Consider the following 134,838-nt stretch of genomic DNA (forward strand, 5'->3'; position numbering starts at 1 on the left):
GGCAAGGAAGCTGTGGGCATTATTAGCTCCATTCTCCTAATGGTTAAATGAATCAGCAGCAGGGCTGAGCATCTTAGCAAGCAGTATCACACCCTGAGTTAGCCAAGAAAGAGTCCTGTATCTTCCTGGGCCATTACTAACTTATATAAATCACTCTGCCTTCTGGCTTCTCCTTCTATATAATTATGAAGTAACTCAGTCGCTTTGTGCCAGTTGCTAAAGAAGCCACGAGCATAGATTTCATTCAGATAGGAGTTAGTCGTTCTTGGAGAGAAATTATTGCTCTGTGGATGTACCCTCTCCCCTTCTGACTCTCATGCTGTCCTTGCACCTTGCAAAAATGAAAGAAATATCATTAATTAAGTGCATTCAAGAATAGTTCCTGATCCCAAGGACCTTGACTTTCTGCTATGGTTAGGGGAAAAGAATGAGGGGGGGTTGAAATAAGGGAATACAGCACATATAGACAAATAAAAACAAAATGAATCGAGCCCTGGGCTTGTGAGGATGTGAGGAGGATGTGAGTTCAAATTCAGTCTCAAATACTTATTAACTGTATGTCCTGGGGAAATTACTTTATCCCTATTTGCCTCAATTCTTCATCTGTAAAATAAAGACTTACTGGAGAAGGAAACAGCAAACCAGTCCAGTATCTTAGCCAAGAAAACCCCATAGAAAAATTCCATGAAAACATGACTGAAAAACAACAATAAGAAGAATCTTAAGGATTTTTTTAAAAAGGTAATTAGGTGGTACAGTGGATACAATGCTGGGCTTGGAGTCTGGAAGAACTGAGTTCAAATTCAACCTCAGAGATGTCCCAGCTGTGTGACCTTGGAACAAATCTGTTTGTCATTGAAGAAGAAAATGGCAAACCATGCTAGGATTTTTTTCAAGAAAACCACATGGACCAAGAAGTTATGAAGTATCAGACATGACTGAAACATCTCCACGATAACAAATTTTGGAAGTAAAAGAAAACAAGATTTTGGAATTAACCCTGATTAGTGGGGGGAAGAAATCAGGAAAGGATTCTCTCAATGGCCTAAGCTGAGCCTTTAAGGAAGAGAAGAATTCTCAGAGGCAGAGGTGAGAAAACACCACATGGGAAGTCAGAGGCCAGAGATAGAATTTGGAGCTTGAGAACAGCTGATCGTCCACTATGACAAGACCAGATTGTGTGAAAGAGAATAATTGGAAATAAGGTTGCAAAGGAAGGTGGAAGCAGATGGTGGAGGGCTTTAAATAATAGGATGAGAGTCGGCATTTTGTCCCAGACTTTCTCCTTAGAAAGATGATTTCAGCAGCTGTGTAGTAGATGGATTGGAGAAGGAAAAAAGAATATTATCCTTGGTGTGAGAAAACCTAAGTTCAGTTCCCCTTCAGACACTTACCAGCTGTGTGGTCCTTGGCAAATTCCTTTGCTCCCCTGTGCCTCAGTTTCTTCATTTGTCAAATGGGGATAATAATAGCAGCAACCTACCAGGGTTGTTATGAAAATAAGATGATAATCCATTTTTAAAGTGCTTTGTAAACCTTAAAACATGATTAAAGTGCTAACTATTATCATTATAATAGTGTGGGTGAGAGGTCTATGTTTTTGTTTTTCTTTTCTTTTGGTGAGGCAATCAGGATTAAGTGACTTGCCCCAAATCACACAGCTAGTAAGTGTCAAGGGACATATTTGAACTCAGGTGTTCCTGACTCCAGGGCTGCTGCTCTATCCACTGAGCGATCTAGCTGCCATGAGAGGGTATAAATTGTTGAAGAGGGTAGTGGAGAAGAATAAAAAAAAATGAGGTACGTAGGCAGAATTGATAATACTTGGCAACTGATTTTGAGGGATGAGAGTAGAGAAGAGAATCAAGGATGAATTAAGGCTATATTACTAGAAGAATAGAAAGATTGCGGTTATTTGGGAAGAAATTGGGAAGTTGAGAGAAGGGGCATCTCTGATGGGGGAGATAAGGAGTTCCATTTGGGACATTAAGATTGAGATACTATAAAGAGAACAGAGTAGAAAAGAATGTGGTAATGTGGATAAAGCCTTGATCTTGCCCTCAGAGAAACTGAGATGGTCCCAGACCCACCACTTTGTGGGTGACAGTATCTTACACATCAAAGGGATGTTTCCAAATGGTGGAGTTTTGAAAGAAAACATGCACAGTGGGTCAAATACCAGAAGAGAAAGTAAAATGGCAACTTAAATCTACACTCTCAAGATAAGTTATGTAGGAGGATTTGATGACTCAGTTATTCTTAGAACTCAACCATAAAATATGTGTAAAGGAGGTCTCCTCATCTGTTTCTGTCTCTCTACATATCTATATATATGGTATAGATATATAGAAACGGAGGTACAGAAAGGGAGACACAAAGAGAGATAAATAGACACAGACAGAGACAGAGAATGGGACACCATCTCTAGGGGTGGAGAAATCAAGAATCTTGTTTTTAGGAGGATTATGATGTGATGAAAGGAAAGTGGATTGGAAAGACTGTGTCAATGGTGGACATTCTATAACTCCTTATGATTGGCTAACCATATATCGAAAAGAAAGCTCTTTGATTGGCTGTGGGGGCATTCAAAAAGGCCTGTCAGCATCAGCCATCCCTCTCCATCCCATACACACACGCGCACACACACACACACACACACACACACACACACACAAGACTTCCATTACACAATTTTATGGTTGTGTTCAAAGAATAACAGAGCCTCTGAATCCTCCTATATAACTTATCCTAAGAGTATAGACTCTTCACTTGCCATCTTACATTCTCTTCTGGTATTTGGTTTTTTTTTTAAATCTCATTTATTGAGTATGAGCCACTACATAGAATTCCTACTCCCTCTATTTTTGTCTGCCTGCATTTTTGATTTCCTTCACAGGCTAATTGTATACTATTTCAAAGTACGACTCTTTTTATACAGCAAAATAATTGTTAGGACATGTATGCTTATATTGTATTTAATTTATACTTGAACATATTTAATATGTATTGGTCAACCTGCCAACTCGGGGAGGGGGTGGGGGGAAGGAGGGGAAAAATTGGAACAAAAGATTTTGCAATTGTCAATGCTGAAAAATTACCCATGCATATAACTTGTAAATAAAAAGCTATAATAAAAAAATTTTAAATTAAAAAAATAAAAACTACTCTATCCAGCTTAAAAAAATAAAATAAAAATCTTATTTATTCTTGGGGATCGAGGTGATTGTTTCATTCATGGGGTTTGATGCAAGGCCACACTATTAAGGCTTTGGGGCTTTTTCCCCCCCAGGGGCCATGTGACCTTCTGAAAGGGTTTTGCTTTTGGCTTCTTGGTTGGCTGTTGTTCTTTGTTCTTGAAGAGGACTAAAATGACATCACTATGTTAGAATTGAGTTATAGTGTGTTCAACTATGGCTGATGAGACCAAGACAAGCTCAGGACACTCTGCCATGGGTCGGACACAAATAGTGCCTATGAACATCTGGGGGCTTCTCTGATTTGCACATCTCATGTTTTTTCTGAGCTCACTCCATACTGCTTTGTTCCTAGAGCACAGTCCCTTCTCTGTTGAGGGTACACCATGCTGGGCCGTCCTGTGCCAGGGTCTCCTACATCTTACAATCAATTTGAAAGTTCTTAAGAGAAACCTTGAAAGTATCCTTGTATCTTTTTTCTGATCACCCTGTGAGCACTTGCCCTATGTGAGCTCTCCATAAAAAAGTCTTTTTGGCAAGCCTATGTTTGGCCTTCAGACAATATGGGCCATCCCCATGGAGTTGTGCTCTCTGAGTAGAGTTGGAACGCTCGGCATTTTGATTCGAGAAAGGACTTCAGTGTCTGGTAGCTTATCCTGCCGGACGATCTTCAGAATTTTCCTGAGACAATTCAAATGGAAGCGATTCAGGCCTTTACATTTGTTCTAAATGAAGGGAGAGAAGCCTCTATAATCTCATAAGTTTGAGAGGTTCAGAGGCTGCCTTAGCATCCGAGCATCCAGAGTTGGGTTTATAGCCAGATGCTCTCAGGAGCAATCCAAGGAAGCAATATTGAAGTCCAGCTTAGTGGGAGCTGAGATGGGGACTTATTGGCAGACTTGTACATGGTATGTGGGAACTTCCCCACAAGAGACCAAAGTGAGACGAGGGAAAGGATGCCTTTAAATGTAGGATGGAAGGAAGAAATGGTTGTATGTTTATTCTTGCTACAGCTTTGAAGCAAATAGGCTTTTAAAAAAGCTAATCAATATCATATAGTTAAATGGAACTGAGCTATGAGCTACTGGCCCTCAATACTGGAGGAAATACAGAGGGAGGGGACTCAAGTATTGAGATAGTACCTCAGGTTCTCGGGGTCCCCAGACCTCTGGGGAGGAAGATGTAAGAGCTTAGCTCTGGGAGCCAGGACATACTTGCTACATTTCTATCATGTTTGATCAAATCCTTTTTTTCTTTGAAAATTACTTGTTTTTTGCAAGCATTTTGTAAGCCACCATTGAGCATGATGGGCTCTGAGTTAACAATCTTGCCTTTGTAGTTATGCATTAGGCAAAACTCTTCCACTTCACAATCCCCAAACCCTCAGTCCCCTTTCTACAATCCCCAGGCTCAGGTGTCTAATTGTCACCTGCCAAGTCAGGTTCATACTGGCCAAAAAGAGTTTGGAAAGTGTTCCTCACAACCCTGTGAGTAATAATAGAGAGGGAAGAAAAAAGGGCCTAGGGTAGACCCCTGAGAGATAGCAATGCAAAGGGGGCAGGACACAAGTGACTGAGCAGAAGAGACTAGAAGGAAAGGTCAGATATACATTGAGACTGCACATAGTCTCACTTGATGTTCAACATGACAGTTAACTACTATAGGTAGTATAATCCCCATTTTACAGATGGAACCGATTGAGGTTTAGACAAATGAAATGACAACTAGTAGCATATTGTCGCCTCTAATTTGTATCATTTCCCAATAATATCATTAATGTTATAAGATAACTAGGTGGTACAGTGGAGAGAAAATGGGCTTGGAGTCAGGAAGAACTGACTTCATATTGTGTCCCAGATACAGCCTGGTTGTGCAACTCTAAACAAGTTCCTTAACTATCAGTTTCTTCAACTGTAAAATAGGTCCTTATAAGCTAGCTTTTATATAAGTGCCCTCCTTCTAGTTTTACTTGTTATGAGACTAAAAGGAAAGCGCTGATACAAAAGCTAGCTATAAGGAAATCCCTCAGTAGAGTTACATTATAGCTTCATTTGGCTGATGGCTTATTTGTTATATCTTTCTGGGAATGTTATTTCCTCTAAAATTGTGTTTTCATGGAAAAAGAGAATGACATTTGTAGGATGATGATTGTAATGAGAATAGGGCATTTCATCATCTCAGAATTGTTTTTTGAAGGGAAAACAGTGGCAGGAAGCTTTAGTGAGAAGTGTTTATTATGAGCACTTACCACAAGGAATACAAAGTATATTTACACGGTGCTTTATAGTTTCCAGAGCACTTTTACATGCCTTATCTCAAAGGAGTCTCACTTTGTGGCTGAAAAGATTTGGATGGTTCAGTGACAGCAGACATGCAATGGGGAAAAGAACCTATTTATGTCTGGAGAATTTGGAGAAATTTTCTCCCCCAAGCCAAGAGGCAGTGGATGACTGAATACCTGAGTTCTGCTTGACCTTTCTTCTGGTAAATCATTTATCACTCAAGAGAAAGGGAAGGTTTAGACCAGTGGTTCTCAAACTTTTGTTTTCAGTATCTTTATCCTATTAAAAATTATTGGGGATCTTTCCAAAGCGTTTTTGTTTATCTGGGTTATATTTATAGACATTTAACATATTGGAAATAAAAACTATTTTTGAATTTGTAGACTTCTAAAAGGGTTTCAGAGACCCCCAGGATTCTCTAGACCATACTTTGAGAACCACTGGTTTAGACAGAGGCTTCTCTGGTCAAGATTTAGACAGAGGCTTCTCCAGCTCAGGTACATTCATGTGGTAAAATTGAAATGAGCACCTGACAAGAATTTCGGCATCAGTCGCTGTCTGATTGGGCAAGTGACAACTTTTCAGATCTCAATCTTCTTATCTATAAATTAAGAAGATAAATCTATCCTGCCTAACTCTTGTGTTGTTATGATAATCAAATCAGATAATGAATATAAAAGAGATTTATAAGTCATAATATCGTTGTTCTTTAATCATTTCAGTCATGTCCAACTTTTTGTCACCCCTTGTGAGATTTTCTTGATGTGTTTTGCCATTTCCTTCTCCAGGTCATTTTTACAGATAAGGAAACTGAAGGAAACAAAGTTAAGTGATATGCTGAGGGTCATACAGTTAACAAATTCCTGAGGATGGATTTGAATTCGATGGGTCTTCCTGATTCTAGAATGGACTTATAAGTCATAAAGCACTATGTAAAATCATTAATTATCATTATTGATAGGAATAATAATAGTCAAAATTTATGCAGCACTTTAAGTTGTTCAAAGCATTTTACATATATTATCACATTTGATCTTCACAACAATCATGTGAGAGAGGTTCATCATGTCCCCATTTTAAAAGTAAGGAAATTGAAGTTAAAAGATATTAAATGACTGGCCAAAGGATACATAGTTTATGTGTCTAAAGTAGGATTCGTCTTTCTGATTGTAAGTCCAGAATTCTATTTAATAAAGTAAAACATGGTTGTTTTTTGCTTCAGGTAACAAAAGGAACCTATAATTTCATTGGTATATGGAACACCCCTTTATTTTTATTTAATTTTGAGAGTTTAGATCCTATATGTAAATTTTCGTAAAGGTACCATGCAAGCTAAGAAATATGAAGATATGTATGTGTATAATTATATATAGAGAGATAGGTATGTATGAATATATATTACACATATACATACACATATACATACCTTTCTATTTTTATTATACCTTTTAAAAAATTCTCCTTAAGTCCTTTTTTTATATTCATTTTTTTCATTAGATTTGTTTAGGTCTATAGTGTGTATTTCTCCCGGTAATTTGTTTACCATCTTTTAAGTATTTAAAAACTATGCTATTCAGTGCATAATTTTAATATTATATTCATTCATTATTTATAGTATCTTTCAAGATATTGTATTTTCCCTATTTATCTCCTTAAATCAAGTCTGTCTTTGCTGTCACCTCATCTGAGATCATAATCGATACTCCTGCCTTTTTTGCTTTGCTTGAAAAATAGATTTTCTCCAGTCTTTTATTTTTAACATTGCATGATTCTGTTTCAAAAGTATTCCTTGTAAACAACATACTGTTGTATTCTATTTTCTAATCCATTTTGCTGTCCTCTTCCATTTTATATGTGAGCCCATCCTATTAACATTCAAAGTTATGATCATTAATTGTGCATTTCCTAACCTAATAACTTCTATAATTTTTTTTGTTTTCTGTTTCCTGTTCCCTCTTTACAGAGAACAGGGTTGATGAGAGAGGAATGTGCTTAGCACCAGCATTCTGTGCTCTATGTTTGATACAATCTGTTTTTTGCTCTCCTATTCCTCTTCTTTTTCTCTCACTTAAAGCTCAATCATACTTCTCTTGCCACTTTTTGTGTATTCTACCTTTCTTTGAGCAGTTCAAATAAAAAGGAGATTTAAAAGAGGGAAACTACATCCCACGATGAGGCAAAGGAAACCTATCATATCTTAGAAACTTAGAGAGGGGGAGGAACATTGTGTGAATCTTACTCTCATCTGAGTTAGCTCAAAGAGGAAATAATTGACATATTTGTTTTACAGAGAATCTTCTCTCACCCCATTAAAAAGTGGGAGAGGAAAAGGGAAAAGGAAAAAGAGTAATAAGGGAAGGGACAAAAAAGGGGAAGGAATTCAAAGGGAGGAGGGAGGGATTCTAAAGAGGGAGAGTTGCGTGACGCAAGTGGGACCCATAAGTTTAATAATAGGGAAAGGGTAAGGGGGGCAAGAAAAAGAAAAACATTATCTGGGGATAGTAGGATGGCAGGAAATTACAGAATTAGTAATTTTAACCGTAAATGTGAATGGGATGAACTCTCCCATAAAGTGGAGGAAGATAGCAGACTGGATCAAAAGTCAGAACCCTACAATATGTTGTTTACAGGAAACACATTTAAAACAGAGAGATACATACAGAGTAAAGGTAAAAGGCTGGAGCAGAATCTATTATGCTTCAGGCAAAGTCAAAAAAGCAGGGGTAGCCATCCTTATCTCAGATCAAGCAAAAGCAAAAATTGATCTAATTAAAAGAGATAAAGAAGGAAACTATATCTTGCTAACGAGTACTATAGACAATGAAGCAATATCAATATTAAACATATATGCACCAAGTGATATAGCACCAACTAACTTCCTAAAGGAGAAGTTAAGAGAGTTGCAAGAAGAAATAGACAGCAAAACTATAATTGTGGGAGATCTCAATATTGCACTCTCAGAATTAGATAAATCAAACCACAAAACAAAAGGAGGTTTAAGTGTCACCTGTTTTCTGCACCCCCTGCTTTTTTTGTGTGTAATCTTTTCATTGTATACTCCAAATATATGAGATTAACTCCTCTACCTTTTTTCTCTCTTCTCCCTTTTTCTTTTTTCTTTTAATATGATCAAAACAAAACCATTCTGAGTCCCTCTGGGTTATTTAACTCCTTCTGTGACCCTGATGCTATTAGGGGTCTGAGGGAACACTTGTATCATCTCATCCTAGTGTTAGAATATAATGCTCCATCTTTTTATAGTTTTTTTTTTATATATACCAGTCATATTTAGTTTTTTAATGTTTCTCTTTGTTTGTATATCTAAATTTCTATTCAGTTCCAATCATTTCATTGGGAATATTTAGAAGTCCCCCATTTCATTATAGGCCATTTTCCCGCTAAAGAATTATACTCTGTAAAGTCCAAGCTAGCTCCCTGGAGGCCTTAGGATCAGCCAGAGTCAGGATAAGCAAAAGTCCTTAGTCTTTAGGGGGAGAAGTGAAGAGGATGGACTAAAACTGCCAGGAGTTTTGCCAATGATCCCTCCTTGATTCTAGAGTCCAGAATTTCCACACTTTTCTCCTCCTCCTCCTGTGGCCAAGTGAAGTTGTCTGCCTCTCTCACTCCACCCCCTAGTCCTTCCTTACAATTCTCTTAACCTCAAACATTGAGCCAACATTAACTGAGAGAAGAAAAATCCCAAACATATGCTAATAGAGTTATTGTCCAATAGGTAATTAGGCTTAAGTGCTCAGTTATCTGATTAAGCACACCTTTTAAGAGTTTCAGCCCTTTACAATATTCAGTTTTACCTGATGAGCTATTTTTGGTTGTAAGCTGTTATTTATTTCCTTTTGGAATGTCAGATTCCAAGCTCTCCTCTTTTTGATAGTGGTAGTTGCTAAATCATTTTGATTCTGATAGTGGTTCTTGGTACTTGAACATTTTCTTTCTGGCTGCTTTGCAGCATTTTTCTGTAACCTAGAAACTCTGGACTTTGGCTGGGATATTCTTAGAAATTTTCATTTTGGAATGTCTTTTAAGAGGTAACTAATGAATTCTTTATTCTTTTACTTTGCCCAGTGGTTCTAAGGGTTTCTTTATTATTCCTTGAAATATGATCCCTTGAAATGGTTATGGGTTTCAGGTAGTCCAATAATTCTTGATCTATTTTCTAAGTCAGTTGTTTCTTATTGGAGATACTGGACATTTTCTTCTATTAGTTTCAGCTTTTTGACTTTGATTTAATATTTCTTATTGTTTAAAGCAGGGCTGGAGAATATCTGGTCTATGAGTTGTAGAAGGCCCATCAAATCATTTGCTTTAGCAACCACAGGTAATGTTGACTTGAAAACTAGGCACAACAACTTTTCACTACTTGAGTTCTTTAGGTAACAATTTTGCATAGCCTGTGAATGATGTTATAAATATCCAAATGGCCCTTGGCAAAAAAAAAAAAAAAAAAAAAAAAAGAATTTCTCCTTATCCCTAGTCTTAAGGAATCTTTAGCTTCTATTTGGTCCATACTAATTTTTAAGGGGTCTATAATCAAAACTTCAGCTAAAGTTTTGAACTATTATAAATTATTTAATAAGCTATTAATTCTTCTTTCCAAAACTCTCATTTATTTTCCAGTCCTTTCCTCTAACGTTCTCATTTAATTTGTAAACTAATTTTAAATTCCTACTTCAATTCTCCTAGAATTCTAATTCAATCTGCATCCAAGTTGTGTTTTGCTTTGAGGCTTTGCTTACAGATGTTTTAGAGTCATCCTCTTCTTTTGTATTTATAACTTGGGTACTTCTGTCACTAGAACAACTCTTTATGGTGAGTCTTTTGTTTTTTAACTTATTCTTGTAGCCTTTCTTCCAGAATTGGGACTTTTATGTGGAATTCCTGATAAGGAAACTCCCTGGCTTGATACGTATCCTGCAACTTATATTCTTGATGTCTCAGATATTAAGAATTAAGTGACTTGTTCAAAGTCATCTAGTCTACATATGTCAGAAGTAGGAGAACCCAGCCAAGTCCCACAACAGTCCTCTATTTAGAATAACTGGCGGTTTATGTATTAAGTACTAAAATATGCAAAACAAAAGTGTTTCTTTGTGTATATCATGGATTATAATGTGATCACAGTATCTTAGCAATGGAAAGGATCTCACAGGACATTCAATACTGCTCCAACCTGAGGAATATTCCTTTTATAACATATGACAAATGATTATGCAGCACTGCTTAAAAACCTCATCTGTTTCCCACCTTCCCTGTTTTCCTTTAAGTCCTGCTAAAATTCCATCTTTTACAGGAATTTTTCCAATGCCCATTATTTCCAGAGTCTTTCCTCTGAGACAATTCCCAATTTCTTGTTTGGACATAATTGTTTGTATGAGTCTCTCCTATTAGATTATATGCTTCTGTAAAGCAAGGGCTGATTTTAAATTTTCTTTGTATTCTGAATGCTTACTATGGTATCTGGCACATAGTAGGTGCTTAATTAATGCTTTCTGATTGTTATTTCATTTTTAAATACTCCTAATTGCTAGGAAAAATTCCTTTATTGTATCCTGAAATCTGTTTCTCTTTAACTTGCACTTATTGTTCCTAATCTGCCTCCTGAGACAAAACTCAATGAGCCCCTTTAATTCAACTGATCCTCAGCATGGCATGGAGTTTACTTCGCTCACCTCCCTGATCAGTCTCCTCTGGACATGCTCCAGCTTTCCAATATCCCTTCAAAAGCAATTAGTGGTGAGAGAAGAGGAACATCTTGGAGTTTCAGTGCTCAGAGTAGTTTCTTCTTCAAGAGAAGAAAGACTTAAGTCCTAAAATGATTCCTCTGGAAAGACTTCCTATGGGAACCAAGTTCCAAATCGTGGCCATGTAGTAATCTTTGCTTTGTTAACTTTAATTGCCTCCTGTCAAACCTGGGCTGGCCTTATTTATTTAGGCAGAGGTAAGCCTGGGTGTGGGAGTTTATTCTGATCATTCTGTAACTCTTTTACAATAAACTGAATGTGGAAGGCTATGTGCCCAGCCAGGTGACCTGAGCCATTCTGGAGAAAAGAGTGTGGAGAAATAACATTATAATCATGTTCTTGGGGTCTGCACCGTACAAGAGTACAGATGATAGATCTTATAACCCCATCCTGTAAGATCAACTTTTGTTTTATACTGAATAATGCTATAAAACCCAAGGTCCGTCATATTATTGAATAATAAAATGTTACGAGCTGGAAGAGACCTTAGAGAATCTTGAGACCATCCCTTTTTTTTTACAGTTAGGCAGTGAGGGGGTACAATGGCTAGAATGCCTCTGACCTGACTCAGATCTGGAAAATCCAAGTTCAAATCCTGCCTCAAACATTTATTTACTGTGTGATTATGAGCAAATCACTTACTCTCTCTCATTCTCAATTTTTCCATATATAAAACTGGGGTGATGATAGCATCTGTTTCACAGATTATCATAGGGATCATAAGGTAATGTAGAAGGTGCTTTGTCAAACCTGAAAGTGCTATGTAAATGCTAACTATGACAGTTAAAGTGTGAGTTAGGGTCAGGGAATAATTAGAGTGGATTCATAAGGCAGGAAGTAGCAGATCTAGATTAGAACCCAGATTCTCTGAACCCATGTCTAATGATGTTTTCATTAATTTTTTTCCCATTATCTAGTCCTCCACTGTACAGATGAGAAAACTGAGGCAGATGGTTATAACTTTTCCCATCCTAAGATCACAGTTCATAGAAGGGCAGGGATTAGAACCCAGAACTCCTTATTCCCTCAAAGTAGTCTTTCTAATACCACAAATTCAGTCATCAGCAAGGCAAAGTGATTAAAATATCTCCACCTCCATTACCTTCAGTCTTGCAGTTACAAGGTTTTTAACTGAGCTCCTTTAAGTGTATTTTCCCTTGTGGAACAAAGACCACATTGTTGAGTTAGTGAAAAAAGATTTCCTAACAAATTAAAGACAGAGAGGATGTAAGTCTATGGGTGATCAAAGTAACATGAAAGGGCAACATCTTGAGCTGATTTGATATTTTAATCAAGTGGATACAAAATCAATCAACAATCATTAATCAATAAAAACTGGTGATCTGTAATGTGCTAAGTGTTGTGGAAGTCAAAATAGGTATAAGACAGAACATAGCTGTAAGAAATCTAAATCTAAAAAATTGCCTAATGATGTCAAGAAGAAAACAAGGACTGAATGTACCATTTGTGCCTTAAGAGAGAGGCTTATTGTAGGCTGGGGTCATCAGGGAAGATTACAAGGAGCATAGGAGTCTTGAGCTGGGTGGGATGTATGGATATTAAAAAAAAAGTGAAGAATGTTAGGTAAGAATAGGATGTACAAAGGTGAGCATGTGTAACGTGCTCAGGGAAAGCTGAATATGATGGTCTGGGTAGATTAAGGATTATTTTTTTTTCTTAGTGTCTGTTTTTTAAATATTTTGATAACTTTATTTCAATTTAATTAGCTTTAATATAATCCTATGTATTTTATTTTATGTATTTAAAAACATTATCAGACGGCTGAAAGATTTCATGGTGAAAGACAGGTTAAGAACCCCCATGCTAGAATGGATGTTGGTAGAAAATAGGAGAGAGGGTTAGAAAGCTAATCTGGCTCCAGAAGATGGCAGCCCTTTAATATAATCCCATAAAGGTGATGAGGAAGCATTTAAAAGATTTTTGAGCAAGGGAAGGATAGGTTCAAGGCAAAAGATAAAATGGAGGGGAAAGAAGCCCTGGAAGCAACCTATTGTAATAGTCTATGTCAATGTTCAAATGGATTTGAACTAGATTGGTGACTGAGGAAATACTGTAGAAATGAGGGACAAATGTAAGAAACATTACGCAGCAAGAAATCACAGAACTTAGCAATTGTTGGAAATGGGGTTTGAGGGAAAAGGAAAAATAAATTAAAATTAAAAAATTAAAAATGAGGTATCAAGGGCAATCATGCAAATAAAAGTATCATTAACAGGAAAAGAAAAATCATAAGAAGGGGCCTATTTGGAGAAGATAATGATCCTCTTGACAACTCCAAGAGTTACCCAGAAAGCAGTGTGGTACAGTGGAAGAAATCCTAGCTTTCAAGTCAGCATCCTGTATCTGCTGCTTACTGCCTGTGTGATCTTGGAGGAGTCATTTAAATTCCGAGGGCATTAGTTTTCCCAACTATAAGATGAATAGATTAGACTAAATGGTCTCTAAGAACCCTGATGGATTAGAACTCTGCTTCTGTCATTATAGAATCTCAGGACTGGAAAGAGCTTTTTGTCCAATCTGTAATGGGCTTGTTTTAAAACATGTTGAATTTGATATGACAGAGAACGTTGTTCACAATTAATTTCTGAGAGTCAAAGGAAGATTTAGGGTGTAAGCTCAAGGCAGAAATGCAGACAAGGGGCACAGATTTGAAAATTCCTTTTATAAAAGATATAGTCATAACGATAGCATTTACATAAAACTTTAAGGTTTCCCAAGTGCTTTCTATACATTATCTCCTTTGGTCCTCACAACAATCGTATGAAGTAGATTTTATTATTATGCCCATTTTACTAATGAGAAACTTGAGACTGAAAGCTAGTCAGTATCTAAAGCAGAATTTGAACTGAGACCTTTCCTGTCTGGTCTCCAGTCCTCTATCTACTGTGTCACCTCATGCACAGACCATGAGAGTGGATACAGAAGAGAATTTCTGAATGACAATTCTGCTTTATTTTTGAAATGCTCCTCTCCCATTGATCTTTCCTATCTATTGTAAAGGTGAAACTACCTTTAGTTTCACCATTATAATTATTCGCCGGGTCTCAGTTTTTCCTTCTGCAAATGAGAGTTCTAGAATCCCTTCTAATTCTAATATTCAATGACTGAGAGAATCCAAAATATTTCCTTTTTTTTCCTTAGCTGTTGTACTATGTCTCTGGCAGGGCAGGTCTCTCTTTTTGAGCCCTTCTTTCCCCTGTTTTCTTCCCAGAACCATTCTCTAAGGTGCCACTGAATGCTTCTAGGGCCCCTGTGATGAATTTATGTCCAATGAGCTACTTGCTTCCATGGATGGGGGCTGGATGCTGACATTTAGGGAGAGGAGCAGGCAGAGGGCACAGAATGGGGAGATTATTTTTCTCTAAGGAAAATGGAGTCTGGTTCATTTTCTGTTCTCAGGACTTCAGAGGGTGCAGAGAGTATTACTGCTGCATCTGTATAGTCCAAACAGCATAACAAAAGCTGAATAAAATGCAAGGAGCTGGGTACCCAAGCCTGTCAATATTTTTGGGAGGGAAAGGCTTGTGGAAGGTACTATTTTCAGAGAATAGCAGTTGTCATGGATAACAAAGCCTTTTATAATACTATTCTTCTCATAATTATTTTTATGACCTCTGACACCTTCCATCTGCCATTAGCAGAACTGTCCTACAGATATAGGTCTTCTCCAGTTAAAATGTGAGCTCTTCTAGAACAGGGTTTGTCTCCTTTGTCCAGTTGTATCGCCAGCATTTAATTGAGTGCTTGGCAATAGTTAGCACTAGATAAATTCTTCCTTCCTTCCTTCCTTCCTTCCTTCCTTCCTTCCTTCTTTCCTCCTTCCTTCCTTCCTTCCTTCTTTCCTTCCTTCCTTCCTTTTCTTCCTTCCTTCCTTCCTTCCTTCCTTCCTTCCTTCCTTCCTTCCTTCCTTCCTTCCTTCCTTCCTTCCTTCTTTCCTTCCTTCTTTCCTTTCTTTCTCTCTCTCTCTCTCTCTCTCTCTCTCTTTACAAAAAACAAAAGTGTGTGACACCCCTGAGAGATTTCAGCCTAAGAGCTACAAGGAGTTGCAGGGAAAGAGGGAAAGAAAGGGAAAGGAAGACTTCATGGAGAGGTGCCATTTGGGCTTAGCCTTGAAGGATAACAAAGATTGAAATAAGTGATGTTGAGGGCAGTGAGCATTCTAAGTTCTTTTTCCACTTGCAACCCCTTTTCTGATGAGAAATTTTTATACAACTGTGAGTATATAAGTATATAAAAAGATATAAATAAAAATTTACTAATAATAAATTATTTGCAAGGCAGTTAGGGTTAAGTGACTTGCCCAGGTTCATACAGCTATTAAGTATTATGTGTCTGAAGTAGACACTTTTACCAGGTCCCCTTGATACCAGGGCTAATATTCTCTCCTCTGTGGCATCTGGCTGCCCCTACTGATAACCATTCATGCATTCATTCATTCATTCATCCATTTTTAGTGAGGATTATCTTTTTTTCCCCTTCTATACATATTTCCACAATCATCATGCTGCACAAGAAAAATCAGATCAAAAAAGAAAAAAAAATGAGAAATTATATGGGAAGTATAGAAAAAAATCTAAAGAGGAGCATAACTTTCCAAAAAGAAAAATAAGTGGTTCTATAACTAAGTCTGTGATGTAAGAAGATTCATAGCCAAAAAAGGGGGAAAAATAAGAGGTAAGCAAACTTTAAAGCTCAAGATTTATCTAATTCAGCTTCCTTGCTACAGATGGGGAAATGAAGCCTGAGGAGGTTACATTGACTTGTCTATAGCCACAAAGCTGGTTAATGAGAGAGCCAGGACTAGAGATGAGCCCTCTCGGTGACTTGTCCACTTGGTTCTCTGCAGCCTCCACCCATAGGAGCTGCTCAGCCACCTCCTATGTGCAGCCATGCAGAAGCTCTCGTACAATTGTTCAAATAGAAATGACTGAAATTGGTGCCCCAGGGGTCAGTCCAACCTCCAGCTTCCCGCGTCTCATGAATGGCCATCCCAGAAATGAAGTATGGACCCTATTGTTGGCTGGGGAAAATAACTCAGCAGGCTCTGACGGAAGTCATTAGCCTTGGCTCTCTCTGAAAGGAGAAAAGGCTCTCATGTGGCTGTTTATTTGGACAATGAAACATGGTCACTTCAGGGTGTTTTTTTTTCAGCCTTTGTTTCATATTTGGCCTTTGTATTTTCCCTTTGCTAAATGAATGGCTAAACCCAAAGGTGAATGAGCCGGCATTTCCCCATCTTGAGCAACTCCACAGGTTAGCTTCCTGGTTTGCCTCTAGCTGACAACCATTCCCCCTGCTTCTAGAAATCACCTAATTATTTCATAGTGAATTAGATTCTTACCACTGATGGGCTGCTTGCCGGTCTGATATCTGGAATGGAGGGGAAAACACTGGATCTGGAGTGAGGGGCCTTGGGATTAAAACATGGTCCTACAAGGGTTCACTTGGGCATATTATTAAATCCCTCTGGGCTATCACCAAGTAGATAAGATCTGACAGCAAACCTACCTAACTCAACAGGACACCTTGGGGGAGATACTGGTGGTGGTTTGTGTCAGGCAGCTTAAACCATCACCATCTGCCCAACAGTCAAGACAGTTGAGAATCCCGAGCGAAAAAACTAGGGAATAATAGCAACCCCTTTCCAGACCCCCAGCTCTGATTCTAGTCAATCCTCCCATCACCACAGCCCAGGGAAGCAGCTCTTGAGGATACTTGACATTGGCAATTGTCTCTTCAGGTATAATGGCCCTTGCCTCCTCAGCAGCCCCAACTACTGAAGACCTGAAGAAGAATTCAAAATCCTTGGCGTTATCAAACATCCAATATCAGGAGAGTATGTGGTTTCATTAATGGAAATAACACAACAGATTCCTCACTATCTGCTTTGCTGCTGTACCCCAAGAATCACTGGGTCTTTCCATCTGCCCTTCCAATGGACCCCCCTACATGTCTTATATCCTCCTAGTGGAACATGAGCTCCTCGAAAGCCAGGGCTACCTTCTCTTACTTTGCTGTTTATACTCCCGATCATCAGTCTCTTGCTTTGCCCCAAACCAGTGCTTAGTAAATACTTTATCATTCACTGATTCATTCATCCATTTGTTGCTTCAACGGATTTGACTTTTGACTAATGGACAATGCTAGTGACTAAAGAACCATGTACCTCTTATTCTATATTCTTATTCTATATTCTACATATAAAGATACTTTTCAACATCATTGTTATAAGATTTTGGATTCAAAATTTTCTCCCTTTCTTCTTTCCCTCTCCTTCCCAAATAAACAATCTGATATAGACTATACACATATAATCACATTAAAGACTTCCATATTAGTTATGTTATGAAGAAGAATCAGAACAAAAAAAGAAAAACCATAAAAAAAGCTATATATCTCCTCCATAGTAGTGCTGGAAGGAATATTTAGGTTAAGGTATCCCCTCTGGGATAATAGGTAGAGTAGACCCCATGTGACATGGATTTTCCCCCTGACTTTTGGAGGGGGACCAATGATCCTTGACAAAACCGCTGACTGTGACCATGGGACTGGTTCTCCCTACCAAAATACCTGACTTGATGCTGGAGGAGAAAGCATTTATATAACACCTACTATGCGCCAGGCACTGTGCTAAGTGCTTTTTATAAAAAAGATCTCATTTGTTCTCCACAACAACCTTTTATGATTCCCATTTTACACTTGAAAAAACTGAAGCAAACAGCAACAAAGTGACTTGCTCAGGACTGCATAAAGTTAGTGAGTGTCTAAAGCCAAATAATTCAAGTCTTCCAGAATCTAGGCCCTGCATTCTATCCACTACTCCTCCAATTGCCTCCAAATGGTAAATACTGCTGAAGGTGGTACTGCAGCTGCCTCAACCTGCTTACTCTTGTACTCTTGGCTTGAATTCTTGTTCCTGTTCCTCTTTTCAAAGCCCTTTATTTACATTATCTCTTTTTTCACTTAATAGAATTCTCCCCCCAATACATATAAAGATAATTTTCAACATTCATTGTCAGAAGATTTTGCATTCCAAATTTTTCTCCCTTTCTTTCCCTCTCCTTCCTTAAATAAACAATCTGATATAGACTATTTCAACATTCGTTGTCATAAGATTTTGAATTCCAAATTTTTCTCCCTTTCTTCCCCAAATAAGCTATTTGATATAGACTATACACATACAATCACGTTAAACATATTTCCATATTAGTTATGTTATGACAGAAGAATCAGAACAAAAAAAGAAAACCCATGAAAAAAATAAATTCCAAAATTTTCTCCTTTTCTTCCTTCCCTCTCCTTCCCCAAGACAAGCAATCTGATATAGGTTATATATATACAAGCATGTTAAACATATTTCCATATTAGTCATCTTATGAAAGAAAAATCAAAGCAAAAGAAAAAACCATGAGAAAGAAAAAACAAAAAACAAATTTAAAGTGAAAATAGTTTCAATCTGCATGTAAAATGCATAGTTCTTTCTCTGGCTATGGATAGCATTTTCCATCACAAATCTTTTGACGTTACCTTGGGTTACTGTATTGCCGAGAAGAAGTAAGTCTATCAGAGTTGATCATTGAACAATGGTAGTGTAGCTGTATACAATGTTCTGTTGGTTCTGCTCACTTGGATCAGTATCAGTTCATGTAAATCTTTCCAGCTTTTTCTGAAATCTGCCTGCTCATCATTTCTTATAGCACAATAATATTCCATTATATTTATATGCGATAATATGTCCAGCCACCCCCCAATTTATGGGCATCCCCTCAATTTCCAGTTCCTTGCCACCACAAAAAGGGCTGCTACAAACATTTTATGTCCTTTCCCCCCTTTTATGACCTCTTTGGATATAGACCCAGCAATGATGTTGTTGGATCAAATGGTATGCCCAGTTTTATGGACCTTTGGGCATAATTTCAAATTATTGAGCTCATTTTTTAGTCCAACTGGGACGGAGAATAAATAAATATCTGTCAGTTGTATATGTGACTGATATTCCTGAGGATTGACTGCAGAATATTAAGATGGTCTAAATAACTGAGCCATGCTACGATCATCCAATTATTTGGGTAGGGTAGACATGGTCTTGGCCACTATTTCTCAAGCTCTTTGGGAAATGGGTGCCTGATTAATGATAGGAGGAAACAAACTTGTAGGCCAGTCAGACTTTCTTACAGTGTCAGAAGCTTTGGAATTGATTAGTTCTGTCCAATAATCTAATTCCCTATAATGGCTACTCAGTTTCTTGAAATCCTAGTTCTATACAGCAGTGATTTATCATTTGTTTCTCACTGTTTCCACCAGGCCATTAGTCACATCAAGCAAGCAGGAACAGTGTCTTATAATAAAAGATACTTATTAAAGGTTTATTGGATTGAGTTGGATTGGATTGGATTTAGTGAGAGCCTGCTACATAGATGGCACTGTGCGAGGGCTAGTGTTGGATTAAACCCACTCAAATATCAGCAAATCCAATTGACCAAAAGGTCATAGAATGAGACAATGTCACAGCTGAAGGATTTCGGGGGCTGTCTGGTTCAATTTGTACTTAATTCAGAGTTTCCCTAAAACATGTCCAAATACTCACCCAGCATTTGATTAAAGGGTCATGGAAATGTTATGATGATGATGATGATGATGATGATGATGATGTAGTTGTTTGCAGGCCATCTCCCCCGTTAGAACTGGAGCTCCTCAGAAGCAGGGAATTTTTTTGTTTTTGCTTTTCTTTGTATCTCTGCTACTTTTTTTTTTTCATGTCTCTGATACTGGGGACATAATAAATGCTTTATAAATGCTAGGTGACTGGCTCAAAGAGGAGGAAACTGAGTCTCAGATTGGTTAAATGAGTTGAACTGAGGCAGATTTAGGATCTCTAATAGGAAAATTTCTTAATAAGCCTTGGCCTTGTAATCAAGAAGACCAGAGTTCAATTCCTCTTTACATACTAGCTCTGTGATGCTGAGCAAGCCACTTTACCTCTCAGCCTCAGTTTCTTCATCTGTAAAATAGAATAATAATATCATAATTGTTATGTCAAATGAAATAATTTATATATTTTCTTCAAAAATAAAAACAATTAACATTTATTTTCTCTCTCCTACCTCCCCATTAGAAAAAAACAAAAGAAAACCATTGTTAAAAAATATGCATAGTAAAGCAAAACAAATGTACACATTCACTGATGTGATATATATTTATATGTTTATATAATAGACAAAAACATTTTACATACTTTAACACATGATATAAATGTTGGCTATTATCTGTTATATAAGCCCTCAAGCTACCAAGGCAAAGAGTATAGTCCAGTTTATATTTAACTCAACAAAATTACAAGGAATTATCAACTGAGTTTCTAAATCGTTAAATCCTTCCCTTTCCTGTGAGCCTCACTTCTTGAAAGATCTATACCATCTTTTTATAGTAATTTAGTATAGTATCTGGAGTTGGGTTTTCCCCCAAATGAGGTTGCTAGAAAGTCAGAGAAATGTTCCCCTCTGGCAAGTCCTACCTTTATCAGACACTAATACTTAAATATTCCCTCCAATACTTAGATATTTCCCTGTGGCTAAGATTCCCCAGTCAATGGAAAGAATTCAGGTTTCTAGTTCTTTGGTAGGCCTAATATGCACTTTTTATAATGTACAGTACCATGGATAGACAACATTTAAGTTTACATCATGTCTTCATTCCTTGTTGCTCCTTGATTCTAACTCCTCCTTGATCAAGTACTATTATGTTCTAAGCACATTTCCTATGAGTTCAAGAAAACTAGTCTAGTACCTTCTCCATTTAATTTGTAATTCTTCCACTGTACCCACTAGGTACATTTGTGGGATGGGCTGTGTATTTTCTCAGTTCAAATGAACAAATGTACAATCAGCTTCTTTTTTATTCAGAATAGAATTAATCAATGAATTACCTAAAGCACAAAGATTTTCTGCATTCATACATCTACCTGATCAGATTATATAAATTTATGCCCACTCGGCACAGTAGCCTAAATGTATTTATGGGAAATGTATTTATGCCTTTAAACATGGTGAAATATATTTATGTGGCCTAGATCCATGTATAGACTTGATGTATTGAATACAATCAGCTTCTAATTAACCTTCAACCTCTTCCTCTCTGTGCTCCTATATCTGTGAGTCCATGTTCTCCTTTTTAAAGGTCAAATCCAAAGTTATAGCCCAGGGATATAAACTACCTATACATCAGTCAGTCTTCCTCAGTCTTATAATAATGAGTCAATCCATTCACAACTCATCTAGAAAACATCATCATTTTAAGAATAAAATTCTCACAGGGAGGGAGAAAGTCAGTGAGGATGAAGGACAAAGCTTATGTTTACCCACTTCATGGTCCATTCCCCACTGTTAAATTTTTCTTCAGTTCCTGCAAAATTACACCAGAGTATACTACTTTATAGACTCAGTTATGGGTATCTTTTTAGCCCTGGAGGTTCTACAATGCAGGGAAATTCGGTCTACCAGTTGCATCATATTTTCTGAAAATCTTACTGTTTGAAATTTCAACAGCAAATTCTGCTTTGAGGAATCGAATAGAAAGATCATAATGCAGTTCTAGTCTTGCGTCTACAGTCACCCTGGCAAAGATTTAAAAATGTATGTATGTTGGTGGAAGGCAGGGTAGCAGAGAGAACAAGGATGCAGAAGGAGAGATCAAAATATTTTCATCCCTGATGCTTATTAAGTTCTCCCTCCGAGGACACAAACATTTATTCATAAATACTTTCTTTGGCAGCCAGAGCCAAGATGCAATGAATCTGTCCAAGTACCTTGGGAAATGATTCTATTTGACATCTGATGATCAACAGGAGTTTTTTTAGGGTGATGTGCAGAGCATATTTATTTTAGGTCTCATGGATTCTCAGTAGTTCCTAACTTCTAGCTTCTAGACAACATAGGAGCTAGCCCATGTAATACTAATCTGATGTGAGAGGTAGAGATTTCTAGTATTTTATTTTCCTGAAGGAAAAAAAGATATGGCTTTGCTGTGTTTTATAATGTAAAAACATTTTTAGTTCATGGGTTTTAGTACTTTATTTTCCTGAAGGAAAAAAATATGGCTTTGCTGCATTTTATAATGTAAAAACAGTTTTAGTTCAGAGGTTTTAGTACCTTATTTTCCCGAAGGAAAAAAAATATGGAATAGAAAAAAATTTTAGTTCACGAGTATATACAAAAAGCCCGGTCAGAGTAAACCTCTGGCTATAGTTTGCCCATCCTTGGTCTAAAGGTATCTCTCCCAGGCTGATGTATTCTATTTGAGGGAAAGGTGCACAAATTAAAGAATATATATGTTTATTGTGAGTTCATAAACACAACTCATTCTGGGTTAAATGGTTATAGGAGAGCAGGGCAAGGAGAGTCTCTCAGAAACCTTTTGATTGAATCTTTCTGCCTTTAAACATGGTGAAATCAACTCATCCTATGTCACATTTGAGGACCCACCATTTCATTGGTATGGGTCTCTCTTCATCCATACAGATTGCAACCAGTCCAAACCACAGCTAAGGGGCTTCAGGGGTGTTGGTGACCAAAAAATGAACAAAGACATAATTCTGGCAACAAATCTCTCTAAAATTAGTAGGATTGGTCTTCAGTAACAGATCCACACTCATGGTCTTCCCACATTTCTGGAAGCTGCTCAAGCTGAGAGATACTCTCTTAGAATGATTTGGGGAAGTCAGTTTAGAACCAAATGATAAGACATGAGAGGAGATATTTAGTGGAGAAACTTAAAGTACTTTGTAAACCTTGAAGCATTATATAAAAATGTGAATCAGCATTATCACTATCATCTTCACCACCATAATTCCTGAAAAGATCCATAGTTTATGTCTTATTTATCTATTTTTATCTTTTATTGTAACCCCAAATTATTTTCTTTTACTTTGTTTATTTTTGTTCCATGATTTCCCACACTCATCCAGATTTAGATCAATTAACAAATCAATCCATCAGCAGATATTTCTTAAGTATATATTGTGTATAGAATACTTCGCTAGCTTAGATTCATTCATTCAACAAGCCTGACTACCTATTAGGTTGGGGGAGAGCTGAGTAGAACACAAACACAAACACATAAAAATGATCCCTGCTCTCAAGGATTCCTGATACCAACATTCTATTGGTGAAAAGATATTTACACAAAAAATGCAAAATACACATGAAGTATTTTTTTCTGATAAAATAACACTAGTAACTGAGGTAATTAGAGTTTCTATAGTAGGTGACACATGAGCTGAGCTTTTCAGTCAATCAATCAAGCAAGCATTTATTAAGAACCTGTGCTAGGTTCTGGGAAAAGAGAGGCAAAAGTGGAATATTCATTGCCTCAAATATATATTTTAATGGAGGAGACATTGTGCACATATATGTATATATGAGCATACACACATAAAAGTATGAATAAAACACATATATAGGCATTTTTAAAATCAGGTATAAAGCAGATATATAACAATCTTGCAGGAGAAGGCACTGATAGCTAAGAGTGGTTGATGGCAAGACAGATCGGAAAAGACCTCACAGAAGCGTGAGGTGAGTTTTGAAGGAAATCATGAGTTTCTAAGGATTCTTTGATGCAGTGACAATGAGGAAGTGCATTCTAGGGCCTGGGTACACTTATACAAAGGCAAAGACAGATAGAATGAGTTTGGAGAATAGTCAGAGGCTAAATTAGTTAAAATAGAGTATGAATGAAGGGAAGTAATATGACACAGGTCTGGAAAAGTAGGGAGGACATAGGAGATATCCAAGCTGAGGAATTTCATTATCTTAGAAACAATGGGAAACCACTGAAGACAATGGGAAATCATTTGTAAGCAGGGGATTGATATGGTTATCCTTGTTTTGTTTTTATTTTTATTTTTTCAAATATCTATTTGGCAGCTGTGTGGAGGATACATTGGACAGGGGAAAGATTGGAAGCACAGATTTGAGGCTATTTCAATAGTCCATGTAAGAGGGAAGAATCAGAAATAACTCCAACCAATGTGGTCTTCACAGTGATATTCTTAGTAGAAATAGAGTTTGGGGAAATGACTAATTTAGGGATTGGGAGTAGTGGATGGAAATCCTAAAATCTTTGTCTTGAGGGGTTTCCGATTGGAGCTGTCCAGCAGACAATTGGCTATTTGACTCTGGGTCATCTGTATAAAGATGACAAGGATCTGAGGAGATCACAAGGAAGGAGAGAAAAGAGGGCTCAGGACAGAGCCTTAGAAGGACATTCATGTTGAATGGTGAAAGATAGGATGATCACCCAGCAAAGTGACTAAGTCCTAGTCACTGAGGTAGGAGGAGAGCCAGAAGAATATATATAAAAATATAAGAAGAGGAGGTGTTTTAATTGCTCTAAAAGTTACAGAGGGTTAAGGAGTATGGGGACTGAGAAAGAGTGATTAACCTTGGAGAAAGCGGTACCAATAGAGTGATGGTGTCAGAGGTCAAATCACAAGGAGAAATGAATAGGAGGCGACAAAATGCAATCCTGTGTTTAAGAGGGTATAGACTCCAAGAACAGCCACGAAAGGGGATAGAAACAAAGGACAACGGCTTGAAGGAAATCTGGGGCAGCACTTCCCACTTTTCTTCTTTGACTTTTCCCAGGACTCAACAAGCAGCATCATTCCATTCCATTCCATAAAAGATGGTCCTGCTAGGATCAATGACTCTGCCTGAGGCAGTTTGAGACTTGCTGAGAAATGGGATATTGGCGGGAAGGCTGAACAATTACCTTGTGAATTTGGAAAGGAGGGTGAACAATCTGGAACCCGTGCTTTAAAAAATAGCAAGAATTAAACTGTGAATTTGGAGGAGGGATGAACAAGTTTCTAAATGAATAAATGCCTCATTTTCATGAAGTTTGGCACTTTGGGAAGGCCCAAGACCCATTGAAAAAAACAATTTACACAATTCCTCAATAGAATTCTCTCCCTCTCCCTCTTAACTTCCTCCACTTTGAATTTCCCCTACCTACTTTTCTAGATTCTTGTCATATTACTTCCCTTCATTCATTCTCTATTCTAGCTAATTTGGCCTCCTGACTATTCTCCAAATTTATTCCAACTTGCCTTTGCACAAATGTACCCAAGACTTAGAATGCATTCAAAGAATCCCTAGAAACTCACGATTTCCTTCAAGACTGACCTCACATTTCTGGGAGACGCCTTTTCAGATCCGCCTTCCCATCTTTATCCCATTTCAGATTTGAAGCTTCCCTCAACTACTGAAATAGCCTCAATCTCTCCCCCATCCACAAGCTGCCAAATAGATATTGATATAACCATATCAGTCTCCTGCTCACAAATTTTCAATGGTTTCCCACTGATAGGATAATGACATTCCTCAGCTTGGGAATCTGAAGGCTCAAGGTCCCTGCCTGGCCAGCATTAGTGAAAATAAAAACTTTACTATGCAACTAATGGCAATGTCCCCACCCCAAGGAGCTTACACTCTAGTTGGGGAACTAAAACTATTGGTTTGTCTTGAGCATATGCTCTAAACAGTGACTTTTGGGGTTCTTGTATGCCTTAGTAATTTAGGGCATTTAGGGTTCCTTTTCCTTCTCCCTGCACACACAGACATTCACGCCTCTGCAGCCTGATGGCCAAGGCTTTGGGATGACTGGCATGGGCATTTAGCTTCTCTTGGCTGGGTTTTTGCTGCCCATATGCCCCCACCGCTGCTGCTCCTTCCCCTAGTACAAACCGCCTTCAGGGAACTCTGCACTAGCTTGTGGTTTCCTCATACCTGAGCTTTCCCCACCTGCAGTCATCACTCCTTGTTTGGGTGAAACTATATAAGGGTGCTGGCTGTACCTCCCTTGCATCAGTGGGGGGAGAGGCTGCACCGAACACAGAGCTGACTTTGCGGGCTGCCTGCCTGAACTCGGCCCCTTGCCATGGGTGCCCTTGGACAGGGGATCTTCTGGAGGTATGGTGTTCATCTTTCTCTGTTCTTGGAAAAGAGATCGGGCTTGGCAGGGGCGGCTGGTAGGAAGGACTGGTTCAGCGGCTATCCCCTGGCTCTGGAGCGCCAGTTTGTGTGAAGCTAGGGCATCTTGGGGAGGTAATTATCTGCTCCCGGCACTGTAATGGCCGAGATCCAACCCCAGCCAACGGATCTATGACTGCCGCAGTGTAACTGAGGCTGCCGATCCGTCACTGGGGACTACTTGTCTGGCCATGGAGGGCTTGGTCCATTTTGGAGTCAAGATGCTAGTGTAGAAACTGGTGAGAGAGTTTGCCACAAGGGCTAGTTTTTTCTTTGTGCTTTACTCAGGTCTTGGATAAGGTTACTGGGCTGTTCAGAATAGAGGGGGATCAACAACTCCAGAGACTCTGCTATGATAAATTTCCATTTAAAATCAGGCCTTATTAACACAGAGAATCCTTATAGATCCCAGAATAAATAATAGTGATAAAAGTAGAGCGCTTACTATGTGTCAGGCACATAGGGCTGGAAAGCAAAGGAAAAGAACTTACGAGTTTATCTCTTGACTTGGAAAGTTGTAGAGAACAGCTTGGAGCGCTGAGAAAGTAAGTGATTCACCCAGATCAAATAGCTCTTCTCTGTCAATCAGGACTTGAACCCAGGGCTTCCTAATTCCTTCTATCCATTGAGCTTCCTCATATAAAGAGATTTAAAGTTTGTAAGCCGTTATATTGGAATCTCATAATACCATGAGGTAGAAGCTACAGATATTATTCTACCCAATTTAGAGATGAGCAAAATAGATTGAAAGGTGATAGGGCTTACCCAAAGTCACTCATCCTGCTAGTAAATGCTACAGAACCAAGTTTCAAATTCTCTGAGTTTTCTCATTTTCTCAAAGCCCAGCAGTGTTATTGGAAGATAATCTCTTATTGCTGATAAATCATGCCCTCGGTGATTCAATAAGTTTCACTTATTCAGTCTCCCCCGTGAGTATGAGCAGAGAAACTCAGGCCCAGTGGGTTAGGGAGTGTTGATTGAAGCTCATTCCCTATAGAAACAAGATCCAAGATCCAAGACCTTGCCCTCCAGGAGTTTCCAGGACCCACAGGGAGCTACAAGAGAAATAGCAGCAACAGGGGCGCCGTGCTGCAGGGCAATGTGCTTTATAAACCTTCGAGCTGCAGAAATAGGAAATCTATGTGGGGAGAGGGGAAGGTATCAAGACCCCTAGAGTAGGAGTTGGAAGACCCTTTTCATTACTCATTGCCAAATTGAGTCATCTTAGAGAACCCCTGCGGTCTTTATTTCCTCAAGCCTAAAAAAGGAACAATCATCCATTCAAAAAATCATTGTGAAGATCATTGAGATAACGTAAGCAAAATGTACGGGCCATCCAGGAGTGAATAGGGCACTGGGCCTGGAGTCAGGAAAACTCATCTTTCTTTGTGCTTTACTCGGGTCTTGGATGGGATTACTGAGCTGTTCAGAATTGAGGGGGATCAACAATTCTAGCTAGTTTGTTCAAATCTGGTCTCAGATACTTACTAGCTGTGTGACCCTGGGCAAGTCAGTTAACCTTATTTGCCTCCATTTCCTCATTTGTAAAATGAGCTGGAGAAGGAAATGGCAAACCACTTTTGTATCTTTGCTGAGAAAATCCCAAGTGGGGATCGTGAAAAATTGCACAGGGCTGAAAGTACTGAACAATCATAACAGCAAATGTAAAATGCAAGTTGGCTACTATTTGCCCGTGCCCCGGGGATGAAGCACTGAAAACTAGGACAAGGCAGTTCTCCAGATGATTCTAAACTTCCCAAGATAGTCAGGGAAAGAGGCAGGGTTCAGTGGCAGATTCCCAACCTTCTATTCCTTCCACATTCTTCAGCCTCCGGGTCTCAGAACAATAATTGTCTTCTTACACAGAGAAGAGAAAGCAGCCAGTCCCTTTAATGAGACACTTACTGAATCTGCCGCAAAGCCAAGACTCAGCAAGTTCTGAGGATGGTGGTCCTGGCTGGGGGTAGGGTCAGAGGGACAGGAGACCCTTCTGTCTCCAAAGGGACATTTCTGAGTCATTAGAGCCAGAGTTCTGAACCTTTTGTGTGTCGTAGACCTTTTCTCCAGTCTAGTAAATTCAGCCTATGGAGCCCCTCCCTGGAGAATGTTTCTAAATGTAGAAAATTCAGTAGATTGCAAAGGAAATCAATTATGTGAAAATGCAGTGATCTAAATATTAAAAAATAAACACGTTCTCAGAACCCAGGTTAAAGACCCTTGCCTTCTCAGGGCCTGGGTGTAGTGAAAAGAGCTCTGGACCAGAAACCAGATGATTAGACCTTTAGCTCCTACTTTGCCATTTACTCACTGAATATTTCACTAAGTCATGTGACTTCAAAAATGGAAAATTGAGGGTATTGGATAAATTGATCTTTTCCCACTCACCATAAGATAAACCAGAAGTGGTAAAGGAGGACAAAACTCTGACTCTGGAGTATGAGGAATCCTGGTGCTAGACACCTTTGTGACTTTGCCTAAGTCATGTCATTTCCCTGGATCTCAGTTTCCTAATCTGTCAAATGAAGGGGTTGAATAGGGGACCTTTCAAGGTCCTTGCCAGTTTAAATGTCAGTGTCAGGGGGATCCAGTTCATCTGTAAGATGAGTAAGTCCCCCCAGCTTGCTCATCTGCCCCTCACTCCATCAATGAGCATCATTTCTCGGAATCAGACAGGAGCCGTACTCCCTAGCTGGATGTCTTAGAAGAAGTCTAGGAATGCATAGATGCATTTGCTTTTCTTAGGAAGAAATTTTCTGCTTCCCAGACCTTGACATTTGAGTCCCATTGCTGACAAATACTGCCTGTATATGACCCTGGGCCGGTCATTTAATTTCTCGGGTTATTTATGAAGGTCTCTAAGTTGCATGAATTATATTGGTAGGTGACATTTCCTCACTGGGAGTTCCCTATAGAAGAAAGAAAAGAAAGGAAAAGAAAGAAAGAAGAAAGGGAGAAAGAGAGAGAGAAAGAGAGAGAGAGAAAAAGGAAGATAGAGAGAAAGAAGAGAGAGAAGAAGAGAGAAAGAGAGAGAGAGAGAGAGAGAAAGAAGTTTAAAGGTCAACCAGCCCCTGCCTCCACCCCTTCGACTTGTCCTAAATCAACTTTAAACAAACCCTTCCCCAGTACACAAGTTGGGGGGTGCCTTTAATGGCTCTACCAGTTTTTCAAGCACAATCTGAGCAACATTTGTGTCTCTGCTGGCTTGCCCCTACATGCCCCCCATGCTAGGATGCCCCATTCTAAACACAAATCTTCAGCGGCTCCTACCCAGAATCATCCATCCAAGCTTGAGCCCCAGTCTAGAGCTCTCTCCTCCCCTGCTCTAGGGTCCCTACTTCTGACTTCCACCCCATTTGAAGCCCTTCCTCAGGCACAAGAGTCTGTTGTTCAGGGTGTGTGGGCTTTCTAATGACACTCTGACAACCAGCCTGACTGGTTTTGCTGGAGGATTAGCAGCAGGTGGGAGTACAAAATGTGGGTCCCCCCTCCCCACCCTTTCAGAAACCCACTAGAGTCAACAGAGGCTCTTCTTGTTGGCTAAGAGGAGGCCTGGTCCATTAGCATATTAATGCCTGGCCCCCATAAGAGCAAGGTGCTATGTAGGCTGGGTTCCTGGGCCGAGAGCACTCCTTCCACCTCCCACCATTCAGTCGGCTTCTGTGGGCAGCCCTGGGGAGACGCGGCAGCCAGAAAGCATGTCCTTCGTACACAGGTAGGTCCCACCTTGGGCCATCGGTGTCCCGGACCTGGGTCTGGCTCTGTGAGTCCTTACAGAGACCAGTCATCTGTATTGGGCCACTTTTGGGGACCTCATTTTCCTCATGTCCAATGGGCATCATATTGCCTCCCCCCATTTAATGCCAAGCTCACAGGGCTGCAGTGAGGGAAAGATTTTGTCACCCATAAGATCACCCCCTAATATACAGTGCTGTTATAAGGATAAGGAGGGAGAATGGGCATGGACGTGGTTTGAGAGGCAGCTTGCTTGGAAGGGATTCTTGACCTTTTTTGTATTGTGGACCAAAAATCCACCTTCTCAGTTGAATGTGCTTTAAGTAATTGAAGGAATGGTCCAATTTCAGTTCGAGGTTAGTGAACATAAAGATACAGGGGTTTTTTCCCCCATCCAAATTCATGGATCCCCTGCAATCTACCCATGAATACATACTAGACACAGATCCACCTTGTACCCCAGTTATTTGTTAGCTGAGTGACCCCCTGGGTTTAGAGTGCTCTCTCTCTCTCTGAACCTCAGTTTCTCATTTGTGGAATGGGGGTAAGTGGTAATAATTCCTATAGAATCAGCCTCCCAGGGTTGTTGTGAAGCTCAGATAAGATAATGTCTCTGGAGTCTGTTGCAAACAGGAATGGTATGCACATGGGAGCTGTTACTATTTGAATAGGTAGGAAAGGACTGTGTAAAATATCCTAAAAAGTCCTTTGCCAAAGGATCCTCTGGTTCTTAGAACATTGTGCATGCAATGATGATGAGGGTGGTCCATGAATGACAAAGCTGTGGAGCATGAGAGAACTGTAGCTGCTGCTGCTCAGAGTCAGCACTTTCCATTCCTCCAGTCCTTCCTGATTTTCAAAGTCCTGCTGCAAAAATCCAGGACACTCAAGGTAGGAATGGAAGAAGCTATTTGGTGTTTCAAAGGTGTCTAAAACACTGGGCCTGGAGTCTGGGAGACCTGCGTATAGACAGTGTGACTCTGGGCAAATCAATGAACCTTTGCCCCCATTTCCTAATAATAGGAATAATAAAAATTTCATAATAATAAGAATGATAAAGTAATGCTAATTACTACTTTTATTTTCCACTATGCCTTGATAAGGCATTACTAGCCTTAGTAACCAGCTTCAAGGAGGGTATTAGTTACCATTTGTTGAGCATCTCCTATGTTAGGGTTATAATAGGATTCTGGGAATACATAGTCCGATGTACTCATCAGTCATCTAGATAAGATACAAGTGATGATGAACCCGAGAAGCTGGAGCTGCTGGAAGCTTGTTAGCACTTGGATTTCAATTTTCTTTTCTTTTCTTTTTTTTTGCTGAGGCAATTGGATTATGTGATTTGCCCAGGGTCACACAGCTAGGAAGTGTTAAGTGTCTAAGGGCAAATTTGAACTCATGTCCTCCTGACATCAGAGCTGGTGCTCTATCCACTAGCTGCCCCTCGGATTTCAATTTTCTTCCTTTCTTCTTCCCCTGGTGGAGGCTCATTTTGGGGAGAATTTATTTGGCCATATTCTGAAGTCTGTTTCGGGAGGCTTCCCTTCAGGTGTGTAAGCCTAGGGGAAAACTTCATGGAAGAAATGACTCTTGGGGAAGGGATGTAAAAGAAGAGCATCCCGGGGGACAGATAACAGCATCTATCTCTGATCTCCTGACAGAGAAAACAAGGCACAATGTTGCAAGTCAATTGAGGTCACTGTATCACAGGTGTGAGAGGGATTCTTTGTTACAAAGGATGGTTCCCATGGTGGGAGGGGGGCAGGGATGTGAGGAGCAGAGGGCTATTTCCAGAAATCATTGCCTGGGAAAACCAAAAGAGAGGAATAATATTGAGTTCTTAAAATTAAGAAAGAAAGGGGACAGAGGTGAGGAGACCTAGCATGGAGCAGATTGCTGTGTCGCCAACCTGATGAGGGAGAAAGGAACAAGGGCAGCCTTGTTCTGGGGTCTCCTGCTCAGTCCTTGATTGTCGGGGTGTGGCAGGACCTCCGACGTCACAGATCTTCCAGGAGAAGGGATTGTGAGCCGGGCGATGGGAAGAAAATGTTTCCGCGCGCTGCGCGCTCTTCTCCAGGGCCTGGGGACGAGGGTCCAGTTAGCGGGCAGCCAGACCCCACCCTGTGGGAGGCGGCAGAGGCCAGTTATCTCCCGGAGCAGGCTGGAAACAAGGAACAGACAAAACAAATGGTGCTCCTGGAAGCAAAAGGCTCCAACAGGTGCCGGCGACAGATGGTCCTGGAGAGAGGTCACCTTACTGCCTCACCCAAGTCGTGATATGTGTCCCTGTGAGGCTGGAATCTTTCGGAGCTGGGAGGAGAGGGCGGTGCAGATCCTGAGGCCATTTTCTTGCCTCATGCAAAATCCTGGGGAGCATTGAGTGGTCCCTTTCAAGAGATTATTTGACGAGTTTTCTAATTCTTTCTTTCTTCTCTCTCTTTCTCTCTTTCTCTTCCTTCCCCCCTTTCCACCTACTCTCTTCCCTCCCCTCTCTCTCTTTCTTTTCCCTCTCGCTTCCTTTCCCTGTCTTTTCTTTTTCTCTCTCTTCATTTTCCCTCTCTCTTCCTTTTCCCTCTCTCTTCCTTCCTTCTCTCTTTCTTCCTTCCTTCCCCTCCTCTCTCTTTCCCCCTCCCTTTCTTCTTTCCACCCTTCCTCCCTCTCTCCCTTCCTTCCTTTACCTCTCTCTCTCTCCCCCTTCTTTCCTTCTTTCTTTTCCCCCTCTCTCTTTCCTTTCTCTTTGTCTATTTCTTTCTCTCTCTCTTCCTTTCTTCTTTCCTCTCCCTTTCTCCCTTTCACTTCTTTTTTCTTTTCTTCTCACCTTCCTCTCTTTCTTCTTTCCTTTCTCCCTTCCTCTCTTCTTCTTTTTTTTGATGTAAAATCCTTTAATGTGTGACAGTGAAATTTGTACATCAGTTCCATAAACATCTTTAAGTGGCTGTTAAGTTCAGAAATGAGAGAAATAAAATTTGGAAAGGCAAGATCCCTGTTCTCATCTATATTCTATAAGCAGAATAGAACACAAACAAGGGACAATGACAATTTGCAATATTTTGGGTGCATTTTAGACAATATACATTGTCTCCCTGGATAGAATGGAGCTTGTTAGGGTCAGGGCTTATTTGTTTTTGTCATTGGACTTCAAGTGCATAGCAAAGTAGAGAATAAAGTATATCATCAAATACTAGGACAAAAGTTGCTTTTTCAGAGGGGAAATAGAAAAGGCTTCATGGTGGAGGTGGCATTTACTTGGGGCTTTAAAAAATAGCATTATATAGGAATTAATTGTGTGCTAGGTTGAAGTAAATTTTAGAATAACATTCCTCTCAGTATGGAGGAAGAATATTTTAGATTTTTTAATACATTTCTGAACTTTGACATCATTAGGTTTGAAAGCTATGCAGTAATATTTCAAAGAAGATGAAATTTAGTAGCTCAGTGGAGTTATGACCAAACATCTTCTTAAACCATTAATTAGTTAAATCATGCTGAATACCTGGAAGCCAGCCAATATAATTATCCCCATTTGACAGATATACAAGTGAAGGAAATGCCACTCCCCTAATAACTCACAGCATATTGATATCAGAGCTAAGGTCAGAACTGACAAGCTCTGCAAAAACTCTGCAGAAACTACACAGGAAATCTCTGTCCCTCACTATCTCAGCCTTGTTCCTTGTCTTTCATTGCCCACTATTACCAATTATTAGGGCAGGAGGGAACTTTGGAGACCAGGGAATCTAATCTCTACCTCCTATAATATGCCTGACAAATGAATATTTAACCTTTGTTGGGATACCAATAGCGACAGGGAACTCACTGTCTCACAAGTGGCCCGTTGGTTTTTGTTACAGATTTTTGTTTTTGGACAGATTATACTTTTAGTTGTTCTTCACAGTGGCTAAAAACTCACCTTCCAATAACATCCACCCACTAACATGCTCTGAAGGACTGTCTTGAAGAAAAGGAATTAGAATTTCCCTTTTTCAGTGATGTCTGACTCCACCATATCCCTTTTGGGGTTTTCTTGGCTAAATACTGGAGTTGTTTGCTAATTCCTCCTCTAGTTCAATTACGGATGGAGAAACTGAGGCAAGCAGGGTGAAGTGACTTGTTGAAGGTCACACAGCTATTTAAGTGTCTGAAGTTGGATTTGAATTCAGATCTTCCTGATGCTGGGGACAATGCTTTTTGTAACCTGCTGCCACCAAGCTGCCTTTTTACTATTTGGTCTGAAGGACAGGAATAGGACCAATGAGAAGAAATTGCAGGAAAGTACATTTCAGTTTGATGTTAGGAGAAACTTCCTAGTTAGTTGTCCCAAGGTGGAATGAGCTGAGTCAGGAGACTTGTTCTTACTGAACCCATGCTGGCTCTATGGAATCATCAGTGTATCTTTAACTCTCTCTTCTAAAGTATTGCTAAGAATTCACATGATTTATCAATCTCAATATTACTCAATTTTTAGAAGTTTCAATATTATTCAAATTGTATTTGTGAGTGGCAGTAAGTGTAATGTTTGTTGTGTTGCTCAATCATGTGTCATTCTTTGTGACCTCATTTGGAACTTTCTTTTTTTCTTTCTTTCTTTTTTTTTTTTTTCTGAAGCAATTGGGGTCAAGTGACTTGCCCAGCGTCACACAGCCAGGAAGTGTTAAGTGTCTGAGATCAGATTTGAACTCAGGTTCTCCATCACTAGTGGTGTCCAGGTGGAGGCGGCAGGGGGGAGAGGGAGGGGAGAGAGCTCACTTGTAGACAGCTAGAGGCAAGTAGGTGATCAAGAGAATAGAACACTGGACTTGGAGTCAGAAAGATCTGAATTAAATCTAGCCTCTCACCTTTACTGCATGTGTGACCCTGAGCAAGTCCCTCAATCTCTGCCTGCCTCAGTTTCCCCATTTATAAAAAGGAATAATAATAGCCCCATCCTTCTGGGTGGTTGTGAGGCTCATAGGAGATGATGCTGTGAAAAGCTTCATAAACCTAAAATCTGCAATAAATGCCATTTAATGCTATTATTATGAGAGCAGATTCTGTTCAGAATGGACTGACTTAGATGATCCCTCACCCCTCCCATTTTGACTCTGCCTTTCTTAAACCCAGTTCTCCTCTCTGGAAACAAGCAGAATAGTGATGCCAGTTCTTCCATATGAAAGCCTTGCATTTGTTGAAAAGATGGCTCCCTCTGAATCATTTCCTTTGTCTCTAAGATAAATAAATAATTAATGAATAAATAATCAAAAAATGGTTGGTCTTCTTCCAAACCATTCCTCATATGACAGGGCTTCTTGAGCTTTTACACCAGGTTAGTCTTTTCACTGCAATCGCTCTCCCTTGTCCATGTCCCTCTTAAAATGCAATGCCATATTCCAGGGCTAAGTACAGTGAAACCATTCCCTCCCTTGTTCCATACTTTGATTCTCTTAATTCAGCCTGAAATCACATTAACTCTCTTTCTCTTTTGGCAGTCACATTAAATAGCTGGCTCATATTGCGACTGTAGTCAGCTAATAATCTCCCCCAACTTGTATTATTTATACCCTTGATTTTTTAAGCCTAAATGCCAGACTTTTTAAATGTCTTTTTTTTTTTTTTAATATTTTATCTTGTTAGATTCAGCCTGTTATTATCGCCTGTCAGGATCTTTTTCAGTCCTGCTTCTCATATACCGCCACCAGCACCTCCTCCCCATCCCTATATTTGCACTATCTTCATATTTGATAAGCCCATGATTTATGTCCTTACTCAAAATGTTGATTTAAAAATGCTGAACAGGACGGGGCCAAGGATAGAACTATTTTTCACACCCATAAAGATATTCTTCAGTTTGGATTGATTCATTAATCATCATTTTGGGGCTCTGAGCATTCAACTAGCTAAGAATCTACCTATGCTATTATCTCTTGTCTTATCTATAAAAATAGCATAAAAGATTTTGTTGGATGTTTTGATGGAAGGCTCATGAATAATAGCTGCTGCATTTCTCCAACTACCAGCCTAATCATCCTATCAGAAAAGGAGAAGAGGTTACTTTGATAGACTTGTTCTTACTGAACCCATGCTGGCTCTATGGAATCATCAGTGTATCTTTAACTCTCTCTTCTAAAGTATTGCTAAGAATTCACATGATTTATCAATCTCAATATTACTCAATTTTTAGAAGTTTCAATATTATTCAAATTGTATTTGTGAGTGGCAGTAAGTGTAATATTTGTTGTGTTGCTCAATCATGTATCATTCTTTGTGACCTCATTTGGGACTTTCTTTTTTTCTTTCTTTCTTTTTTTTTTTTCTGAAGCAATTGGGGTCAAGTGACTTGCCCAGCGTCACACAGCCAGGAAGTGTTAAGTGTCTGAGATCAGATTTGAACTCAGGTCCTCCTGACTTCAGGGCTGGTGTTCTATTCACTGCACCAACTAGCTGCCCTGGGGATTTTCTTAGTAAAGATACTAAAATGGTTTGTCATTTCCTTCTCCAGTTCATTTTGCAGATGAGGAACTGAGGCAAACAGGATTAAGAGACTTCCCAAGTCCACACAGCTGATAGTTGAGGCCGGATTTGAATTTAGGAAGGTGAGTTTTCCTGACTCCAGTCCTGGAACTCTATCCACTGGGCTACCTAGTTCTCAGGTGAAATACAAGTCTTGAAAATGTATCTATTGATTTGTTTAAAGAAAAGAAAAAGAAATTGGCTTAAAGAAGAAAAAAAAAACTTTTATTAAGCTTCAGGGCAAGCACTGTTATACAACCAGGGACACAAAGAGACAAATGAAACTGGTCCTGCCCTCAAGGAGATTACATTCAGTTGAAAAAGACAACATCTATATAAAGACAAAATGACATAATTTTTGGAGATGTGTGAGGGAAGGTACTAGTAGTGAAAGGACCAGCAAAACTTTCACATTGACAGTAGGATATGAACCATGTTTTAAAGGAAACTAGAAGATAAAGAAGGAATATTTTTTCAGCAGAGATGGAATATCATGGATGGGGATCAAAAAGAAAGCCAATTTGGCCACATTGTAAAATGAGTGAAGGGGAAATCGGGTATAATAAGACTGGAAGGGTAGGTTGAGGTGAGATTGCGAAGAGTCTTAAATGCCAAATTACATTTTATAGAAATAATAGGGAAACATTGAAATTTTTTGAGGTGGGAAGTGACATGGTCAGAATAAAACTTTAGGATAATCTCAGAGGATGCCTTGGAATGGAAAGAGACTTGGAGCAGAGAGCCCAATTAGAAGGCCCTCTCCCATATGAAGAGGGATGATGGCCTGAATCAGAAAGATAAGTGTCTGAATGGAAAGAAGGGGACAGATGTGAAGAATGTGGAGAAAGAAGCAAGATTTGGCAACTAATCAGATATGTGAGATGAGTGAGAGTCGAGACGATCCTGAGGTCATGCACTTAGTTATCCAATCTTTTAGAAAATTTGAGAAAAATTTCTTCACCTCCAGTCTTTGGGTACCCATGCCCTCCATTATTCCTAAAAGACTGCAGAGTATGCATTCAGCAAACACACACACACACACACACACACACACACACACACGTTCTCTGAGCTCTCTGAGGTATAATTTGTGTGGGCCAGAAGGCTCAAAATTAATTTAGAATAGGTAGACACTCTTACGGCCTCCTCATCCATCTTGGGCTTCCATTCCCTCTTAACGATGTTTGTTCATCCCTTACCAATGCTAAGATCAATTTCTTTGATATAGAAGTTGGAAGCAAAATAAGCAACACTGCCAAAAGGGAAAAAATAATTTCCTTGTTCCCAAAGTAGAATATTAAGACATATTTTTTCTTCAGGAAGTTATTAATTTGCTAACATGAAAACAATTCCAGATGGTTTAGAATGAGCCAAATGGCCAAATGTGCCCTATGACGGGTTCAAAGAAATTTCACCTGGGTTCCTTGCGTCCTGTCGGCTTGCCAGTGAACAAGTTGGGCAATCAATGGAAAGAGCCCTGGACCTAGGGCCAGGATGACCTGAGTTGATATTTTGACTCAGAAACCTATTAGCTGTGTGACCCTGGGCAAGTCAGTTAATATCTGTTTTTCTCAGTTTTCTCATCATAGTACCTGATTCCTAGGGTTGTTGTGAAGATAAAATGGGAAAATATTTGTAAAGCAAACTTTAAAGTACTCATAAATGTTGTTGCTGTTGTCCTCCTCCTGCTGCTCCTCCTCTTCCTCCTCCTGCTACTCCTCCTTCTCCTCCATCCCTCTTTTTTTTTTCAGATACTTGATGTATATGGAATAAAACTCTTGATAGATAAATGTCATTTTAGAGTTAAAAGGGACTGAAGATCACCTTTTCTACCAATTTAATTCCAATTTTACCAATAATACCAATTTTAATTTAATTAATTTAATGATAAAAATACAAAACTGAGGCCCCTAGAGATGAAGTGACTTCCCTAAAGTCAATGCAATTTATTAGCAGCAAAATCAAGATTAAAAACATCATTCCTTCCCATATTGTCCTCATGTGACTCTACCTAAAATACAAATCAAGATATTGGAGGGTTGTCTTCCTCTAACCCCAAGCAGTAACTGTGGGAAAATAGGACAGTATGACTGCGATGAGGGGGAGGAACACTCAAGCTGAGCATGCTAATGTGGCTTGAGAAATCTTTGTGCCAGAAATTCCTGGGGGGTTCATAGTGTGACTCCTGCATTTAATGCCAAATAGCCTGTATGTGTCAGAGATACTTGGTCAGGGAGAGGGAAGTTTTGTCCCTCCTTCACCAGCATTTTCATTGCTTTCTTAAGGTTCAGCATCTAGGGAGGAAAATTAGAAATGCAAAGAGGGAACTAGTGCTTTCTGAGAGTTCAAAGGAGCTAAACTAAGTCACAGCAGGAGAAAATGAAAAGCAGAGAAGCCTGGGAAAGGGGAAAAAGGAAGGAAGGAGTGAGCAGAGTCACAGTGGTAAACAGTTGGAAGGGTTAAAAGCCAAGCTGTTGTGGGTTCTCCACAAGGTATAACCAGAAATGTCAAAGTTCTGTGGGTCCACCAGCAGTCCTGACTTTCAATGGACTCTGGTGCAAGTCTTTTCTGTGTTCCTTGTTATGTGTGTTAACTTGTCTTATGTTTAATGCCTTGTGAGCCTGAGTGCTTGCTAGGGGAGTTGATGGTCACCTTTTCAGGGTATGTATTCCTTATGCTGATAATCCTCGGTGGAGAGAGGGGTACAGAGGAGTCACATATGAGAAATGAGCTGATAGCCATTACTTTTTGGAGATTCCTTGATTTCATCTTGAGAGGGCAAATAAGCAGAATGAATTTATGGGAGAGAAAGGAATCTTTGGCATAAGGATTATGTTTGAGTGAGGAAATTAAACTCCCACAGAGGGACAGTGACTTGCCTATACTTTTATAACCCATTATTTACAAAGCTAAAACTAGAATTCAAGACATCCATAATAACTCCAACACTAATATTCTTTCATACAGCATGCTGTTGTCCCTAGCTTCTTCTCTTTGTTTCATAGTGATGAAACACTTTCATTTCACATCTTCCTTTATGGTTTAATAGCATCACCTATGTCACCACTCCATGTCTTCTGGAGTTAACTCAATTTTATTTAGTGCAATGGCAAGTCTGGTAATTCCATAACCCCTATACTATCTATTGCCATACAAGATCTGGCCACTGACACAAGCCTAACATATGGATTTCCCTATGGCCTGAGTCAACATTATTTGATTTCTTGCATTTGCAAGCAGATTTCTCCCTTTCCAATTGCCTTCAGAATTCATCAACCGAATGTAGACAATTAACACTAGCAAGTGATGTCAGCAGGGTGAAACCCCATCGTACAATGTTTTGGGGTTTGGGGAAAACCTGAGTACATACTAGGTTAATTGTGTAATGGTGAAAGAGGACTTGCGAAGGAGCTCCCTTCTGACCCTTGAGGCAAACAACTCCATACTCTGAAACCTGAGATAATGTTTCCAGACAATGAGTCTTAGTAGAGAAAGCTGTCAACAACTCAGGAACTGTCAGGTGCGTTTAGCCTTGGACCATAAGATCCTAGATTTAGATTTAGAGCAGGAGTCCTCAGGAACCACCTAGCCCAACCCTCTCATTCTGACTCCATGTTAAATGTGTGACCCAAGGCCGCCTAGTTATTAAGTGGAAAAACCAAGATTCAAACAGAGATAATTTGACCTTCAGTCTGGCACTCTTTTAACTATACTTCAACATGTGGATGCCTTGGGAATCTATCTGCAAGAGCATAAATTAAGATCACAATCCCTGACCCCTTTTTATCCTATGAAGCTCTTGTCCAAGTTTTTCCATAAGTGTTCCATAGAAGGAGCATCAGAGGTATTCAAATGTTATCCTTTCCTCCCTCTACACCCACCTCCTTTTATTATCATTCATATCCTCAGAGAGCTCATTGATGCTATTTCTCATGTACAAATTGTTGGTCAAATACTGCTTAGAAGCATCATGTGTTTTTCCATTGCCCAATAAGTCACCTGCCATTTTGATTCTCCAGAGATATAGTTACCCAAGGATTCACTGCTCCATGGTACCACTAGAAAAATACTGATGTTTAAAAAAATATGCTTATTTATCTATTTATTTATTTATTCAAATTAAAGCTTTTTATTTACAAAGCATATGCAGGGGTAATTTTTCAACATGATTCTTGCAAAACCTTATGTTCCAAATTTTCCCCTCCTTCCCCCCCACTCCCTCCCCTAGCTAGCAGGTAGTCCAATACATGTTAAATCCAATATATGTATATATATTTATACAGTTATCTTGCTGTACAAAAAAATCAGATCAAGAAGGAAGAAAAAGAAAAACTGAGAAAGAAAACAAAATGCAAGCAAATAACAACAGAGAGAGTGAGAATGTTACATTGTGGTCCACCCTCAGCTCCCATGGTCCTCTCTTTGGGTGTAACATGTGCTTATTTAGAAGTAAGTTGCTTGGAATCACCGATCAGTTTCCCAAAAATCAATGGTAGTCAGCATCTATACGGCAATTTGAAAAGCCCTTTACTCATTTTATTTGAGCCTTATAATAGCATTATAAAGTAGATGTTTTTATTTTTTCCATTCTATAGATAAAGAAATTGAGGGATAGAAAGTGTCTTATGACACTTAGTCTGAAGCAGGAGTTGAAGTCAATAGTCTATGCTACCTAGTGGCCACATGGTTCCAATTCCTCTCCTCCTCTAATTCTAATTTTGTATCTGCAGATATACTTATTGGTTAACTTAAGAAGAAGATTGTACATTCAATGGCTTGTCATAATTAGGTAAATAGGTATACTTGGTTTTCCTAGGATTGGCAACATGGATCTGTAGTTTAACAAGATTTTTTTTTTTTTTTACAAAATTTCTTGGTATAGACTCATGATTAAGATAGAGTAAAGTGGGCTGGGAGTAATTAGGTGAATTTATATGTTAATATAAATAACATGAATAAGTGAGCATACCAAAGGATACCTGTTACTGAACCAATATTGACCTAGAGGGAAAACAAAACTGATCTCCTTTCAAAGACTGTGCATCTCATTATGGATAATAAAATACTCTGGGCAAAAATTCTTCTCTCATTCCTGATTTTTGATTTTTCAACATTGGGGTCAGGTCTTTGGCCAGGCTGCAGAGGTACAAAGGAAAAGTAGCTGCTGGGTGTGCAAATATGCTTTATCCTTGTTATTATGGCTGATGGACCAGTTGAGTTTGAGTGTTCTGTCCTACAGTAGGGGTAAAGGGAATGGGGCATCCAGCACCAATATGGGAGCCCTTAGGGGTAGAGTTGGGGGGATGCTACCCAACTGCCTGAAAGAAAGATTGAGTTGCTGCTATGATTCCAGTCAAGATGTCACAGTGAGACCCAAGCTCAAAAAAAAAAAAAAGGTAACTAGAGTTTTTTTGAATACTTTAGTCACTTATGAGTGAGTGAGACTGACTGAGAAGTTGATGAAGTCCATTCAAGCTTCAGGGAGAGCCTTAGACATGGCTCCAGGAGAAACTCCTTAGGAGAAGAGGATGCATCTTTTTCCATGAGTAGTTACAATGAGAAGTGAGAGGAAATATGTTCCTGTAAATTTATCTGTATTAAATTCTGGTCTGGCAAACATTTAAATCTTAAGTCTTATGTCTAATGTGTTGCCATATCTATCTATCCAAGGTTTATGTCATATGCGCATTTGATAAGCTTGCCATCTCTATCTTCATCCAACCATCAAATGAAATGTAGAACAGAGCAGGAGTAAGGGCAGATCACTGTGGTCTACCACTAGAAATGTCTCTGAAGGTTGACATTGGGCCACAAATTAGCATTCTTGGGCAGCTACAAATCCACCTAACCATGGTACCATATAGAATATTTTGCTCGATCTTGTCCATGGGGATATAACAAATATTTTGTTGAAGTACAAGCTTATAATGTTTACATTTTTTTTCTGATCCAATCACCTAGGAACTTTATTTTTAAAAAATCAAGATTAGTGTAGCATAATTTGTTTAGTTGGCCCATGTTCATTCCTTTTCTGCTCTAGAAAAGCAGTTCAATGGTGCACAGGATGGAATATTCTTGTGGTCAGGAAGACCTGAATTCAAATCCAGCCTCAGACATTTACTAGCTATGTGATCTTTCCACTTAACCTCAGTTTGTCTTAATTCACTGGGGAAAGAAATGGCAAACCTCCTGAACTGCTGCTTCATTTTCTTCATCTGCTATATAAATAATATTCCTTCCCTTCTCTTATTTTGATATAGCTAAATCACTGCTCAGTTTCTCATAGTCTTGCCTAACTTAATTTTTTTGATGAATCACAGCATTCTTTTGTATTTATCTTTAATTATATTTCCATCTTTCCATAGTTTATATGTCCTTTAAAAATCTGAGTTCATTAGAGAGTTCCTTATGCAGCTATATAGTTCTTTTCAGAGTCCACATACTTGCAAAACAAGTAAAATTGTATCCCTATAATTTTCATTCTCCTTTCTGGCCCCCACTCTCCTATGAATGTTATTTCTTCTGTTAGAATAGAAACTTTTTTTCTTTACTTTTGATTTTTCCAGAGCTTAGCACAGTCCTTGGCTCAAAGTAAATAAATACATGCTGTTTCATTCATTCATGATTTTCCGATCATTTAGCACCACTAGGTTAATGCTAGTGTGAAAAGATGGATTTCAGTAACAAAAAAACCCAATCTGGGTATGACTAAATCATGGCTCAGTTTCTCATAGAATTTGTATTACTTAAAATTTTCTTTTATAGGAACATGACATTCTCTTGTATTCATCCTTAATTATATTTCTTCTTTCCTAGTTTATATGTTCTTTGAAAATATGAGTTCATTAGAGAGTTCCCTGTACAGCTACATCATTTTCTTCAGATTCTTCTCCCTTATCTCTCCTCCCCCCTTCCCCAACACCAGGGGCACATTCTTAATTGAATCATCATCATTTTGCTTTTGAGAGCCTCCTATTTCTTTCTTTGAGTTGCTTTTCTTTTTAGTTTTATACATTATAGGATCATGTTTGTCATTTCTTCAAATATTTGAAAACTGCTTTCCTACTGTCTAGAACATATATATGACTATGACCCAAGTTCTATTCTTAGAGGCATTGTGAAGCAGGAAAAAGATGGCTGTGGATTCAAAGTCAGAGAACTGGGGTTCAGATATAGGCTCTGTCACTTACCTGTGTGACCATGGGCAAATTACTTTGCTGCTCTGGGGCTAAATTTCCTCCCCTGTAAAATGTGGTTGGAGAAAATGAATTTAAAGTTCCTTTCATGTCTACTTGTGTCTCTATGAACTCCAAAACAGTATAAAGTTGGGCACTTGATATGATGCCAAAATGGAAAAATAAACATTAGTATTCGATACTTAGTCAACATTTCTTTCTTTTTCAGCCCTTTTGCTCTGATTTGGAATGGAGAAATCAATTTCAGAAGCAGAGCTAAAAAGACATCTCTCTGGGGAGGATGTCTTATAGAACTGGATTTGGAGCTATAACTATAATGAAGAGAAAAAGAAAGAATAAAATAAAATCACAAATAAAATAAGAGATGGCATTCTGTACCTGAACTTTGCCATATCTGGTGAGAGCAAATAGTCATGGGAAAGAAGGGTCATTTTCTGTCTGCTAAATTTCTATTATTTACACACACCAGCTGCTTTCATGGTTCTCTGAATCCAGAAATGAGGCAAGGTGTGCCCTTTCAGAGTGCATTCCAAGAGATGAGACACACGGTTATAGCACTGATACTCAGAAAACAGGCAAAACATCCACCATTCTAACAATAAAGCTGCCAGAATGTTATGGTTTGAAGGGCTCTCGGAACCAACCAGTTGGGCCAATCTACCTTACAAAGGTACTAGAGAACAGAGCCTGGGATCTGAAGCCAGGACTCCTTACAAGAGATCTAGAACTTCTTCCATTAAACTCTACCACATTATCTTGTACCTCCATCCCCATCCCCTTTCCCTCCAACTTCCCTGCCCCTAACTTTATCTATCACTTAAGATATATAGTAACCGGAAGCTAAGATGATATAAAATATAATTCTAAGTTTATAGTATAGAACAGACAAAATACACACATACATCTATACACGCCATTTAATATTTTTTAAAAAATGTGTTGTTGCTGTTCAGTTGTTTCATTCTTCATGACCCCATTTGGGGGTTTTCTTGACAAAGACACTGGAGGAGTTTGCCATTTCCTTCTCCTGCTCATTTTACAGATAAGGAGACTGAGGCAGACAGGTTGAAGTGAACTGCTCGGGATCACACAGCTAGTAAAGGTCTGAGTTCAGATTTGAATTCAGGAAGATGAATCTTCTTGTCTCCAGGTCCTGGTGTTCTATCCACTGCATACAGACCCTGAATACTTTAGCAGTTGATTCTGAGTTATTTAATAGAGCCAGTGGAGAGGAGAAAATCATAGATGGGAGAAAAGGGGAAGAACAAAGAAAAAGAAGGAAAAAAGTCTCAAAATGAAGCAAAGAAAAATGAATTCTTGAAGATTCTCTTTTTTGGAATTATCAGCATTTTGAATGAAATACTGAAGGTCTCTTATCTCTAAAATGAGGAGTTTGAGCTAAATGATGTCAGTCCCTTCCAGCTGTTAAATACTAGGGATTTTCTGGCCTAAAGCTAAGATTGGATACATTAACATGGAGCACAAAATATTGTTTCCTTTTCTTTATAACATTCTTAGCCATTTCGTGAGTCCCAGGAATGATGCAAGCTCCTTTTAAAGAAACATTCAAGTTGTTTCACTATATCAAATGATCCCCAACAACTAGTCTATATTTTTCCCAGCTCATTTTTGTACAAATCCCTAGCACGGTTTATTCTTCCTCGAGGGGCAGAATAGTGGATTTGGGAATTGGGGAGATTTCAGTTTGATGCCTTAGACCCTCACTTGCAGTGACTATAGAGCAGTCATAGGGTTTTCCATTCAAAATCTGAAAGGACCTCAAAGACCCGCTGGTTCAATCCAAATGGAAATCTTAAAAGGCAGAAAGATTTGCCAAGGCCAAAGGAAAACAAAGGAAAGCCAGAATCTGAGGCCAGGCCCTCTGACTCCAAATCCAGAATTCTTTCTGCTGGACCGTGATGCTTTCAATTCACTTAACTTCGTGATTCCAAATTTCCTCAACTGAAAAATGGGGATAACTTCTCTCCTTGTATACCAGCCTCCCAGAGTTATTGTGAGATTTAAATGAGATAATGTGTGCTGCTTGGCAAACCTGAACGTGCTTTCAGAAATGTCACCTATGATTATCATTATTCCTTTGAGTTCTTGCAAATTGGAGACAATAAAACCAGACAAGGTCATTTTGAGCTCCCTGTCTCATCAGCTGGGTCTCTGTATTAAGGTAACAGTTCCTAAAGGAACCTAGTTCCCAGGAAAATTATTTTGGAAAGATGCCAGGCTCCATCAGTCTTGTCATCCCCTCTCTCATTCTCATTTGACTTTCTTTGTTTCTGTGACATGCCTCAGTTTCACCTAACCTATTTCCAGTTCCAATCAGGCTCAGGGCTTAATAAAAGGCAACTTTCTGCCTAGGCTAGAATTGATCCTATCATCCAGAGACCCTTGCCATTAAGACCCACAATTAAGGCAAGATCTCTTGACCATCCAAGAAAATAGGAAATAATTCAGAAATCAAGGATACAAATGGTGTTATATACTTTTGGGATGCTATTTCATCATTGCTCTTTGGGTATGTTCTGTGCCTAAGACTAAAACTCCAAGTGGTTTGCTGTAAAACTCAAGAAACTTTCCAGTCAATTCCACAAGCATTTATTAAGCACCAGGCACTATGCTAAGTATCAGAGAGATAAAAAGGTAAGGAAAAAAGTCTTTTTTCTCAAGACGCTCCTAGTCTAAGGGGGAAGGAGAAGACACTATGTAAATAACCACATACAAATGAGAGATATGCAAGATTAGTTGGAGATAATTAATGAGGGAACACATTAGCATTAAAATGAACTTCAAAAGATTTCCTGCAGAAGACCTTCGGGAAGGAAGTGAAGAGACCCCAGAAGGAGAGCATTTCAAGCATGGAGGGTGAGCCAGCGAAAATGCCCCAAGTCTGGAAATGGAACAGCAAGCAGTCTCTGGATCATAGGCCACAAATTGTAGATTAAGTGTTAGAAGAATGGAAGGGCAAAAAAGGGTGGCAGGTTGTGAAGGGCTTTTAAAGTCAGAGAGTTTTTTTATTCGAGTCTGGAAGTAATGAGAAGCCACTGGAGTTGACTGAATGAAAGAGCAGGGGAAACATGGTCAGATTTTCCCCAGCGACAGAGACACCTCATGGAAGGTCTCTTACTGAAGATCTCTAGGTTGACTTTTTCTTACTGGAAAGGAGATATGAGAGAAATCGGGGAAATCATGGAGGAGGGGCTGGAAGGGATCATAAGAATATTTGGTTCCAAGCTGGAAAGGACCTTCAAGGTCCAGTCGTCTCACTTTAGGGGCTTGCCCGCAATGACACAGAATTTGAGCCCTGGGACATCTGACTCTTAAAAGTGTGGCTCTTTCTACTGTATCAGCCTGATTTCAAGCACAGTGAGGGGCATAATGTGGAGGGGGTGAAATAGGTAGAAAATACTTCTATTCTCCCCCAGTTATCCACCTTAACACTGGGCTATTTTGGAAGAGACAATAAAAGACTGTACTTAAATCTCTGGCTGCGTTTGGGGTGATTATTAGTTTGAACCGAAACTAAGGCTGCCTCCGAAAACCTCCCCGAGAAACCTGCTCTCACAGAGAACAATCATATTTTAGAAAAGGAGAAGAACACCACAGAAATTGGAACCAATAAATGCGGGAAAGGGGGGGAGGCACTGAGATTAAGGGGGTTGGGGCAGGCCAGAGATTTAAGTACAGTCTTTTATTGTCTCTTCCAAAATAGCCCAGTTAGTTTTCTTAGAGGCCCATCTCTCTGTTTGGTACCAAGAGCTCTTGCAGCTTGTCCTTCGTCACCTCCAGCTCCCTCTGAGTCTTGGTTTTACTCCTCACAACAATCTTGGATAAGGTACTATTATTATCCACATTTTACAGATGGGGAAATGGAGGTAAATGGAATCAAGGTAAAGTGACCTGCCCAGGATCCTGCTGGTAAATGCCTAGGGCTCAGTTTGAACTACTTGTGTCTGTCTTTCTTTCTCTTTGTTTCTTTCTCTTGTTTCCTTCTTTCCTTCCTCTTTCTCCCTCCCTCTTTCCTTCACTCCCTCCCTCTCTTTCTCTCCTTCTTCCCCTCCTTTCTTTCCTTCCTTCCTTCTTTCTTTCCTTCCTTCTCTCCTTTTTTCCTTTCTTCTTCCCCCATCCTTCCTTCCTTCTTCCCTCTCTCCTTCCTTCCTCCCTCCCTCCCTTCCTTCCTCCCTCTTCCTTGCTTCCTCTTTTCCTTCCTTCATTTCCTTCTTCATTTCCTCCCTCCCTCCCTTCCTTTTCTTTTTAAAGTTTTTAACATTCATTGTAATTAGATTTTGAACTCCAATTTTTTCTCCTTCCTTCTCCTGTCCCCAAGATAGCAAGCAATCTGATACAGGACATACATGTACAATCATGTTAACCACATTTCCACATTAGTCATGTTGTAAAAGAAGTCTCAGAACAAAAGGGGAAAACCACAAGAAAGAAAAAAAAAACATCAAAAAAGTGAAAATAGTATGCTTTGATCTCCGTCCAGACTCTGCAGTTCTTTCTCTGGATGTGGATGGCATTTTCCATCCACTCTTGCCTTTCCAGCTCAAGGCCCTGGGCTCTCTTCTCTGTGCCTCCTGGCTGCACCTAGAAGCCATGCAATGAGTGGCTTATCTGCATTAGAGACCTTTCTGCTACCTCTCTACCTTCTTAGGGCAACTAATAATACCAATCAAATATTTAGATGCCTGCTCTCTGTGCCTCGGTTTCTTCACCTGTAAAATGGGGGATGCTGAAGTTAAAGGGCTTCCAAATTCCCTTCTAGCTGTAAATCTGTGCTCCTAAAAACATTTTGTTTTATGTCCCCCTCCCCTTGAAGTGACTGCTGACTATCTTTGAAGTCTGTCTTTCTTCACTCCAGCCCTTCCAGTCGTTTACATGAAAATGAAGGTAGCCATAAAGTTTGTTGGGTGACCAGATCTCCAGACTTCAGGAGGCATATATCTACAGCTGATATTAACTGAGGAGGGAAGGGTAGAAAGACCCAAAAATCTGCGATTTCCTCGGTGTAGAGAGCCCCCCAGCACATATATTTCCTTTGCCAACTAGGATTTGGTAGATCAAAAAATTGCATGAGGAAATTGTCCAATGACTTGCCCAGTATCAGTTGCGGATGAGGTTAATTTGGAACCCAGACTGAATAGTGGATTAAACCCTAGCTATCTTAATAATTAATTAATGATAAATTGTATTTTTTGGGTACCTGATGAACAAGGGAGTTGAAAAGTGGAGTATTTATCTCTGCCTGAGTTAAATTAATGAACATGGTTTCATTGCAGCCTGCGTGGAACTTATTAAATGATACTCAAGAAGTTCCTCATATCTCCTTTGTCCTGATGGCAGTGCAAACACATAATTACCAGCATACAAACAAATTTCAATTACTCACCTTACAAAGCAGAAAGTAATCATTGAATAAGGCAGTTCACTTTCCCCTCCAGAGGTCTGCTTGGAAAGAACTGCCAGCTGATGAAACAGCGGTTTCATCTTTCAGATTCTATTTCTTATTTGTAAAAGTCAAAATTCTATTTGTTGTCAAATGGTGTATGTCGAATGTTCTGAGATTCATGGGTCGAAGGCACTGTGATGGAAAGTGTTTAGGCCGGGAGAGTTAAGCCTTTGGCTGGATTGCTCTACCTCCATCAAACAGAGCTGCTGCTGACTCATCCTTCCTGACGGGCAGCTGTAAATGGTCAGCGCTGGAAGAGACCCTAGAGATCATTTAGCTCAATCCACTCGATTTGTCAGAGAAAAGTGAGACTCCAAGGGGGAAAGAATAGGGTGGTACTAAGTTGAGTTTTGTTTTTCAGTCATGTTCAACTCTTTGTGACCCCATTTGGGATTTTTTTTTTGGCAAATATGCTGGAGAGGTTTGCTGTTTCCTTTTCCAGATCATTTTACAGATGGGGGAACTGAGAGAAACAGTGACTTTCCCAGGATCACGAGGCTAGTGTGCGTCTGAAGTTGGGTTTGAACTCTGGTTTTCCTGGCTCTGGGCCCAGAGGCCCATCCTCTGTGAGACTAGATGCCTGTGAAGGCTTTGAATCCAGATATTTAAGCCTAATTTTCTATCCAGAGATGGGAGGTTAGCACAGCCTTAAAAACTAGCATTCATAGAGACTCTCTACCTTGTCATCAAACTGTCAGAGTGAAGCCATCCACCTGCTGTTGGTGCCTTTGGTTGTTGACTTTTATTTTTTTGTAATGGTCATTTACAGAAATACCTTGCTTCCCTCATCATGGACATCCATTCTAACAAAGAAAAACATTTAAGCAAAACCACAGTGACTATATCACAGAGTATAATATTTATATTTTATAATGCTATAATCAGCAACCAATAGCTTCTCTCCCCCTACCTCTTTGTCAAGAAGGAGTTAAACTTCCAGGTCTTTTCTCCAAGATCAATACTAGTTGTTTTGATTATTCAATGTCTGAAATTGTTTTATAGTTCTTTTGCATTTATGTTCCCAGTACTTAACACAGTCTTGTCATAAAATAGGAGTTTAATAAATGCTTATTGATTTATTTTCATTTGCTTTGTTGTAATCATCATGTATGTGGTTCTTCTGGTTCTGCTTACCTTATTCTGTATTAGTTTATGTAAGGTTTTAGATGTTTCTCTGAATTTTTTATATTAATACTTATGACCCAATAATATTCTGTTGCAATCATGTACTGCACTTTGTTCAGTAATTCCCCAATGATATTTCTGCTCTATTTTAGTGCTCTTGTCTCCTGCATGACTCTTGCCATATATTTTTGCACGGTGTCTGTGTAAGGATCTGTTAAGGACTGTAACTGAGCTGGGTCTACAGTGTGAAATGAATCTTTCTCATTTAGGGTGAAAGAGGCAGAAAAGAAAGGTTGTGCTTGAGAAGTTTCTGGGGAAGAATTGTTAACATCATGGTATGCATGAGCAAAATGTAAAAACTGAGTAATCAAACTATGGAAATGAAAGGATCAGACGAGGCAGACTAAAATAGAGGGAAGGTCAAAACTAGAATCCCAACAATCACTTAGAAAGAAACCTAGAGCTCACTGTTCTAATAAAACCATCTTTTAAAAAATTTTTTAATTCATTTCATTATTTCCCAATTATATGTAAAAAAATTAGCATTCATTTTAAAAATGTGTTCCAAATTCTCTCTCCTTGAAAAGACATGTAACTTGATATTGAATATACATGTGAAGTTATATAAAGCACACTTCCATATTAGTTATATTGCAAAAGAAAACACAAAAACCCCAAGAAAATAAAGAATTTTTTTAAAAGTGTGTGTAGAGTTCATCAGTTCTTTTTAAGGAAGGAATAGCATTTTAAATGCTAAATAAAATAATTAGAAATTAAAATTTCTAATACACATTGCTTTATGCATCATCTTGGGAGAGAAAAATCAGAGCAAAAGGGAAAAACCATGAGAAAAAAAACAGAAAAGAGAAGTGAACATAGCATGTGTTGATTTACATTCAGTCTCCTTAGTTCTTTTTTTGGATGCAGATGGCATTTTCTATGCAAAGTCTATTGGGATTGCTTTGGATCACTGAACCACTGAGAACCAAGCCTTTCATAGTTGATCATTGCACATTCTTGCTGTTACTGTGTACAATATTTTCCTGATTCTGCTTGTTTTGCTCAGCATCAGTTCATGTAAATCTTTCCAGCCTTTCTAAAATCAACTTATTTATCATTTTTTATAGAACAATAATATTCCATTTTCTTCATATACCACAACTTGTTCAGCCGTTCCTCAGTTGATAGGCAGATACTCATTTTCCTATTCTTTAGCATTTTTTTGATTATGTGTCCTATAGAATTGCACTGTTTTGATTAGAGTATCGACCATTTATACCTTCAGACTTCCATATTATTATTCACGGTCCACATATCTTTCTTCTTTCTGTTTCAAAACAACTACCAAGTCCTGTTGCTTCTATCCAATATCTCATTCCATTCTCAATAGTTTCCCCATCCTATGATAGTGGAGACCCTCGCCCCTACTCACCTGCACTATTGTGTAGATTCTTTGGCTCTTCCCATCTCTATATTCTGTGCTACCTTCTCTTAGAAACTCTCTTAATGTAACCAGATGAGACATTTGGGAATGGTTTGAGTCCAAATCAAACTTTCATGTCACAAGTACTCTTGGAAGGGAGAGACTAGTAGGAGAGCTATCTATTTAAGTGAGGGAAAGTTGCAAAAGAAAATCATGTTGCTGATCACCGCCACTCCAAGCAGTTTTCTAAAGGTAAAATAAATTTAAGATGAACACTAAGTGCTATCTTGAAAGGGACAAGTAATTACATGAGAGCAACCTACACAAAGAGTTATATGGAGAAGGGCAAAGCTCCAACTGCTTATAGCCCTGTTTTCTTTCCTTCACCAGCTGCTTTCTAATTTATTGCCCAGACATTTGCAAGATGAGGACTAACGCAACTGCCTTGGTTCCAGTCTGGAGTCGGCTGCAGAATGTCCAGCATCAGGAACCCTGGAGCTTCTGCCTTTATTTTTGTAGAATTTACTTAGGAAGGAGCTACATCCTTGGAAGCATAAGAGAGGCTCCCCACTGTACATCTGACAGCCTCCTGAGCTGAAAGAAGCCATCTTCCCCATCTGTTAGAGAGGATAGTTGCTTTGGAAAGCCTTTCATCAGTCCTGGCAAATCAGCAGGAATGCCAGGAAATCTTAGATTTGAGAGGCACCTGTTGAGTCTAGGACCAGCGAGCTCCTTGTAGCCCACATGATTTGGGAAGAATTTTAGGAAAAAAGTTTTATCTAATTAGTTAGCACACATTAACAAGTAGGTCAGTAGGATCCAATTCCCTGTCTCCCACTACTGTTGTATGACTGACTGCTAACAAGGTGTCATTCAGGTTTAACTTGAATCAATTAGCTATTCTAATTGAAGTGGAAAGTAATTAATTTTATAATTAAATTCTTGCAGCTTACATACATGGCTTTTTGATCTTTTGGATGGCAATGGAAAAACCTGGGTGTTCTTGACCTTCTAGAGGAGTGTATCCCCTTTATAGTGTTCTGAAAAATTGTTTTCAGGCCTTTGTTTGAATCTCTCCATTAAAAAGAAAATAAAATGAAGCAATCTACTCTATAGATTCCTCTAGAACAAGGCAGAATAACTCTAAGAGTGTGGATTCTTAGATTCAGAGCCAGCAATAACCTCACAGGTCATCCAGGGTGGTCACCCTTATTTAACAGAGGAAGAAAACTACGATATAGGTGAAAGGACTTGTCCAAGGTCTACCAAGGTGAAAATGAGAAAAGTCTGGACTCAGATTCAGATATCTCACTCCAAATTCTGCCCTTTTTCCTACCTTTACATATAACCTTTAAAATAGCTGAAGACAATTAGAAGATGTTTTTTGTATCTCTTCTCCAATCTAAATAACACTAATCTCTTTGATAACAAAAGCTGGCATTTTTATGGGATTTCAAGGTTGGCAGAGCACTTTACCTCATTTGATCCTCATGACAACCCAGTAAGGCAGTTTATTATTATTACCCCTTTGCACAGATGAGAAAACAGAGGCCCAGCAAGAATAAGTGGCTTAGCAGAATCACAAGTAATAGATAGCAGAAGCAGTTTTCAGACTTTGATCCTCCTAACTCCAAGCCAGCTCTCTACCCATTGTGCTTCCTCGCAATCCCATGGAGTGTATGTTTGTGAGAGAGGTGGAAAAGGGACAAATATAGGCTGAAGATCAGGGTGATATAAACAGTTCTAAGGGTAAAGTCTTTCCAGAAGAAAGACACGTAGGATCCAGAGTGTGAGTGATTTTTCTCAGGACGCCAAATCCAGGGAACCAAGATGAGTATGAATCCAGTGCGTTCCACTGAAGTCTGGGAGGAGAATCTAGATGATAAGCTTTATATTATAATATTATTATAACATAATTAATTATAATAATTATTTTATGAGAGAGAAATATATTACTTCAAAGCTACCATTTTGTTACAGTGGTGATCAGTTATATTTGGGACCAAAAGATATGGGAAAAGATACCACTACTCTGCCCCGATTCATAAAATTTGAAAATTAGAAGGGTCTCAATAGCCATCTAGTCCAACCCTCACCATATAAAAGATCCCCCACCTCGCCAACAAGTGGTCATCCACCCACCCCCCCAGTGAGGGGGAATCCTGTACCTCCTGAAGCAGCTCACTCTACTTGTGATTAGCTCAAATTATTAGAAAGACTTTCCTAACAATGAGCTGAAATTTATCTCTTTGAAACTTTGACCAGTTTCTCCTGGCTCTATATTCTGGGACCAAAGTCCTTCAAATATTTGAAGATGACTGTTGTAATTTGTCTAGATACTTCTCCAAGCTAAACATGTCTCCTTCCTTCCTCACATAATACAAACACAAGACCTTCCACCCTTTTGCTTGCCTTTGTTTGAGTGCTTTGTAGTTAAACGATGGCCTTCTTAAATTCAAATTAAACACGATTCTCCAGATGAGTGGTCTGTTCAGAAAAGAGCACAGCTGAATATTAACTACTTATTTTGGAAAGCTATGCCTCTTTCAACAGTCCAAGATCTCATTTCCTTCTGTGGCTGCTGTATAACACGGCTGACCACTAATACCTTTAGATTGTTTTATTATTTGCTTTATCACCTATGCAAGAGCTACACATCCCTATAGTTCTGGTACTAGGGAGAGAATGCTAGCTCAGGGTCTGACTGTGTGAGAAACACAGGCATCCTAGGTCTTATGTCTAGGTGCCCTGAATGGGACCTTCCACTTGTTCCAAGCCATAGTTGATTCGGGGAGCATCAGTTTATAGCCATTGTCACAGGGGAAAGTGGGCAGCAGATTATAGTCACTGAATATTTTGTTACTTCCACACAAATCCACAGGGACTTATCCTTTATTTCCTGGGACCAGGGGCCAGAAAGGAATAGCTACCCACTGTTTATTTTAACTACCATCAGGTCAGGTTGTAATTGCTTTTTTCTTTCTTTCTTTCTTTCTTTCTTTCTTTCTTTCTTTCTTTCTTTCTTTCTTTCTTTCTTTCTTTCTCTCTTTCTTTCTCTCTCTCTTTCTCTCTCTTTCTTTCTCTCTTTCTTTCTTTCTTCCTTCCTTCTTTCCTTTCTCTCTCTCTCTCTTTCTTTCTTTCTTTCTCTCTCACTTTCTTTCTCTCTCTTTCTTTCTTTCTCTCTCTTCCTTCCTTCCTCCTTCCTTCCTTCCTTTCTTTCTTTCTTTTTCTTTCTTTCTTTCTTTCTTCTTTCTTTCTTTCTTTCTTTCTTTCTTTCTTTCTTTCTTTCTTTTCTTTCTTTCTTTCCTTTCTTTCTTTCTTTCTTCCTTCCTTCCTTCCTTCCTTCCTTCCTTCCTTCCTTCCTTCCTTCCTTTTTTGCTTACTTGATTACTTGCTTGTCTGCCCAAAGCAGTTTATTCAGAAGGAAATTAGATAATAGTTTGCAGCTAAGTTAGGGACTAGGGCTTTCACTGATTTGGAGAACATACCCTGATCTGGAGAAATCAGAGACAAATGGTCAAGTACAAGTATAAGCCCAAAGCTTGTTAGATTATGAACCAAGAGCTTCCCAAGAAAGTAGATCCAAGGTATTGAGAAAGGGTCAGGAATCAATACTGGAATAGTTGATTTCACAGCACAGGGGTCAGAATCATACTTAGGAAAAACCTCACAAGCTGGTCAGTCCCCACAATAACACATTAAAGAAGTGGTCATTAAATATCTGCTTGAAGATCTCATTGAAGAATCTGCTGCCAATTCCACATTGTTTTAGCTCTAATTTATAGAAAGTTTTTTTTCCTAATTGAGAAGCTAAAAAGAACTTTAGAGGACATCTAGTCCCTTCATAAAATCCCTTCATTTTATAGGAACTGGCAACTAAGAGACTAAGTCACTTATCCAAAGTCAAATAGGTCGGGAGTAACAGGAAAGGGGAAGAAATCTGAATGTCCCTATATTTTCCTCAGATTAGCCCCATTTCTGCTTTCTCATGTCAAACAGATGAAACTGAATCCCTTTCCCGTAAGAAAGTTCTTCAGACTTGAAGATACAAATTCCCTCAAGTCTTGTCTTTTTCAGGATAACCATCCACAGCTCCTTCAGATCCACATTTAGGCCCTTTGCCAGCCTGGCTGCCTTCCTCCGGACACTGCACTCAACCAAGGTTCTTGCTAAAATGCGTTGCCCAGAACTGTACATAATAAATAGCAGGACCATCACCTCTTGATTCTTAGACACTCTTCAATCATAAAAGATTGTCTTCATTTTTTTGGCCACATCACACTACTTGCCGACTCATGGATTTTTTGATTCTTTAAATCTCCTATATCTTTTTTTCAGAGAAAACTAAGTCTAATCATGCTCCCCTATCCAGTACCTAGGACATACATTTTAAAAATTAAATTTCTTATTAGATTTACAGAATTTAATAAAAGGCTTGCTAGTGCAGCTAGATGGAGCAATGCACAGAGTACCAAACCTGGAGTCAGAAAGACTTAAATTCAAATGTAACCTCAGATAGTTATTAGCTGTGTGACCTTAGGAAAGTTACTTAACCCTATTTGCCTCATTTCCTTATCTGTAAAATGAGATGGAGGAGAAAAAGTAAACCATTTTCATTATCTTTGCCAAGAAAACCCCAAATGGGGTCAGGAAGAGTTGAACACAACTGAATATTTAGATGAATCCACAGAATGACCTTATATTTCCCCTCAAATTTTGCCCTTTTGGCAAAGTCCTACACTTTGACCGTGTTTGCCATGCCTTGCTCTGATCTGAGGCATTACAAGCATGTTGTTAAGCCTATTGGATTTTATCTCCTTCCTACTGTATGGGCAAAGCTGTAGGAATGGGCAATGGGTTCAGGCCCCTCCTTAGCAGATTTTAAGGTCATTTCATACATTTTTACATCTAGTGGCAGCCATATGTCACAGTGGATTGAGTGATAGATCTGCAGTCACTAAGACCCAAGTTCAAATCTGGCTTCTAACACTTACTAGCTGGGTAAATCACTTAAACTCAATTTCCTCATAAAATGGGCTTAATATTAGCATTTACCTCCCAAATTCGTGAGGGCACAGTTGGCACATAGTAGGCACTTAAAATGGTTTCTTCCTTTGATTTTTCCAGTATTCAGTGTCCATTCTAAAATATAATATGAATCCAATGTCCTATGTGTGATTTTGCCCCTTGGAGAACAGAGTTGGACTGTCTACTTCTTTATTTTGGTCACAATATTTCTATCAATGCCATCTAACTTGGGGTTTTTTGTTTGTTTTTTTTAGCAGTTGCATCATACATTTGAATAGAGTTGCACTGACTAAAATCCTGGACTCTTTTCCATACAAACTGGGGTCTGGCCAGGTCTTCCTTGCCTGGATACCTCAGAGCAGCAGGTGATCCTAAAATGTGCACTTCTATTTATCCCAATTAAGCATCATCACTTTAGACATGGCCCTTTCTTCCAGACACCTTCACAAAATCTAATGGAATCAGGATCATTTCCCAGCACTCACCTCCCTGTTCCTGATTCCACAGTTTTGTGTCCTTTGATCATATGAAACACAAGATAAAGGATGAGAGGAGGGCAGTGTCTGAATGTGCAGTGGGGGAGATTGGGGGTGGGAGGAATGATGGACTACAATATAAAGCAGCAATTCCTCATCAGGAAGCCCCCTAATTCTAGCCCTGTAAAATGAACCTGTGTTTCAGTTGTGTTTCACCCAAGATTTGTACCAGCAGCTGCCAAAGTCCAATGATCGATTTTTCCTTTAAAAGCATTTAGCTGAAAAACTCCAGCGTTCCAATAGGTTGGGGGTTTACTCCTTAAAGGAGAACCTTTTGTTAATTAAAAGATCTTAACTTGATTAGTTGGGGGGGGGGAGAGGAGAGCTGCCAGGTGGTACCATAGTGCACAGAGCACCAGGCCAGGAGTCAGGAACATATATCTTCATGAGTTCAAATCTGACTTCAGACACTTCCTAGGTGAGTCACACAAGTCATTTAATCCTGTTTGCCTCAGTTTCCTTATCTGTAAAATGAGCTGAAGAAGAAAATGGTGAACTCTTCCAGCACATTTGCCAAGAAAATGCCAAAAGAGTCAGACATGATTGAAATGACCGAATAACAAATTGTTTAAAAGAGGATCTTTTTTTTTTTTAGTTAAATAAATTGCCAATTGCTCTAGAGAAGCAGGATTTGGAGTCTGAGGATGTGATTTAAAATCCTAGTTGTCCTATAAGTACTTCCTTGAACAAGCCATTTTACATTTCTGAGCCTCAGTTTCCTCAGCTGTAAAAATGAATGAGGATTCTTTTAGCTCTCCTTCTGCATTCCTGATTTTCTGAAGCAGAAATAGGGATTTCTTCTTTACTTTTCAAAGTGATATAGAGAAAAAACACCCTATATCAGCTCTACAATGCCTGTACTTAAAAACCTTAGATAATAATAAAAACTTAGATAATAACAAAAACACTTTTAAAATTCTGTTGACATTTATCCATAAATATATATATATATACATATATATATATATATGAAATCTATCACTTTTTAAAAGACTGACCTATGAAATCAGTAATATCTTTACCTCTCAGGGAGCTGGCAAATAACGGGGTTTTTTCACAGCTATGACTAAAGATGGCATTTTCATTCACAAGAAGTTAATCAACCTAAAAATAAGCCATACTTTTGTGGGAGGAGAGGGGAGTGAATGTACTTTGTTTTTCTGGTCCCTGAAACGAATTTGTGAAGTAATCTAAGCAGGGATGTGCTGATTTGGCAACCAGTTCTCTGAGGAAAAATAATGTACGGCAGGACACACTTTTAAGTACATCTGTGTTACTAATATATTTTTTTCCATCACTTTTTTACATCTAGAAATCAACAAAACATTAAACCAAGCCCTGGTTTGTAGTTTGCTGATTTTCAAGATAGAAATTTTCAGATTGAAAATTTAACAATCCCTCTAAAGAGCCAGTTTGATCTGGCTTCAGCACAGCCCTGGACATAAGATCAAACTGTCTCATGCTTGGGTTCTAGGCTTCTTTGTCCTTATGACAACTATTTCTAAATTCTGCTATACAGAATTGGGTCTCTGTGCATCCCAAACTTATAATGATCAGCTCTTCTACAAGGTGTTGAAGTACCCATAGAATATATTCAGTTTGATTGAATATTTAGATGGCTTCTAAAAAGAGGGATTTTGAAGCTTCTTGGAGAAAGCTATTCATTAAACACAAGAGCTATGGTAAAACCTTAGAAATTAAGCAGTCCAGCTCCCTTACTTTATCAGTGAAGAGACAGAAATCCAGAAATTCGTTTCAGGGACCAGACATTCACTCCCCTCTCCTCCCACAAAAATATGGCTTATTTTTAGGTTGATTAACTTCTTGTGAATGAGAATGCCATCTTTATGCCATAGCTGTTGAAAAAACCCTTATTTGCCAGCACCCTGGGAGATAAAGATATTACTGATTTCATAGGCCAGTCTTTTAAAAATGATAAAGAACTATTTATCTAAGATCATCCAGATACTGAGCAGCAAAGTCTGAATTAAAACCCAAATCTCCCCAACTTTCCATGATCCACTTCACCATCGATTTGATGATAATTTTGAATTATTGTTACTTAAATAAAACAAAACAAAATTTGTTTCTAATAAATATAAAGCACCCAGACACATAAACTCATTCAGCAAGAAGTTATTATGAATTTAAATCTCATGACTTGGTTTTGTACTGAAAGTCTGATCTGTCTGGAAATAGCATAGTTGAAATTTTAAGTTGAATTCATAAGAAGTAAAGTTTCATTATCAAGTTCTTACTAGCAACAGAACACCCACAGACCAGCACAGCTAAGTGTCTTGCAGTGGATAGAACACTGGGCTTAGAGTCAGGAAGAATCATCTTCCTCAGTTCAAATCTAGCCTCGGACACTTAATAACTATGTGAATTCTGGGCCAGTCACTTAACCATTTGCCTCTGTTTCCTTCTCTGTAAAATGACCTGGAAAAGAAAACTGCAAACCATTCTAGTATCTTTGGTAAGGAAACGTCCTTTGGGATCATAAAGAATCAGGCACAATTGACCAAAAAAAATGTCCACAGGCCCATGGCTTTCAGTTAGAAAGAACCAGGATGATGGTGATGATGATGATGGTGATGGTGATGATGATGATGATGATGATGTTTCCTGCTGGGCTAGACTGAAGCACAACCTACCCATTCTGTGCTCTTTGGTAATGACCTTCTCCCCAAAATCAGATGACCAGTGTTCTCCTTCTTGCTTCTTTTCTTAGCTCCTTCCAAATCTAATATCTTAAAGCTGAAGATTTATTTTTCACTGAAGAACAAACTGTCTAAAAGAACCGTGATCATAATTGATATATATATATATATATATATATATATAATCTATATATCTTCAAAGTTTTCGAACTACCTTTACTCACTGGAACCTTATAAAGTAGGTTATCATAATTATCTCTATTTTACAAATGAGATAACTAAGGGTCAGGAATGCCTAACTTATACCTAGCTCTTTCTAACTCCAAGTCAAGTACAATATCTGCTATACCAAACTGCCTCTCAGTATGTCTGTAATTTAAAAGGGGACAAATATTGGATCCAAAAAAAACATATCTCTAACTGTAGAATTTCAGGAATGGATAAAATCATAATTGTAGCCTATTGATATAGCTCCTTAAAATTTACAAATGAGCTAAATTGTACTATATTTTCACTACCTATCTTATACATAATTTCTGCTTTTTAGATGAAAAAAAAAAAACCATGACATTTACAGGTATAAAATGACTTTTCCAAGTCTATAGAACTAGTAAATAATGGAGCTGGTATCATTGACTTACATGAGAAAGGAACTATTTTGGAAGAGCTGGAAAGACTTTGTGGGGGACTCTGAAAATCATACTTAAGCCAACCATTCCATCTATTCATTGTGCTGGCTTTGCCTGCCAAGTCTCCTTTTTGTCTTTATGAAATCGTATTTTTCTAGGACTATAGAATTCATTTCTCTGTCTTTGTTTTTTAATCCTATGAAAGATCCAAATTCATCTTCCCAAATTTAATCTCACATTGAAATTATCCCCAATGTGAGCTTTGTGCTAGGATATGATGACATTTAGAATGTCATTCATCGGACTACATATTCAACTGGATAATCTCAAAATCATTTTGATAGAACCAGGCTTTTTCCATAAGCATTTTCTAAAAATGTTAGAAATTCAGTTAGATGTTAACTGAAGGGAAACCCCAAACCCTGAAGATTTAAATGTATAGAGATTAGACTTCTGCTTAAACTTTTTTTCTCCCAGTGGAAATCACATGCCCCAGAGCAAAAAGACCTCGCCACTCAATAATTGCCTGGAAAATATGGCTGAGTAATTGGTTATTTGCTCTTTGATGGGGATGATGAAAGAGTGTGAGAAAGGGGATCTTTTCTAAGGATTTGAATTGTGGCCCAGAATTCTTGGCAGTAAGAAACACTGAGCATCTATGAATCCATCATAAGATCTTATAGAAATGGAGTCAAGTCCAGAGCTTATTGCTTTTTACCAGCTCCCAGTGATGATGATCTTGGATCCAGGTAGCTCTGTATTTATCCATGATATCTGCATAAGTCTAAGGAAACCTAAATACAGATTTGAAACGTTGGAAAAGAGACTTGCCAATTAGATTTCATCTCTGTGCTTCAAATGGAATTCTTTTTGTCCTTCAATTACCCTCTGTGATTATGTTTTTCTGACTGTTATTCCATTTGTTTGTTTTTTTGGCAAGAATACTGAAGTGGTTTGTCATTTCCTCCTCCAGCTCACTTTACAGATGAGGAAACTGAGGCAAACAAGGTTAAATGATTTGTTTTAAGCAGTTATCATTTTCTAAATTGTTCTCCTCTACAAAGTATGGATTATAATGTTTTAATCTTTCATTTTATTTCTCATTTAATAAGTCTTTCTCTCCCTTGCACCTCCCTCTCCCAATATAAAAGGGAAAAAAATAAGTTCTTGTAGCAAATATGCACGGACAAGCAAAACCAATTTCTATGTTACCCATGTTCAAAAATGGATGTCTTATTCTATCTTAAATATATTACTTCTGGTCTTCTAGAATCTTGGTTGGCCATTGCATTGGTCATGGGGTTTATGGCTTGCAAAGTGGCTTGTCTTTACAATGTTTGGGGTATTTTACAAATCATTCTCTTGCTCACTTCACTCTGCATTAGTTCATACAAATCTTCCTAAGTTTCTCTGAAATTGTAACTTTTGCCATTTCTTATGGATGGGAATAAGCTTACTATGTGCTGGGTACTGTGCTAAATTTTACAAATATTATCTTGTTTGATCCTCACAACAACTTTACAAGGAAGATATTATTATCTCTCAATTTTACAGTTATGGAAACTGAGATCAACAGAAGTTCAATGTTTTCCCCAGGGTCTCACAGTTAGTATCTGAGAGGACTTGGGTTAAGATCTTTCTGACTCCAGGCTCAACATCCTATCCATCTAGTTGCCATGATATAATATTCCATTATATTACACATCATCATAATTTGCTTAGCCATTCTCCAATTGATAAGCACTCCCTTAATTTCCAGTTCTTTGCTACTTCAAAAAGAGTTATTAGTATTTTTGGACCCATCAATCTTTTTCCTCTTTCTTTAAGGTGCAGACTTAGTAGATATTGCTAGAGAAGAGTTAATATTCTCTTGGTTCTGCTCAATTCACCCTTCTTTTTTAGGTGAAGTGTATCCATGTTTTTCTAAAATCTTCATTTCTCATAGCACAGTAGCATTCCATTATAATCATATATCACAACTTGTTCATCCATTCCCCAGTTGATGAGTACCCCTGCAATTTCCATTTCTTTGCCACCACAAATAAAGCTGCTATAAATATTTTAGAATATGAAGTTTCTTTTCCTTTTTCCCTAATCATCTTTGGACATCTAATATTGGTATTGCTGGATCAAAGGGTATAAGTAATTTACTAACTCAATTCTAGATTGCTCTCCAAAATGGTTGGATTGCCTCACAATTCCTCCAACAATAGATTAATGTCTCAATTTTCCACATCCCCTCCAACATTTATCTATTTCTTCTTCAATCATTTTAGCCAATCTGATATAAAATGTCTTAATTTGCATTTCTCTAATCAATAATGATTTGGAACATTTTTCATATGACTATAATTTGTTTTTATTTATTTATCTAAAAACTGCTTGTTCATATCCTTTGCCTATCAATTGGAGAATGACTCATATTCTTTTACATTTTACAACGTTCTTAAATATTTAAGATATGACACTTTTATCAGAGAAACTGTTTATAAAAATTCCCCCCTTATAATCTTGGCTAATTCATTTTATTTGTATAAAACCTTTTTCATTTAATGTAAACAAAATTATCCATAATGCTGCTCTCTATCTCTTGTTTATTAATAAATTATTTTTCTATCCATGAGTATGATAAGCATTATGTTCTATGTTCTCCAGGTATTCTTGGATCTTTGTATCTCAGTCATATATCCATTTTGACTTTATCATGGTAAATGATATGAGATATTGGTCCACATCTAATTTCTGTCATACTGCTTTCCAATTTTTCCAACAATTTTTACCAAATAACAAATTCCTATCCTAAAATCCTTATTCTGTAAACACTTGCCAAATAGCATGTTACTATATTTATTTGCTGCTGTAAACTGTATGTCTACTCTGTTCCATTGAGCTACCTTTCTATTTCTTATCAGTATCAGATAGTTTTCAAAATTCCTGACTTATAATGTAATTTAAGATCTAGTACCACTAAGCTTCCTTCTTCCTTTGCATTCTTCCTCCCCGCTTTCCCCCCCCCATTAGTTTCTTTGATATTCTTATAGCTTTATGAATTTTTTTATTTTTTTCTAGCTTGGTAAAATAATTTATTGGTAACTTAATTAGGAAGACATTGAATATGTATTTTAATTTTGTTAAATTGTTATTTTTATCATATTGGTCTTGCCCACTTATGGATAATTTAATATTTCTTCATTTATTTAAATGTGATTTTATATGTATGCACATTTTTTATGATTTGTTCATATAGTTCCTAGATTTGTTTGGGCCACTATGCTCTCCATAAGTTTATACTATTCAGTTATTTTAAATGAGGCTTCTTTTATATCTATTTTTCATAATAGCTTTTAATTTTCAAAATATATTTATTTATTATAATATATTGTTATATTATATTATTTAATTTTCAAAATATATGCAAAGATATTTTTCCCTGGAGGCAACTGGGGTTAAGTGACTTGCCCAAGATCACACAGCCAGGAAATATTAACTCTCTGAGATCATACTTGAACCCAGGTCCTACTGACTTCAGGGCTGCACCACCTAGCTACTCTGCAAAGACAGTTTTTAACATTCACCCCTATAAAACTTTGTGTTCCAAATTTTTCTCACTTCCTTCTCTCACCACTCCCCTAGGCATTAATTAATCCAATATATGTTAAATGTGCAAATCTTCTATACATATTTCCACATTTATCATGCTGCATAAGAAAAATCAGATCAAAAAGGAAAAAAAATAAGAAAAAAGCAAGCAAACCACCACGAAAAGGGTGAAAATACTATGTTGTCATCCACATCCAATCCCCATAGTCCTCTTTCTGAATGTAGATGACTCGCTCCTTCAGTTTTATTGGAACTGGCTTGAATTCCCTCATTGTTGAAAAGAGCCTCAACCATCAGAATGGATCATCATATAATCTTGTTGTTGCTGTGTACCATGATCTCCTGGTTCTGCTCATTTCACTCAGCATCAGTTCATGTAAGTCTCTCCAGGCCTCTCTAAAATCATCCTGCTGATCATTTCTTAGAGAATAATAATATTACATAGCATTCATATACCATAATTATTCACCCATTCCCCAACTGCTGGGCTGAAACTCAGTTTCTATTTTTTTGCCGCTACAAAAAAGGGCTGCAACAAACATTTTTGCACATGTGGGTCCTTTTCCCTTTTTTCTGATCTCTTTGGAATACCCAGTAGAGATACTGGATATGCACAGTTTTATAGTCCTTTGGACATAGTTCCAAATTGCTCTCTAGAATGGTTGAATTAGTTCACAACTCCACCAACATTGTATTAGTGTCTCAGTTTTCCCACATCTGCTCCAGCACTAATCATTATCTTTTACTGTCATTTTAGCTACTCTAAGAGGTATGTAGTAGTACCTCAGAATTGTCTTAATTTGCATCTCTCTTATCAGTAATGATTTAGAGTATTTTTTCATATGACTAGAAATAGTTTTAATTTCTTCATCTGAAAATTGTCTGTTCATATCCATTTATCAATTGGAGAATGGCTTGTATTCTTATAAATTTGTCAATTCTATATATATTTTAGAAATGAGGCCTTTATCAGAGCTTTTTCTGCCTCTGTTGATATAAACATATGATATTTTAAACCTTTATTATTGATACAATCAATTACATTAATAGTTTTCCTTATGGTAATCCATCCCTATATATCTGGTATAAATCTCACTTGATCATCTTTTAGCTAGTATTTTATTTAGAATTTTTTATCCATATTCATTAATGAAATTGGCTTATAATTTTCTTTCTCTATTTTTATTCTTTCTAGTTTAGGAATCAGTATCATATTTGTTTCATAAAAGGTGTCTTATAGGATCTCTTCTTTGCCTATTATTCCAAATAATTTGTTTAATATTGGAATTAGTTGATCTTTAAATGTTTGATAGAATTAATTTGTAAATTCATCTGGTTCTGGCGCTTTTTTCTCAGGAAGCTCATTTATGGCTTATTCAATTTCTTTTTCTAAAATAGATCTATTTAGATATTCTATTTCCTCTTCTGCTAATCTAGGCAATTTATATTTTTGTAAATTTATAAATCCATTTCATTTAAATCATTAAATTTGTTGGCATATAATTGAGCAAAATAACTTTTTGAAATGTTGTAATTTCATCTTTGTTAGCCTTCCACCATGTTTTAAGTAAATGGTCCAGGTAGATGATAGTGTATGTTCATCATCAATAGCTCTCTCTCATTTTTCCCCCTGTGATACTGGGTTCCATAACTACTTACAGAATTTCAGAAGCAGAAGGGAACCTAGAGATCACCTAGATTCATTTCTATTTAATACACATGGCACTTTGGACACTTAATTTGGTCTCAGTTTCTGCACTGGCAAAAGGAAAAGTTTAAGCTCCTTCTCTATATCTATGATCCTATATTCTCTTCATTTAAAAAGATGTGGAAACTAATGAAGTGCATCTGTACCAGGTCCATGAGCTCTTTCTGGGATTCTGAATAAGAAATACTCTTCTTGGAGTAAGATAGTGGTGTGGTATAATGGAAAGCATCTGGATTTGTTATCAGGGAGTCCTGATCACACCCTGGCTCTAATATTTATTAGCTGTGTGATCCTGGACAATACATTTTAATTCTCTGTGCCTCAGTTTCCCCCGTTGTAAAACTGGGATGCGAGTATATTCATTATCTATTTAACAGGATTTCTGTGAAGATCAAGGTCTTCAAAATCCCAAAGAATTATGTAAAAATAGATGTATTATTATCAGAGGGTTCACAAAGTGTAGAAAAATTCCTTTTCCCATAGTTCAGGCAAGAAAAGCCACACTTGTTTTCCCTCTCAGAATGAACTTCTTAGGAAGCTAAGGAAAAAGAAAACAAAAGCCAAAGAATGCAAATAGATTTTAAAATGCTGTTATCATCTTAGCTTGGCTGGACCACCAGCCAAGAGATTTTTTTTTTTCCTTTTCTCAATCTCATGTAGGCAATGCTACTCAAAAGCTGGCCCAAGATGCATTTGGGCTGGTGCCATTTTGAAGCCAGAGGGGATTTTTAATCCCTCCCTAAATCTACTTCTAGTACTTTCTCCTGATGTAAGCAGTCCAGGTTGTTCTTTCCAACCCCAGGCTATGCTATAGAGTTTTGATGGAACCCTTGCCTTTAAAATTTTATTTTTCAATCATGAACTTAATCTTCAAACATCTCAATATAAAAAGAACAAAGAAGAAACTTATATATGAAACTAGGAACCCATGAGACAAATCCTCTACCAAATTGGAAATCTGAGGCAAATTGAGATTTGTTCTGCAACTTATAGACTTATAAAGTTAAATGAGATGCTAATATCCTCATAGTCAGAGGCAAGACTTGAACTCAGGCACTGCTGGCTCAGAGACTATCCCTATCTCCCCTGTGCCTCACTGTCTCACAAGATGAGGCTTTATAAATGTTAAATCCTTCTATTCAGTTTAAAAAAAAATCAACTATACAAATATAGAATGAGGGAGGCGTACACAGTTCACATTAAAAAAAAAAAAGCTGGATTTTTTAGTGGACCGCAAGCTCATTATATGATGATACTGTGATTAATATAGAGCCAAACAAAACTAATTCAATCGTTGTCCAGAGTGTAGAAAATAATAGACTCACTGGATTTTGCTTTGATCAGAATATATTGGGAGAGTACTGTTCAGTTCCAGGTAACACTTTTTGGGAAGGGCATTGACAAACCAGCATTATACTAATGAACAAATCACATGCCATCTGCAAAATCAATCAGCATGCTATCTATGTCTTTCTTTAATAAAAATGTTCAATGGTAAAAATAACCCACTAGAAACCCATATAGATCTAGTAGCCTTTTCAGACAGTCATTGAATCAATGTCACATCACCCAACTATAATCATCTGTCCAATGATGGCAAACTCATGTAGAAACCTTTTGCATATTGACTTAGAAAATAACAAATTAGCATTATCTGTGAGGTATTTTATTTTTATTTCACATTTCCCAATTATAGTTTAACCTCGTTCAAGTTACGCTTGGGAGTTTTGCCAGCCACTTGTGGGAAATGAAGGGAGGGTTAAATCTCTGATTTAATCCACATCTATTTATCTTGTGCATAAAAACATCACAAGGGACTTTTTTTTAATGTCCTGTCTGTAGAATTCTCTTAATGTGCCAGTCTAATAACCACATCAAAAAAGGAATTTAAGTTAGTCTTGTACTATTATTTTTGATGGATTCAAGGCATCCATAGCAGGAACTATTTCCCTTCAAAATATTCACACTTCATTTATTTAAAAAATACAACCTAAGGTGAAAGCTGAAAACTAACTTTACATATATTTGGAAAAATAAAACACTATTAAAATAAATAAATAAATGCAAAAAAATAAAATTTTGCTAGCATGAAAGTCAAATTCATCCACGTTTTGTGTGTGTGTGTGTGTGTGTGTGTGTGTGTTCTTGACTCCAAGGCTCTCTGGACACAAAGAGCTCTGGTATATTTGGGGGCTTTTCCTGGTCTTCTGATTTGTAACCTCTCATGCAATCATAACCCAGCATCACAAGTTCTGTTAGGCTCTAACAGTGGTTCTCAAACTCTTTTTCTCAGTATCTTTACAGTATTAACAACTATTGAGAATATGTGCAAAGAGTTTTTGTTTATATGGGTTACATAATAGATATTTATCATAAATAGAAAAAAACTAATTTTTAATTTGTAGACCCTCTGAAAGGATTTCAGAGACCCTCCAGGATTCACTGCACCATACTTTGAGAACCACTGTTTAGGGCAACCACAGATATTCCGATGCTTTCCCAGGATTCTATCGGCCACTAAAGTTAGGAACCATGTGAAGGCTTCAGAGACTGTGAAAAGTTCTGAAAGAAAAAAGCCAGAAATAGAACCAAGGTTATATCAGTGGATCACCTTCATCTTAGGCCCATGAAGCTTTTGCAGTCAAGTCCATGGGACTGGGCATGTGCTTTTGAGCCCTTCGAAGTCTCCAAAAGAAAGAGCTGTTGCTGCAGAGCCTCTGTTTAACAATGGGCTGAGGCAAGGGGAGAGTGATTGTGACAAGTGAAAGCTGAGCAAGGCTGGATGATTATGAATCACGCTGTCCTCAAAGGAAATTCTTCCTCCCATGGTCAGAGTTGGGGAGAAAAGCAGCTCTCCCCCCAGGTTGGTGTTTTCCTTCTTTATCAACAGAAGGGATTCGTGCAGGGAAGTCCTGGTTCTGGGTAGTTGAGTGGACCCAGTCAATGTACCCCCACAGGGATTTCCACTCTTCCCTGCCATTTCTGGACATCCTTCTGCCACTGTTTATTATAGCATCCTATAAAATAAATGACTTTCTATTAGTCTTTGGTTTTGTTATGTGAGCAACAGAAACTGAGAATCATCATAGTCTGGAATATCTGGGTGACCCACTAGTGCCCGGTGAGGAGAAAGTCTCTTCCCAAGGGCAGCTAGACAGCACAGTGGATAGAGCACCTGAAGTCAGGAGGACCTGAGTTCAAATCTGGTCCCAGATACTTAACACTTCCTGGCTGAGTGACTCTGGGCAAGTCACTTAACCCCAATTGCCTCAGCAAAAAAGAAAAAAAAAAAAAAAAAGAAAGAAAGAAAGTCTGTCCCTAAGCGGTCCCAAACCCAGTGATTCTGCCCATAACTGCCCTCATGGCTAGCCCAAGGCCATACATAGAAGTAACAGGCAGAAAGTGACTGTAACCTGCCATGAGTCATATTTCCCTGGACTGGAAATATTGTTTTTGGAGAGCTGTTCGAGAGAGGAGAGTTTTTATCTCTGGGAACCTTTGTGGAACACATTTCTGGGCTTCTCTCTTTCTTGTTTATCCCCTTCCCTTATATTCATTGCTACTTAGGGGGCTGATCCACCACAGGAATCCTGCTGCACATGAGCTGTGCGGTATAAATATACATGTGGGGAGCTGCACCCCCAAGCCTTCCATCTGTGCTATCCTGGAAACCTGGGACCACGAATGCATAATGTACTCAGTGTACCGAAGCCCTTCCCTGCTTGCAGGAATGCAGTTCCTAGTATCACAGCACCATGTTTTTATTAAAAGGAGGAAACTAAACAAACCCTTTATTGGGCAATCAGTAGTCCCAAGGTTATGCAATTCCCAGGGTTATTTAACAGTTCCTAGCACGATGGCTCCTATGGCAGAGGGAGCGACCTCTAAGTCCCAGGAGAAACCTCGCTGCTCTGTCTTTCTGCCACCCTTTCCCTCTCCAAGGTCCTGTCACATACAGTTCATCATTTTTTCAGGCAAGCCTGGAAATCCTCTATAAAGTACCCTTGATCTTTCAGTGTTATCTCTCCAGGCTAAAGAAAGACACAAAAGCATCTCGGAGGGGTTTTTTTTTTTTTATGCTTCTGGTTGTCCCTACCCCCCACTCCTACTGCTCTCATCCTTATGTTTCTCCTCATTATGTCTTCCTTTTTTCCTTAGTTACCAATCTCTTATGTTATAGAGAGAGGGTCAAGGAAAGCTTTTTGTAATCTTTCTGGAAAAATATAATTCACTGGGGAGGTGAGAAAAGGTGGGAAGCTAAGGGAAGAAGAGGAACAAATTTCTTGTAATTTAAAGACTCTATCTTCCACTTTTTGAACATTGGTTTATTTGCCCATCTCCGAGTCTGCTAACCTTTTTAGCTTTAGATTTAAGGCTGTTTTATATTGGCTCTGCATATGAACCCTTTCCTTTCCTAGAGGTCTATTCCATGACAATCTTTACCCCTGAATTAATTTCTCCCTGCCCCCCTTTTTTTGCTTGCCAAATAATACTATCACTGAAGGGTCAGAATCCTCAGATTGAATACATCAATCAAAGGTGTAAAAAGACATTTCCTTCTAGCCATTGGAAGAAAGATCCCTGCAAGAAACATCTTGTTATTGGTTGAAAATTTAGATATACCTCTGGGTCTCTGTATAATGATAGTTATGGTTACTATCATTAAAATTGAGGACATTCTTCCCTATATACATACATACATATATATATATATATATTTGGGGGACTTTGGGGGAGATGAGGAAATTTACTATACTATAACAACAATACTCACATAAATAGCTAGCATTTATACAGCATTGTATAGTTTGCAAAGCACTTTACAAATATTAGCTCATTTAATCCTCACAACAACCCTAGGAAGTAGGGGCTATTATAATTCTGATTTTACATAAGAGAAAACTGAGGCATGCAGAAGTTAGATGGTCTGCCCAGGGTCACACAGCTAGTTAATGTCTGAGATAAAACTGGAACTCAGGTCTAGTGCGCTTTCCACCATCATTTTATTGCTTAGAACTAATGTTTTGTGTATTTCATAAATACAAACTCTTTAAAGTTTGCAAAACACAGTAGGCATGTTATCTAAATTAATCCTCACAATGGATTAATAATAATCACAATAATCATCCCCATTATATAGATGAGGAAATTGAGACTCAGAAAGGTTAGGTGAATTGCCCAGATTCGCACAGGAAGTTTCTGAGATGGAATTTGACATCCTCATTCCAACTTCAACTCTCTTACCCACTGAACCACCTAGCTTCATGTTAGTAACAGACCACAAAAGAAAATACCCTTTTCAAAAAGCTAAAGGAAACTTGGCTGGATGATGTTAAAGACAAGCATATCAATAGTAGTTCTTGAGCCTCTCAGGGGTACTCCTAGGATTCTTAGAGTAGCAGTCAGCTCCTTCTGGGGTTCTGGCCTGCTAAGGAGAGTAAGAGTTGGGGAAGTGGTCCCAGATGGGATGCTACATACACACACACACACACACACACACACACACATACATGTGTATATGGATATATATTTATGTACTCGTTTTTACATGTGTAAGTCTAATCAGAAATTTGAATTTGAAAATATTTTATAAATATCCTTAACATTCTTATGTATTTTAGAATATATGTATTTTAAATATTTATACATACAACTACCAAGGAAAGAAAAGAATCATTCTCTCACAGAGACCGCGTCAAATGGTTGGAAAATATTCCCTCAAACACTCCCATTTTCTTTTAATAATCTGTTGTGTCATTTATCCATTAAATCTAAACTTAAGGTACAAATAAATCTATTCATTTAAAAGAATTTAATCTTATTTTTATTGTTATCTATTGTTTTACAACAAATTTCCAAATTTAGTCCTAGTGTGCTCTTTCTCTCTCTGTCTCTCTGTCTTTCTCTCTGTGTCTGTTTCTCTTTTTATCTCTCTGTCTCTGTCTCTTTCTCTGCTTCTATCACTGTCTAGTCTTTTATGTGTCTCTATGCCTCTTTCTCTGTCTCTTTCCCTCCCTTCCTTTTTCCCCTCCCTGCCTCCTCCTTCTACTTTCCTTCCTCCTTCCTTCTCTCTCTCCTCTCTTTCTCTCTCTCTCTCTCTCTTTCTCTCTCTCTCTTTCTCTGTGTGTCTGTTTCTCTTTTTATCTCTCTGTCTTTGTCTCTTTCTCTGTTTCTATCGCTGTCTAGTCTTTTATGTGTCTCTATGCCTCTTTCTCTGTCTCTTTCCCTCCCTTCCTTTTTACCTCCCTGCCCCCTCCTTCTACTTCCCTTCCTCTTTCCTTCTCTTTCTCTCCTCTCTCTCTCTCTCTTTCTCTTTTTATCTCTCTGCCTCTGTTTCTCTTTCTCTCTCCCTCACTTCCTCCCTCCCTCCCTTCCTCCCTCCGTGTCTCTCTCCATTCATCCATCTGTCTAAAGATTAAAAACAAACCCAACACATTAGCGATGCAAATGCTGTCTGAACAGTATTTATAATATTCCACCCAGTAATCCTCCACCTTTATGAATTAAGGGGAACGAGTACATAACTTATAACTATGTCAAGTTCAGGATTTTATTTGTTATTGTTTGTTTATTTGCTGTTGTTTTGCTGTTTTATAATCATTATAACGGGATGTTGGTAAAGACCTATGTCAGCTGATAGATAGACAAGTATTCAGAATCTTTATCTATGTGAGTCCTCAGAGATCCAGGAAGACTCTGACTGAAAATTAGCCTCTACCATCCTACAGCAGGGAAGAAGGAGGAGTCTGCTGAAAATACTAAGGCTTGAGAGACTGGAATGGGCCTAAGGAACAGACTCAGAATTAGTGATGTCATGGGGAGGAGGGGGACAAGCGGGGCCAGGTGTTCAGGTGCAGGACTACTGTTCATTTTGAGGGAACTGACATGGGAGTGAAAAGCTCAGACTCTAAGGCAAGCACTGGCTGAGCTCTGAGGAAACCCCATGGGACAAATACAGAGTAACTGGAGGTAGTCGGGCTACTGAGAATAGACTTGATGAATTTGGATTTTCCCAACCTCATTCTGTTTCTCAGGAGAATAAAAAGAATATTTCTCAATCCCTGTTTCCTAAGAGTTTGTTTTGTTTTCTGTTTTGTTGTTTCTCTTTGCAATAGAGTGGTTAACCAGTGAATGACTAATTGTGTGCAATGATGGCAAAGACAGGTAGCAATCAGGTGGTGGGATACTGAAGGAGAGACAGAAACAGAAAGACAGAGATAGGTAGACACGTACACAGAGACAGAGACAGGGAGAGACACAGAGAGAGAGGAGAGAGGGAGAAAGGGAGAGAGACAGAGAGACACACACACAGAGAAAAAGAGACAGAAAGACAGAGATAGGTAGACACATACACAGAGACAGAGACAGGAGAGACACAGAGAGAGAGGGAGGAGAGAGGGAGGGAGACAGAGAGACACAGAAAGAGAGACAGAGAGACAAAGAGATTGAGACAGAGACAGACAAAGAGAGACAGAGATAGGTAGACACGTACACAGAGACAGAGACAGGGAGAGACACAGAGAGAGAGAAGAGAGAGGGAGGGAGACAGAGAGACAGAGAGACACACACACAGAGAAAAAGAGAGACATAGATAGGTAGACACGTGCACAGAGACAGAGACAGGGAGAGAGAGATACAGAGAGAAAGGAGAGAGGGAGGGAGCGAGACAGAAAGACACACAGAAAGAGAGACAAAGAGAGATAATTTTTAAAATAATTGCTGGGTTTTCTTATTGTCAGGGATTCGAAAGCTGTTCGAGAGAGAAATGTTGATTCACATTGTGTAGCTTCCCAAAATCAGAGAGAAAAACATGGATGCTAACTAGTCCTGGACAAAATGGCTTAGTGATACTGGTGGGAAATGGTTTGTGATTGTCTTATCCATTTCCCTTTTTCCATTATTTCTTCTCAGGCTTAAAAGGAAAACATCTTCAGGGCAGAAGCAAGGAAGTGACTAGAGAAAAAAGATCATATCCAAGGGGAGGAAGAAGGGAATAAGCTAAGGAAGATCTGTGGTTTGTCCTTCATTCTTGAAGAGGACCCAGACATCAGGGAGGAGATGCCATGACATACAAGTGAATTAGTCTGTAGTGAGGGAAGGTTGTGCAAAGTCACTAGCCTCATTTTCTCCTCTAGAGCCATCGGGGGCCATTGGAAAGATATAGATCAGGACAACTGGATTTGGTCGAGGGGAATAGTGTTACCATCCACACAAAAGGTGGAGGCCAGGTAAAGGAGATAATTAGTCCCATGTCACCAATACCAGCTTTCTAAAAGCTAAAACAACTACTTGATGTATATTGTATATTTTCTTACTTTTCTTACTTTATTTAGTCTGTATCAGTTCATATAATTCATCCAGTTCTTCTGTGAACTCTCCACATTCATAATTTCTTATAGCACAGTAATATTCATGTACCATAATTTTTAGCCAATTCTCAAACGATGGCATCCAATTTGTTTTCAGTTCTTTGTTATGATTTTTAAAAAATGCTCCTCTTCTCCTGTATTTTAGTGTAAGGTGCCTTTTTTTCTGTCTTTGACAATGGCCATCCATTTATTTTATAGATAAAGAAACTGCAGCCTCCAAAGTTTCCAGATTACTTACAAAAGGTCACAAAATTGGTAAAAGGCTCCAACAAGATTAAAGCCCTCATCTCCTCCTTCCAGTTCTCTAGTTCTTTCATAAAACTATGTCTTTTCTGTTATTTTTGATGATATCCTTTTAAAAGCACTGATTGCTGAGGGCTATGAGAATAAGACAGGAGGTCTGGCAGGCTTTATTGTGTAAAGATCATGTTTGTGTTACATGTGAAAAACTACAAAGTTCAAGGTCAATTTCGACAATTTTCCATCCAGTAAATGGAAATTCCCTCCCTGGGTCAATCCTGTTAAAAGAATGACTCTTTTTTCCTTTTTCCTGCGCTGGATCAGTGATGGATCATCAGTTACATTATAAAGTAAATGTCAAATTCAAACTAAGGGTTCTTGGGTTCACCCATATAAACAAACGGGAGGATAGGCTGGTAACATTTATCCTTTGCCAAGACAATATTTGTCATGTGTATGGATCCTGAGCACACTGGCCATCCTGACATGCAGGGGACTGCCCAGACCCATGTGGGAGAGTGGGGAGGTATCTGTCATCAGGTGGGCAGGATCTAAGCAAGAGAGAGCAATATATAGCTAATGATTGACATGTGGAAGTGTTGGGAGTAAAGATAGGATTTATATGCAAACATTAAGTACAAGGTAATACCAATAAACTTTGGAGAGAAAATGCCATCTGCATCCAGAAAGAGATATATGGTGACTGAATATAAATCAACAATGCTAGCTAGTTCACTTCTTTTTTCTGTTTTTTTTTCCCCTCTTTCCTGTGGCTTTTCCCCCCTTTTGTTATGATTTTTCTCTCTTAACATGATTGAATATAAATCAACACATGTTATGTTCGCTTCTTTTTTTCTGTTTTTTTCTCTCCCCTATGGCTTTTTTCCCCTTTGTTCTTGTTTTTCTCTCTTAACATGATTCAGAAAGAAATGTGTATTTAAAAAGTGAATATGCATGTATAACCAGAAAAAAATAAAATATAAAAAGCAAACATTAATCAGAATTAGATAAGTTTGACGTTTTATGATATTAATATATCTCCCTCTACTTTTAGCTCTGACCTTTTTCTTCCATTTAACGCATGATCTTCAGGAATGGTTTGAGATAGAATAAGAGGTGAGAGAAATTTGAGTAGATTCAGTAAAGCAGGACAAAGTGCTCTCCCTACTGGTCATTATCAGTTAGTGCAAAGGAAGGAAGAATGGGGTACAGGGCAGGAGCCGGGAGAGAGCCATAGCCCTGAAAGGCAGGAATGATGCCTTCTGGAACTAGAACAAAATGGAGAAGTTGTGCCCATTGGTACTTTCTTCCTTGGTGAAAATTCTATTACTATTCACTACAACTGTCTCAAGAAAGGAAAGTTTTTTCTTTTTATATTTCCCAGTGCCTCGTACAGAATTATAATTGGATTATTTATGGAACTCCCAATGTGGAAACCCCCTTCATAATGCATATCAGAAACTCATCTGTAATTTATGACCTTGGGGAGATATTAAGGGCACTGAGAAATTAAGGAACTTGCCTACTCAGAAGCAGGACTTGAACCTGTGGCATGTGAAAAGTTCTAGAGACACAGGTTCTGGGTAATTAGTCACTTTATTAATGGTGCTAGTATTTTATTAAAATAGGTCAGTACCATCCTCGAATGCCAAAGATCCCTCAAAGTGAGGAGCTCATAGTTCATATGCCCTTGGAAGAGCAAGTGTTTCTGAGAATAGCAATCAACTCTGATTGGTTAACAATTAATGAGAGAATAAGTATTATAATTATAATGAGTAGGTTATATTCCTTTTTTAATACTAATAACTTTTTATTTTTCAAAATAAATGCAAAGATAGTTTTCAGCATTCACCCTTGCAAAACCTTGAGTTCCAAATTTTTCCCCCTCCCTCTTCTCCTTTCCCCTCCCCTAGATAGAGGCTAACTATGGGCAGTTCTTTTAAACATATTTCCACATGCATCATGCTGCGCAAGAAAAATCAGAACAAAAGGGGGAAATGAGAGGAAAAAAGCAAGCAAGGAAACAACAAAAAAAGAAATAAAACTACTATGTTGTGATCCACATTCAGTCCCCACAGCTCTCTCTCTGGATGCAGATGGCTCTCTCCATCACAAGTCTATTGGAATTGCCTCCAATCACCTCATTGTTGAAAAGAGCTATGTCCATCGCAATAGATCATCACATAATCTTGTTGTTGTTTACCATGTTCTCTTGGTTTGAGCAGGTTATATTCCAAAGAGAGTCTTGAGATGCGATCACTCAAGTCTTACTCAAAGAGACATATCAATTTTCGTATCACCTATTTGATTAAAAAAGGAGAATCCATTTATTTTCCCAGATCTGACTAAACACAATGATCATGAATTCTCCCATGGCCCTAAACTTAGAATTTCTCTTACTGTCTGATTAAATTTTAGTTTCAGTAAATCTTTTACGAGATTTCCCACACTGGTTGACTTCTGGATGAGGAAATAGAAAAGGGAAAACTTTGATCCTGATTCGATTGTTATTAATAAAAGGGAGAAAAAAATCACTTCTCTCAAAACCAAATCATTTTGCCTGAGTAACGCCTTCCTTCCCTTTATCTTATATTATCTCTCTTGCACATTATAGACCCTTAACAACTGCTTGAATTCAATTCAATATTTTTAAGATGTTGACCATAAAATGCTATATGTACTAGGCACTTGCATAGAACAGTAATAGGTTAGTGTAGGGAAACCCCCTTCATAATGCAAATCATAAACTTGTCTATAATTTATGATCTTGGAGAGATGTTAAGGGCACTGAGAAATTATGGAAGTGATGAGTTCAGCTTCTTTAAGAGCTTTTATAAACAGAAATTGGGGGATAATTGTCCGAGTTTCTTTTGTGTAGATGACCACAGAGAACCTTCCAATACTCATATTCTTGATTCTAGGATGGAAGAATTAATGGTTTAGTTTTATTTTGTTTAAAAAACCTGTGAGTGTTCGTAAGCATCATGGAAGAAATCTGAGTAGCAGGAGTTGTATCTATGCTCTAAGCTCATGAGCATTATTTCCATGTCGCATTATAAGGTTTCTTTAAAAGTCAGAAGAGAGCTCCTATCTTCTGGGGAGTCATTGGGGAATGGCTGCCCTGCTGAGAAGAGAAAGTGGGAGAGGTGGATTGGTCCCAAGGAGAAAATCACACAGGATGCAATCAGCATGTCTTCTTTGAAAGCAAGGCAAACTGGGGCCCTGGCTGCTGGGTAGATTCAAGAGAGTGGGATGAGTCCTGATGTTTGTGGGGACCCACATCCTCTGGACTTGGTGATATAGAAAGCCATGACCTGAAAACAGCAGAATCAGGAGAGGTGGAAGATCTATCGTACCCGACATTCAGAACCTCACAAATGAGGAAGGTTCCTCCTTCCCTGGAGCAGGAGGAAGAAGAGCTCTGAATTGAAAGAAATTGTGTGTCTGGAATTTGGGGGGCTTGTGCAAATCTCAGGGGAACGGCAGACTCTTAGTTCCTATCATATTTTATGATGTTTGGTCTCATTCATCTTTGTTTCTATGGTTATTAATAAAGCACACCATCAATCCACGTTGGTGTGACTCAATTGAAATAGGACATAGACGGGAAGAAGGAAGTTTTCCTGGTGAAAACTTGTGGGAGCTGAGAAGAAATTATGTTTAATAAAGCTACACAGACCATACTAAGAGACTAATAAGAACAGTGCCAGCCATAAAAGGGACAGAAATAGCAGCTTTCTGAGGACCATAACGAGGATGGTATTTCCACCCTCTGATTCTCTCTCCCCCTCTCTCTCTTTCTCTCTCGCTCTTGCTCTTACTCTCTCTCTCTTTCTCTCTCTCCTGTCTCTTTTCCTCTTCCCCCTCTCTCCTCTCTTTCCCTCTCTCTCTTTCTCTCTCTCCTCTTTCCCCCTCTCTCTTCTCTCTCTCTTTTTCTCTATCCTCTCTCTGTGTCTCTGTCTCTGTCCCTGTGTCTCTCTGTCTCTCTCTGTCTCCTTCTTTCTCTTTCTCTCTCTCTTCTGTCTCTTTTCCTCTTCTGCCCCTTCCTCTCTTTCCCTCTCTCTCTTCTCTCTCACTTTCTCTCTATCCTCTCTCTGTGTCTCTGTCTCTGTCTCTGTCTGTCTGTTTGTCTGTCTGTCTGTCTCTCTCTCTTCTCTCTCTCTCTCTCTCTCTCACTCTCACACACACACACACACACACACACACACACACACACACCCCTGGATTAACCTAATGATAATTTCACTCTTCGATGAATAAGTAGAAAGGTTATTATGAATCTGATTTTCACCAACAAGGAGAAATTATTGGACTGACAAGTCATCAAGACAAGGCATCCTAAAACAAATTGTGCTGTTCCATTTATCAAACTCCATGAAACTAATGATCATGATTTATAAAATCATGATTTAGGTTGGTTTTAGTTCAAACTTCCCAATACCATGGACTCTGAGCAAGTCAAGGGGAGAGGGATGGGAAGCAAACAAGTATTTATTAAACATCACTATGTGTCAGGCACTGTATTAGGGGCTTAACAAATGCTCTTCCATTTGATATATTAGTTGGTGGGGGAGTTTTAAGCAAAAAACTCAGTTTATATCTTGCACTGAGTTTACTTGCTTTGCTTACAAAATATTTGATGTGTGCTGGTTACTAAGAAATGATTTCTGAGAAGAAAACTTCATATACCATTTCCCTTTGCCAAAGAAAGTGATAAAGAAAGGGAAAGAGGCCTAGTAATCAACCTTGTATTGACTTTTGTCTTGCTTTGTCTACCTTTCCAAAACAATATGAACAGTGGAGATGGGATATTAATGTGTGTTTCATAGGCAATCAAGGGGAGGGTTATAAATAGAACAAGTTTAAGAATAAAATAGATTAACTATCATGCACAAAGTCTGCTTGATAAAAGGCATCAATTTACATTTCACAAATGGGAATTTTCAGCTTGATTCTCCCCTTTCTGGTCCATTAGGGCAAAGCAGCAAAACCTATGGAACTACTAAATAAATATGGAATAATAAAAAGAGTTTCAGTTCTAGAGCAAGAGGATCTGGATTAAAAAATCTTTCTAGTACTTGCCGTCTGATGACCTTGGAAGGCCATTTCATCTCAGTGGACCCTCATTTTTGTTTTATTTTGTTTTTCTGAGAAATGAGATTTTACTAGTTTCTTTTAACTCTAGATCTATGATCTTATGAAATAATTTTCCTTTTGTTTCACTATTTTTCCTGTGGCAGAGGAATTTCTTATATCATACAAACCTATGGAGAGATTTTCTCTACAGACTTACAGTAACCCACCTGGCTGAATAGTACCTTGGAGTCACATATCTGCCATTATCTCAAGATGACATAATATATCTCTCTACTCCATTTCCCTTACAAGAAAAAATAAACAAAACTCTTTTAGGAAAAAAATACAGTTATCTAAAACAAATTCCTCCCCTGGCCATGTTCTAAAACCTGTGTCTCATTCTGTACCTTGAGTCCATATTCTCTCTTTCAAGAGGGAAGAAGCACATTTCATCAGCAATCCTTTGGAATCATGGCTGTACGTTGCATTCATCGGTTCTCTACTCTTTCAAAACTATATTCTTTTACAATGCTGTAGTCACTGAGATCTTCTTCTGCGTCTGTTCCTTTCGTGATTTCATATGAATCCTCCCAAGATTTTCTGAATCCATCCTTCTTTCTCATTTCCTATGGCTCAACTACAACTATAGCCCTAAACCACTACATTGTGAATATCCTTTGTTCCAGCAACACCATTACTAGACACGTACCCCAAAGAAATCACATATTCAGGGATGTGGTACAGCATGTTGGCTATCTCTCTTGTCTGGTGCTCCAGCTATGTGACCAATAACTATCTTTTCTGATTAGACACCTCTTGGATGCTCTTTTCCACTACTTCTTGCATTCAAGGGGTCACTGATTTTACATTAAAGTCTATTTATGACTCCATTTGTCTCTCCTTTGTCCTGTGTGTGACCTGCATATTAGAGACTGCCACATTCTATGATTCATAATAACACAAGATCAATGTAAGAATATTGGTGCCAAAAATTTAGGTTTTTTTAAAATAGAAAATGCCCTCTTTCATTAAATGCAGAATATTTTTAAGTAGTAATTTTTTGTTTCAGAGAAAAGCTTGGGGTCATTGGCAAGTACAGTGCAATTTTCCAAAGGCAATTCATCCTACTCTCTTCATTCTATTCAGTTCTGAAACCTAGTAACTCTTAACTCAGGCCAGCTTTGAAAAAGAAAAAAAGGTGAGAAAAGAAATCATCAGCCTTATGGTAAAATAAAGAGAGTTTCTAAGTATTCTGTACTTGATATTCCCCATAGCACTGTCTCTTTACATTATAAGTACATGTATAAATGTATATATATATATGTGTGTATATGTATCATATATTCATATATATATATATATATATGTATGTGATTGACATGTATGTATGTCTGTATATAAATGGCAGGTGGCCCAGTGGATAGAGTACTAGATGTGGAATCAGAAACACCTGAATTCAAATTTGGCCTCAGATCCATATTAGACCTTATGACCCTGGATAGGTTACTTAAACTCTTCTCTGCCTCAGTTTCCTCATCTGTAAATGGGAATAATAATAATAATAAAATATATCTATTTCCCTGGGTTGGTGTGAGGATCAAATTAGATTACATCTGCAGAGTGCTTAAAATATTATATAAATGCTGGCTATTGTTATTAAAATAGCATCAAGAAAACACAAAAAAACACTCAATTTTTTAAAAGGATCAGAGAAAATTAAAACAATAGAGCTGCTAACAAAAATAAAGCTAGATGGCCACACAGAAGTATAATAGAATAAAGATCTTTAAAGAGTTTAAATAATTTATCAAGAGAATAATGTTCTATGAGTATTTAATTGTATACGATAATCATAAAATGCTTCTATAACTGTGTATTTATAGTTAGGAATATAATTTTCAAAATTTGGAGGAAAACTGATATATATATATATACATATATATATAACACATAAATACACATACTCTCTCTCTCTCTCCATATATATATATATATATACACACACACACATATAATTCTAATATTCCTTTTGAAGGCCCCAGTACAATTTTTGGAAACCTCTTACAACTTAAGAAGGAAATCCTGGCAACTTAAATATCAGTCTCAGATTGTTTAATTCCACCTGGAGCTCTTAGTTCCTCTGTAATCATTCAAGTTGATGACAATGGCAAACAGAGAACAGACTCAAAATGGTTAATAATAAATAGAAAGGATTCACACCTGAATCTTTGGAAAATCAAGAAACCCCCTTAATGTTGGCCTTCTTCTACCCAGAGTACCCACAATTTATAAAAATACTCTGGGTGAAGTTCCATCCAAAAGCAAAGATGGCTGACCCTATTGCCCACTCTGCATCTCCACGTGGTGCTGGCTCCTTTTTTTTGGACAGCTCACACTGTTGTGCATTCAGATTAGCAAAGGCTTAGAGGGGCTTTCTTTCCCTTTCTGTCCTTTTAACAGAATGTTTTCATCTTATCCAATATGTTAAATTTAATAGCCAATCATATGATGTACATTTATTTTTAAATCTACTTCTCTAGGTATATATAAAGATTATAAACAGCTGAACTTGCAGGATTCTAACAATTCTTAGTTATGTTTATAAAACATAGTGTAAACTTAGTTAAGTTTATAAAAAATAGACAAAAATGATGGGGAAAAATGGAACTATAAACATAATAGAAAGAAAAATAATAGTGTGTTCTGGGCTAGTATTCTATCCAACATCAAGCATGTACAAAAAGCATTCATTTAAAAAAAAACCTTATTTTTATTGTTGCCTTTTTTTACATGAACTTTATTTCTAAATAGATCTCTCTCTTTCTCCTATCTACATTATCCCTTATTAACAGATATTTTTAAAAGAGGGGGAAAAGGGATTTCAACAACACATCAGTCATTTCTGTCAGTATTTGTGATGTTCCCTACCCATAGTCCTCTATATCTGCAAAAGAGGGATGTAAGATGCATGTTCTCAACTCTTCTCCAACATCAAGCTTGCTCATCATAATTAGGATTAAGTTTTGGAGTTTGGGGAACTTTCTATTGATGTTGTAGTCACTATGCATATTGTTTTCTTAATTCTGCTTATTTTGCTCTGCTTATTTCAATCATTTAAAAAAATCGAGAAAACCAGAACTCTCCAAGCACAATTTTTAAGGCAGATAAAAATATAGTGATAATGACAAGGAGGCTAATGGTAGACAGCATTTATATGGTGCTCTAAGGTTTGAGAAACACTTTACACACATAATCTTTGCCTACATTCCCTCTCTCTCACCTGAGAGCCGCAGAATCAAAATTGATAGGAGATAATAAAAGAACACCTATCATCTCTAAAAGTCTTGTGTCTCCTATGTATCATACCCCAGATAGTAAAGGAGATTCACTAATGAAATCTCCAAGAAAATAATGATGTTTGATCAATTGTGTAAACAGTAGAGGCCTGAAACCTGGAGATTAGTAAATACTGTCCTGGTTTATGGTGAAAGGGGCAAGATGATGAACCACCGGAAATCCCCCTTGCAGAAAGAACCTAGGAGATGTGGAGGGAAAGAAGATCATGTTACCTGAAAGTACCTCTTGAGAGGGATCTGTAAGGTACAATCCAGAGATAGAGCATAAAATAGAAATGGGGAAATGGTTTCCAGTGGGTAAACTGGAGTAAAATTAACAATTTGTGTTGGGGTGTTTCTGGGGTAGGGAATATCCAGGGTACAAGAGGTGGGCTTAAGACCCAGATGCTTGTACATCTGAAATGGACCACTTGATCTCTTGGATAAAGAGATCTAATTCAGTTTCAATTGATCAAGGATGGACAGAAGCAGCTACACCCAAAGAAAGAACACTGGGAGATGAATATAATCTGCTTGCATTTTTGTTTTTCTTCCCGGGTTATTTATACCTTCTGAATTCAATTCTCCCTGTGCAACAAGAAAACTGTTTGGTTCTGCACACACATATTGTATCTAGGATATACTGTAACCTATTTGACATGTATAGGACTGCTTGCCATTTGGGGGAGGTGATGGAGGGAGGGAGGGGAAAAATCGGAACAGAAGTGAATGCAAGGGATAATGCTGTAAAAAATTACCCTGGCATGGGTTCTGTCAATAAAAAGTTATTTTTAAAAAATCATTAAAAAAAAGAAAAAATGTCTAATAAAAAAAATTAAAAAATTTTAAAAATTTAGAAAAATTTTTTAAAAAGGATTTGAATGGATGACATTTGTCTTATTACTATGGCCAAAAAATTGTTATCTATGCTCAAAATGCTCCTTTTGAAAGAGGAGGAAAATAAGGCTTTGAGCATTTGTCCCATTTTTGATGACTATGAAGCTCATGCATGCTCATGCATGATATAGTGATTTTTGAAAGTCCCGTGTAAAAAGAAGAATAAAGTATTTTATAGGCAGGTAGGGGATAAAGTGTGAAAAATGGAGGACTTGGAGTCAAGAAGACCTAAATTCAAATTCTTCCCCAGACACTTAATAGCTATGTGAAGCTGGGCAAATAACTTAAAGTTAGTTTCTCTCAAAGAATGTTATGATGATAAAATGAGATAATATATGTCAAACACTTTGTAATATTAAAGTGGTACATAAATGCTTGCTGTTAATAATAAAAGTATTCTATAATAAGAAGAAAATTTAAAAAAGGAAATGGACCACTTGAATTGTTTATCTGATTGACTCTGTTGAGCCTTGAGGGCTGGGCTGCATGGTTTAGCCCACTTCTACATCCACCATCTCTAGGTCTGTGAGTTTTATTGTCAGTCCCAGGCAAATTTCTAGAACGGATTATTTGACAGTTTATGAGTATTTAGAAAGTGATATCTAGAAGACAGTGTAAGTTTACTAAGAACATGTCATGGAACACTAATTTAATTTTCCAGTGACAGGATTAATAGATTAGGAGAATGCTGTAAAAATACCTTATGTGTATTTCTGCCAGGGATTTGGAATGATCCTCTATGATGTTTACTGAATCAGTGACTATACTTCAAACAGGTTTATTATTAGCTATTCTTTCAATTATACATGCCATCTAGGCACCTAGGGGATGTAAAATATAAAGTATTGTACTTATGAGTCAGAAAAATCCAACTTTGAATGCTGTCTCAGATACTAGCTATGTGACACTGGACAATCAATTAATTACTCTTCATCTAATTCATAAACTGGGGATAGCAATACCTCAAAGGATTGTTGCAAGGACTAAATATAAAGTGGGTGTAAAGTGCTTTGCAAAATTTAAAGCACATATACATATATATATATAATAGTTACTTATATATATACACACATATGTATATATATTAATAACTTATCTTCATGCCTTTGCACAAATGGCCTCCATCCCCCTCACCATCATCTCCTAAGCATACACCTCCTAAATGAAGCCTTTTCTGATCCCCTCAAACGTTAGTGCTGTTTCCTTTCTGAAAATGCATGATTATAGTAATTATTTATGTATATATTGTGTATACATGGGATGCCCAATGTTTCATTCTTTGTTTCTGTATTCCCTAACATCAAGAACAGTACTAGGTAGTCTAAGTACATAAAGTAGACTCTTAATATTAATTGATCTCAGTTGAATTCAGTTGATGAAGGTACAATAAACTAGTGAATAGGGGTAAAAAAAAATAGGACCTGAAGGGAAAAATCATCCTGGAAAAAGTGTGTTTGGGTTGTTATGATCTGAGATAGACAAAAAGATGCTCTATTGGTTCAAACCAGATTTCACTGAATAATCAGGAAGGAGCCAGGAAAACTTGCTTGTTGCAACATTCCCAACTGGGAAAGACTACATTACAAAGGGAAGAGACAGATATCACTGAAGTGATGGCTTATCTCCCCCAGCTTTTCCCTTCAGAGAGCTATCTCTTACCTCAGGGACACTGGTTCTGCATGGGATCTGGACAATCTCCCTTTTAAAAATATGATGAAATAAGGGGATGGATTATAGTACATAAAGGTAGATTCATGGCGGATGGAATAATGAGATGAAGAGAATGAATTATCTACCTGGAAGAATGTTTCTAGGACTGTGCCCTTGATCCCATCGTGTTTAATATCAATGATTTGAAGATGTTAATGTCATCATTGCCTAATTTGAAGATGAAAGGAAGTTTTTTGGAGGGATAAAAAATTGGGGGAATAGTCAGTATTTTGGATGATAGAATGAGAATCTCAAGATTCCCCCAACTTACAAAATAAAACAAAATTAAGCCAGTGAGCTTGATTTAATAACATGAAATTTAATGACAATAACTATGTTAAAAATTCTGAATTTGAACTAAAAATTAATCCAAGTGTTCCTTGGTAGTTGTACAACATGCAGCTTATAAAGATTGGGAGCAGGAAGTCTAGTGGGAAGACTATTACAATATTTAGGGCAAAACCTACCTGAATTAGTGGGTTGGCCATGACAGCAGATACAAGAGCTACTGGGGACGTAGACTCACCAGGATGGGGGCAACCAGATGGTCTAAAAAGGGGCAGAAATGGGGCAAAGAGACCAAAATGAATTAGAACAGGCAATTTTGGAGGAAAAGTAGTTTGGAGGGTAGCAGAGGAAGATGTGAGCTAGCACCTAATTCAAGTTCTTTTAATAGGAAAAATAAAAGTCAATCAATGGAGGAGAAAAGGGAAAGCAGCTTTTTCTCTTTGTATCATCCCCACCGCCCAAGCCTTGATGTCTCCATATGCAGCAGAGAATAGCCACGTGAGGTTGTGTTCAGCTGCTTTCATTCTTGATACCTCTTTTCCATGGTTCTTAATTAGACCAAGTTGTCTCTCAAGGGAATATCAATTCAAAACAAACATCAGGTGATCTTTGCATGACTAAGGAGCTTGTTAACAGATGGAAAGGACTGGCACCAAGGGATACATATTAGGCAAATGTCTTGATCCTGTAATAGGGTAAGGGATGGATAAGTAGGTTCACTAGTCCAGTCATGCAATTCATTATATAGAGACAGAGCCATATTATACTCAGTTGATCTAATTATGGGGTTTATTGATAGGGGACAAATTAATTTAGTAAAGAAAGACTATTGAAGCTGCAGCTCTCTGCTTCACTACCTAGGCTTCCTGAGAGATGATGAAGAATCCACAGTAGTGTCAGGAAACCCGCCCAGAATTTTGCAGGCTAGTCCTGAATGATCCAGAGGAAATTGGTGCTACTGGATTTAATTCTGAGATAGATGAAGGGAGCTAGAACCCTTAAAGGTTCTGCATGTTCCAATCTGGCATGTGAAGATAGTAGTCAATCAGAAAATATTCCAAGCATAAGATCAAAGATCTAGAATAGAAGAGACTTCGGAGTCATCATTTTCAGAGTTACATCTTGGGTTTGAGGTTGGGGGCTGCAAATTAAATTAGGAAGTTTATATAATAATGACCTCCAAATCCCCAAATGCAGAATCTCTTACGGATGGGATTAAGGTCAAGATTTTCAGCACTGTTACCCAAATGTACCATCGGTAGTCTGGGTCTTTTTCAGACTGATCAGAGAGTCCCATTTAGAGCTGCCTTGGAAAGGATTTCTACTGCCATTTAAATAGAGACATCCCATTGGAGAATCAATCTTATCTCTCCTTCATAGTTGCAGTATTGACTCCTTGAAAGTCAGGATTTCATTGTCTACAAAAGCAGACTTCCTCATGATGCACAAGCAGTGGCCAGCTTTGGGTGCAATCTCCTAATACCTAGGTAGGGAATGAGTAGTGAAGCAGAGGTAATCTTCTGAGGGCTTTAATTGTGGAAACTAGGCCAAGCAATGCCTAACTAGTGGAAATATTCAAGCATATGAGATGACACATCCCAAGGTCTTGAAATGATAAGAAGCTGCTGCCTATTATAGTAGGAGGGTCCCTTCCCTTTAGTAATGAATAGCTATTGTGATGTGGAAGACAAATAATGGAACCTCATCCACACTTAACCATCTTTTTGCTGTGGGTATTTTGGTGTTCTATGATTCAAGGCTACTTGTGGCAAATGGAGGTTCTGACAGTTGTCAAAAGAATTCTTCAATCAGGGAAAGAAAGAAAGAAAAAGAAAGAAAGAAAGAAAGAAAGAAAGAAAGAAAGAAAGAAAGAAAGAAAGAAAGAAAGAAAGAAAGAAAAAAAGAAGAGAAAGAAAGAAAGAAAGAAAGAAAGAAAGAAAGAAAGAAAGAAAGAAAGAAAGAAAGAAAGGAAGGAAGGAAGGAAGAAGGAAGGAAGGAAGAAAGAAAGAAAAAAGAAAGAAAGAAAGAAAGAAAGAAAGAAAGAAAGAAAGAAAGGAAGGAAGGAAGGAAGAAGAAAGAAAGAAAGAAAGAAGGAAAGAAAGGAAGGAAGGAAAGAAAGAAAGAAAGAAAGAAAGAAAGAAAGGAAAGAAAGGAAGAAAGAAAGAAAGAAAAAAGAAAGAAAGAAAGAAAAAAGAAAGGAAAGAAAGAAAGAAAGAAAGAGAAAGAGGAAGGAGGGAAGGAAGAAAGAAAAGAAATGAAGGAGGAAAGAAAGAAAAAAAGAAAGAAAGAAAGAGAAAGAAGAAGGAGGGAAGGAAGAAAGAAAGAAAGAAAGAGGAAGGAAGGAGGGAAGAAAGAAAGAAAGAAAGGAAGGAGGAAGGAAGGAAGGAAGGAAGAAAGAAGTAAGAGACAGAGAAAGAAAAAAGAAAGAAGGAAGGAAGTTAGAGGGAAGAAGGAAGAAGGAAGAGAGGAAAAAAGCAAGAAGGAAGAAAGAAGAAAGAAAGAAAAAAGAGAGAAGAAAAAGGAAGGAAGAAATGAAAGAAGAAAGGAGGGGGGGGAAAGGGAAAGAAAAAAAAAGGAAGGAGGAAAGGAAGGCAGCCTTAAAAATCATATTGCTGATCTTGAGCTATTACTGAAAAGTAACTGCACCTCCCCACACACATCAACATATGGCATATCATTGCCATCATCATAGTTAACATATGTATAGATAGAGAAAAAGACAGACAGACAGATTGACAGACGGAGACACAGAGAGAAAGAACAGAGACAGGGAGAGGGAGAGGGAGAGGAAGAGGGAGAGAGAGAATCAGAAGATGGGGGCCATCCTCTATCCTGCTACTTTATGTTTCTTCATGCCCAGATGGAAAGCCATACATAGAGAGACTATAGCGTGTCTTAAGATTTACAGAGCATTTTATATGTATTATCTCAATTTAAAACCGCACTCTCCATCAGGAAATAAAACTCCCCCTCTTGTCTTTCACTAGCTGTCTGCTCCTGGGTAAATTCTCAAAGTCTCTGATTCTCGCTTTCCCCATGGGCAGAAATGGAGATAGATGGTGGTGACAGGGTCTACCTCCAGGGTGTCGGGAGGACGAAATGAAGTCCTGTGTGTAAGATGCCTTGAACCTTAAAGTCCCTGCACAGTGGACAGAGCACTGGTCAGGAGGACCCGACCTCAGACACCTAACACTCCCCAGCTGTGTGACCCCGGGCAAGTCGCTTAACCCCAACTGCCTCAGCAAAAACCAAACAAAAAATAAGCCTCAGAATCCAGTGCTTGCTCTCGCCCTATGGGACAGATACTTCTACCTTTGTGTCATCCCTAGGGCCCCCACAGCCCTTTTCACATCGTGCAAACCCAGTAAATGTTAGAAATGACCCCTCCATCACTGCAGGGCTATCCTTTCATTCTTGCCCAACAGACTCCTTACCACAATCTATCTAGCGGCCGCTCCTGGTCCTCCTGCCTCTTCTACAGCCTTTCTACATCTTTGCCCCTGTCTCAGAGGATAGAACGGTTCTCCGTACAAAGGCCACTGGTATTCATCGATCCCAAACAGCACTCCCTCTTTCTTTCCACTTATTGGGTCCTTCCGAGCGGTTTACAAATACATTCAGCCCTCTCATCTTTAGATTTAACCCCATCATCTATTACAGCTAAAATAGAAACCCATATCCTCGTTATATTACAAACTTCCCCCAAGAGCCTTTTGTTCATAAGAGTTGCCACTGTTCCATCCAGTATTTCAAAGTGATTTTCAAGTGAAATGGCCCTGGCTGGGCTTCATTGACAATAACTTGAGAGGATTAATATCAAACTGCTAGAAAATCAGCCAGGAGGGAGGAATCATAAACATAGCTCTTTCCTTCCCCTACCACTCCCCCCAGTGTTGGTCTTATTTCTCTCCTAACAGGAACTAGGAGTCTGCAAGACCACATTCCCTTTTGAGGATACAACTTTCCTATCCCGTGAGGTGCAGATCCTGGAGACTCAGAAGATTGAGGCCATCCTGAATCCTGCTGCTTTCTTGCCTTTGTTCCTTCATGCTCACAAGGAAGGCCAGTTCCTTCCTCCCCCTCCCACATTATAAAATGCATCCTATTAGCCCAAACTTTCTTCCTATTACAATTTGCAATCTCCCAAATCTAAATTTAACACAAGTATACTTAGAATTCAAGTTAATCAAACCAAAATGGAAACAAGCAGAAAAAAAAAAAACCAGTCTTTGGGCATTCCTCAGTTTCCTGTATATCTGTAAAATTCAGTGTTCTCTTTATTGCACAACTTTAGCAAGAATCATTAGCTGGCCAGAGTAAGAATATGAACCCAATGAAATATACACAGTTTGTAAACTTTTAAGTGCCAGATTCCAAAATCAACTGATCACTTCCTCCTCTTCCCTCTAATTTAATAAACTTGCATCAGTAGATTAAACTAACTTTCCTAAATGAAAACACTAACACACACCCTATTGTCATTTGTGGTTTGGGTTTTCGGGTTTTTTTTTTTTTTCACTGATTCCAATTCATTTGTCTTCCCCCTTTCCCCTTGCTTAGGTTCTTTGGAAGCCATCTCATAAATCAATCCAACCATGGCATCATGGGAAGACAGGTAGGAGAGGAGCAAGATTCAAAAGACAAGGACGACCTCCCCACCCATTCTCCCTCCCTCCCCACCGTTATTAATGTTGTATGTCCCCCATTTACTTGTCTGTCTACATTCTGTGCTCCCCCAGTAGAATCTAAGTTTGTTGAGGTCAGGAACGGCTTTCTGGTCTTTGTATCTCCAAAGCCTGACACAACGGCCTGCACAAAGAAAGGGCTAAGACTATTCATTAAATGGAATTGAATGGAAGGAAGCCTCTATGTGGTCTTTCATCTCTGTTAAAGGAACGGGACATGGAGGGACTAGGGAGAGAAATAAGGGTCACCAAAGGTGGGAGGCGCCTCTGCTTAAGACCCCACAGCAGATGAGATCCTGTGCTGCCAACCCATCTGCATGGCTCCTATTCCTCTAAGATTCTTTGTTTCTGAGGAGGGCCGGGGTTCAAAGTCTGGCTTTGTGATAACATTTAAGAAAAAACTTTGAGCAAACTGTCAGGTTCTAGTCTTGGTTCTGCCACCAAGAAGCTGTGTACCGCTGGGCAAGCGACTTGGGTCTCAGGTTCCTGATCTGTAAAATGAGCACGTAGCATCAGGACTCTCCTACTCCCGCACCCCTCACGGTTTCCTCTGATCTCACAAAGGGTTGGGTCCCTTTCAGTTCATGATTCAAAGCCAAAGGGCAGCGAGAGCATCCAAGGTGGGGCCAGCCTCTGACCCCTCACATTCTTTGGACCCACAGTTCTCCCACATTTAGATTAATAAATATTAGAATTGCTTCCCTCCCTTACTTCCTTTCTTCCTCCCTCCCTCCCTCTCTTCCTTCCTTCCTTCATTTTTCTTTTTCTTTCTTTTCTTTTCTTTCTTTCCTTTCTTTTCTTTGTTTCTTTCTTTCTCTTTCTTCCTTTTCTTCCTTCCTTCCTTCCTTTCTTTCTCTCTCTCTCTTTTCCTTCTTTCTTTCTTTCTTTCTTTCTTTCTTTCTTTCTTTCTTTCTTTCTTTCTTTCTTTCTTTCTTTCTTTCTTTCTTTCTTTCTTTCTTTCTTTCTTTCTTTCTTTTCTTCCTGGTTGAAGAATCTATATATATATAGAGTTGACAATAATAAATATTAGGCAATTAGAGGGAGGGGGACAGAGGAAGGGGAGTGGGCTAATTTTGATTCTTCTGGGAAATCAGCAATTGTCGGTTTCATTTCTCCAGCTGCTGCCTCAGGATCAGCAAACTGTGCTGAGGGCAGTGCCCACATTCCTGGTGATCGCTGACCCCCACGGGTTCTAGCTATCTACTCGGGCTCTGTCTTTGAGGTCTGTTGTTTATCTGGGGTGGGCAGGCCCCTGGGCCAGGGGGAGCTGGGAACAATGAGACCATTCAGGGCTGAAGGTGCTTCCTTCTGTCTACGGCCTCATTCTTTGCCTCCTTGGGCTTCTTTGTTGTTCTTATTCTATTTAATAAACTGGGTGTGGGCGTGGGGAGTGTTTGAATGGCCAGTAACCAAGGTGGATGACTGAGGACTCTTGATCAGAATGCATTTTAGGACAAGTGGCCCAGGCTGAGCAAACCTCCCCCAAGCGGTCCTGCCCACACCTCCAATTTTGGCCTTGGTCTCTTTAGTCTGCACGAGCCAAAGCCAACCAGAACAATGGGCTGGTGTCCTGACACATGGCTCTCATTATTGACCAGGGCAAGGAGTTCTCTGGGGGAAATGAAGGGCACGTTTCCACAACTGAGCCCAGACCCAGGGTGAACCCCCTTTTATTCCTTTCCGGAGGGTCAGTTCCTGTCTATGACATGTAGCCAAGTAGCGAAGAGCTGTTATTTGGGATGATGAGAGTCCCCGCTATAACCCCTTATTTCTCTGTTTGGTTTTCCGTAGCATTATTAGCATCATCATCATTCTGGCTGGAGCGATCGCGCTCATCATCGGCTTTGGCATTTCAGGTAGGTGACTGAGGAGCCCTCAGGAGACGGAGCGCCCTCACAACACAAATTTACTTTAAGCTCCCCTTCTCCCAGGTCTGGGGAGCAACCGCGCTCTCCAGGTAAAGGTCCCGGAGCTCCTAGACCCTTTGCCAGGTGGGTGACCCGGGAGGCTATGCGGCTGGCCGTGAGCCTGCCCTTGGGTCGTTAACAGTTCTTAAGTCTCTGTTTCCTTAATTTAGAGAAAGGCAAAGCTCCCCGTGGCCACTGTAGCGTGTGGCTAACAGATGCCTCCGCAGTGTGGATGACTGGTTTCTGAAAGCAGCTTATGTTTCAAGTCTCAGAAAGTCACCTCTCCCTTCTGGTGGACAGGCTATTTCTCTGAAGCACCTGACACACACCTGACAAGGCCCAAGAGCCTGAATCGTACAAACTGGCAGCTATTCCCGGCTTTTCCTTTGTACCTTAATACAGGCCGTGTCTAGGTGTCTTAGGAGAGACTCCCGAGGTTGCCTACATATATAATATATTATATAATATAATATTTAATATATATAATATAAATACATAATATATTTATGCGTATATCTATACATATGGGTAATTTTTCAGCATTGACAGTTGCCAATCCTTTTGTTCCAACTTTTCCCCTCCTTCCCCCCACCCCTTCCCCCCATGGCAGGTTGACCAATACATGTTAAATCTGTTAAAGTATAAGTTAAATACAGTATAAGTATACATGTCCATACAGTTATTTTGCTGTACAACAATATGTTTACTAACTCAGTGTCTCCTCTACAATATCACTGAAAAATAGTCATAATCGTCCGGGCTCAATGAATGCTATTGCCTCACGGAGCAGCCCATTTCACTCCTGAAAAGCTTTACTTATCAGAAATGTTCCTTATATCAAGCCAAAATCAGCCTCTCCCTGGGTCTGCTCTCTGAAGCCAAACTGAACCCCTTTTCCATATGCCATCCTTCAGCTATGGAAGAGAGCTACTGTTATTCTCTCTGGGTCTTCTCTTCTCATCAACTAAAAATCATTTCACTGGGGATCCTATGGAAACAGTTTTCAAGCCCCCTACCCCTCGGCTCCCCTCCTAGAGCTGGACTTCAGCTTCAGGCTCCTTCCAAAGATATCTGATCCAGAACCGAACCGAACACTCCAGCTGTGGTCTGAGAGGGCAGGCTTTGAGCTGCTCACCTCCTTCCTCCCTCAGCCTCTGACAAAAGCTGCCCCTTCATCTCTTTAATCAAGCAGCTTCCACACCGGAGAATGATTTCCCTCCTCTTGGATGGCCGCGGTCCTGGGAATGTTCTTGTACCTGCAGCACCTGTTTTAGGTCTGAAAGACAGTTCCCTCGGGGGCTGGTTGGTTTTCACTCTTTGAGCACAGGGGCAGAGGCTACCTTTTGCCTCTTTTTGTATCTCCAGCTCTTAGCACAGTACCTGGCACAAAATAGCTATTTAATAAATGTTGATTGATACATAGATAGATGCAGCCTTTGTTGGAACAATGTTCCTCCTTCTTGAATTCTCACCCAAATTTTACCCATAAAACTTTCATGAGATGTGGCTATCTAATTCAGTTTGTAACAAGACTAATTTGCTACTTGGCAGGCCTTTATTGTCTTTTACTCTTCCTATATCACTGGCCATCTCCTTTTCTATTCACATGTCCTCAAAAACATATTTTACTCAACTTTTTCTATGTGGTTATTCCCAGATAATGTATGATAGTCTACTTATACCCACCCATCTGTTTTCCCACTGCCCTTTAAGTCGTTTCCAATTTTAGTCGCTTTGTGCTCATGACATCCCATGATTTGTAGCCATAGAGCATCATCCAGAAAATAGTGGTGGTAAAAAAAATGATTTTTTTGGTGCCAAAGTGTTTAAGAGCACCAAAAGCATTCTGCAATTTCTCAAATGCCAGGAAGCCTTAGGCTCCCCTCCTCTTCCCCATCTGAGCCCATGAATAATGAGGTCACTGTAACACTGTAAATATTCTGTACTAAATTGGAAAAACTTTATATGGGGAGCATTATCTCAAGAGCTCAGCTACTGGGATTTCTGAAGAGGTTTCCAAGCCTCCTTTTTGTCCCTGAGACCGCCAAGCTTTGCAGCAACTGGCATCTTTGGGGCTTGTTGTTCTCCATCACCTTGAATTACATCACCTTTCCCCTATACATTTATATAAATCCATACAACACAAACACATATATATATGTGTGTGTGTGTGTATAGCCTATGTAGAATATGTAACATAAATATATAAATATATCTTATAATATATATCCTTTTGAACCATTGCTGGTTTTGAGAATTTAAATGAGTATTCTTTGTTGCAATAAATAACCTTTGCTTAATAGTAGCTAGCATTTGGGGGGGTTGCAAAGCATTTTACAAATATTATTGCATAACCACCTTGGGAAATGCGATTATCCTCAGTTTGCAGATAAGGAAACTGAGGCAGACAAAGATTAAGTGACTTGAGTATGAAGTATCTAGTTAGTAATAGTGACCAAGATCAGATTTGAACTTGAGGTTCAGAATTCCTGAATCCAGGTTCAGCATTCTATCCATTGCATCACATAGCGGCCTTCAACATTCTAATGAATTCATGATTGCATAAATGTGGGTAATTTCCCAAATCTCTGAAGATCACCCATGCATGCTTGCTCATCCTCCTCTTTGTTGCCCACATCTTTCAAGAAATCCTCACAAAGGCTTCATCCACTTGCTAGGCTGGGAGAATTCCTCTCCTTACTTGAATATTGTATGGAAATCAGGGAAACACCTGGGCTATTTAACATGGCATCTAACATAGATGAAGCACTCTGATGTCCACAATTGTTTTTTTTTCAAATTGAACTCATTTTAGTAGTTCATGCTCATTTTTGTTCAATTCAACAAGGATTTCTTTTTTTTTTATTATAGCTTTTTATTTACAAGATATATGCATAAGTAATTTTTCAGCATTGACAATTGCAAAACCTTTTGTTCCAACTTTTCCCCTCCTACCCCCACCCCCTTCCCCATGGCAAGTTGACCAATACATGTTAAATATGTTAAAGTATAAGTTAAATGCAATATATGTATACATGTCCAAACAGTTATTTTGCTGCACAAGAAGAATCAGCTTTGAAACAGTGTACAATTAGCCTGTGAAGGAAATAAAAAATGCAGGTGGACAAAAATAGAGGGATTGGGAACTCTATGTAGTGGTTCATAGTCATCTCCCAGAGTTCTTTCCCTGGGTGTAGCTGGTTCAGTTCATTACTTCTCTATTGGAACTGATTTGGTTCATCTCATTTCAACAAGTATTTTTTAAGTTTCCACCATGATTTGGGTATTTTGTTCATGCTAGGCATGAAACTCAAAAACCTGTCCCTCCATGAGCTTACTAAAAAGGAAACAACATGTATCCAGGGAGATATTTATAAAGAAAATACCAAACACTTATGAAGGTTGGGAGGGCACTAATAGGGGATCAGGAGAAGGGGAGACCTCTCATGGCCAAGCCTTGATGGATATGAATTCAAGAAACTGAGGTTGAGAGGGACAATGCTGCAGGCCCAGGAGGCAGCCAAGGCCCAGAGAGAGAAGAGTTTCAGTTCCTGGACCAGGGAACTTCAAGTAAGCCCAATTGGCTGGACTCCAGGTTGAATACTAAGAAATGGGAGGAGGATAGACTGGATCCAGATTGTGATGGGCTTTAAATGCCAAATAAAGGGGTTTGTAATATATCCCACAAGCAACAGAGAAGCCTGAAAGCTTCACATATAGGAGAACGAGATGGCCCAGCCTTCTTTAGTTTTGGTTTTTAAAATTTTGGTTAATTTGTTTTGTCAGTAGGTCATAGGTTCATCGAGTTAGAGCTGGAAGGAACTTCTTACTCAGCATCTCATTTTCCAGATGAAGAAACTGAGGTCAGAGTCATTGTGCCTTGTCTATGGCCTCCCAGTCACAAAGAAGCAGAAGCAGCATTTGGACCCTCGCTTTTTACCACAAATAAGAGAAGGGGAGAGCCTGGAGGCAAGGAGACCAATGAGACCATTGAAATAATCCAGCCAAGAGATAGACCTGACCCAGGGTGGCGGACAGGGACAATCCCCATCACTTAGCAAAGCATCTTAATAAATGCACCACGTATGCACTGAGCTCCTCTCACGTGCACACTCAGAGTTCATATTTGTTTGGTATCTTCAGACTTAATTCACATTGATGTTCATTCCATCTGCCACAGTATTAACGAAAAGAGTAAATGGGGCCCAAGCCCCCAGCACGTCCCAGCAGCTCACCACAGGTGCCCGTTTTCAATCATTATGTCCGCTCTAAAAAGTTTCAGTTCATTTCCTACCTGTGGGCTCAAGGCCAACCCATTTAAATTAATTTGGTGAGTAGCAATATTACTGAAATTGAGATACATCATTACCATTGCACTCCTTTCATAAGCTCTACTAATTGCCTATTTTTATCCAAAAAGCAATCTGCTTCCGTCCAGCATGGCTGGTTCTTTATAAACTCCTGCTATGCATAGCTACATTACCCTCAAATTGACAGATGTTTTCTCTTAGTAATATTTGTTTCATTATTATAATAGGAATTGATGAGGGTAGGTATTTCCTTCTATCTCATCGGCTAGTTTCTGGGTATGGTGGCCTGATCATCAATTAATTCCTGCCTGTTGTCATCTCCCTCAGAACTGGGACCAGAAATTTAAACATAAATATTGATAATAGCTTGCATTTTCTTTTTTTTTATAATAACTTTTTATTGACAGAGCCCATGCCTGGGTAATTTTTTTACAACATTATCCCTTGCACTCACTTCTGTTCTGATTTTGCCCCTCCCTCCCTCTACCCCCTCCCCCAGATGGCAAGCAGTCCTATACATGTTAAATATGTCACTGTATATCCTAGATACAATATATGTGTGCAGAACCGAACAGTTCTCTTGTTGCACAGGGAGAATTGAATTCAGAAGGTAGAAATAACCCAGGAAGAAAAACAAAACTGCAAACAGTTTACATTCATTTCCCAGTATTCTTTCTTTGGGTGTAGCTGCTTCTGTCCATCCTTGATCAATTGAAACTGAGTTAGATCTTCTCGTTGTCGAAGAAATCCACTCCCATCAGAATACATCCTCGTATAGTCTCATTGTTGAGGTATATAATGATCTCCTGGTTCTGCTCATTTCACTTAGCATCAGTTCATGTAAGTCTCCCCAAGCCTCTCTGTATTTGTCCCGCTGGTCATTCCTTACAGAGCAATAATATTCCATAACATTCATATACCACAATTTACCCAGCCATTCTCCAATTGATGGGCATCCATTCATTTTCCAGTTTCTAGCCACTACAAACAGGGCTGCCACAAACATTTTGGCACATACAGGTCCCTTTCCCTTCTTTAGTATTTCTTTGGGGTATAAGCCCAGAAGTAACACTGAATAGCTTACATTTTCATGACATCACAAAGTGCTTTATACAAACACCATTCTTTTGGGACCTCACCAACAATCCTGTGAGGTAGATCATGAAAATATTATTATTCCCATTTTACAGATGAGGGCTCCAGGAAGTAAAATGAGCCACATGTTATAATACTGCTAATAAGTGACAGAGTTGAGGTTTTAATTTAGCCCTTTCTACCACCGTATATGCTACCATTTCCCCGTGATTCCTACAAGGAATGGGCTATGATTAGTCAACATCTCTGGCCCGCCATCATCTGATCTTTGTTTAATGAGCTAAGGGAAGGGAAAAGCCCCAAGACAGCTCTTTTCAGTTTGGGGACAAGTTTAACTCAATGTCATGAATGACCCTGAAAATCTCTCTCATGTCTACCTCTGGATGCCTGGATTCAGAGCCTTCATTCTCTGTTAAGTCATCAGAGAAGCTCCAATATGTAACATAATTTTTACTGATACTTGTGTAAATTATTAAGCAAAGTGTACAATGCAGCAGAAAACAACTCACGGACTATATTACGGAAACATCCAACATCAGCAAGGATTTTTCTTGCTATTCTCAGCAGTATAGAAAAGTGCCCCAATAATTCAGAAAGGTTTTTCTTGTGTCTGAAGGAAGCCACAAGAAGCTTATGACAGAGGAAGAATCACTTGAAGACCTCTTGGGTTTTCTCCTTTAAACTCTGAGGTTTAGTGTAGCTTAAAGTAGTGAATTGAATTTCATCTTCTCTTCCCTTGCTTCACACTTTTAAATGAGATGACAATGATCAGCGAATGGGCAGAGAAGGGGTAGCATTTTTCATTGTGTTAACTTTTCACATTTGCATTAGGTGAAAATTCATTCGTCAATGCATGATTTGTTGACCTTGAAATAGTTTTGTCTTAGCTTTCACTTTTTTTAATTGACTTAATTCCTTATTAATTCTTAAATGTGAGATAATGATAATGTGTAATGTACTAGAAAGCGTATTAGGAGTCAGAAAAAGGGTTCAAATCCTTCCCCTGCTAATACTTTGTATGACAGAACAAATCATTTAATTTTTCTGGCCAATAAAATGAGAATAGATAAAATGAAAAATAAGACTCTTTTCTACCTCTGAAGGTCTCTTCTATTATTCTAACCTAAACACAGAAGCAGATCATTTTAGGATTGAATGATTCCATATACTTTTATATCTTTCTCTTACTTGATTCAGGCCAATGGCCATCTAGATTTAGGAGAACCTGACATATTATTGCTGTCTGACTAATGAAAATGAACAATAGAGAAACTGATTGTCTTGCCAGGTTCATACAGCTCAGGTTCTTCTCAGGCCAGAATTTACTCTTCTAAATTTGTCCTCATTTTTCTCATAGTGAAAATGTCTGTTTCTCATCAACAGGGAGGTTGTAAGAATGACTTTAAAGAGATTTTGTAAATCCTGAAAAGTCTTTTTCATTCATTCTAGCAAACAGAGATCCATATAGGATCACAGATTGAGAAAAGAAGGCACCTCAGAGGACAACTAATCTAATGCTCTCATTTTATAGATGAGGAAGACAGAGTGAATAATTTTGTCTCAGTCAAAGATATCAGAATTAATAATCTAATGTTTTCTGTATCCATTTCTTAACAAATATCCAGGTTGTAACAAATACAAACCAGCCCCTTGCCCAGCTGAAAGTATTCTTTTCCTCCATAATTTTCCTAAAATACTTTTGTTTGGATGGTTTCTTTATCCCCATCACATGCTTGTATTCTCCTTACTTAAGTGCACGTCTTATTATTCTGATTAGATTGTAAGTTCCTTCAAGTCAGAGCCATGTCATTTTTTAAATTTATGTCTTCATATCACCCTGGTATGTGCTTAAGAAATGTTTGCTGAATTGAACTGAAGCCTTCAAGGTTTTAGTGAATGTAAGCTCCTTTGGCTCTTTTTGACTATAAATCACTCCCAGAATATTGCCCCACCTTTTACCCCTTTCCCAAACTTCTACACAGCTTTCCTTGCCCTTTGGACCACCACCTGCTTCTGCTCACTCTTTGACAGAATCCAACAAGGATTCTTGAAATATGTTCTAGAACCCAAACTGCAAAGCTTGAAAGTCTCAATCCTTTCCCATTCCAGCTTGACAGGCTTTAATTTTGTTCCATTTTTAATACTAGCCTCGTTTGAGCTACATTTTTTTTCTCTTGGGCTTTTTAAAAATTCTTTTCATCTTATAATCTAAATCTTTTGGTCTGATTTTTTTTTTCTGTCATACTAGATAAATAGAATAATTCAGAACTGGAAAAACATTAGAAGTGATCTAGTCCAGCCTATTCATTTACAGATGAAGAAACAGGTCTAGAAAGTAACATTATCTGGTCAGAGTCATACCACTGGGTTCCATGACTTCCTGGACCATTGTTCTCTTCCTTACATTTTGCTTCCTCTCTTGTTCTTCATAGTGCCTTAAAGAAAGCTGTGGTACATTGGGAAAAGTACTAATTTTATAGTCAGAGAATCTGAGTGCAAAACTCATTCCCAGCGTACCAATTTTATAGTCAAAGAATGAGTGCAAAACTCATCTCTTTCACTTGCCTGTGTGATCTTGAAAAGTTCTCTGTGCCACAGCCTTAGTAAAATGAAGGGGAAATGTAAGGAGAAGATTAGAAAATCTTTAAGGACCCTTTGAGCTACAAAACTATGAACTAATTTCTTTAAAACCTTGTCTTTTCTCTTTAGCCAGATCTCTTACCTAACTTGATGTACAGCAGATGGTCCCAAGTCATCTTCCTTTGATAATATTAAATGAGAGCAATAAAAATTCAAAAAATCAGATTCTAAATCTTTGCAAGTACACTGGTGCTAGTCCAAGGCTAAACTTGGAAATAACAATCCTTTATAACTGTAATTACCAGGGATAATAACTTCAATGTACTCAAAGGAAGATATTCATCATAGCCAGCCTTGAAGAAATCCTGCCCATACTAGCAGGTGGTAATCAGAAGAACCATTTACTTTAAAAGATAAAGATATCTATGTAAATTTTTTTTAATTTGGTATATACGTAAATAACATATTCTGTGATTTTTTTTCTTTAAAAAAAGAAAAAACACTTTGGAATTTAGTTAGGTATTTATAGCACTGTCTCATTCAGTTACAGTCTTAAATGTTATCAGAGGCTACTGAAAGCTACAGAACAAAAATAATAACTATAATGTTTTTATTTGAATGGATCTTTACGTGTACAGCTCTTGCTCATCATGCCTTCCTGCAGTTTCTTCATGGAGGTTCCATCTAAGGTGAAGGCCTTTTTCAATATTGCTTGTCCTTCATTCTTGAAGAGGACCATGACATCAGGAAGATGGCCATGACTTGCAAATGAATTGTATTTAAATGAGGCAGGACTGTGCAAAGTCATCAGTCTCACTTATGCAGAAAGAATGGCCAGATATAGATCAGCATGACTGGAGAGGGCCCCAGATGTAGTAGTGGGAAGCCTAGCTTAAGCTAGGGTCTGTCCCAGGTTTCCCTCTAAGAAAATGTCCAATCAGTGATTGGACAACCTTATAGTGCACCAAAGGACTAGGAGTCTTCTTGATTTAAGAGACTGTTCTGCAAATAAAGTTTTTGGTTGACTTTGCCTAATTCTTGGATTTTATAAGTTGTTTTTTACTCCTTCTAAAAAAGAGAGGGGAGAAAGGAATAAACATTTATATGGCACTTACATATGCCGGGCATTGTGCTAGCTAAGCACTTTACAAACATTATCTCATTTAATTTGAAAAAAAAAAAAAAGAGTTTGCGAAAACAGAGGACAACAAATGATGTGTGGGATAGTAGAAAGAGCAATGGATTCAAGATCAGAGGGCCTGATTTCAAATTCTGGCCATATCACTGACACCTCCTGAGTCACTTAGTCACTTCTGGTGGCCTTGGTTTATTCTTCTGTAAACGGAAAATCCTTGCCAACTCTTTGATCCTCCACCTACTTAATCAGTGGCATTTCTTATTCCCTTTATTATTATTATTTATTTATTTATATTATTATATCCCCTAACTACAACCTGCATGAATTTGGACATTCCATTGTTCATTAATGTAGGTCCAGCAAAAAGTCACAGTTGCCTGACCAGAACTGCCTAAGGAACATCCTTATTTAGTCTGTAAACTATTGCAAGTAAGCTCTCTTAAACAGTCTTTCACTTCATAGCAACATCCTCCTAATGCACCACTCTGGTCCTGTCCCTTCTGCCCTCCACAATGGCTAGTGAATGAAGGCCAGACCTTTGAGTGGAGCCTTCAAGTCCTCAGCCATTTCCATCTCATCACTCGCCTCTCTTACCTGTGAATCCAGGAAGCTGTAGCACGTACAGTGGCCATATCCCAGTAAAACCTTCCAAGAAGGTGGGCCAAACCAGGCTGACAATCACAGACAAACCCGTTAATGACTTGGGGGATATCTGTCCCAAGCAAGGGAAGACTTCCTCTGATGCAAGAGCCATGAAGGAGGTCTTAGAGCTTGGTCAGACATCAAAAACCTCAAGGTCGTCCACTGCAACGCAGGCCATCCTGAGATTTCCTGACTAGTCTTGCCACTGGACCTCGATGATTCTGGAAAGCAGAACGAGGGTCACAATTTGGTGCAACTCTGCCTCCCTTAAAACCAATTCACATACAAGTTAAGACATTGCACATCACATTGTGATGTGATTGATCCTCTTCAGAGATGAAGGATGTCCAGCAACATTCGCTCTATCTATTGGGCCCTTCATGGACAGATCTGCCTTTAATTACACTTCATCAAAATCTGCCATTCTTCAAAGTACCATCATCTACCTCACCTGTTCTTTCACACTATTCTCTTAGAAAAAGTTGTCTCCTCTTGATACTTTTCACTTTCCCACCTTCCATTGACTTCTCAGCCCTTTTGATTTGCTTTCTGAACCTAGAATGCTACTTGAGGGATTCTCTTAACAATCATTCATCAAGTAAATCAGATGGTCTGCCCTCTTTGTCCGTTACTTCTCTGTACAATCAACACCACTGATGACCTCCTCCTCTTGAATACTTACTCCTCCCTGAGTTTGAATAGCTTTCCTTTCTCTTAATTTTTCTGGTTCAATCCTCTTTTCATCTCCTAATTATGGATGTTGCTCAAGATGATGAATATTATCATGTGTTTCCATGACTGCAATTATCATCCTTTCATCTGCTCTCCTGTGTTTCCAACACCCTAGTATTTTCTTTCACCCGAATATAATTCTAGATCATCAAACTCAAAAGATCCAAAGCTAAACTCATCTTTCCACTTAAAACTATGCTTCTTTCACACTTTCTCATTTCTGATCATAGAATCATCACCTCTCAGTTATCCAGGCTTGAAACCTTGTAATCATTTGGGCTCTTCCTTCTCTTTCTCCCCTATTCATCTGCTCAGCTGCCAATTTCCATTCATTTTTACCTTTGCAATCTTTTTTATATCTGTTCCTTTTTTTCTATTCCCACTGGACCCTCCCCAAATCCAAGCCATTCCTATAATTCTCATGGGCCCCTAATATCTGTGTTCCTCTTTTCTCCTTTGACCTTGGAAGTGGGGAAATGAGAGTCACAATGACATTTGGAGCTGGAAGGCATTCATCTTGTACTAACTCTATTTTTAACACAAGGAAAATCAACTCCATTGAAGTGACCTCTCCACAGTCAAGGAGGCAGTAAGTAGCAGAATCTCCTTTGTCTCAAAAGTCCTTTGACTTCAAATCCATTATACTACATCACCTTTCCTCCATCAACCATTTTAACTCTCTGCCCTTGTTAACACTGACAATCACCCATAATTTGGCCTTATCACCATTTATTGCAAACTGCTTCCCCATCTAGGAATTCACCACACAGAATTAACAGAGGCAGAGTGGGAATAGTGGGGAAAATGTTCATCATGAATGAGGAAGTTAGGAGGATGGGACCTCAAATTTCCCCCTCTGACACTGACTTCCCTGTGTGACTGTGGGCAAGTCACTCACCCTTTTCTCATCTGTAAAATAAAATAATTGGACTACACAGGCTTTTCAGTTCTAAATGTATGATCCTATAAATTTCATTTTGTTTTTCAGGATAATCCTTGGCTTAAATTGTCAATATCTTTATCATTCAGATAAGATTAATTGGCAAACCAATCATTTATTACATGCTTACTACAACCAAGATAGAGTCACTGGTTTGGTTTTGTTTTTTAATTTGTGGTGCACTTAAATAAAAAAAAAAAAAAAAAAAAAAAAAAAAAAGGCAAAGTGCTTCAAGTGAGAAAAAGCCCTGACTTCATTTGGTGTAGTGAATGGGATTAGATAAAGAGTTAGAAAGACCTGGATTCAAGTCTTGCATCAATAGGGAGGTCATTTAAGTTAGCTTTTTTATAAGTTACTTAAACTCTCCATACCCATAAAATGAGGGTAGGTCCTCTAAAATTCCTTCTAGCTCTAAATATATGATCTTATGGCTGTGGGGAACATAAGTTGGTTCATCTATAAAATGGGGACACTCATTCCTACACAGCCTACCTTATCAGGGATGCTGTTTGAGCTTGATACCAATGGCCTAGGAAGCAATTTTATGGTTAACCAGACTAAAAAGTAAATGGAACCATGTGAAGGCTAAATATCAGCCATGGTTATTCCAGAGTGGGGTGAATGGCAAAAGGCCTTTGGAGACTCCCCTTCAAAGGCGAGCTTTTCTCTCTTTCAGGGAGGCACTCCATCGCCGTCACGACGCTCACCTCGGCCGGGAACATCGGGGAGGATGGGATCCTGAGCTGCACGTTTGAGCCCGACATCAAGCTCAGTGACATCGTGATACAGTGGCTAAAGGAAGGCGTCCTGGGCTTGGTCCACGAGTTCAAAGCAGGCAAGGACGATTTGTCTGGCCAAGATGACATGTTTAAGGGCCGCACGGCCGTGTTTGCAGATCAAGTGATAGTTGGCAATGCTTCTCTAAAGCTGAAAAACGTGCAGTTAACAGACGCCGGCACCTACAAGTGCTACGTCATCACCTCCAAGGGCAAGGGGAATGCCAAGCTGGAATACAAAACCGGAGGTGAGTCACTGTGGGAAAGGGGAAGGCAGTTTTCCCAAACCCAACTGGGTGAGCAGTTGTTCAATCTGTAAGAGAGGCAGCCAGGAAGCCCCCCGGCTCCCAGCCGGCCACAATGTCCTCGGGCTTTTTATTTAAGGTGCTTGAATCCCGAGAAGGAAGTTTCCTCACCTGGGAGTCCTGCGTCCACACTAACACCACAGGCCAGTCTCCCTGTCCTGGGCCTATACAAGAAAATATATTTGTATTTTTGTTTGAGTAAATGGAAGATGGCGGCCCAAGGACAGCACCCATTATACTGTGTGACGAGGACTCCCCTGGAATCAGAAGGCTTGAGTTCTAGTCCTGGTTCAGATATGGCGTCAGACCTTGAGCAAATCCCTTTAGTTTTCTGAACCTCAGCTTCTTCATCCATAAAATAGGGCTAAATTCAAAGATTATTCAAAGATTATTAAATGGAGAATGCATTTGCAAACCTTAGAGCCTCCCTATGTGATCTTGAGTCAGATGCATCCACACTTCTGCCCGGAGCTATTTCTGTACCTCACCTGCCTCCCGTGTGTCCCAGTGTCTGACAATGTCCCCATCTGCATTTACTGATCCTCTGTCTTAGCTGGAGACCCCCACACGGCACCTCTACTCCCTCAATGTATAGACATCCTTGGCCACAGCAGTCTCTGATGTAACAGAATAGACTTAATTGGCATCTAGGGCAGAGAGAAGTCTCCTTTGTTATTTAGATCAAGTATAATGTGCCAGACTCCTTACATTTATACAAGCATTTGTTGGGCTGGGGTTCAGTTCTAAGGGCATGCAGTTGGAATTGAACAAAAGCCCCATTTGTCCTTACAAGGAAATGTTTTGGAAACCTGTGTCAATCAGCATTTTATTCATCTTTCAAGACTCAGGGATCCAGCTTTTCCAGAAGCCTTCCCAGGCTTACCCCACCCCATCCATCATGGTCTTTCCCTGAGCATTCCGAAATGTGTACAGTCTAACGCAGTGGTTCTCAAACCTTTGTTCTCAGTATCTTCATGTTGTTAAAAAAAAAAAAAAACTATCAAAGAGTTCAAAGAGTTTTTGTTCATTTGGATTATACTTATAGCTATTTACCATATTAGAAATAAAAAATAATTTTGAATTTTTAGACCTCTGAAAGGGTTTCAGAGACCCCAACAATTCTTTGGACTACACTTTGAGGACCACTGGTAACCCTTTGAATTCAAAGCATTATAAACTTGCAGAGCTGAGAGAGACTTGAGAGGGTCATTCATTCCAACATCCTGCAATATATAACATGTATCTCAGTCTTCAACTCTCTCCACTATCCCAAGTGTGAAACAAGAGTGGAATTAAGAATTGTGGGAGTGTCTCTCCTGTGTTATGGGTCTTGTCACTCTGTTCTGAGGGCTCCTGGGAAGAGAAAATGTGGCTTCTTTTGCAGCCCTCGCAGCCCTCACAGAGTTCTTGACAGAAGGCACTTGGCAAATGAAGAAGAAATGCACTTGGATCACAATGTTTTGCAAAGAGTCTAGGACCTAGCTCCCCCCTGCATCTCCCACTATCTCATCCTATAGGTCCAGGAGAAATAAATTTAACTTCAAAATATAGCCACTTTTGGAGTAAGAAGCAATATATGCAAGGGAAAGAAATGCCTGAGTTTTATCACAAGTCTAGAACTGGAAGGGACTTGAAAGATTAATCAGTCCAACCTAATTCCCTTCTATTTACCAAATTTGGGATTTCTCCTCATCATCTGGTAATTACATTGGAGCCATTTGCACTGGATATTGCCTTGTTGTCTTAAAAGGCCTGTATTCTCCCCAACTGTAATCCTGATTGCTTTTCTGTTGGTTGATGACATCAGAGTCCCGAATTTCTAAAGTCTCCTTTGATTGATACTTTGGAGCTGGGTCCTGCCTCTCATTCCTCTGGGTCAATATACATTTAGAGGCCCAGTGAAAGCCTCGGTTACATTTTGGACATGGGGTTTTGGGTTTTCTCTCACCTGTCTTCTCACTCTATCTCCATTTCTACATTGGGCTCTTAGATGTCCAACTTTTCCACATTGAAAACATAGACGAGTTTCTCTAGAAGTCCCTTGCCAAGAAGGACCTTGTCTTCCCATGTTCATCATAGTCTGGGCATAATAAGCATTTGTGCCCACTGTGGCACAGCGTCTTATGATCTCCTCCAAAGGAGCATCTTTGTTTAGCCCCCATATAATTCTTTTGCAAACCTCATTGGCATTTTCCTTAGCCAAATGTCTAGTCATTATTTCTGTTGCTGCATTGTCTCCAATGGTTCTTATTACAGCTGTTTGTAAACGTCCCACAAAATCTGCAAAAGGTTCATTGGGACCTTGCTCTATTTTTGTGAAAGCATTATTTCCATCTTTCTGTCCAGGGAGAGAATTCCAAGCTTTTATTGCAGCCTTAGAAATTTGCTCATATACTGTTATGGGATAATAAATCTGTTCTGAACTCTCTGCATACTGACCTTCACCAGCTAGTTGGTCAAAAGTGATTTGTCCTGTTTGCCTATTGTGTTGGGCTTGAATCCGACATAATTCATGAAACTCTGAAAGCCACAATAAATTTTGTCCTGGTTCAAGACATGTTTTAGCGATGGATTTCCAGTCATTCGGGGTTAAGATTTCATAAGACAAATTATCCAGTAACATCTTCACATAAGATGATGTAGCCCCATAAAGAGTGTAACCCTTTTTCAAATCATTTTACAGTCCTAGAGAAGTTAATTGACTTACCTAACAAGAGAGAGAGGATTAGAACTCAGGCCTTGAGATCTTTCCCCTATATCCTTTTACCTATTTGCAGTTGCTAGGACTGGATAACTTCCATAAAATTAGTGAATAAATATTTATAGTGATTGAAAAAAATTTAAAAATTTTTTAAAACTTCCATAAAATTAGTGAATAAACATTTATAGTGATTAAAATTTTTTTTTAAATTTTAAAAAACTTCCATAAAATTAGTGAATAAACATTTATAGTGATTAAAATTTTTTTTTAAAAATTTAAAAACTTCCATAAAATTAGTGAATAAACATTTATTAAGTGCCTATTTTACAGCCACCATGCTAAGTGCTGGGGATGCCTCCTTTAGTCTCTTTCTCTGCTGTTAAAGGCAGGAAGCCTGGTCCTGACTTCACTTAGTCAGGGCCTGTCCAGTCTGAAGAGGCTCCATCCTTGCAGTCCATCCTCATCCTCCCCCTTTTTCTCATGACCACCACCACTGGGTGATCCTTCCCCAGTCCTCCTGATTCCATCCCCCCATTCGTGTTTCCATCTCTTCTCTCCCAGACCTTTGTAATCGTCATTAACCCAATGTTCCTGCCCTCAGTATATCACCCCAATCCATCCTCCATTTCACTAATACTATTAATTATTGCACTGTTATGACTATTGATCAAAAAACCTTCCATTTCCCCATTTCCTACCAAATAAAATAAGAACTCCTGATCCCAGGACTTGACACTCTGCCACCTGTTTCAACCAATTGATGTAGTCTTAGCTCATTCTCTCCTCCTTCATGTATTCTCTGATCCAGCTAAACTGGACTACCCTCCACTCCTCCTTCATCCACCATCTTCCATCTATGTATCTCATATCATCATCTCTGCTTGGTAGACTCTCTGCTCAACAACCCTATCTGCTGATTAGCCTCTTCTTTCCTTCAACACCTAATTCCAGTGTCATCTTTTCCATAAAGTTTTTTTTGATCCCTGCAGGTGAAAGTAATCTCTTGTGTCTCTGTCTTTCTGTCTCTCTCTCCCTCTCTGTCCCTGTCTCTGTGTGTATGTTTCTCTCTGTCTCTTCCCATCTTTCTCCTTCCCTCTCTCTCTGCCATTTTCTCTGTTTATGTGACCATCTCTTTCCCTCTGTCTTTCTGTCTCTTCTTTAATTCCCCTGACACTTTGATTTTCTTTTCTTACAAAGCAGTTGCATATTTGCCCATCCCCATGGGACTGTTTCTTGAGAGTAGGGTCCAGGTCAGGTCTATATTAGCATCTCCAGCTTTTGGCCCACTACCTTGCACACAGCAGACATGATTTTTCAATATATATATATATACTGTGCTCTAATCCTAGGATGCTTTTATGAGCAACCAGACTTGCACACAGGATCCTGGGAAGCCTGATGCCCAGGGCTAGTTTTTTGGGGGGTAAGTGGGGTCCTCAAGACCCCTGCAATAGGCTCCTAAGTGTTCTCCTTCCAAGTCTCTCACTTTCCCATCTATCCTCTTCACCCTGTACAAGAATAATTTTCCTAAAGCACAAGTCTGCTTATGTCATTCCCCTAAATAAACTCCACATGGACACAAGTTAATTAATGCTTTTCCTTTTGAATTTTGCTCTCACACCATTGGCTTGTACCTTTAGTCCTGACCTCTGCTCTCCTGTGGATAATTTTAGCCTTCAGCATCCCAGACGTGAATGTGGACTACAATGCCAGTTCCGAAAGTCTGCGCTGCGAGGCTCCCCGATGGTTCCCCCAGCCCACTGTGGCCTGGGCCTCTCAGGTTGACCAGGGAGCCAACTTTTCTGAAGTTTCCAACACCAGCTTTGAGCTGAACTCTGAGAATGTAACCATGAAGGTGGTGTCTGTGCTCTACAATGTCACCGTCAACAACACATACTCCTGCATGATTGAGAATGACATTGCCAAAGCTACAGGAGATATCAAAGTGACAGGTGGGTCCTTCTGTGCGTGGAACTGAAGGGACGCTGACTGGCTTAGAGAACTGAAATTTAATCTGATTGGATTCAATAGCTATTTATGGTGTTAAAGGATGACCTCTGCAAGCGATGGTACCACTTGCCATCCAAGCCAGTTTTCTAACAGCCCAGAGAACAGGGAGAGAATGGTACAACAGCTATTCACCTGAGGCAGCTGCTCACAAAAGCTGATTCACGGTGTCCCTGGGAGCTGATGGGTTCAGACTACAATGCGGGGATGCAATTCCTCTGATGTGGCTCTCAGGTCTAGCCTGTCCCCTAGTATATGAAAAATCTTGAATGGATCCAGGGGTTTATAACCACATTAGTGTGAACTTAGTATCACTGCTTGAAAGCTTTGAACTTAAGGTCTTCCCAGGCTGGACAGAGGCAGACCTAAACAATCCCCAGAAGCATCCTGCTCTCTCTGGGTTCTTTTAGAATACAATTTGTGATTGCTAGTCTTCCAAGAAGTTTCTCTAGGCTAATCAGGACATTCTGGGTTTATGTAAGGGCTAGGGTGGAATCAAATTGGTCTCTAAGATAAAAAGTAACTAGAAAAAATTTAATTCAGAAAATTCAATTGTTATTTACTCATATCATGATCACCCAGCCTTTGATTTTGAAGCCCTTGAAAAAGGAGTTGTTGAATGAGTTGAATGGGAATCCAATTCCCATCGAATGACTTTTCTCCACATATCACAAAGAATGTCTATTGGCATAGAAAGGTCAAGAACTGCATACAACACAATGGCTTCTGGACTTTTACTCCGTCCTTTGGCTGCCACAAGGAGGTCAGATGCAAAGGGGGAACCAGACCTAAAGACCTAAGACCCAAAGAAAGTATTTGGAACAGAACAGCACAGAAATCATTAATCTGCACAAATCCCTTCCTTGCTATGCATGTAGTCGACATTCAGTAAATATTGATTGAATGGATGACTGTGTTATGGTCTGTTTCTTACTACTGATAACTTGGGAGACCTCTGGGAAGCCAATCTATTTCTTTACTCACTGACTTTCTCAACTATAAAATGAGCATTTTTTCCTCCCTAAGCATTTTACTAATGTTGTGAGGGTTAATGATAGAATATTTGTAAAGAGCTAAATACTACGCAAGAAAAGTGCTATATGCACAAAGGGATTTTCCATGAACATGTTTGTTGAGAAAGTGAACCAAGGAAGTCTATTCTATTATTAGGCAATGTGTAATATTATTCTATTGGCAAAGGTTCTCATTTGACTGAGTGATCATGGGAATGAATCCAAGAATGGAATTTCCTTTGAAGAAAGATCTGCTCTTAAGCCAACTATAAATTAAATGGTGATCTGATAAAAATGACTTTTGTTAAAAACAACTTCTATTGTTTCAGTGTTTGCTATTTGTTTGCTAATGAGCCACATGAAGAAAAAAAGCACCCAGTTTGCCCTCAATGGTATTTTTTTCCCCTCCATCTGCAGATTCCGAGATTAAAAAACGGGGCCACCTGCAGCTGCTGCATTCCGAAGCTGGCCTGGCAGGCTCATCCCTCTGTGCCCTTGGTTGGGTGCTTCTGCCCCTCACCCCGCACTTGATGCTCTTATAGGTTCTCTGGGATATACAGAAACATACACAGTCATTGACAAAACAGGTAAGATATGCAGGTGAATGGTACGGGAAACCATTTCTGAATTATATGTGCATGAAGGTACTTCCAAGAAGCTTTGCTCACAGTTGTTGGTCTCAGAAAACAATTAAGCAAATTCATGAACCAGAGCTCTATTTATGCACAAACTCTATGGGATAATAGCATTCACTTCTCAGACCCAAGCTCCCAATGCATCACCCTCTTTTGCAGAAGTAGGAGGACTTCAGGGGAACAATGCTGCATCTATTGTCAGACATGTTGGTTAATTTTTTCTTTTTTCTTATACAAACTTTGCAGAAAGCCATCTTTCTGGATAGCAAACAATTCAGAAATAAAAATGATTCACAAAAAAAAGATATCAGGCATTTTTTAAAAAACTTATGCTCGTGGCACTGGAATCAGTATCCCATAGGAAAGGAGCTCATATTCTTCTGATGGTACACTCATGCCTCTGTACTTTTATTTCCACCTTGGTTTGTTTTTAGAATGCCCTTTTCCCCATCTCTACCTTTTGAAATCCTTCCCATTCTTCAAGATTCAACATAAATGCTAACTTTTACATGATACTTTTCCTGACTGTCCCAATTAGAAATAAGTCCTCATGGAGTTCTTATATCTCTCATTGCACTTATTATGGTCTATATTGTGTCTGTGAGACCCCAACCACCATGAGCCTCAGTTTCCTCATCTGTCAAATGAAGATAATAATATTTGCACTACTAACTACACAGGGTTGTCTTGAAGAAAGTGCTTTGTAAAGAATAATATTCAGCATAAATATGAGCTTTAATATTATCATTATTTTGATATGTGCCTTATCTCTCTTGCAGGATAAGCTCATTTGAATCAGGGATGATGTTTTATTCATTTTTTTATCTCCTGCAAGACACAGCAGTCTATCCTGTATATGGAATATGATTAATCAATGTTTAATTAAACTAAAATTTTATTGGGATTTGTAGAAATATCTTTTACTGATGGGTGTCATATACTTCAATGAAAGCAAAACAATTTAAAATAAATAATTAGCCCTGACCAGAGAAGAATAAAAAGGCCCCACTAATGTGTTCATTCTTTTCAGTTCAACAAATAGTCACTGAGCACTGTGTGCTAGAGCCAGCAAGAACTGAATTTTCAACACGATCACTTACATTTCAGAAATGAGCAAATGCTACAAGCTTTATTTTAGTAGCTTACAATGATGATTGATAGGATCTCATCAATTCTGTTAATAATACTTTCTACTGCCTGTTCTCCCTTTTCCTCCTCATTCCAATTGATTATAACACATCAGCATCTTCCACAAACTCAAATTTCATTGTTTCACTCTACTGCTCAAGACCCATTAATGGCTCCTTTTTCCTCGTTGTCAACTCTAAGCTCCTCATCTCAATGTTTAAGGACCTCCATTGACATTTTAACATTTCTTATTATTGCCCAATATGGCCCTCCACTCCAGCCAAACTAACTTACTCCTTCCTATAATCATCTCACTGCCTTTTCTTCTGACATTCCTGCTGCATGTACTTAATTAGTTCCCTCTCCCTTCCTCTCTGACAGTATATGTGAATCACACTTCCCTTGAGACCCACTTGAAAATTGGCTTCCAAAGAGTCCTCCCAAAGTAGCCTCACCTTTCTACTCAAACACTGAGGGGATTTAAATAGAATTTATGCTATAATATCTTGTGCTTGTTTGTTTCTTTAAACACATTCTCTAGATGCATGAATCATGAAATTATGCCTTACTTAGGAGGCAAGCTGTACCAAAGGCAGATAAGCTATCTTGTTCTTCTTTACACAGAACTACAATGTTTTCCTCTTGGAAGGGACCCCATGGGCCAGCTGATCCAAATCATCTCTCAGAGGCAACCCTTCTAGAGTCTATTGGACAGGTGGCCATTTAGCCTCTGCTCAGAGACTCCCAGTGAGGGAGAATGTGAAGCTTCCTTACTAAGGCATTCCATTTCCCTGCACACAGTTCTAATTGTTGGGAGGCTTTTTCTGAAATCAAGGCTGTTTGCTCATTTGCAACTTCTATCTATTACTCCTGGTACTGCTCTCTAGAACAAAACATCTCTGATTCTTCTTTCATGTGACAATCTTTCAAGATATCTGAAGGCAGCTAGCGTGCCCCCCATAAGTCTTCTCTTCTCAAGTATAAAAATTCCCAGTTCCTTCCATCAGAATTCATATGCATGAACTTCAGCATCTTAACTGTCTTCCTCTGGATGCTCTAAATATAATGATTAAAAAGTATATACAACACTGCATTTGTAGCGGGACTATAGCAATCTATTATTCTCCTTATACCTGAAAGACAAGTCTTTTTCAATAAAGCCTCAAATCACACCATTATGATCTCCTGGTTTTTTTAACTATCAAATCACTCCATCAATTCAAAATGAACTTGCAGCCCACTAAGACCCCAACATCTTTGTCAAACTGCTCTTTAACCATGGCTTTTTTCCTTACCTTATATTTATGAAGTAAATTTGTTGAACTCAAGTCTAAGACGCTGCTTTTATTCCTATTAAATTTGGACTTGGTCCAGTGTTCCAGTCTGTCAAAATCTTTCTGAGTCCTACTCAATCATCTAATTATAGTCATTCTTCCCAGCTTTGCATCATTTGAAAACCTGACAAACACATAACACAAGTATCTTTACCCAAGTCATTAATTAAAATGTTAAAAAAGCGTAGGGCCAAGCACAAGTTCCTGGAGTACCTCACTGGAGATCTCCTTCTAAGTTGCAATATAGAACTATTAATAATTACTCTGGATCTAGTCAGTCCAGTCATTCTAAGTCTATCTCATTGTACTAGCATCTAATCTACCTCTCTCCATCTTTTTCATGAAAATGACATAAAAGACTGTCAGATGTTTTGTTAAAATCTAGGTGCACCAGCCAAAGAACTCTGGGAGATGACTAAGAACCATTACATAAAATTCCCGATCCCTCTATTTTTGTCCCCCTGCATTTTTTATTTCCTTCACAGGGTGATTGTACACTATTTCAGAGGCTGATTCTTTCTGTACAGCAAAATAACTGTTTGGACATGTATACATATATTGTAATTTATACTTTAACATATTTAACATGTATTGGTCAATCTGCCATCTTAGGAAGGAAGTGGGGGGAAGGAGGGGAAAAATTGGAACAAAAGGTTTGGCAATTGTCCGTGCTGAAAAATTACCCATGCATATAACTTGTATATGTATTATTGTATATGTATTAAAAAGCTATAATAAAAATAAATAAATAAAATAAAATAAAATCTAGGTGCACCATAACTACCAAGAGCTTTTCCTTGGTTTTCCAACTTAGTAATTCTACAAAAAGAGGAAATAAGGTTAGTCTGATATGACTATGAGAAAGTGGAACTCAAAGGCCTCTGAGATCCCTTCCAGGTCTAAGTCTATGACATTATGATCCATTCTTGATGAAGCTCTGCTGGTTCTTTGTGAACATCTCTTCCTTTTCTAGATGTTCTTTACCCATTCCATTCATAGGATGCTTTAGAACTTTGCTAATAATAGAAGTCAACCTCATTGGCCTCCAGTTTTTTATAAACTTCATTTTCTTTGCTTTTATGGGGATTGGGGACTTTTCTCCAGGACTGCAGTATTTCTTCCTTCCCTTCTCCAAAGATCATTGCTCTTCACAGTCTGCCAGTCACATCACATCTTCCAATTGTTTCAGTGTCCTGGGATGTAGTTCCCCTGGGCTATGTACCTAAGGTCATCAAAGGCAATGATAACTCTTACCACCTACAGAAAATGAACAGATCTGCTCAAATATTTTTTGTTTCTCCTTGCCAAGTACATAGTACGGTTCTACACAATAAATGCTTGTTGAACTAATAAATTAATAAATGACACCTTATTTTTATTTTTTTCAGAGTCCCCAAAATCTCCTGGACTGCATCATACCTTGAAGACATGATTTTTTTTTAACATGCTGCTTCTTTTTCTAGAGAGTAAATGCCTTTACTTCTAGAAATCTGAACTGAAAAAGATCAAGAAGCAAAAAAGAAATAAAAAGCAACTTAGAAAACATACCAGACTATAGACAATTAACCCACTTTCCCAGAAGCAGGTTCACAACTTGTAAAATGATTCATCTGAAGCAGAACCATCTCAGAACCTTTCTATAAATGTATCTGGACACAATGGACCTCCTGCCCACATCTCCCCACATCAGAGACAGACCTCTTCCCTCCTAATCCCTGGAGGACCATGGAAGGCAACTCTAAAGATGCTCTAAACTTCACTTCAAATGTCCTCGATAAAATATGCCCCGGGCTTCCGAAGCACTGCAGTGGCCAAATGGCCCAGCCCCCAAAGGGCTGCATTTCAGTCCTGGCTCAAATCATGCTGAGCCCCAGGAAATGTAAGGGGTTTTTATCAGGTAAATGCACAAAATTCTTTAGGTGTTCTCCCCACCCCACCCCCAGGCTTCAGGCCTGCAGGATTTAGAGGTGGAAGAGACTTGGAAATCACCTCATTAATCCAGCCTCTCACTTGATAGACTAGGAAAGGAAGCCCCCGAGGCCTCCAGAGAACAGGGGGTTGGGCCAGCTCTCTCCTCCCCTTGGCCGTTCTGCCACTGTAATGGTCCAGGGAGATGCTGCTGGAGGTGAGGGGTCTTTGGGGCCTGACTTGCTCTGTGAGCAGCTCCCAGCAGCATCAGGAGAAAGGCCCAGGGAGGGGACCCCACTGCGGAGGGATGCGCAGAACTGCCCGTCTGGGGATGGGCCCAGCGCCGGCTCTCAGTGACCAGACCCAGGGAGCCTCATTCCAGCCCATCCGGCTGCTGAAATCCCTGTCATCCTCCCTGTGACAAAGCAGGCCCCGGGTCTGTGAGGGAGCTCCTGCCCTCGCCTCCAGTTCCTCCCAAAATCCAGCTCGGCCCAAAGGACGGGAAGGCCGCCCAGCTGTCCTGACAGAGGGACCGGGCAGTGGGCCTGGAGGCCAGCCCGACAGGGTGAAAACCGGGCCAAGGGACAGTTCTTTCGGGTTCTCTCTACTGTGTTTTTTTTACTAAGAGTCATCGCTTCTCCCTGGAGGTCACGCTTCTAGTTCTATTCTATTGTGGGAAACTTGCTTCCACATTTCTGAGTCGTTCTAGTTGCATTTCCAAGCCCGGTCTCTGCTGACTGGCCAGGCCAGAGAAACCAAGGACCGGGCAGGAGAAAGGACTGAGAGGGAGGTCTGGGAACCTGTCTGTGGGGAGCCGTCCGGTTCCAAGGATCACTGGTTTGGGGGCCGCACCCAGGAGCCAAAGGGGAGGAAAGCAGATCCCGAGGGGGAAGCTGAGGAGGAGGTCGGTCCATCTGATCCTGGAGTGGGAAAGAACTCTGGGCCCGTGACATCAATGGGGGAAACTCCCAACATCCAAACCTTCTCAGCAGCTCTTCTGTAACTTAGAGACTTTGGGGTGCCTTTGTCCAGGGCCCCCCAGCTGATGTGCCCGAGGCGGCCCTTGTCCTTCCTGCTCCCAAAGCCGGCCCTTTATGCAAGATGCCTGACGGGCTAGGGAAGAGCCAGATGGGGACCCTACCCAGGACAAGAGCCCAGAACTTGGGAGGGATCTTCAGACCAGCTCAGAAAGGAGGATCTTCTCTTCTCCTCCACTCCCTCTCATCTGGCCCAATTCAACTCATCCTGAAATTTTAAAAACGGGACCCAGAGAGGGTCAATGACTGGCGAACTGTCAAGGACAAAGTGATTAGTAACACAGCCACGGCTTACCAACTCAAAGTCCCCAGCCCAGTCTGGGGGAGGGGCTCCTGGCCTGTGGCTCACCGCAGCTTCATGCTGGGCCTTTGCCCACCAGGCCCAGGAGAACCAAGTAGGAGAAAGATTCAGGCCCCTCTCCCACAAATTCTACATTATTCCCATCAACATTTAGTTACTGACCACACCCCCACCTGCTCCGGTGATGGCGATACATCATACAAGCTGAAGCAAGTTCCACTGGGAAAATCTGGAAAGAGGCAGGCCCCATGCCCAGCCCCATGCCCAGCTTTTGTGCCCAGCCCCCGTGCCCAGACCCGGTGCCCAAGTGCACACACCCTCTTCAAGGGCTGAAAAATTCAAAGGGAACCCACAAGTCCCACCTCAGGGTGAACTGTGAGCCTCAGGCCTGCCATGGGGGCCAACCAGGGGGTCCTGCCGTGGGGGCCAGCTGTGGGGGAGGTCTGGGCACGGTGCCCGCACGTGGGGGCTCTCCACGCGTGCTGGGCGGCCTGGCTTCCCGGTCCCCACACCCTGCTATCCCCCAGCCTTCAGGGCCTGACAGGGGGAAAAGTGCTGGCTGGGCTCGGAGGCCCAGCTCCCAGGTTCGCTTTCTCTGGGGCCCGAGCCAGTCTCAGGGGTCGCGGTTTCCTCCTCTATAAAGTTCGAGCCCACCTCAAAGGCGCCCCTGAAGTTTGCTCCGCCTGGGACAGCCCTCGCCATCTCCCCTTGGACGCCTACAAAGTCTGTCTGTCACAAACCCTTCAGAACTCCCGTGTACAATGTCTTCCCTTGCATGATGGGGTTCCCTGTGTCCGTCCTGCTTCCCCGTTCGGAACGTAAGCTCTCCAGGGGCGGCTCTCCGCCCAGGGCCCGGCAAACTGCGGCCCAATAAACGCCTGCTGCTGCCAGCTCCCGTGGGATGGCCCACGTCACTGACCGAACCAGCCCTAACACTCACAAGTCTGGGGACCCCAAGGTCTCCGCAGGAGCGTTGTAGCCTGGAGCCCGCCCTGGCACCTTCTGGACCTGACCCTGACCCAAGTCCCCAAAATAAAACCTTTAGAGCACATTGTCCTGGTGCAGCTATTTAAAAACAAGCCGCCGTGGCCCTAAGTCTGGAGCAGAAAGGTCAGCGTTCAAATTCTCTCATTGTTCTCTGGGGTAAAATACTTTTCCCATCTGTAAAAGGAAGGGTTGGACTAGGTGGCTGCTTGCTAAGGTCCTTTCAGAGAGAAGCCCTATTACCTTATGAACACAAATGAACAAACAGAGCAGTAGGAAGTCAGTTCCAATCACGAGAGGACTCAAGGAATTATAAATTATATAAATATAAACATAAAACATCAGCAAGGCTTGTGGGCTCACAGACGGCCTCAGACACTGACTAGCTGTGTGATTCTGGGAAGGTCATTTAACAGCTCTGTGCCTCAGTTTCCTCATGCGTAAAATGGGGATGATAATCGCACCTACCTCCCATGACAATATGTGAGGATCCATCATATTAAGATATGTAAAGCACTTTATAAACCTTCAAGTACCACACAAATACTGGCTGTTTTCCAAGGACCCTCCATCACATGATGAAAACAGAGGAACATGTCCTGAAAGTGGAAGAGGTGGGAGAAGAGACTAGGATATTCAGAAACCCCTTTAGCTCGATATTTTGGAGTGGTAATTCTAAAAGTAAATGGCATCATCATCATCATACTTATCATCATTTTTTAAAGTAGCTTTTTATTTACCGGTTATATGTATAGGTAATTTTACAGCGTTGACAATTGCCAAACCTTTTGTTCCCATTTTTCCCCTCCTTTCCCCCACCCCCTCCCCTAGATGATTAAAGTATAAATTAGATACACAATAAGTATACATGACCAAACCGTTATTTTGCTGTACAAAAAGAATCGGACTTTGAAATAGTGTACTATTAGCCTGTGAAGGAAATCTGAAATGCAGGCGGACAAAAATAGAGCAATTCGGAATTCTATGTAGTGGTTCATAGTCACCTCCCAGAGTTTTTTCCCGGGGTGTAGCTGGTTCAGTTCATTACTGCTCTATTGGAACTAATTTGGTTCATCTCATTGCTGAGGATGGCCAGGTCCATCAGAATTGATCATCATATAGTATTGTTGTTGAAGTCTATAATACCATCATCATTTATAAAGCACTTTGTTTTCAAATATATGTTAACTCATGAGACCAACTCTAAACATTTGGTTACAGAGAATGCTGGTGTTTGACCACTTGGGACACAACTAAAGGCCTTGTCCAATTCTCTATTGATACAAATCAGGTCACAGGACACTTAGGGAACTGGATCAGGATAGGTCAGCAGTGTAGATGATACATACTCTTTAAGAAGAACACAATAGTTCTGGTCTTGCCAAACCAGAGGTAACTATTTTAAATGTTCCACAGAATGACACAGAATGAAAGAAGAAAAATGAAATAAAGCCGGGGTGAGTCCAGTCTTCAAAGGAGAGATAAGGGAGGTAGTTTGATGGGCTCGGATACCTCGGTTCAATTTTGGGTCCTGGGTTATACTTGCAACCCAGTGAAAGGGCCATCTTCCCTGAGATCAACAGCTCTAAAGACAGGGAATTTTGTTTTTCACCATCCTCATTTTCTTTTTTTTCCGGTTGAATCCAACCCCTAACTTTCCCTTTTCTAGGTCATGAAGGTAATATGAATCCTGGAAAGAGAATGAATAATCACTTCCTTGTTTTTTCAGAATCCTTTCATTTAAGCTTTACAATAATAAGAATATTTTAACTACATGCTAAATGATAAGCATGACATCCTCTTCAAGAGAAGATCATTGCTCCCTTTTTCTTTTTTGTTAATTATGAACCGGGTCTCTAGCACAAAAGGAACTTCCAAGATTTCAAAGATGTTCAGGGCAAAATTTACACCAGTAAGTTCACTCAGCAGCAATCAACTAACATTTTAAAATGTCTAAAATGTGCAGGGCAATGAGAGTAATTTAAAGTTAAATAAAAAGTACATTTGAGAATGCTAGCTAGCTGAACTAAGATGTAAACAAAAATATGTGAAAAATTGTGCCAAATATACAGTCTGGGGAAGTCCTTTCCAATCCCTCCAGTCTTCTTAATGAGATGTTAAACTCTTGATAAGGTTAATTAACCTTGTTAACCAGGTATTCTTTGAGGCTTTTGTTTGGCATTAATGGAATTATCTTGAAAAGGCCTTAACTTATTAAGTCATGGCCTTGTATACTGTTAATACCACATTAAAGATTACTCATCAACTTACATGAACTGATGATAAGTAAAATGAGCAGAACCAGGAGATCATTATATACCTCAACAACGATACTGTATGAGGATATATTCTGGTGGAAGTGGATTTCTTTGACAAAGAGATCTAACTCAACTTCAATTGATCAATGATGGACAGAAGCAGCTACACCCAAAGAAAGAACACTGGGAAATGAATATAAACTGCTTGCCTTTTTGTTTTTCTTCCCGGGTTATTTTTACCTTCTGAATCCAATTCTCCCTGTGCAACAAGAGAACTGTTCGGTTCTGCACACATATATTGTATCTAGGATATACTGCAACCTATTCAACATGTAAAGAACTGCTTGCCATCTAGGGGAAGGGGTGGAGGGAGGGAGGGTAAAATTGGAACAGAAGTGAGTACAAGGGATAATGCTGTAAAAAATTACCTGGCATGTATTCTATCAATAAAAAGTTATTATAAATTTTTTTAAAGTAATAAAAAATAGATATAAAAACAAGCAAAGACAAAAAAGTAAAAAATGTTCTTTTCCATTAAAAAAAAAAAAAAAAAGATTACTCATCGAGTCATGGATAGCAATCCACCAGAGCTATATCTTGAACTTCACCTTTTTTAGGCTCAGAGAGCTGGCAATGACCCCAGAAAAACCTCCAAGGTTGAAGAAAAACTTGTAACACACATACACAATTCAAGTTCCTTGAAGATAAATCCATCCAATGCTATGGCTTCTCTAGGAAACCTGTGTATTGGGAGCCAGGGTGGGACCAGGAATAGAAACAGAGAGGAAAAAGTAAAGGAGAATTTACTAGACCATACAGTGACTGAAGTAATGTGAGCTTATTGCGGTGGACAGATGGTGGCAGAGGAGAAGCTCTAGGACAACAAGGAGTTCTAGGATCAAACCTGTTATACTTACACCCAGAGGAAAAGTTCCTGAACCGGATGGGGGAATTCTTGCACTAAGCAGGAACTAATGAGGATGTGGAGGGACAAAGCTAGATTTTGCCTTTCAACTGTGCTGGGATTTAGGTGGATTGTCCTTGTTCTGGTGTACAAGGGTAGACTCTTCCTTGTTGCTCTTGGCAGTGACGGAGTCTCAACCCTGGGATAGTATTATAAAGCAAAAGAATATATAGCTCCTTGGGAGAGGAGAAGGTTCATAACTCAGAGAAGGAGAATGATATTATTTCTTAAGGTGTTCAGGTTTAAGTCCTTTGGATATTCTGTTGGGTTAATTAAAACTTCTTCTATATTTGATATATTGTTAGGTGGAATGCTTACATGAGAAATGAGTGCCCTTTTTCTTTTTCTAATAGACTTGAATAATAACTGAATGATAATGTTCTCAATGGAAAACCAGGAAGGAACATAAACCAAAAAGATGGTAGTTTGTGATGAAACCCCAAAGTTGAACCAAGCCCACATTAAGGCCAGAGAAATGGTAGCCTGAGATAGAAAGGGAAAGCATTGAAGAACTAAGAATGGGATGGGCAAATCCAGGATGAAGAAAAAGTGTCAATTAAGTTCAAGTAATAGTGATAGTCTACTTTGGCTAAAGGCAAGATATAGTTTTTGTTTTTTTGCTTTTTTATGTATGTTGCATAGCATTTCCACTCTTTCTGTTATTGTTTGCTTGCATTTTTGTTTTCCTTCTCAGGTTTTTTTTTAACCTTCTTTCTAGATCCAATCTTTCTTGAGCACCAAGATAACTGTATAAATATGTATACATATATTGTATTTAACATATCCTTTAACATATTTAACATGTATAGGACTACCTGCCATCTAGGGGAGGGGGTGGGGGAAAAGGGGAAAATTTGGAACAAAACATTTTGCAAGGGTCAATGTTGAAAAACTACCCGTGCATATGTTTTGTAAATAAAAAACTATAATTAAAAAAAATATATATGTTGCAGCCAAATTGTAGAAAGCCTTGAATTCAGGAGAAGGCCTATTCCACAAGCAACGGTGACTAAGATTTGTTACTGGCAAAGTGACATGATTAGAGCTATGTTTTATTAAATATTAACCCAACAGTAGATTGGAAAATGGAGACACTAGTGGTTGGAAGACTAGGGAGGAGACATAATGTTGAGTCTCAATCACAGACACCTCGATACTACATCCACAAGAACAATGTGAGAGACTGGAATTTGTGGCTATTGGTTGTAACTGCAAAGAATTATGAAAGAACAAGCCTGACCTCTCCTGGACACACAATTGACTGTTAGGTAAGATAAGGATCCTTAAAGTTAGTATAATGTAGAAGACAAGAAATGTAGAAAATGACAGTGTAAACCACTGAAACTAGGAAACTGAAGGTATCCTAGTACTCTACTTCTAACAAATGATTTGAGATGAAGTCAAGAATTGTAAGCATTTATTAAGTTCTTCTATATAATAAATGTCAGTCGCTGTGCTAAGTTCCAGGGATGAAAAGTCTTTGCCTGAAAGGGATTTACATTCTACTGGAGAAAACAACACGCAAATAGACAATGCACATATGTAATAGTCAGTAAACAAACACACCTACTGTGTGCCCACATAGTGCTAAACAATGGGGAGACAAATACCAAAAAAAGACACAGTCCCTCCCGGTACGCTAATGCTGTAGGACCACCCACCAAAGGCTGCAGGGGCAGGGGACCCGTCCCCTAAGTGCATGATGGAAAAGCTGAGGGAGCCTCAGAGTAGAGCAGCCGAGGAGACGTCTCTCATGTTCATGGTTCTACATTCCCACTCTCCACAGCACAAATGGGAGGCAACCTCAGAAAGGCATTAGCTATTTGGGAGATGAGCCTGGCCTCCTGAAGGAGGTGAGGTTTGTATTTTGAAGGAAGAAAAAGAACCTAAGGTATAAAGGTATAAAGGTATAAAGGCAGAGTCTTCTAGGGATCCTGGGAAAGTGGTGCAAAATCAGAGGTGGGAAATGAGGTGTCTGAGAATGAGCAGAAATGAATGGTGGAACGTGGAAGGGAAAAGAGGAAGAAACCAAATTGTCAAAGAAAGGACCCGATATTTGATGTTGGAATTAATGGATAAGTGACACAGTGAGATCTGCACTTTGGGAAAATCACACTGGCAGATGATTTGCAGACGGACCAGAATGGGGGAGAGACATGACATAGAAAAACCAATGAGGAGATAATTGCAGTAATCCAGGTAAGAGGTGTGGTGTAAGCCTGAACTAACATATTAGCAACTGTATGAACTGAGAAAGAGACATAAATCAGAGAAGCTTTGAAGATAGAAATGGCAATATTTGGCAATGAATTACCTAAGTGGGTGAATGAGAATGAGGAGTCAAGGATGACATGAGTCAAGGATGACATGAAAGTTGGAAGCCTATTGACTCAGAGAACAGTTTTACTCCATCAATAATGAGGAGGTTCAGAGGAGAGGAGCCAACTTGGGCTCTTCCAGCCTCCATTCTAATGATCTGCTCATGTTTCCCAAACCCCAACAAGCAGACTCTGTGAAACCCAGTGAGGAGCCAACTTGGGACTCCACCCAGAGGCCCCTTTAGGTAAATCTCTCATTATAAGAGAGCCAAACTAAAATCCTCTCTTTGCAGAGAGTCGAAACATGGCAGCCTTACGCCTGGCACCAAGGACTTTCTGCCCATGGAATCCTGCTTCTGATATCCTCTTATCTCTACCTTCACCTGTTTCCTTAATTAGACTTTAATCTTACTTCCTTTTTTTTTTTTTAATTTTATTTTATAACTTTTTATTGACAGAATCCATGCCAGGGTAATTTTTTACAGCATTATCCCTTGCACTCACTTCTGTTCCGATTTTCCCCCTCCCTCCCTCCACCCCCTCCTCTAGATGGCAAGCAGTCCTATATATGTTAAATATGGCACAGTATAGATATAATATATATTTGCAGAACCGAACAATTCTCTTGTTACACAGGGAAAATTGGATTCAGAAGGTAAAAATAACCCGGGAAGAAAAACAAAAATGCAAACAGTTTATATTCATTTCCCAGTTTAACCTTACTTCCAAACCCCAAAATAAACCTCTTTTATCAATCTAGTTTTTCAGGTCTGTAAATTCCTTTACAGGGGACTCTCTCACTGCCACTAGACCTCATTTAACTCTGTATCCTTGCGTCGAATCAAAAGGGTTACAAAGGAGCTCTACTTGACTCTATTTCCCCGAACCTGCCATTAGACCGCAATTAAACCCTAATTTCATTTAGGCACCCCAAATCTAGACCCCATCAGAAAGACTGAAGAATAGAGAGACAACGGAGATGCTCTCTGGGGCAATTTGTTGGATATGATTAGGTAGAGAATCTGGTCTTTTTAAAGCAGGGCTGCCTAATCATCCAATAGTAAAATGAAAGAGGAGATAATGGGAGGGGGAAGATATATGAATGATCTGCATCTATCTTTGCAGCTTTGTCTTACCTGCCCATTTGATGAACATGTCATCTATTACTGCATCCAAGTTATTGACAAAAATGCTAAAAAATACAGGGCCAAGCATAGATCATTCAGGCATTTTACTTCAGATTTTCTTCCAAGATGTCACAGGATCATTTATCACTGCTCTTTTGAGTCCAGCCATCCAACTAGTTCTGAATCTGATTTTATCATTGTCTAGTCTACATCTCTCCTTCTTTTGCATATGAATCGTATGAGGTACTTTATCAAATGCATTACTGAAGTCCAGATATAATCACTAATTATTAGAAAAATATGAATCAAAATAACTCTGAGGTTTCATCTCTGTGGGAGGCAGGCAACATGCAATTATGAAGGACACCAAACACTGGGTTAAGCCCTGGGTATACAAATACAAGTCAAAACCCTCAAGGGCTTCTATCCTAACAGGGAAGGACCACGTACAAAAGGGAGCTGGGAAGGAGTGGGGGAGGATCAAGGTACCTATTAGCCATATGGTATAACTATCCATATCCAACATAGGAACAGTTAGCAAACCTGAGCCCTTCCCCAGGATGGAGAAGCCAAGAACTTACCAATGGGAGAAGGGATCAACAGGAGCACTATCTGCTGAACCAGTTTTCCTTAAAAGGTACTAAGATAGTCCCCAAGACTTAATGGGATCAGGAGACCAAGTCTCCAGCTAGTAATAGAGCTTCTTGGTAGACTGCTCTTAGGCATGGACAAAACATGCTCAGTTCAATTAATGCTGGGTCCTTGCTGAATATCCCTTCCACGCTATGGAAATCAATTTCTCCGGTTCTGTTAGATGGTCTGGGAGCATTTCGTTCAAACCAGAATTTGGGTCAGATAAGCTATACTCAGAGACAGAGTACTGTAACAGATAGATCTCATGGAGTCGGAGAAGATCAGTGGAGAGAAAGGAGAGACCCACATCATCCCCAAGCTTGCCTTGCTCCTATCGCACTAGCCACTTCCTGTACAGCAGCATCCATTTCACAGTTGGAATGAGAAAATACAGGCAATTCAGAAACATGATAAAGGTGAATGGGCTTTTCATCTTTCAGAACCTTGTCCTAAAGATGCTTCAGCTGCCTTCTTTCTGAGAAGGGTCCACTTCACCCCCCAAACTCTGCGGCCATGTCGCTGTATGTTGTCTTCCTCCATTAGAACGGAGGCTCCTCAGTGACACGGACTGTCCTTTTGTACGTGTACCCCCAAAACAACAGTGCCTGTGTCAGTGCCGGAAAATGTGGATTGACTTTCTTCCCCTGTCAGCAAGAAACCGTCTGGCTATTGCCATAACCAAGTCCCAGAATCTCCTGTGTAGAATGATAGTGAGGAGGAAACTATCACCCTCCATTAAAGATGCTCCTTTGAGCATCTTTAAAAATCTTTGAGATACTGGTTAGCATAATTTTAGGCAGGTCTGGGACCTGCCCTGGCTCTTTGATCCCTCCCTCTGCCTTTACTTCCCTGAGAAATTCCCAATGCTGTATTTCCCCTATAAAAGATCTGCTTATGATGAACATCTTTGTTTTTTTCAAGACCAAACCCACCATGAGCACCTTCCTCTCCCCCTCCTAGTGGCGTCTTTCTCCTTACTCTAGCTACCCTGCTTAGTCTGCTAACTCCTCTACCGATCTAACCTGACAGTCAAAGCTTAATCCCCCGGCACTCAGTATTTCCTTTCTAACAGTGAGTTCCCTTGGGGAACTTGTCTTTTCCTTGCTAACTAAATGTTCTCCCAACTCTATTTCATATTTGCTACTCTTGGTGCCTATTTTATTCTTAGCCTCTTCTCCTAAATAAATCTACCTTTTAGCAAAGAGAGTGGTGATTGCAAATTTGTCACATTTATTTAGAACTAGGAATTGCTATCTCAACTTCATTAGTTAAGTACTTAATAAATGCTAGCGGACTTGACTAAAAATGATAAATTCTATAAACTTTTTTGTTGAATTTCTATAATTTTCATTTTTGAAAATTAAAGCATCCTATCATAGAAATCTTGGACCCTAGGACAAGGTTCCTGTTGTTCTGTCCAAGGTATAACTCTGCATGACCAGGCTGGGGAAGGAGGGAAGAGTCATATTCTAGAGCATATGAATCATATAAACTAAGTTCTATAGGAGTTCAGAAGAGGAAGAGTTCAATGCAAAATATCTAGTATTTAATCTTCCCATGTTGGAATTTCAGGTTAGAGGCTAGTGGGTCATAGAGACCTATATTTAGTCTTCAAATCACAAATTATAGCTATATATTCCATATATCTGCCAGATTTCTGTCCCAGGATTAAATACCTACAAAATAAAAAATCAGCCAAAGAAACAATCCCCGTGAAGATAACTGAGAATTGACTATGCGAGATATTTTTAAATGCTGAGCTTTAGTTTAAGGCTTTCCTTTGCTATGATTTCTTGGGTGTTTACAGAGCTGCCTCTGCCAGTGTCTTAGAGCAGACCACAATATTATGACTGGTTGATTAGAGTTGTTCTGAGTATATTATCAGATCTCACCCACACTCTGCCAGCCGGGAGGCAGCAGATCACTAGATCTGAAGTCTCTTTTATTTACATTGGCCAGATTCTGCCCTATGGGCAGGGTAGGCCTGAGGATAAACCAGTGGGATTAGAGGTAGAGAACCCCAGAGAAACAGATGAGAAGCAAGTTTCTCACAGCTGCCTAATTCTGTCCCATCCCCCAAACTACTTCACTCCTAATCACTAATCTAATTTCTCTTGTCAGAATTTGAGTGTGTCAAGATCAAGAGGGTGAGAGTGGGACCATGACCAAATAAGAGTTGGAAAACTTCCTTTCAGAATACTTTCAGGGCTTAAGTAAACATGTTTCTATAGGGATATATATGGATATGCATACACACACATAATACATGAAATTGCTGAAAAATGACAGAAAAGAATGATTGGAGCTTATCTTCTCTCTCCCCCTTTTGATAACTCCAGTGTCTACCATATCTTCAATCTCCCTACACTCTGCCCCTTATTTCTCTTCTTCTGTTTATTACTGCCTGGGTCCTAAAGAGAGAAGTGGTATCCTGGGGTCCCTAGAAAGGTGAGACCATTAGGACAAGGAACACACACACACACACACACACACACACAAATGAACACATATGCATATATGTGGAGAGCTGCTCATTATTCATGGGTGCCATTTTTTGAATTTGCCTACTTGATAAAATTTATCTGTAATCCCAAAATCTCTAACTCATGGTACCTTTTTAGTGAGCAAAGCACCCCAAACTTAAAGTCTTACATTATATGTGTTTCCAATTGGGTAAAATAAGATAACATATCTTTCTTCTCACAGCAACTCTCACATTGTAAATAAGTGTTCTTTTCTCAATATATTTAGTGGTACAGTAGTTTTTTTTTTTTTTTTATCTTTGTATTTTTCATTGTTAAAAATGGCTCTAAGAATGCAAGATGATGGATTAAGGATACGGAAGAAATTTAAGTCAGAAGGCCAACTATGATTCTCTTTTCTAATATTCCACGCATGACATGAGAGTCTGGACTGGAAGAGGTGGAGGAAGTTGGAAGTGGTATTACAAACTAAGGAGAAAAGGAGGCTCTGAGAGATAATTTTTATTTAATTTTTTAAAATAGTTTATTTTTCCAAATACATGCAAAGATCATTTTCAACATTCACCTTTGCAAAATCTTGTGTCCCAAATTTTTCTCCCTCCTTCTACCCTCGCCTATAAACAGCAAGCAATTCAATATAGGTTATAACATGCAATTCTTCTAAGTGAATTTCTATATTCGTCATGTAGCACAAGAAAAATCAGATTAAAAGGGAAAAAAAGCACTAGAGAGAAAAAAACAAGCAGACAAATAACAACCATCCCCCAAAAGGTGAAAATACTATACTATGATCCACATTCAGTCTTCATAATTCTCTCTCTGAATGACATCACAAGTCCATTGGAATTGCCTTCAATCACCTCATTGTTGAAAAGACCCAAGTCCATCATATTTGATCATCATATAATTTTTTGCTTGCTGTGTACCATGTTTTTCTTGGTTCTACTATCTCATTTAGCATCAGTTCATGTAAGTCTAAAATGAAAAACTCTCCTAGAAATGAACACAGGCCTTTCTCCTCATAGTTCAAATGTTTCCTTTCTATCTACAAATCCAGTGTTTGATATTGCTGAAATTGCTTTAAAAAAATACAAAACATCAAAACAAAGAACAAACACAACAACAAAACCAGAAAAGAATGACTTGGACTTACCTGTCTGAGATGAGTCTTCTCTTCCTCTATTTTTGTATCTATCACATTTTCACTCTGCCCATACTTAGCCACCTCCCGCTCCACAGACACACCATTTCTCCTCTTGATGCTTACTTTTCTGGGTCCCAAAGGCATCATGGGATCCTTAGAAAGGTGAGACCCTCAGGGCAAGAAATTGTCCAGGGAATTCATACCCATTTTTTCCATAACCCATTCATATACCATAGTTTATTCTGCCATTCTCCAAATGATGGGCATCCACTCAGTTTCCAGTTTCTTGCAACTACAAAAAGGGCTGCCACAAACATTTTTGCACATGTGGCTCCTTTTCCCTTTTTTATGATTTCTTGGGGATCTAGTAGAAATATTGCTGGATCAAAGGGGATGCACAGTTTGATGATTCTTTGGAAAGAGTTCCAAATTGTTCTCCAGAATGATTGGATCATTCACAATTCTACCAGCAATGCATTAATGTCCCAGTTTTTCTATCATCTTAGCCAATCTGAGAAGTGTGAAGTGGTACCTCTGAGAAACATTTTATTTTATTTACATTTTATTTTATTTTTTTTCTGAGGCAATTGGGGTTAAGTGACTTGCCTAGGGGTCACACAGCCAAGAAGTGTTTAGTGTCTGAGGTCACATTTGAACTCAGGTCCTCCTGACTTCAGGACTGGTGCTCTAACCACTGTACTCCTACCTGTCCCGAGAGACATTTTAAAAGAAAAAATAATAGGATTTAAGAGACTGATGAGAGAAAGCATATGAAAAATAAGAATAAGTCAATGATGATATCCAAGTTTTGAACCTAGATAATCAGGAAATTGATGATGCTACTGAAAAAAAAAATTGGTTCAGGAGGAAAGATTATGAATTTGGCTCTACACATGTTGAATTTGAAGTGATATGGACATTACCCTGCTAACGGTGACTAGTAGAAATTTGAAGATTCAAGACTGGAGTTCATATGAAAAAAAGGGGGGGGGTGTGGTTGGGATTGTAGATACAGATTTAGAAATCATCTGAAAGGTAGTTAAATGCATAAAAACAAATGAACTATCCAAAGTATACAGAGAAAAGCAAAAGACAAAACTTCAGGAATTCCTTAGATGAGAGACATAAGGAAAAAGAAATGGGAGGGAAAAGGGAGGAGGGAGGGAAACACATTCACATTTTCCCAATAATCTATATGGTAAGTGGAGAATGTCTTTTATCTTTATCTTCCTAAAGAGAAAATTGAAGCACAAAGAAAGATTAAATAACTTGCCTAAGGTCATAATGTTTAATTAGGGGCAGAAGCAGAGATTGTGATTTTTTTTTACTAGGAAGTCCCCGATTATGTTTCCTTTTATTCTTAGGGAGAAGGAAAGGGAAGAGAAGAAAATAACTTTCTATAGTTTCCTTTATGTGCCAGGCACTGTGCTAAATGCTTTAGAAAGAAGTACATTTCTGACTGCTTGGGAGAACAAGCCCAGAACTTTTACAGATAAAGAAGGGCTTTCTGGGGAAAAGCACTAGCTGCCAATTTGAGATTGCCTAACAATCTCAAAGAGAAGGCAGTCAAAGCTGGGAAATGCTTACAGCTGCATGACAACAAGATTCACCAGTAAGACAAGCCTGAATACCTTCAACCAAAAATTTCAGAGGGTTCCTCCCTCAATCCCTGAACTTTACATATACAGGCCATAGAACAGTACTAGGTCTGATCCTGGTTCAACCTCTTAGTTTCTTCTCCTCTGAGAAAACAGTTGATAGGATGATAACAATGATGATGACGAAGATGAAGATAATAGCAGTTAGAATTTATAGCATGCTTTAAATTTGCCAAAGTACTTTTAAAAGATCATCTCATTTTATCCTTAAAACAACTGTAGGAGGTTAAGTTCTATGTTATTTATATTCACTTTACAAATGAGGCAGACAGACGGCAAGTGACTTGGCCAGAATAATAAAGTTATGTCTGAGAACTGAAGTCTTCCTAACTCCAGATCCAGCACTCTAACCTATTGAGCCACCAAGCTGAAAAGAGAATCGATTCAGGAATGGGGGGAGCATGAATAACCAAGAGACAAGATGAGATGATGAGAACAAGTGGAGAAAGAGTAATCTCCGAGTCCACCTCTCAAAGGTGACCAGGGACTCCTAATTGACCAACCCAAAGTCTATTCCTAGATCTCATTATCCCAGACTTTCCTCCATACTCTCTACTGTGGCTTCAATGATATTGGTTTTTTGCTTCCTTCTCCCTTATATCTCTCTCTTCATGACCCTTTTTGTCCTGTTAAATGTAAGCTTTCCTTAATGCTGTTCTCCCTCCATTCTTTCCTTACTGACATCTCCACCCTATCTCCACACTCACTACAAACTTAAGGTCATCTCACTTTCGTTGATCACTAGGACTGTGCCTTCCTTTTATTAATGATAGTCCAATTTGTGTTCTAATCATCTATGTATGTCTAATAACTCTTAGAGATTGTACCTTTTTAATGGACAGGAATATTATCTTGTTTATATTGTACCCAATACCTAACACAGATTTAATAAACACAATGTTCAAATACTCTGGTGAGTGAAATACTCTCCTAGAAATGAGACACAGATCCTTCTCTTCATAGTTCAACTGTTCCTTTTCTATCTATAAACGCAGAGTTTGACATTGCTGAAATTGCCAGAAAACAACAGAAAAGCGTGGCTTGAACTTACCCTCCTCTCTGAGGAGTCTTCCCTTTCTCTATCTCTTTTTGTAACTCCACTGTCTACCATATATTCAGTCTACTTATACTTTGCACCCTCACCCCATTCTTTTATGCTTATTGTCCCAAAGAGAGAAGTGGAATCATGGGGTCCCTAGAAAGATGAGACGATCAGGGGAAGGAGTTGCCCAGGAGCTTTACACACCTTTCGCACCTTCTCCTTTATGGCCAACCTGCCCCTGAAGCTTTCCCCACTCTCAGCACTACATCACCTGGGGCAGGGATTGTTCATTGCCATCATTATTGTATCACCATCATAGCCTAGGCTATGTGCAGGGCCCAGGAGATAAGAAGGTCTAAGTTACAGAAAGCCCTCGTCCTCTAAGGGCTTACAACCTAGTTGGGAAAAGAGAACACATTAATGTTAACGATGATGATGATGATCCCTTATGCTAAGTACCAAGTGGTACAGAAAAGCAGAGGCCTTGATCATCAAAGAGGATGAGGCAGTTGGAGGAGGTGGGTCTAGAGACACGTTTTAGAAGAAACGATAGGAAGAGGAGAGGGAGGAGAACATTGAGAAGAAAGGGGCACATTCATGTATATAACGTTTCAGAGAGCTGTGAGCAGACAGGCTGGTTTAGGTGAATCACCAAGTTTAGAGAAGCAGGTGGAAATAAGGTTGGGGAAGTAGGTAGAAATCAGATTGTGGTAGATTTTGAATGTTAAATAAGTTAAGAAGTTTATATTTTGTCTTACAAACAATGAGAAATCCTATTTCTAAGTCTGATTTTTCTTGTGCAGGAAAATAACTGTATGGATATGTATACATATATAGTATTTAACATATACTTTAACATATTTAACATTTATTGGTCTACCTGCCATCTAGGGGAGGGGGTGGGGAGAAGGAAGGGAAAAGTTGGAACAGAAAGTTTTGCAGGAGTCAATGCTGAAAAATTACCCATTGCATATGTCTTGTACATAAAAAGCTATAATAATTAAAAAAAACAACAATGAGAGTCACTGACAATTTCTGAATGATTTTATATTAACGTGTGAAAAAAGTATGCTGGCTTTTAAAATCACATATAAGATAAATTGATTAGAAAAAATCAAACAGAGAGATGAGCTGGGAGGTTTTTGCAAGAAGAGGAATGATGTGGTAAGAGATTGAACAAGGTTAGTGGCAGCAGGAAAGGAAGAGATGAATTAAAGACTTTAAAAAAGAAAGAAAGAATAGGACTTGGTAGCTGCATGTAGGTGATGAAAGTCAAGAATGACTCCAATGTTTCAGGAGTCTGAGTAACTGAAAGAATGATAGTTTTGGGACAAACAGTTTGAGGTAATCGTTATTTAGCTTTTAGATTCACTGAGTTCTGGAAGTGACAGGAATCAGGAAGAAGCAGCATGGTACAGAGGTAAAAATATACTGCATTAGAAGTCAGAAGACTGTGATTCACAACCCTGTCTTTCAAGATCTATTTTATGTGACCCCCTGGACAAAATAATGTCACTTTTCTGACCTCTTTCCTCATCTGTAAAATAAGAAAATTGAATTAGAAGAGCTCTGTCCCTTCCACTTCTGAATCTATAATTGTGTAATCTAAATAGTGATGTTCAGCATACAAGATGATTGATTTGAGCACAAGAAATGTCAGAGTTGGAGACTTACATTTGGGGATTTCCTTTATAGAAATCCTAGTAAAAACCATGATCATGAATTTTCCTTTCTCAGGGAAAGCATGTCTTGGAGAACATATACATTTAGGAGAAGTGGAAGAAATCAGCATAGGAGACAGAGAAGGAGCAGTCTATAAGGTACAAAGACCAGGAGATATAGTGATTCCCCCAGCCACTAATGTCTATTTTGTATATATCTGGCTTATGTTTATATGCACACACATAACCTCCCCTAACAAAATGCTCCTTGAGAGCAGGCTCTATTTCATTTTTTTCCCTCTGTATCCCCAGCACCCAGCACAGCCTGACTCATGAACACTGAATAAATGTTTTTTGATTAAATGATGGTATCTTGAAAGCTGAGGAAATAGAGATATTCTATAGAGGAGGGGAAATTACTAATAGAGATTAATATTACAGATTAGTGAAAAAAAAACTGGGAAAAAGTCACCAAGTTCAGTAATTAGGAGGTTATTAGAGACTTGGGAGAAAATACTTCATAGATTAATGGGAAAAGAAGCTAGGTTGTATTGGGTATTTTGAAATGGAAGAATTAAATGCAGAGAAGTCAGATCACAGAATCATTAAGAACTAGATTATTATCCAGTAACTAGATTTTGGTTGAATTTTCTCACTTTACAGATGAGGAGTAGAGAGCCAAAGATCTGAAGTGTTCTCTCTAAGGTCACACTGCCAAGAGTCCAAGTCTCCACACTCTGAGACCAATGTTTTTTTCACTTTGTCACTTTTGGATATTTCAGAGAGAGAGAGAGAGAGAGAGAACATACCTGGAAGGCAAGAGAATGTCAAGGCAAACTTTAAGGAATAGGGAGGCCTGAGCATATTTGTAAGTAGGATGGATAGAGAGGAACAGATTATGAAGAGAGATTGAAAGAGATAGTGTACAGGCAGGGATAATGGGCTAAAGTCTCAGAAGGGGAAGCAAAATATAAATGGAATCCAGGACATAGGCAGAATTGATGTAAAAGCTGGGTGAAGGATCGACTATTTTGAAACAGAGAAATTAACAGTGAAGATTATGATAAATCTGGATTGTGTTCAGTAAATTAAGACACAAGAGGCAAATTACTAAAACAGATCTTCAGAGAAGGTGCAGATCATTTCATAGGTAGATGAAATACATATATAGAACTCATAACACCTATGGATTTGCAGATTATTTTTTGGTTAAAGGCAAGAATTAGGGTTGTAGGGTAGAAAGGAAAATTAGAAACGTTAAGTAGAAATGGGTTAAAATAACGGCTACAGAGAGATCCATAGTAAGGATTCAAATAACACCTAATATGTTAAGGACATTAGGACAAAAATGAAAAAAGATTGCCTTCAAGGAAGATTCTCTTCCAGGAAGACAATAAAACAAAGAACTGTCAGGTGCAATGAAGACCTAGTTAAATTACGAAGAGAGAAAAATTGTGTACATCCAGGTAGAATGGTTTCATTTTTTTCTCCAGCAAATCAGAAATGCCCACATTTAAACTCTGCGATGAGAATGGTAAGCCCGGTAAAAATTCAGGAGGAGGGCATTGGGGCATCCTGGGATGGATGACTTGAGTCCAAACT

At 39.1% G+C, this 134,838-nt stretch overlaps 1 protein-coding gene across 1 annotated transcript; it reads left to right on the forward strand.

Moving 5' to 3' along the window:
* The first annotated feature begins 26,135 nt into the window (after positions 1-26,135).
* VTCN1 (V-set domain containing T cell activation inhibitor 1) lies at positions 26,136-118,015 on the forward strand. The gene is made up of 7 exons (XM_051992918.1): positions 26,136-26,225; positions 89,708-90,405; positions 92,267-92,331; positions 104,496-104,843; positions 109,275-109,553; positions 111,039-111,208; positions 115,107-118,015. The coding sequence occupies exons 2-6, from the start codon at positions 90,386-90,388 to the stop codon at positions 111,161-111,163; spliced, it is 837 nt and encodes a 278-aa protein (XP_051848878.1). The 5' UTR covers positions 26,136-26,225; positions 89,708-90,385; the 3' UTR covers positions 111,164-111,208; positions 115,107-118,015.
* Positions 118,016-134,838: the final 16,823 nt, after the last annotated feature.

The sequence above is a fragment of the Antechinus flavipes genome, chromosome 4 (assembly GCF_016432865.1).
Source record: "Antechinus flavipes isolate AdamAnt ecotype Samford, QLD, Australia chromosome 4, AdamAnt_v2, whole genome shotgun sequence".
NCBI lineage: Eukaryota > Metazoa > Chordata > Mammalia > Dasyuromorphia > Dasyuridae > Antechinus > Antechinus flavipes.

Bases quoted from the DNA above. Each gene is read 5' to 3' on its own strand.
- VTCN1 (XM_051992918.1), top strand. From the start codon at position 90,386: ATGGCATCATGGGAAGACAG. The intron at 104,844-109,274 runs GTGAGTCACTGT...GGATAATTTTAG, and splicing joins GCTGGAATACAAAACCGGAG to CCTTCAGCATCCCAGACGTG. The intron at 109,554-111,038 runs GTGGGTCCTTCT...CTCCATCTGCAG, and splicing joins AGGAGATATCAAAGTGACAG to ATTCCGAGATTAAAAAACGG.